Source organism: Diplotaxodon limnothrissa, linkage group LG12, assembly GCF_057381915.1.
Source record: "Diplotaxodon limnothrissa isolate DT_005_m linkage group LG12, D_limnothrissa_male_GT1.1, whole genome shotgun sequence".
NCBI classification, from domain to species: domain Eukaryota; kingdom Metazoa; phylum Chordata; class Actinopteri; order Cichliformes; family Cichlidae; genus Diplotaxodon; species Diplotaxodon limnothrissa.
This window is the reverse complement of record NC_140607.1, coordinates 15,552,007-15,661,810: the sequence shown is the minus strand read 5'-3', so window position 1 is coordinate 15,661,810 and position 109,804 is coordinate 15,552,007. Positions and strand designations below refer to the sequence as shown.

Sequence of the window (109,804 nt, the reverse complement as noted above, 5' to 3'; positions counted from 1 at the left end):
ATTTGGTCTGCAGACTTCAAGGATCTTGGGGGAGAATACCAGGTTAGGAGATCAGCAAGATGTGTAGGGGCTAGTCCATGCAACGACTTAAAAACAAGTGTTAAGATCTTAAAGTCAGTTCGAAAGCTGACTGGCAGCCAGTGTAGTGATGGAAGTATAGGAGATATATGATCTCGCTTGCGTGTGCCAGTTAGGAGCCGTGCTGCAGCGTTTTGAACTAGCTGCAGTCGACCGATTGATGAAGAGGTGAACCAGAGTAGATACTATTACAGAAGTCGAGGCGAGATAAGATGAAGGCATGGATCGCTTTCTCAAAATCTCTGAAACAGAGAAAGGGCTTAACTTTTGTAATTAGGCAAAGATGAAAGAAACTGGTTTTGACTACATTATTTATCTGTTTATCAAATGTTAAATTGCTGTCAAAATCACCCCTAAATTTCTTGCAAATGATTTTTTATAATTTTCTCAGGGGCCAAGGTCATAATGGTCAGAAGGACCAAAGACAATGACCTCAGTTTTCTATTCATTTAGATTTAGAAAATTTAGAGGCATCCATGCTTTGACATCTTCTAGATAATCAAACAGTCCCTTCAGAGGATTGACAGATTTTCATTTAGTGGAAGGTTAATCTGAGAATCATCTGCATAACAGTGAAAAGAAATTCCATGTTTTTTAAAAATAGATTCCAACGGGAGAAAAAAGGATTGGACCAAGGATAGAGCCCTGGGGGACCCCACAAAAAGGGTCCTCTTTGGAGACAATGTGTCTCTGAATCTAACAGAGAAAGTACGATTAGATAAGTAGGATTTAAACCATTCCAAAGTAAGCCCTTTAATTCCGGCACATTGTTCCAGTCGAGAGATAAGAATCCTGTGATCTACTGTGTCGAAAGCAGCACTGAGGTCTAATAATATTAAAATAGCAGAATCTCCAGAGTCGGTAAAAGTTAAAAGGTCATTAGAAACTTTTAAAAGAGCGGTTTCAGTGCTATGCCAATGTCATGTTATTCTAAGAAGGTCTGGAGGGACAATTTTCTCCAGCACTTTTGACAAAAAGGACAATTTAGAGATTGGGCGGTAATTTGATAGAACTGTTGAGTCCAGATTCTGCTTTTTAAGGATGGGTTCCACCACAGCATGTTTAGAATCAGAGGGAACAGACCCAGACTGAAGACTGCTATTGACAATAGAAAGCAGACATGTACCAGCAGTGTCAAAAAACATCTTTCAGTAACCTAGGTGGAATGATATCCAGGGTACATTTTGAAGGTCTCAAGTTTCTGACAACTTCATTAAGTAATGAAAGGGATACTGGCTCGAAGTGATCAAAAACAGCCAAGGTTGGAGTATAAACACCTGGGTCAGAAATGGGAGGAATAATGTGGGATCTAATATCTACAATTTTATTAATGAAGAATTTCATTAGATTCCAACTTATGTTCACTGCTATATGAGGATCAGCAGTGGGAGGATTAAGAACTGAGTTTATAATACCAAATTAAATCCGAGGTTTATGACAGTTGTTGGACACGATCTTGGAAAAGTATTTTATTTTAGCTGCTCTTACAACTTTCTGGCAACTTGACAGAGATTCTCTAAGTGCCTCAAACGACACTTGGAGATGGTATTTTTTCCATTTTCTTTCCGCTTTTCTACATGCCCGTCTGCATTCCCTGGTGTCATTATTTAACCACGGTTGGGTTTTAGGTTTTAGATACCTAGTGGTACAAGGAGCAATGGAATCCAGTATTTCCAGACAAGCTGAGCTGAACAAGGAAAGCAGACTATCAGTGGTCGAATGAGTGGTACTGTCAGTAGGTGATGCCGGATTTAGATTTTTGTAGGAATGGGCAAAGCGATCTGCTGTATTTGAATTAATCGTGCAAGATCGGAGCTTGGGCACAACAGATCTACCAGGCTGACCTGAAAAGGGAAACTCAAATAGGACAGGCATGTGGTCCGAAAAATGTATATTACAGATTTCAGTGTCAGTGACTGATAGGCCGTAAGAGAGTACGAGAACCAGGGTATGACCGCGTTCGTGAGTTGGGCCTTTGACTGACTGGACAAGATTAAAGGAGTCTATAAGGTTTAAAAAAATCATTGGTCAGTGGGGTATCTAAACAGCAAATATGAATATTAAAATCTCGTATGATTAAAACACTGTCATATTTTGGTAGAACACCAGCCAAGAATTCAGAAAAGTCTTGTATAAAGTTCTTATTATAGTTAGGAGGTCAACACACCAGCGCACATAGCACCGGAGTGGACAAGTGGATTTCATATAAACGTATATTTGTGGATTAAAGGGTAAAAATGTTAAAGGATAAAGGGTAATGTTTGGTGACAACAACATGACCTGATCAGTGATTTGAGAGTGTAATTTTTTTATGCATATTTGCATCATTATTCTTCCTACGTGCAAACACAAATGCACGTTTGGAAATGAACACATTGTAGCACATTTCTGTTCTTACAATCAGCCACACAGTCTGCTCTTATCTGAAAACCAACATTTATTTTTACTTCCGCTCATTCCTGACTGTAGAGATATGAGCTGTAGACAGATGCTTCTTTTCCTAAACACACTTCACTGAAAAAAATTGTTTTTGAGGGTTTTGTTACAGCATGTACCCTTAAAACATAATAGAGTTTATGTTTTTTACCATCAACACATTACAATTTTCAGACATACAAAAATACAACACTGCTTTAAGATTTGCATCGAGGTAGAAAAGTGCACTGTACAGACAAAGTTATCATTATAAATAATATAGAAATAGCAGCAGATTTTGCATTTAGTGCAGTATTTTCACTGTAACAGTCACTCTGTAACTTCTCTTTGGTGATTTCTGGCTTCTGTCTAGGAGCTCAGACCAGACTTGAAACACACCACTACTCACAAGATCAGAGCTGATGAAGCTCTGATCTTGTGTCGACACAGCGGGCAGGTGCCAAACTCCTGAAAAACTCTGGAGTTGCAGTGTTTACATAAACACCGGTGGCCACACGGCAGTGTGATTCTGGCCTCCTTCACCATGCACACCACACAGGTTATATCTGTGAGCAGAAGAGAGAGATCCTGAATTAGAAAAATGTGACATCAGGAAATGAGACCACACTCTGTGTGAAATGTGCAACTGAAATCAGATAGCGACTTTTGAAGGGACTGTTTTCACCTCCTGGCATTTTCATGTCAAGACAGGAGATGCAGTCATCACAACTGAAGTCCGAAACTGAACCAAAGTGGCTGTAAGCATCAGGTGAGGTGAGGGGTTCAGGTGCAGGACAGGATCTTTTGGTACAAAATAGATCTTTTTTCTCTGAGCCTGCAGCACAGAGAAAATAATATTTTAAAAGTCATTCAGACAACATTTATCGCTGTCAGAACATGGGAATTGCTGTGCCTTCACAGAACAGGAAAAACCTGCTGTAAGGCAAATATAACTGTAGTTGAACTTGCCTAGGAGTAAAATGGAGCGCGTCTGGCCGTAGACGTCTATCATGGCCCACAGAGGCTGGCTGAGGTCCACTCCTGTCAGCCACTTATACCGCCTGTTGCTGACAGCTACGTATATGCTGCCACCATGAGAAACCCAAAACTTCAGCTCTGAACCTGCTTGGCAGTAGGATTCATTTACAGGCACAGCCCAGTGTCCAGGCTTGTCAGTGAGGTTGGGGATGGCCAAGCAGGGCAGGGGTAGAGATCTGCTTGAGGGTGGCACAGTGGTAAAGCCCACACGCAGAGCTCCCTCCCAGTTGGTCGAATCCCTCTGCACTCTCAGATGAATCTTCTCCTGGATCTTCACTGGACGGTTGCTGAACACCAGCCCATTCTTGAAGGTGTTCTCAGTCTTCTCTGCGAGTCGACCTCCATGACTCAAGCGGACCTTTTCTCCCACAGCCTGATTGTGGAAGGTCAGAGGACCAAGACAGCGTGAGCTGCATCTGTGTGACACCTCTGACTGAAGAACTACAAAGATAGAAAATGGAAACATATGAAACCATGTCTGTGTCCTAAGATTTATTCAAGATTTTTTAACTGCACATTTTTCAGGTAGGTGACATATCACATTTACTTAATTAAAAGAAGCTACATATCAAAGTTATTGCTTCATATTTAATAATACATTTAAAGCCAAAGTTTCCTCTTAATAGTCTAAAAATAGATAAACATGTAAACAGAAAACTGCTGTGGTTTCACAAAGAAGCTTGTTTGGTCTGGACTTCATCCAAGCTGAGAAATTCAGTGCTGGAGATTGCAGTGTTTGTTTGGTGAAGTCTGTGTTGCCGTCTCAGTCCACTAGATGGCCTGTGTTGATTTGTTTTCTGTGTTTTATCATCATTGGAAAGATTTTAATTTCCAAAGAAACAAAGCTTCTAGTTTCTTTTTATAAGAAACTTCAGTGTGCAGCTCATTATTAGCACTCTGTCTTTGAACTCATTTGCTAATCACTTGCTTTATGGCACTTTGCTGTTTTTCAATGTTTACTTTTGCATTGTCTTGTTTCTATATTATGTTTCTGTAAAAGAATGAAATGAGCTGCTGTAAGTTGATTTTTGCAACCAAACATCATCTTGATAATGATTCCTTTATCAAACTGAGATATAAAATTCTCTGTAAAGACTTACCAGCGTTCTTGTTCTTACTTTCTCTTGCCATCTTGAAGGTGCAAATAAATCTTGTCATGCAAATCCTGATGGATGATGAGGTTGAGAGTCATCAAGTCATGAGTGTTAACTACCTTTGAATGATGAAGTACGTGAAGTATGAACACACGCCCAGCATCACCAGTAAAGGGAATGGGGAGGGACAGAGGGAGGCACCAAAGTTTGGAAAATTACCTGATGTGAACAATAACATAATATGGTGATTTGATTATTAGTCATTTCCTCTTTTATTTTTTTATTCCAATGTTCTTTGCACCCTTGTTAGTTTCGTCAGATTCTCCACCTTGGTTTGAGAAAATTATTTTAATTATTTAATCATCTGTACCACCTCTGTGGCTTCTCCTATTTCCTGTGTTGTTCTTTCAGTAGTGACGTATTGCTGCTGTCGTTCTAATTTTCTTTTATTCCCCTTTTGAATTCAAGTTTGAACTTTTCTTCTATTTTATACATGTTGTAGATCTTTTGCCAGTTTTTTGGATTTCAGGCATCCTCTGCTCCTCCTGAATGGTTTGAATCCACAAAATGATTGAAACTAATAATTTAAATAATTTCCCCCAGGGATCAATAAAGTATTCTGATTCTGATTCTGATTCTGAAACGACCATCGTCTGGATTTAAAGTTTTTGAATTTGGAATTTTTCCAAGAGTTCGGAGTCCTGAATTTGGGGCTTTTTTGAGCTCTTTGTTACAGTGGACATACCAACATTTATGGTCATCTAAATTTTAACTTGTGTTCACAGTTGGGTGTGTTGGAGCGCCAATATCAGCTAAATGAAGACATCAGGAAACCTAAAGACCAGTGTTGGTCAAGTTACTTGAAAATAGTAATTAGTTACTAATTAGTGACTACTGAAAGTAATCCTGTTACTTTACTGGTTACTTTTTTCAAAAGTAATTATTTACTTTATTACTTAGTTACTTTTTAAAAACATGATACACAACTTGAATATCTAATAAAGCAATAGACATTTTATCCCAATTCTATTTATTCTGCAAAATCCATCATATAAAATTGAATCAAGTGAAAAAGTCTCTTTTAAAAATTGTTTTATTAGTTTTAATCTTTTAACTTTATGCATATTGCATTAAGCAAAAATTATACATGCAAGTCTTTGACTTGGAGACATTTTTTTAACCTACTTTCTGCATATTCCAGCATATAAAATAAAATTATTTTTTTGTGTTTATATTCACTCTTTCAAATAGATGCAAGTAAAACACAGCAATAAATAAATAAAATCAAAGATTCAGTGGCACTAAGTCCTGTCACTCTTGAGTCTATTTTCACCTGTTTAGCAGGAGTGGAGCAGGCGGAGGTTTGCCTGGTGCTGCAGCGGTCATGTCAGTGGGGGGATGCCGGGGTTTCTCTGTGAATTTCACATTCCTGTTCAGTGTGTACAGTGGAAGCTAATGTTTTTGTCACTTTTTACGGAATCAAACTCAAAGTAAGGTCAGTACGTCCACGCTTTAAACGCTGGATGGCCGTACTGTCTCCCACACTTCATATTATCCATTGCTGATCAACACACATCTGTTGTTGCCACGGGCGTCGCACGCTCGTACGTCATTGTCACGAGACACTCCCGCGAACAAAATCACGGTTTAGTAACGCAGCGTGCTTACAGGAAAGTAACAGTAATCTAATTACTTTTTTTGCAATAGTAATCCCTTGCTTTACTCATTACTTGAAAGCACGTTACCTTAAATGCGTTACTGCCCATTTCTGCTCACACCAAAGGTCTTACTGTTGTTACGTTTTCTGTTCACAGATTGATTTAATATTGTTAGTTTTTACTCATAAACACCAACTTTAAGTACTGAACACAAACTCAAAGGCAGCACAAACATGTCTGATTGTGTTAATTTTAGCCTTCAAGGACAAAGTGCAAACAAATATTTGCTGTTTCAGTTTATTTTGACCACTTTTATGTAATAATTCACTCTGATTATTTATTTTTAGTTTGATGAAACATTTTATAAATATTGAAATATGTAAAAATCAAGTAATGATGGAACTAGGTTCATTTACTTTCACATTTAAAGAATTATATAAACACATGTTTGTGAATTAAAAGGTAAAAAATGTGTTTGTGTTAAATTAAGATCGCTATGGTTATGTTTGGTGGCCATAACATGACCTGATCAGTGATTTGGGAGTGTAGTTTTTCTATTATCAGCCACACAGTCTGCTCTTATCTGAAAACCAACATTTATTTTCACGTCCGCTCATTCCTGACTGTAGAGACATGAGCTGTAGACAGATGCTTCTTTTCCAAAACACGCTTCATTGAAAAATATTGTTTTTGAGGTTATTTTTAACCCTTAAAACATAACAGAGTTTATCTTTTTTACCATCAACACATTACAATTTTTAGACAAAAATACAACACTGCTTTAAGATTTACATCGAGGTAGAAAAGTACGCTGTACAGACAAAGTTATCATTATAAATAATATAGAAATAGCAGCAGATTTTGCATTTAGTGCAGTATTTTCACTGTTACAGTCACTCTGTAACTTCTCTTTGGTGATTTCTGGCTTCTGTCTCGGAGCTCAGACCAGCTCCTCTGCCGATGGAGCTCTGATCTTGTGTCGACACAGCGGGCAGGTGCCAAACTCCTGAAAAACTCTGGAGTTGCAGTGTCTACATAAACACCGGTGGCCACACGGCAGTGTGATTCTGGCCTCTTTCACCATGCACACTGCACAGGTTATATCTGTGAGCAGAAGAGAGAGATCCTGAATTAGAAAAATGTGACATCAGGAAATGAGACCACACTCTGTGTGAAATGTGCAACTGAAATCAGCAATGTTTAAAGGAACTCTTTTTACCTGTTGGGACTTCTGTGTCAAGACAGGAGATGCAGTCATCATCAGTGAAGTCTGAAACATCAGAAACTGAACCAGCAAGTGAAGTGAGAGATTCAGGTGGAGGACACGATCTTCTAGTGCAAAACAGCTCACGTTTCTCTGAACCTGCAGCAAAGAGAAAAAAATGTTTTAATAGGCATTCAGACATTTATCACTGTCAGAGCATGCTGTGCCTTTGGACACCAAGAAAAGCTGCTGTAAGGCAAATATAACTGTGGTTCTAGTGAACTTGCCTAGGAGCAAAATGGAGCACGTCTGCCCGTAGATGTCTATCATGGCCCACAGCGGCTGGCTGAGGTTCACTCCTGTTAGCTTCTTACACGGCCTGTTGTTGACAGCTACGTATATGCTGCCACCACGAGAAACCCAAAACTCCAGCTCTGAACCTGCTTCACAAACAGATTCATCCAGTGGAACAGCCCAGTGTCCAGGCTTGTCAGTGAGGTTAGGAATGGCCATGCAGGGCAAAGGTAGAGATCTGGCTGAGGGTGGCACGTTGGTAAAGCCCACACGCAGAGCTCCATCCCAGATGATCGAATCCCTCTGCACTCTCAGACGAATCCTCTCCTGGACTCTCACTGGACGGCTGCTGAACACCAGCCCATTCTTGAACGTGGCCTCAGTCTTCTCTGCGAGTCGACCTCCATGACTCAGGCAGATCTTTTCTCCCACAGCCTGACGGTGGAAGTTCAGAGGACCGAGACAGAGCAGACTGCATCTGTGTGACACCTCTGACTGGAGAACTACAAAGAATAAAAACACAAACACAACAAATTATTTTACAGGCAGAACATGGTTTAGTAAATGAAAATCACTACTGTAACAATATACTTGCATTTAATGGTTAATTAACAGGTTCTATGATCTATCATCAGTCAGATTCAAGCTGTGTGAGTGTGATCATTTACTTTAACAAAACATTCTTGTGAAATTTTATTTGTTAATATTTGATCTATGTATTAGTAATTATACTTTAAATCATGTTAACGTAACTAATATAGTAGTTCAAGAGTGTTCACTTTTGACTAGTACATGAAGTTTCATCCACGCTTAGTAACCTTAAGCTTAAAGCGAACTCTACAAGTTGCCTCATCTATCTGTCAAAGGTGAGTTGCAGTCAGCTTCGTCTGCAGTTTCAAAGATTTATCTTGCAGGTGTGACTCACACAGTTATTGTGTATACCTTCATCAGTAACAAGCAGACCATTTCCTGTAAAATATAAACTTTCTGTTCTCCCTCTCTTATCTGCAGTGGTGCCACAGCCATAAAACATTTCTTAATCAACAGTTTAGAAAATATCTTTTACACACAAAAAGAAAAAAAAATGCTACTAACATGTGAAATTGAATTTGCATTGCTCTTTCATTTAGTAAAATCAATTACAACTTTTTCTTGTTGCTTTTTATGCATCAAATTCTCTATAAGGACTTACCGGAGTTCGTGTTGTTGCTCTCCTTCACCATCCTGAAGAGATAAGTAATATTTCTCATATGCGTCTGAATAGAAGATGTGATCGCGTCTGTGTGTTGGTCTGGAGCACATGTGGTTTGGAAACAGAAACAATTCCAGCATGACAAGTTAAAGAAGTGGGACGGACGGGAGTGAGGGAGGAGCCATACTTTGGAAATTCACCTAAAATCCCCCCCGAAAAAAAAAAGACCAGGGTAGTTTTTTGGTTTTTTTCCCCCATAGATTACTGTTTGTCTCGTGATTTCTTTTTAGGTACTGACCTTTGGAGTAAAAGTTCAAACAAAAAAGCACACAGACACATTATGATTTGTGTGAATTCTGCTCACGTGCAACTAGTTTCATTTTCATTATCTGTAATTATTTTGTGGCTTAGGACAAAAGACAATGTTCATGACGAATAAGAATGTGTTTGGTCCTGTATCACTGTCTCAAAAAGATTTTTCAGTATCGTTTTCTTCACTTAACATGCTGCACTCACTGCTGTTTCTATCAGAAATGCAGTGCAGCCTCCTTCCCATTAAACACATTAAATACCAATTATATTATCTTGTTTTAAGATTTGCATCATGGAAATTTTTCACCATATCAAACATATTATTTCCGGAATGACTGTGAGTGTGAACTTAAAGGAGAATCTAGACATGCCTGCAATGAAAGCACGTGACGCTTCATTACACATCTCTGGCTGGTTGTGATTAATCTCTAAAGCGGATGTGTCGCCCTCTACAGGCGCTATGATTGGCTGCTCAGGTCCCGTGACAGGACGAAATTATAGCTTGTAACAGCTGTGAGATCATGACGTTCGGAAATTTACCAGCTCTCTCCCTTTTCCCAAGAAAATCCCAACATTTCGTCACTGATAGACTGTACGTAAAAGCAGCGATGTGTTCCAACGTGTAAAACTGATTGTGAAATGAGAAGAGCGTGTTGTGTGCACTAATTATGTCATTCAACTTGTATTTTGCGCCTATTGGGTTAAGAATGCAATACTTTCTATATGTCATGCACTTAAAGCATTGAGTACTTTATTTAAAAAACAAAAAAATACAAATAATAAAAGTCATAACCTGATATCTGTAAGTTTATATAAAGGTTTATTATTAAACTGTAATCAAATAGTTAAAGAAATTCCAAGAAACACGAAAAAGAAAAGTCCAGATATGAGGCCGGAAATAGTCCTCCCACAGGACATGTTTAACCTACATGATAATGGGTGAGGAAATTGTGCTAAAGCTATTGCAACACAGAAACCAAGGTCTGCCTGAGTCATTAACTCTTTTCAAAGCAGCCACTGTGCTGCTGCTGTTTCCCAGAAACAAGTCCACAGAATAACTCTAATATAAATCACAACAATTCATTTGCATGATTATAAAATCTGATGGGGTTTTTTTTATGACACATAGTTAAATGACACAGTTGCCTGTCCTCCTCAATAGTTTGTTAATGTGCAAAAACAGAGTGGATTACATGACACATTATTACACTGATAAATAAAATAAGAAATGAGATTTTGCCAGTGAATATGGCATTTAATTTAACCAATGTCCTTTGCCTGACAACTCTGTGTAAGACACATTTTGTTTAAAGAGATTAAAGATATAGATGTGCGACAAATTAAAGTAAAACTCTGTAAGATGCTGGGCCACAGGAGCAACTTTACTGCATTTTTTTCCCTCCCTTAATTCTCAGTGTCCTAATTCAACAAGGTGCTAAAAATGTTCTTCAGAGATTTTGGCCCACACTGTCAAATCTGCAGCAACATCGTTTCTGTGCATCCTTGATGCAAAGCTCCTGTTCCACCACATGTCAAAGGTGTTCTATTAAAATGAAATCTGGTGACTACGGGGGCCAAGTGAGTACAGTGAACTCATTTTCATGTTCAAGAAACCAGTTTGAGATTATTTGAGCTCTGTGACACCCACCAGAACATGTGTGTACTGTGGTTATAAAGGAACAAATGTTGTGAATAACAACACTCAGGTAGGCTGTGGAGTTTAAATCATGTCACTTGGCACTAAGGGGTTCAAAACCAAGAAAATATCCTACCAACAACAAGAAGCCAGGATGGATCCATGGTTTCATTTTGTTTTCATGCCAAATTCTGACCAAATGTCTCAGCAGAATCTTATAATGGCAATTCAGTTCAATCCCGTTTCATTTCTATGGCACCAAATCACAAAAACAGTTGCCTCTAGGTGCTTTATAAAGACCTCACGATAATACAGAGAAAACCCCAACAATAAAACAACCTACTTATGAGCAAGCACTTGGTGACTGTGGGAAGGAAAATGGCATTTTAACAGGAAGAGACTCCCTCAGAACCAGCCTCAAAAGCCTTAAAACTCATGTAAATCATCTTTCTTCTCCATTTCAATACTTGCTTTGAACAGATTGTCTTACTCGCATCTACATGCTTCAGTTCACTGAGTTGCTGCCTGGTAACTGGCTGTTAGATATTTGTATTAACCAGCAGTTGTAGAGGTGTACTTAATGAAGTGGCCAGTGAGTATATATTTGACTAAGGGTGGTGCTTAGATTGATTACCTTTCTGATAATGCCTCGGTGGAGGTAAATAGATTTATAAATAGGAATAGGAAAGAGGAAAATAAATAATGATAGACCAAATCCTCACACATCACAGATTTAAGAATGTCTATCTGTAAACCAAGTCTTTATGTTTAGTTTTTCATTTTATAATTATATAATATACAACAAACATTTAACATTTTCTATATACAAAACTGGACTGTTCTGCTATCAAACTAGGAAACAGGGGAACCCTTCCTCCACTCCTCCTCTTCACTCCAGCTGCACTCACACATGGCAGGCCATCAAAAAATCAACTTGTTCCCACTCCACCTGTTCAAAACGCTATTAATCTGCTGCCTTCCAATAAAAGGCTCGGCTTTCACCGAGGAGCCAATAGAATGGCATTAATGCTGCGAGACCCAGGCCAATCCCAAGCTGCATTCTAATGTGGCCTATCTTTATCAAGGTGCCACTCCATTTCCAGATACTGCTTATTTATGATTTCTGAGGAGGGAGCCAGCGGGAGGCATATGTCTTTCGGAGAACACTAAAATCCGTGTCCAGAGGACTCGCAGGAGACTTCAGATATGGAGCTATCACATGCCAAGCTGTGGATAAGAAGAAATCAAATGTGCGAGTGAAGTTTATTTTTCGGATGTGGTGGCAACTTTGACAAAGATCAGAGACTTTGCTGCTCGTGTTCCTAATTGTTTGACTATCTGGAGACGGAGGGTGTGGTACCAAACTCCGACCTCATCTGCTGGTGAGAGAGCTCGTTCTTTGGCCACCAAATATCTTTTTCTACTTGGATCTCATTGGATGTGTTGATAAGACCTAGAGGAAGAGTTACCAGACTTCCCATGGATCCAAACATCCAGGGGTCTTTCCTGTTTAACAACAGCCTCAACCAGTTCCCCTCAGACATCAAGGCACCAGTGTGCCAGTACTCAATGCCCAACTCCTTCTACAAGCTCAGCCCGGGCCTGAACAGCCAGCTGCAGCCAGGGACGCCTCATGGCATCAGTGACATCCTGAGCCGCTCCATGGTCGGGGTGGGCTCCTCGGGCACCGCCACCCTGCTGCCCGGATACTCCAGCATGGGGGGGTTCAGCCCCTCTGTCACCAGCACTTCCATGTACTACAATCGAGACTACAATTCCTCACTGGGCGGCTTCTCCAAACCCGGCGCTGAGTGCCCGATGAAGAGTCGCAGTGTAAACTGCTGGGCAGAAAGCAGCTGTGAGTGGAGAGGAGGGAGGCAGCAGTGCACCAACAGTGAGTCTAAATACTGCAGAGCGGGCTCAGCAGCAGCAGCAGCAGCTCCTCAGCACTGTCATCACACTCTGATCTTCCACTTTAAAAATGGAAACATTATCCAGTAAATACACAAATTTCAGAATCAGATCTGTTATAAACTTGTTATCTATTGAGTTCAGACTCGAGGTTAGATTTTTGATATGACTAAAACGTTTTCTCTCTTTTTGTATTAAAACCTTGAAAATCCATTTATTAAAATGTAACAATCTGTTGTTTATTAGAGGTTGTGCAGACTAAAGGAAAATACAAACAGATCTTTTAAAAACAATTTATTTAATAAACATGTCAAATATTCATTCAAAAGATTTCATTCAATTATGTAGATGATTGAAAAATTATGTTTCATTTAATTCACAAATGGAGACATTTTACTTCGGTTCAGTGTATAAACAACAAATACATGCAGTCTATGAGGGAAATATATATGTGGTCATTTTTTTCCCTGAGCAATGAGCCAAAATGCTGTGGCATTTCAGGCAGAAATTCAGTCCTGTGTCATACATCCGTTTCCTGTAATGTGTTTTTATTTTTTATTTTTTTCAGGCAGTGGTCCTCTTGGGGAGATGTCCAGCAGGAAAAAACACACCAGGCCGACATTTAGTGGACATCAGATATTTGCTCTGGAGAAAACTTTTGAGCAGACAAAGTATTTGGCAGGGCCAGAGAGAGCGAGACTGGCTTATTCTCTGGGAATGACTGAATCACAAGTCAAGGTAACGTCGCCAGAATCTGCTTACATTTGAGATGAGTGTAAATAAGATTTTTATTTGTGTGTGTGTTCGACAGTTCCACTGATATATATTCCTTGTGGTATATTTGTTTTTTATACCCAGTAGTGTTGACTTGTTTTGAAAGCTGCCACATAAAAAAAGCATACATGTCGTGTGTAAATTCAAGTGCAGCGATAGAAATCTGCAGATCATATACCAGCACATACTCACCCTCAAGCAGAAATGGGGACACAGATTATTTTTCCATACCTTTTCACGTAACACAATGCTTAAAAGAATACTCGATAAGCTGCAGGGCTCCGGTCTACAGGAGTTAGATGACAACTCCCCCGTGCGTTGTGTGTTTTCAGGTTTGGTTTCAGAACCGGCGCACCAAGTGGAGGAAGAAGAGCGCCTCTGAGCCCAGCTCCACACAGACCAACCACTCGGGGCCGGCCGGAGAGGCCTCGGAGAATGAGGTGGAGGACGAGGAGTACAACAAGCCTCTAGACCCCGACTCTGACGACGATAAGATCCGATTGCTGCTGCGCAAACACCGCAGGGCTTTCTCTGTCCTTCGCCTCGGGCCGCACCACATCTGATGCACTTCCTGCAGGCTATAGGCTACACAGGCACACACAGAGACACACGTACAGGCATAAAACTCTCTCAGCACATATGCATGCTGTAATAAATTTCAAACTAGTTTGCAATACGTTTAACTGCTGAGCTGTTTCGCATGATCGGAAAAGGCCCGACAAAAAACATTAAAAGGTCGAACTGACGCAGAGTCTTTAAAAAGTTACTGTAAAAAAATCGATATCTCTGACTTGTTACACAGTTACTTATGTCACAGAAAGTAATCTTAAGTTATTCCTGCACTCCAATTTTGAACAGCTGGGTCGTTTTCAGTTATGCGTATTTCAAAATAAAGCTCTTCTAAATCCTTGTGTGACTTGCATAATGCTGTCTAAATGCTTTAGTAAACTCTATATACCATAAAACACTAAGATCACAGAGCCTTCGCCCCTAAAGTAGACGCTAAAATTAAAAGGCAGTGTGAATTTTCTGAATTTACTTTTGAGTATAATTTCCAAGAACAAGGAGATTTTCCGTGATCGTTACAAAAAGGCCAGAGAAGAGAATGCGTGATCATATGACACGCATTCTAACGTATACGGTTTCCAACAAACTAGAAAGGTAGACTTTTTAAAAGTGGGGGTGGGGGTGTGGCCGGAACAATAAAAGGTAAGCAGACAGTGCTGACGTGCTGTAAAGTGTTTTAATCGTCTACAGTTTGTTTGCTTTAATTACATTTTAGCTTAAAGTTGGCTCAAATCCAGGTCTTTGACTTTGCTTTGTACTCATACTTACTTTTTAACCACACTGTAAAAATATCAAGGTGTATGATATAAAAAAACATTACTGTGCACATTAAATTATAATTAATTATTTATCAGACATGTCTTTTTTTGTCTTTTGTAATGTGAAAAATCAAACTTAAATGTAGACAATTTGGGTCTTGAGTTATGCTGATGTGGTAGCTGGTTAAAGGGGCCAAAGCAAAGGCACAAAAGCTAAAGAAGGTCAAAGGTCAATTCTAGTGTGATTTACTAGTGTGGCGGGGCTTAATTGAAGACAATGACCTCTGCAACCCATTTCAACTTCAAATCAATACCAGCAGAGCAGCTTGGTCACCATTTAGGCTCAGTGACTTGAAGCTGGCTGTGGTTTATCCAGCTGACAGGATATAAGGTCTGATGACTGTGTCCGAACAAAAGCATGGGAACGCCGCTAAGACAATCACATTTTGCTTCAAAGAAAAGTCTGAAAAAAAGGTAGTTGTTCTTGCAAGTGTTAAGAAAGATGTGTTTTGGTCTGGCACACAAGTTCAGACTCCATGTGTGGGTGAGAGAATTCCTTCTCTGACCACCAAATTTCATTTTTCAATTGGAGCTTGTTCGCTGCGTTGCTAACCAGTCCGACCAGCTCCTCTCACACCTCAGTGTGCCAGTACAAAATACCCAACTCCTACATGCTCAGCCTCACATCAGTCACGTACACGAACAGTCAAAAATGTGATTGTTCTTATCTGAGTGTCAAAGTGACAGAGGTGGCTCCAAGTCTTTTATTCTGAAAAACATATTTTGGTCTCTGCTGTTACTGATATTATCTGTTTTTTTTGTTTTGTTGTTGTTGTTGTTTATTCTGGACTTAAATCTGTATCTGAGTCCAACTGCTGCATCAACACAAAGTGAAAAAAGAAAGAATCCTGACTGTGATTCTCAGTCTGAAGCGCAGGTTTAATATTTCCTCAGTTTTAGCTGTCATTTTGCTCTTCTGACCCAAAGTAACCACAGTTTTTTTACAGGAACTAAATGCAATAACACACGCAGACACTAATGTAAAGCTTGTGTTACTTCGATAGGCTAAATTTGACATGATCTGACATTTTTTTAATGTGATCAACACAAAAGTATATATATACAAATATAAGTGAGAATATAGTTTACTTATAATATTTTTATAAGTCATTAAAGTCATAAAAAAAAGTAACTTGGTATACAGATAAGACAATAGATACCCTGTCAGGATTAACTGCTCTCAGGAAATGAGGTCATTTACATAGTTTACAGCCTTTGCTTTCCCATAAGAGGCGTGACTTGATTGTAAACACAAAAAACAAAAGTGCAACAAAGGGTGATACTTTATTTACAAAAATGAAATATCACAAATGTAGTGTTTATAACCAGCTCCACTCCTGTGACAAAGCATTTATCACAAACAGACATTTGCGTTACTCTTTCTCGTTGCGATGAGGCTACAGTCACACTTTACAAACATCATGCCAAAGTTCTGAATCTGGGCATCAAAAAAGCATGAATATAGGAAAATGCTCTCCCATAAAACACCCAAAAAGCAACAAACACACTTTAAACAGAATCCATTAGTCAAAATTGTCAAAGCCTTGTTAACTCACACATGATATTACTACACTGGTACTGCAGTAAGAGACAAGGATCAAAGATAAATGCAATAATTCAAAAGCAAACAGCGCCCCCTCTGCTGAGTGTGGGTACACAGGTGTGATTATGCACAGGATTTTTTTTTTTTTTTTAATTCAATTTATTTGATGCCAGGTAATCAAAACAGACGTTCTTCTTAACTACAGCTGTAGGTAAACACTACAGCTTAACTACAGCGTGATTCTTTTTGGCAATGAAATACAGCTGACGCCGACCGCAGCAGGGTGATGTCTGACCAGACATCCTGCATAGTAAACTGGAGGAGGACAGCTCAAATTAATCGGAGAAGAAATGCAAAGTCAAGGTAATAAAGCACTTGGTATAATGTGTATAATACAGCTCGGGAAATAAGAGAGATACACAAGTTCATTTTGGATGCTGCGGTAATCCATTCAGCTCTCACCACTGCTGCTAAAATGTTACCGGCCTTTTTTTCTTTTGCCTGTCTACTTTCATTTCATCATAACACCACTATTAAAAATCCAATCTGTCTTGGCTGGAGCTGATGTGTATGAAGTAGCAACCTGTATGAAAAAAGGAAGGAAATCTGTCACAAATCCTGTTTTATCAGCGGAGATCATCCACACATGACACCTGGAAGCAAAGACAGCTGTGCTTCCCTCGTCATTTAAAAAATGCTATGGTGATGGCAAAGCAAAGATGCATGTACTAAATAGAGCATAAAAAAACTAACTAAAAGCGTGCACACATGGCCACGAGGGTTTGATATTTCCCTTTTCAAGACACCACTACTACACAAAGTGTGGTTCATCATATACCCAGTACTCTCCTGAATCTTTTGTTAATTGTTGCTTAAGTTGGGTGTTTTAGAATATTTAAAAATGCCTTTAGTTAGGGCCAGTAAGAAATGAGTAAATTGACATTCATACAAAGTTTGGTTATTTTCGACACTGCCTGTAAAATGGACGGCATTGAAAAAACATGAAATACAATCAATTGAGCTAAAAATGATTTTTAAAATTCTTGATGTGTCTCATGAATGTGCAGCTGCAGGTAGGATTTGCAGGATTATCCCTGGTGACTCCGAGGTTTCGGGTAGAGGGGACTTATAAAAAATCCCAGAGGAAGCGGTGAATAGGAACAACTCTCAAAAACTCTTGACACGTCTTGATAAATCTGGGTTACATGATACAAGAGCTGTGGTCAGCAGTGTGTGGCAGGGAGCTTAGCTGAGGCTGAGTGAAACGCCGGCTTATTTTTGGTGGCTGATGGGACGGTTGTAGTGGAGAACAATCACACTGATCAGCCTCTGAGGATGCTGTGGTTACAGACCTGCAGCAGACAGAAACACACTTTGTAAATGAGCACTGAAAACCCTTTCTAATTGTTGTTCACACACACATTGTTGTGCACGCACACATTCACACAGCGAACACACTCTGGTGGCTACATCAGGGGCAACTCGGGGTTTAGCATCTCGGCCAAGGATACTTCAGCATGTGGACTGGAGGAGTCGGGGATCAATCTACCGACCAGTAGACGACCTGCTCCACCACCAGATCTTCAGCTACTGTTTAACCAGTGTGGATTACAGTGCAAATACAGGACACAGTGGATTCAGACATCTAAATGCTATTGTAAGAAAATCAAGTCTAAATTAGTGTACATAAGACTGACTGTCCTGCAAAAGCCATTTCTCAGGTCAATGAGGTAAGCAAGCAAGCAAGCAAGCAAGCAAGCAATTTATTTATATAGCGCTTTCAGATCAGCCACGAGCTGAACACAAAGTGCTGTACACTTGACATGCCAAACATGATACATTGAGCATGTTAAAAAAAATGAGAAAAATAGTAATAATAATATAAGATAAGTAATATATATATAAACACATTTAAAACAATAAAATCAGCACATTAGATTAAAACAATAAAATCAGGGTCAGACTGTGTCATAAGCCAAAGAGTAAAAATGAGTTTTAAGACGTGTTTTAAAAGTGGACAGTGAAGGGGCCTCTCTAATGTGCTGGGAAAGATTGTTCCACAGATTAGGAGCAGCAATAGAGAAGGCCCTGTCCCCTCTGAGCTTCCTCTTGGACCTGGGTACCTCCAGGAGCAGCTTGTCAGCTGACCTGAGAGACCTGGGGGGTGAGTAAGGATGCAGAAGCTCAGAGAGGTAAGTTGGGGCAAGACCATTTAAACATTTAAACACAAACATGAGAATTTTAAAGTGAACTCTAAGATATACAGGCAGCCAATGGAGTGAAGCCAGGACGGGAGTTATGTGCTCTCTTTTACGAGTTCTGGTTAAAAGTCGTGCAGCAGAATTTTGGACCAGCTGCAGACGAGAGAGAAGATGCTGACTAACTCCACAATATAGTGCATTACAGTAATCTAAACGACATGAAATAAAAGCATGGATTACCTTTTCAAGATGCGGCTGAGATAAAATAATAATGAGGTAAAATTAACTATGATTAACTATGATTTTTAGTATCATTTGAAATGTAAACGGTTACATAAAAGGCACACCTTGCAAGAGCTAAAATGTAGCCTCAAAGTACTAGTGGTAGGCTAAACCTTTCATATGCTTTGAAATGTCAAAAACAAAAAAGGTGATGGTTGTAGCCTCTTCAAGCACTCCCATTGTGTGGATCTCATCATTTTGAAGCTTTCTGAAGAAGGACAATCATGAAAAGGCAGTACTTCCTTAAAAAAATAAATTGAAATGGCAGCAAAACAAAATCATGGCCATAAAAATGCCAATATACTGCCCCGCACAATGAATGTGTCTCCAGCCAGCCATCCATGTGGTAATTAATGAAAAGCAGGCCAGCATTACACCTAATGTGTAGCCACAGTGACAGCAAAGAGGATTCAATAGACATAGATCAGCGAGAGTGCAGATCGCCTGCACTCCAACTACGATGTGCACAAAGGATCTCTTATGTCCCGCACGCATTACTCTTAGTTCATATCCCGACTCCACTGGGCCAGTAGGGTTATGGCTCTCCAGGGACCAGAGAAAGATTACTGTGCTCACTCTCTCACACTGAATCCATTCACTGGAATTACCACATCGACTCAGCTGCACTTGCACATGCAGTACAGAACACACACACACACACACACACACACACACACACACACACACACACACACACACACTTAGTGAAACTTCTTACCATTTAGAAGTATCAGATGTGGTCATTTGTCTTCAGTGAGAAGGACAAGAACACAGGCTACAGAAGAAAAACAAAACACATCAGAGTCAGTCCACATGGCTGATGTGCACAACACACTGCTTATGTAATCTGTTACCTTATGATCTCCCATACAGACATTAGGACCCATTGTGTTGTAAACAACACTCTTCTCACCATCGTCTCTCTGAAAAGAAGAATGAACTTGAAGATCATTTATATGTAAACATAACAAACAGATTCTTCTTAAATTATATTAAGTTAAATGTTGAGTATCACATTTGTGTGGGCTGGATTATGTTCATAGTAGATTTACATCACATTACATATTAAAGGTTATACAGTATGTGTGCACGAATGTAAAACCGTGTCCAGGTAAATACTTTTTTAAATTGGCAGTGTGAGTGAAGTGTCGTGTAGTATTAAAAAATCTGTGTGTCCTCTAACATCCTGTGTGCTGATTTATTTGTAAAAGTCTTAATTTTCTAGTAAAATCAGAAGAAAGTAAGACCAGCCAACATTATTTTAGAACCAGAGCCCACTAACTTCAACTAACGACCATCTCCCACACAACACAGACTCCATCACAAACAAGACAAGAAAGAGAAGTATGCGAAGCCCGTTGTCTAATGACTTGTGATTTACAACTTCTTATGCAATGAAGATGTAGTTTTACACCAAAGTTAATCCTCAATTTCAAAATATGATCCAGAACAATCCCAAAAACTCAGGAGGACTTTTACAGACTTTGGCTCACAGACTTCTACAGGAAAAGAAGTCTTTTTGCAAACACAGGTATCACCATCTGTTAGCTAACATTAGCTTTCCTGCAAAAACAGACAAACTGCAAGCTACATATTGTAGCGAAACACTATCTTAAATAGATAATGCTAGCTAATTTTTTTAAACCCCTAGAACTGCTCTGGCTGATAAATTAACCCGTCACTATCAGCAAAGGTTTACGAACTAACCAGAGTCAGAGTCATGCAGCATAATTGGTTAACCTTAAAATGTTGCTAACTAATGCTACTGCTAAAACACATTGACTAGAAATGTTGGCTGGCTAGCTTGCCAAAGTGCTTCCTTAACACGTCATGCTAACTCACGTATTATATCAAATTGTGTTCTTGTCATCATGAAATGATGTGATTGTGCAAAGACTCACCCTGTGGATTAAATCTTGGGCTGTATGTGACATAAGGATGCGATCACACCAGGCAGGACAGCGAGTGTTCATGTACTGGGTTGGTTTAGCATGCTCTTCACTGTATGGGTAGCTGAGCACAAGACAAGAGGGGAACAAATTCTTAAAGCATGAAAAGTAAATGGCAGAAATTTGCAGCAAGTAGCAGAGTTACAGACCTTGGTGGAAACTTGATGTCCTCTTCCCTAATAACATCATCGAAGGCTGCAACTTCTTTGTCATACTTCAAAAGCTGAGCGACAGAAGCCATTATGGTTACAAATGACTACAAACGTCAACACATGAAAAACAAGCATGATGTGAGCGAGTGCAGATTTAACATGGGGGATAATTTGGGTTACTGCTACTAATGTTTCTCCCTTTTTGTGTTTACTGCGCTGTCATTTCTTTGAAGTATTCCTGCTGATGGAATCTAAAATCTAATCTAATCTAAAATCTCTGAAGACAGGTCAAACTAAGTTTCCCTTGAGTTTCTCAGTAGTGCAACTGATGATATCTTTATGGGTGAAAGGTGAGCTTGTGTTCTTACTGCTCTGCCATTGTCCTCTCTGAAAACCGCCTGGTGCAGGTAGGCGAAAAGCTTCTCCTCAATTCGAAGCAGAACCTAGAGGTGAAAAGGAGGCAGAGAAAGTAACTTTTGAAGCAGATAATTCTGCCTTTTCTTTTTTTAAACGAGATTCTCTCGTTTCAATCACCTGGTGGTCGTTATCCTTTTCTTCATATATGATTCTCTGCACTTCGTTACTGCTGTCCTTCTTCACCATCTGCACATCGGCAGCAGTGGACAAATCCTGGTCAAAAAACACAAACGAGAGGGTTTATGTCAAAATTACAGACTGGTACATGATTGCAACACTTGAACTTTGGGGAAAATGAATGCTCTTGCATACCTGGACCAGACTAAGTGTATCCAGACGGAAGTTGAAATCTCCAAACACAAAGAAAGGCAGCACAGTTTGCCGACTGTCTGATATCCTGGAAAAATAAAAATACTACCTTAAGCCATAACACAGGGTTTTAATTCTTAATCCCAATGTACTTTGTATGTGTTGATTCTGTTAAAATGCTAATTCACTGGATAAGAGGAGCTACATGATAGCAGATTTTGAATATTATGTTTTCATACAGTAGCGTGCAGCTGCTAGTCTCACCTGCTGATGACATATCTGAGAGCGTTATTGCGGTTGGCTGAGTAAATGGAAGGACTGGAGTTGCAGGCAATGAGGTTAGAGGCATCATGGAACAGGTGGACATTTACCAGGTCTAGACCTCTGTGAAAACACCCCCGACACACACAGGCAAAAGAAGGTGAGTTGTGGCAGATGGAGGGGAAAAAAACAGGAAACAATCCGATAACTCCAAAGCCTGACATCAGATAGGTGTGTATGTGAGTCTGTGTGTGAAATAACAGGTGTCTTTACAGGAGCTTTCTTATCAATGAGCACACTTGGGTTAATGTTCAGTCTACAAACAAGTGCAGTTCACTGGCTCCTTTTCTTAGGCTGTCACCAGAAAGCAATTAATGAGCATCTCACAAATGAGCTGTGTTGACTCACAGTATGATGCTGTGGTACATTCGATTTTGAGCTCCTGTTGTTCCAGTCCCAAGGTAACAACACAGCAGAGCAAATACTGACTACTACTATGAAATTAAAACCCTGCTCACCATCCTATAACATGCCGAGTCTAAGCTCCCAACAGAGCACCACATTAAATTAATTATTTATATTCTGTGAGTGTAACCAGTGAAGTAAAGAGGACATTTTTGTCAAAACAAAACCCAGAAGATATTAATAACTGGATGATAAGAAACCACAAGGTCATCGGAGCAGCTGAATGTGAGCCTCACTGTTTGTTTTATATCAGCTTTGATAGATCAAAGTAGGTTTTAAATGTCCTCTTAGATGTTTACTGAGTAAAATTTTATTTGCTTGTCTTCAAGGAACTACAATATTTGACCTTCAGTTTACTGAGGGATGCCGAAGCATGCTTTAAAAACAAGTATGACATAGTGGCTAACAGTTGCTTTAACTCCAGCAGTTATGGTTCCATATTGTAGGAGCTTAAACATACTGATACCAAATACTGTAAAAGATGGACAAAGCCAATGTGGACATACCAAATATGATTTAATAACATTTTTTTTTAATTATTATCAAAGGTTAGGTCCTATCAGTGAAATGTATACCCAGCCCTCTGATGTGATGTCTTATCTGAACATTGACCCATGGGACATTTTTTTATTTATTTAACTTTGACAGTCAGTCAAGGACTTTGGGCTCATAACAATCTTTTACGCTGCTTTTCCAATCTTTTAAAAACAGGCTACATATTTGTTCCCAAGGGTGTTTTTATTGTCAATGTATTTTTCCAAAAACGTCACCAAACAGCCACACATGAAAGTGTGTTCAACCCTGCTGGTGCATCACGGTGAAGGTGAGTGTTTGTTACGTACTGGTTGTGTATAATCCAGCGGGTCCTCATGAAACCCTTTCTGGACCACTTGAACTGCAACAGAGGAAAAACTGGAGTGAGTCACTAAACAGCAGTGAGCTGTGTCTTTAAAGGGCTAAATTGATAATTATTGATTCTTGCACATAATTTGTCTCATCACCCTGTCAGAGCAGGCAGACGGCCCCCCGAAAGCCCCAGTAGACTCATTTGTCCCAACATCTCCTTTGGCCCATGTTTGCCCCTCCTGACAGGCATACTCAGATGCACAGTCATGCATACATACTCACATCAGGCCAGAAATTCTTTGGGAATTTTTCTTTCTCCACGGTGGTGACCCTGTCCAGAGAGCCCATATACCTGTTCTTTTCCAGCACTGCTTTAAAATTCTTAACTGTGAGAGGCAGAGCCAAGGAGGTGACATGTAAAAGAGTGAGAAAACATGCAAACAGCAATCAATAAACTGGTGTTAACCTCATCAGAGGGGCATACATGATGAGCAAATCTATAAGCGGGCCATTAGACTGTGTTCGGCGAACAACAATCGTTTCGGGCCACGCAGCGAGTGGCAGCTTCGGGATGTTTATGGTCCTTCCATAAGCTTTTCTGAGGAGCTTTTTCACATCTAACGTGACTGGACTATGCAACAGCAAAATAGCCGCTCCACTTTAAATTCGAGTTCTTTGCAAATAGGAGACGTAGCCTTCAAACTGCCAGCACAGTTTGCCAGAGAAATGTCCAACAATTAAACACCGACAAGGATTTTGCAACAGCACAACCGACTGCACCAAAGGAGGGAGGATTCTATCAAAACAATGCATTGAGTAATAACCATTGGTGCGTTCCAACACGTTGTTTGGAAAATAAACTAAATTTAGCACAACATGATGAATGATGAAATAGGAAATCCATGTAAGCGTTGTGGTTTTTTTTACCATGAAAGTCATACTGTTGTATATTTTTCAGTGTCTTGTGGATGAAGTACATGCTCCCCAAAGCCTGTGGATAGAAAAGGTATAGCAGTTACAATCAGTTTTAGGTAAACCACTTCAAAAAAATCATAGTGAAACTGGACTTTTAATCGTTCTGCAGAGGCTTTTGGTTTCATTCATCCTCTTCAAAGAAAGCAAGAACACATGGTATGCTTTGTGCATTGGGAATGTATGACACAGTGCATTGTTACTCTCCAAAGAGATGGCAAACTTTAAGTAATAAAGTATTTCCAAGAGGACGTATAACTGCACAGCACATCCACGCGCTGCTTCTGAGACACGCACACTTCAGTACCCAATCATCCCTGACGTGGGGCTGACCATTTTTAATGTACTAACTGCCTGCTCCACTGATCTGATTAATCGCGGCCCGTGAAATCAATAAAGACAGAAAATTAAAACCATTTAAAAGGTATTAAGCAGTGAGCCCGCTGTCTGCCAACACCGCTGCTGCAAACTGGGAGCTGAAGAAAAATCAGCCGGCACTCAAGAGGGCTCAGGGCGTGACAGATCGCGGTGACAGACACCCCCCAAATTTCTCCCTGAAGAATTCATTTATCTTCAGTGCCAAAGTTGTCCACAATAAATAAAATTAGATATGTCTCCGTGTTTGTCTGCGAACTGCAGTTGGTGACCAACTTGTCTGAATGAAGATTTAAGCAATGAGTTATTTAACCGAGTCTGAAATTGTCCTTAACTTGTATAGCAGCTTGTAGACTCAGGAAGGAAGTCAGATCCCACTGAAGTTATGTTGGCACTTTTTTCACAAAATTGGGACATTAGAAATGTACTCTAACAATTCATAAAACACGAGATGGCCAACCCTTTTCGCTTTGTTTATGCTAGATTAGTAACAATGTTATATACTGTAAAGTATGTGCACACACGTCGGCGCACACAGAGGCACATTTCCCTCCTCGTTTTCCTCCACATACTCTGCCAAACACCTATCTTCATCAATCAGGTTTGTGCACAGTTTAATAAAAAAATATTGACTTACAAGTGATTTTTTATCAAAACACCATTTGTACTGGGAATTCATGCAAGTCTGCCCCCTCTGCTTCTGCAACCCCTCTGAAAAGAGAACCCACCACCCCTCCCCAAATTCTCTCATGGCCGTATAACTGATGATCGCAGCCAAGGGGAAACAAATTGAAAATCAATGCAGGTGGCACCGACGAAATGAGAATGAGGCATTAGGTGGGGTGGGGTGGCTGCAACCCTCCCAGGGCAAACAGCGGGGGGTGCAAACACTCAAGTGCAGAGGAAACTTAGTCCCGGCTGTCTTCTGCCCCCAACACACTTTATTTATTGTGTACAAATAGGCTGGGATCAATAGTTTTAATCTAGAGTTAAATGTATTGACTTTGGCCTGTCTCTACTCTCACCTGGCCAATGAGTTTCCCCTTTTTTACTTCACGCACCTTCAGTCTACAGATGCAGCCATTGACCCCTACTGTCAAATGTTCAGCGTGAGGGTATCACCTGGGAGGAGTGTGGGTTAATACTTTAAAAAACACTCTACTGTGCAAAAGTCTTGAGCTGACTGTCCTTTCTTTCCGTTTTGCTAAGAAAGCGGGAAAAAGGCACTGCGATTTATTGAAAAATGTGCAAACATGCATGGAAAAAACAGGTTGAACAATTCAAACAGCTTGAAAGTGAATATTTGGTGTGAGCGCCTCTATTCTTCAGTACAGCCTGAACTCTCTTAGACAAGCTTTCTTGTGTTTTTTTTTTTTTTTTAGGTAGTTTTCAGGAATAGTTTTTCAGGCTTCTTGAAGGACATTCAAAGCTCTTCTTTGGATGTTGGCTGCCTTTTGTTTTGCTCTCTGTCAAGATGATCTCACACTGCTTCAGTAATGCAGAAGCCCAAAATCTGTCCAATACCACTGGCCAAAATGCAGTTCCAGCCTCCCCCTGGTTTACAGATGCAGTAGACACTCACTGTCGTTCTTCTCTCCTGACCTCTGTACATACTGACATATCCATTTGAAGCAAGGTAAGGTCTTTACCTTACAATATATGGGCTTTGAGGCAACTCTTGTTGTGATTTAGAGCTATATAAATAACATTAAATGATTTGACTTTCAGATGCTGTTGATCTGCTGTATATAGATTTTTTGCCTGACTCTTCAGTTTCCTCTCTACAAAGTATGCCGAGACATGTTTTTGGCTCATAGCTTTTTCGGACTCAACTTGTTGATACAAAAATAGAAACAAATAGTAGGATTGCAACAGGCTGCTAGTAACAAAGTGCCTAAAGTTACAATTTAAAACTGGTTCTTTGCTAAGCTGTCCATAACACGGGCTTATCCCTTGAATTTCATGGCTTTTTAAAATCTTGAATGATTCATAGGCGAGTGTTAAGAAGCGTAACAAAAAAACAAAACAAAAACATTGCCCTGACTGGCCTGAAAATAAGCAAAAAAGCAGCCAGTGGTTAAAGAAAAACTTTAAAAGCTCGTCAGAAAACCTGGGGAACTATTGCTCAAACAACTTTTAAAAAATTACAAGAAAGTCTGGTTCCTCGAAAGTGAAATAAAAAAAATGAGGGGTGAGTCACAACTTTTGCACTTCCAGCTAGGGGCAAAATTTCTAGGAAACTAATACTGTTGAACCAGTTAAGAGCCACTGTGAACTTTAAGAAATCATTTTCATTACTTTCTAAGAAAGATATTAAAAACTTGTTTGTATTACATGAGGACAATAAAAACGAAGGTGCATACAGAAAACGTCTTTCATAAAAGGTGTGGACGATGAGGCTTAATCTGTGACTGAACAGCATTCCAGCGAAAGACCAAGGATTCAGCTCATGACATTAAGAAATGCCGGGAGCAGCATGAGATTTAACAGACCTGTCTTTAAGAGCACCTCCTCTCCCTGTGCTCATATTGCGCAACAGCTTTAGCGCTGTTTTGTGCTTCATCTTTGAGATCAATGTCACTTACACAAGGCTGTTGTTTTGCACATCTAACATTCTGCAGTGAACTGAAAACTGACTCCAGCTAGGAAGTACTACTATAGTATGTTCAGATTTCAGCAGATTTTATTTGCAATGTCCTGATCTTTAACATGATGATCAGAATAACAGTTAGACTCACAGAAAAGTCTGTTTGGGCAGTCTGTGGCAACCAGTGTTGGTCAAGTTACTTGAAAATAGTAATTAGTTAATAATGACTAAGTACTTGTCCAAGAAAGCAATCCTGTTACTTTACTGGTTACTTATTTTCAATAGTAATTAGTTACTTTATTACTTAGTTACTTTTAAAAAACATGACACACAACCTGAATATGTAATAACACAATAGACCTTTTCACCCTAATTCTATTTTTTCTGCATAATCCATCATGTAAAATTGAATCAAATGAAAAAGTCTCTTTTAAAGATTGTTTTAATCCTTTAATTTCATGCACATTGCATCAAGCAAAAATGCAATTATATGCAACTGTCTTTAACATTTAAACCTATTTTCTGCATATTGCAGCATAGACACTAAAATAATGTTTTGTGTTTACACTCACACTTTTAAATAGATGCCAGTAAAACACAGCAAAAAATAAATAAAATCAAAGATTGCAATGCAATCTGGAGTCAGTAAGCACGTTTTTTGTTTCACTGTGTTGCGTCACTCTCAGAAACTTCTGATTTTCCCCAGCAGAGTGCATTGAATGCATCCACTTATCATTGTGCATTAACATGTAAGAGAACTCCATCTAGTGGAAACACACAGCAACTACTCTGTATGAAACGTTTTTGTGTTTCTTACCGTGAAGCTATCTTCTACTTTGAACTGGTTGTCCACATAAATGCAAGACCTGTCAAAGTCTTTCATTTCTTCACTGGACTCGAGGGTCCTGGTAACAGCAGAGCAAAAAAGTATGATCACTGCACTGGAGGTTTCTTTGTATACAGATCTAACGAACTAAGAGTCTTCTGACTACAACTATACAACCATCAATTAATGTTATGTTTTTAAATAAAGATGTAATGACTTGACTGGTTCTCGCTTCTTGAATGACATCAAACCGTAAATGGTTTTCATTTTTTTGACACATTATAAGGAACTGTTTAATTGACAACAATGAATCAATGGAAATGGCGAAATGCATTATAATCAGCATATTAATCCTACCAGAAGAAGTTTTCTGCATGGCCCATGTTTAACATGTAGTCCTTTCCTCCAACCTCCTGGAAGTGCAGGGCAATGAACTGTGGCTTGTAGCTCTGGATAGTCTGTTATAAAGCAAAGCAAACAGTCTCAGTGCAACGTACATGCTTACACTAAAGAGCACTGAGGGGTGTAGAAGGTCAATAATGATTGTTACAGGATGAAGGCAACTGTCCTTTAGAGAAGGGCTGGTAATGCTATCAGTTTAAGTACTGGATTGCACCGATGACGCACATGCATGCACACGGCTGAGTTGTAGTTCCTTCCGTAAATCTATGTAACCACATCAGACTGACTTCATGAAACCATATGTCTCTCACATCTCTTACTGCCTATCCCTCTTCATCTACTATACATCATCATCCTCACATGTCGCTGCTTGAAGGATGTAATTTCTTAACATAAAACCTCTTCGAAACATTAGCGTTTTCCACAGAATGTTCCTGCAAATGTTTCATAATATAATCCAGTTTAAAAAATTAAAGATTTCTCTCTAGGGAAGACTCTTAATTTGAAATACAAGATACACAAAGTATGTCCAATGTGTGGGCAATGCAAATCAATCAGCACATCTTAAATATTTGACCATTCAGTTTGTCTCGATTGGTCTTTTAATTGTGATTTTTGAATTTCAACACTACATCTATGAATGGAGGCCAGGTGAAGGTTTACTATTGATGACTATCGGTGTTAGTCCTTCTGCAGATATGTTATCAGTATTTACAACTGTATAATAGAACAGTGGACAGAACCAACACAGGTTTCGCTTCCTAGAAGTGGCCATACTCCCCACAAAAAAACCCCCCAAAAACATGAAATATCACATTCTGAAATCTGTAATATTATTATTGCAACATGCAGAAGCTCAGCTTACCTTGTACAGTTGTTTTAACCATTCACTTTGAATTTCACCGACCTATGAAATGTAAAAACATACAAACAAACATATATATATATATATATAATTTGGGCTCAGATCAACACATTTTTTCAGTACATCTGGAAATCAGAATTTTTTTCATAGGTTTTTTATTTGTAGGTGTCAAAAATGGACAATATTTACTTTCCCGTTTTCATCATCTATGAGAACATGATGTCCCTATTTAAATTTCACAGATCGTGAGGCTAAAGGCAGCAGAGGTTAACCAATTTGCAGTGAAGAAGAAGAAACTCATAACACTGACAACACAATAGATATTTAATTCATGTTTTTTCCTTTTAAATGTTATTTTCTCCCTCACTTGCACAGATATAATCATATAACACTGCTATTGCAATGTCTCAATTATCACAGTGCCATGATAACAGTATTATTGTGGACAATTATGTATGTATGATATTATGATATTATTATGTAAGTATGATATCATCTGAAACAAATGTACAAAATATGTTCTCCTTCATTTCTGTCAAACAAAGCTGTATGAAACGTTTCCAGCTGTTAGTATCGTGGTTGCTAGGCAACCTGGGCAGCGCGACAGAGGCTAGACCGTCCCATTTCACAAGCCTACAAGCCTCGCACTTCCGGCCTCAGCGGTCTTTGAGTACGTATTTTATGCCTGTTTTATTTTCTCTTTTTAAATATTTTTATGACTTGTAATCTTATGTTCAGCACTTTGTGAATCTGTCTTGAAAGGTGCTGTATAAATAAAAATTTATTTATTTATTTATTTATTTATTTACGCGGCCCTTGAGGACCGTTAAGGCTGCAGACCCTGAATTGGGATACAGCCTGTCGCTACCCGATCCGTACCAGAAACCCGATCGGTACCCCGCATGCGCAAATCTTACGTCACTTCCTCTCTTTGCCAACATTGCGACATTCAATATATTTGAATGATACGGTTAGCGCCCAGTTAGCACCTAGCATTTCTCAACAGCTCTGCCTCCTTTTCGACTACCGGGACATTTAAACAATGGATAATCCGTATACAAACAAATTCATGCTTTTCTCCTCAACAGAGAGCATTCCCCGATTGAACAACAGCGCCGTAAAATAAGAAGAATGGCGCCTAATTACAGAGTTAATAATACAGACTTTGTAATGTGTCATGTAAAGATTCATGAGCCAGATGAAGTGTTTACTGACAATTGACAGTGATAGCGGTTAGAGCAGGGCGATATGGCCAAAAATATTTATCACGATATATATATGAAAATTTGCGATAACGATATAACTGACGATATAATTGATGGGAGACAAAATACAACTCCACAACATTACTAGCGCAAAAAGACAACCTTCCATTTATTTTCACTTAAACAAGAAGCTGGTTTTTATGTACATTAAAGCTTTATAAAAATGTAACAGTGCAAATGCAAATTCCTTGCTGAAAGTATAACCAAAAGGCATTTCCAGTAGAAATAGGCTGACATATACTGAGCATAACCATGTATAATATCCACTGAAGTTAAAAAGAGGTGCTTTGCAACATTAAACTGCAGTGTGCAGTACATATTTTTCAGACCATAAGGTGCACGGGATTATAAGGAACATTAAGCGAATCAAAGCAGTCAGATAAATCAAACTTTATTCAACTCATTCTTCTTGCTTCCTCCACTTCTGTACCATTGATTCATTAATGTTGAATTCTTTGGCAGCTGCTCTATTCCCATGTTGTTGCAGTATAACTAACCTCGTATCGTGGATGGATCATCTCAGTTGTTCTCCTGACTGAAGTTTGGTCCGTTTACAGCATCCTGCCATGCGATTGCATTTGTCTCTAACCATGAGGAACCTTCACGTTAACTTTTATAAGTGGAAAAGTGTTAGTGTTCGTCCTCCAGCTTCACTGTTTATGTTATGCTAACATAGCTGTGTCGCTACCGATCACGTAGCACATCATTATATACCAGCTAGCCCAACTTCAGTAACCCTACAAACGTCACTACTGTTTAGTTTCCTGTCTTCATTTATGTTGGAAGTGATAGCAGAGCTGTACGTTTGAATTTTTTCAGAAATCTCTCAGTCAGAACATGCTATATCATGCTTAGGTAACTAGCGAAACTAGCGAGCTAACTTCCGCTAGCTTCCTGCTAACTTCTAACTCCGTTAAATGTAATAAGTTTTGTTTTCATGGATGCCTGGAAGTTAAACTTTATAGTTACACCTGGTAAAGCAGCAATGCTGATTGTTTTATTAAAGATGAAAGAATTTAGACAGTTTTTAACTCTCAGTGATGCTGCAGTGTTGTTTGACCTGAAGCATACAGAGTTTAGGACCCAGATTACTCCCAGATTTAAGAGCATCTTAGTCCGACATATACGACAATAACGACGGCCGCTTGCATGTTCTGCAAAAAATGTGCTTTGTTGTGTATCTGACGGACAAACACCAAACCAGTTCCACATCACGGAAGTTGCACCATTTTTACAAACCAATTCTGGTTCACCTGTTTCACTCAACAATCGGCCATGTGCGTATGAAAACATAGGCACTGCGCATGCGCGTTTTACTCCCATTCTATCGCGATATTTCATTTTCCTATCGTTGCCTAACATTATACCGGTATTACCGTGAACGGTATAATATGGCCCAGCCCTAATAGCGGACATCATCATCATTATTCCAATCAATCCTCTCCACACAGACAAGCATAAACACACTCAACTATCACTAAATCAAATTTAACACACGTTTGTAATGACGCTAATTCAGTTTACAATAGGGTTCATTCGCTTGGTGAGAAGGTGGCAGTATCCTCGTACACTGGGGAGTAAACTGCCATTAAACGAACAGAAGAAGAAAACCCCTGCACATGCGCGGTACGGATCGGGTAGACCCGATTTGTACGGTCCGACTGTGCACAGTTTTTTTTTCGTTTTTGTCTACATTATACTGAAATGTTTCATTATTGGAAACATTTTAAGAGATACTTGTTATTCTTAACATCTTAACAGGTACTCTGACCCGTAACTATCGTAAAACGCTTCGACCGAAAGTAGACACCGTTCGCGCATGCGGGGTACCGATCGGGTTTCCGGTACGGATCGGGTAGTGACACAGTCGGGTTATTGTCTCCCCAGAAACATTTCCGTTGTGTTTTGTGTGCTTTTGCAGCATTTTTCTTTTTGCAGGTGTTTTTCTTTTTGCAGGTGTTTTTCTTTTTGCAGCATTTTTCTTTTTGCAGGTGTTTTTCTTTTTGCAGGTGTTTTCTTTTTGCAAGTGTTTTCTGAAGTTGCATTCCATTTGGCCTCTCAGGGCCACCGTATCATTCCCCTGCGTCATGACCCAATCTGGGCTGTCAGACAGATGGCCTCACATTTGACTGTAGAATACTTTTGCATACAGTAGAGTTCATTGCTCAATCACTGCAAGTCCCCCAACAACCTCTGGCTGCAAAAGAATCCCAAATCATCACCCCTCCACCGCCGTGCATGACAACTTGTATGAGGTCTTTGCTGATACGCTGTGTTTGGTTTTTGTCAAATGCGGAGCTGTGGATGGCGAAACATCTTCATTTTGGTCTGGTCTTTCTTAAGGACATTGGTTGAGAAATCTTGTGGTTTGATGAGATGCAAATTTGCAAACCAAAGTTGTGCTGCCATGTTTTTGTCAGAGAGGTTTTCTCCTGGCAACACAAACAAACCGTACTTGTTCAGTCTTTTTTTAATTGTACTGTCATGAATTTTAACATTTAACATTCTAACTGAGGCTTGTAGAATCTGAAACCTAAGAATCTTAGGTTTTTATTTGCAATTTCATTGCATTTCATTTCAAGATCATGGCTGGTGTCTTTCTGTCTTTGTTAACATATGCCAGAACATCTTCTTTTATAAAGGTGCTCACACTTGCTGATGATCAGTTAATCAAGTTCATTTAGTTAGCAGCACCTGGCAGCTACTTCCCTACTTAATTGCTATGGAAGCAGTAAGGGTACACTTAATTTTAAATATACTGCTTTACATTTTGCAGTCAAGAAAATGTCACAGACTTCTGTTAGAATAAACTAATTATTTATTTTATACAATTATTTTTTCTTTATTTTACTGCTATGTATGACTCTAACAGGGCACTTGGTTCACAATAGTTTATATTTCATGTGCCAGATTAGTCGTACAGTCCATGGCCTGATCTATCTAGCATATAAGGTGTGTGTTATATGTTTTTTTTTAAACCCATTGACTTAATGTTGCAAATGCTCATTTCATCGTCCTATGAAAAAACAATTATGCCCGAAAGATTGCGATTATTGATCAAATATGATACTGAGTGAAAGAAAGAAAGATATATGGACAATCTCTCTAGGGGACAACAGAAGTCCCCTACAGAGAAATGTATGGAAACATGCACAGAGCTACAAGTGCAAATTGAAGTAAAAAAATAAGTGACTAGTAAATGTGACAGAAATGGTCAAATTCTTTTTAATGCTTAAGAGTTACATAACTTGCAGCTTCAAATATTCCACCTAATTCTTACATGGAGTCCATAAATGATGATCAAATGATGATGTATTTTTGCTCATTTATGCTGCCCAACAGAAGGGACATAAGGACAGAAGTAGAAACCTCAGATTAATGCAAAACAAAGAAAAGCTTCTGTATTTAAAATTGCACTGCCATATCAGCTAATGGATAATCAGCTCAAATGGAAGTCAGGAAGTCATCTCAAACTCTGAGCAGGTTAACATAAACATTAGGGATTTCCTGGAAACATTATCCTGTGCCATGTACAAGTACAGCTGCACCTATTGCAGTCCAGCCAACATCAGCTTGTCATCTATGAAGGTCTGTGTCTTTTTTCATAGACAGTTGATATTCAGGTTTAATAGTAAAATGTTACTCAAAAAAGTCAGCAGATAAGCCTTATACACAGCTAAAGAACCCAAACAGGTTCAGTGCTTCCAGGTTTAGAAAAGCAGGCAGATATTTTAGATGCTACATGTGAGGTGCTGTACCCTGACAATACTGATCCACCCATCTCATCAAATAAAATTCTGTTTTCATCCCATGATTTTGTTGTTGCTGTTTAAGGTCATGTTTTGTTAACTTGTATAGCTAGTAGCTGGTACTACCAGGTAAAACAGTTGTTTCTTTTGCCACAATCTTCAGTCTTGTAGTTCATCAATTGATACCAACTTTGATCATGTACTTTCTTACAGTGACACTACTGGATTTACAGCCCAGAGTAGGCGCAGAGTAATATGCAGTCTCCTGCAAGGCCATTTTTTTCCCTAGCACCTGAGAAATGACTTTGCATAGTGCATTTGCATGCCAGGGATAACAGCGACTCAGCCATTGTGACCGATAGGACTCCTCTCACGTCAGCCTTGCTCCAAACACTCTGTCCACCAGCTGTAATACATTTGCATTTAGTTGACATACTTTTAATTTATACTTTCTATAGACGTGACAACGTTAAAAACTGGATGAGGCAAACTTACAACAACCAGTTGGACACTTTATTTTTTCTTTCTGACCAGAGCAATAAGCAAACTGTCAGACAGCAGGCATAGTAGAAATTAAACTCTTTTCTTTGTCTATTGTTGTAATCTGCACTGCAGCACTTGTGTGAAGCTGTGGTCTTTTTAAATGTGCTATAGAAATACATTTTGATTGATTGATTGATTGATTGATTGATTGATTGATTGATTGATTGATTGATTGATTGAATTAAACAGGCTGATTAAGTTGATTGGTCTTGTCACAGAGTGGTGACCACATCCCGTCCTATGTCAGCTGGGAATGACTGAAAATGAAGGCATTTGTTTTTATACAAGGGAAAATATATAAATAAGTATATATTTAGTCATTACACAAGCTCAGTAATAAACATGGTAGCCAAGATGGCAGTAAATATCGGTGAGAGTTTAATGTCTCATATGCTGAGCTGCTCTAACAGGACACTCAGCCAGCCCAGAACTGCAAAGGAAAAGGATTTACTCTGTCTTGTGCTGCAGGTCCTGCTCTCACCCAAAAGTTGGGTGAATAATTTAGGAATGTTTGTTTATAGAAATGAGAGGGCTTAACTTAAGTAAGTGGAAAAGTTCAAGTCCACCGCGGAAGATATTCATCTGTTTACATATCTCCCACAATGGGACCTGACATGTTTTCATTGGAGCAAGGTCTGGCAACCGGAAACGGGTCCTGAGCCAAATTTCCATGAGTCTAAGAGCTCTCCTCCCTGAAAGTTAAGCAAAGCCGAGGTAAAACAGAGAAAGAGCTGGAGCCCGTTGGGACAGTTAAATTACAGTTTAAATTATTTAATCTTGTGTTTAAAATGGTAGTTTTACTGTATGTTTTTGGACACATGCAAAAAAGTGAGACTGGGCTGTTACAGACTCATAGAGCTACCATGGCGCTCTAAATCTCCGCAGTTTTACAAGGCTGCTATAAACTGACTACTGAATACAAAACAAACACACTTTCCCAGTAGTGACATCATAAGCACTGATTTTACACCTGGGATTGATGAGAAATAGTATGGTTGCAATCTGAGAGGCAGCAACTTCATTACCCTCATAGAGGATCTGGAGGACTCCTGCAAAGGCACAGCTACCTTTGCAGACTGAGAGGATGCCAAGGATGTTAACTCAAATGAGTTAACATCCTTGGCAATAAATCAACTTCTGCACTAAATCTGTTATAAACTTTATGTAACCTGCAATCCTCTATTAAACCTTTGCTGACCTTAGTTTACTTTGGAATGAGTTATGCCCAACACTCAATGCAACTTGATGTTTTGTTCTGTGAATTATGCACTGCATTGTGTATGCATCTGTGTGTATGGAGATCATTAGGTTTGTACATGTGTGTGCACAGATGCTGAGCTGATCATTATCAAACAGCATCAAAAGTTTACAAAGTTTTCCAGCATGTAAATTGCACAGTATTGTGTTGGTGGTGGTGTTTTTGTTTTTTCTCGTTCACCTGTTTACACTGCACTCTTGTTGTTTATTTTATTTTTTATAGGAAAAGGGCAATTTGTTACTTCATGTCAACATGACGAGGGTTAAAGAGGTCTATTCACTATTTATTATCAGTATGAATGTATAATTGAATTGCATGCATAACTGTAAACGAAAAAAAAAAAAACACTTCTGAATGACAACATTTATTTGACCTGTGTGTTGTTATTGTTCATGTCTGGGTGTTGCAGACAGGTTCAGAAGGATTTGGTAAACGGTAAAAGGACTGGTTCTTATAGGACTGGTAGATATAACTACTTTATCTGAGCACTCAAAGTAGCTTCCCTCATTAAGAAAAGCACGCTCTTTCTATCTAAAATTCACACCCCGATGGATGTATCGGAGAGCAAATTGAGGTTAGCGTCTTGCCAAGGATGCTTGGCATGCAGACTGGAATTGAACCACCACCTTTCACGATTTGTAGGTGACCTGCTCTACCACCTGAGGTGCAGCCACCCGTTCCAGTCTGGCACGTGACGCGTCCAACAGGTAGCTTGTCTAATTATGAGTCAACTTTGACTGTTTCCTTTTAATTAACAGTATCTGCTGCTGACAGCTGACAAGGAAACATTGCTTGGTAACTTGAAAGCGTCTCATTACGAGGCAAATGTACGTCAATTACCGAAAAGCCCCAACAACAAACAAAAAAAACATAAAGCACCAGAAGAGCTCAGCTCACTGCTTACATCCTTATACCTATGATGTAAGCTAGCAATGTAGCCGATTCAATATTAAAAAAAAAAAAAAAACTTGCCTCCTACCCTACACCCTCCTACCGGCTTACTTAAGCCTATTAGCGTTTATATAATCCTCTGACTGTACCTTAAGTATGGTGTGACTTTAATTGTGATGCCGTTCTACTTACATTGTCAAAGAGTGAGCCGACGTTTGCGGTGACAAGCAGCACACCGGTGAACGTTTCCATGTTAACGACGCGAGCAGTCCCGAGGAAACTCCGTAGTAGCAGCAGCAGCGTCGCCAGTGATGCTCATGCAGGCCTGCGATCAACTCTGCAGGAGCTTACCGAGGCTTATAATGTGTGTGAGTGTCTGTGAGAGAATCTGAGTCGCGACTAGCAGCTATCCCTCACGGACGCCTTCCCGCTTCTGGTCCAAATCGTTTGCTGATAGCGGGCTTCGGTGTCGCACGGTTAACGTACGCCTGCAGAGAGGCGCTCGTCTTCATCATCGTCGTGGAGTCAGGGAGCAGGTAACAAGTTTGTGTAACTGCCCGTTCAGACGTGTGGATTTCCGCCTCCTCGGGATTAATTGGACTAGTAGGTTCTTAAGGGCTTCTTAAGCTGCCTGGACTGGGCATCTGTTGCTGACAAACCCTCGGAGAGCCTTCTGAAAGCGGGCGGTGTTGCGTTATGAACTCCTGGCGCTCCGCCCATTTGCTCCGATCGCTGCTGGTTTGCTGTATTCAATAAAATACAATACAAGTTTATCAGTGATAAGCCAACCAGCACTCAATAATAAAATCACCTGGAGGTAATCTCACAGCATTTGAATGTCACAGAAACCTTTACATACATACATACATGACTTGCTGTACAAAACAGCTAGCTTTTACCGCAACCACTCCTGAACCACACTAAGCATTACATTATTACAACAATGCTTTGTGAGGTGTTATAACCTAACATGTAATTTATAGACCACATAAAGTTTTTGTTGTTGAAAAAAAAAAGACCTGAAAGGATTTTAAACTCGCAAATCAGCGTACCACAGTCTCGTTGTCTAAAGACACAAAACAGGAAGTTAGTGATCTTCTCCCTGTGTAGCACTTCTTTTCACTTGGGGCAGGTTGCTTTTCTTCAGCGCACAATAAAATTATATAACAGGTACATCTTGCCTTAATCTCACTTCCCCTTAGCTGTATGATCAGTGATTATACCCTGCTGCTATCACCATTAACTACACTGTAATGTGCAGTCCTGTGCCAACAGATGCATGACTTCCACTTTAGTCATTTTTCTTTAGAAAACCCGCCTTCTCCAGTATCTTTTCATCACCACAGCAGCATAGCAACATTTCCCCATCCTTAGTTTCCAGTGGAGCCAGAAGCTATAAAAGACTTATTTGGAGTCGATGGATGTGTGCCATGTGGCAGGGTTGGACTCTGGCACTCCGTAATGTTGTTAGTGAGCTACTCAACCAAGGCATGGGTTACACAATCGAAAGCCGCTGTCTGCTTCCTCTTTCTCCTCCTCCTCCAAGCACTGTGTGCTTTATTTACCCGCATCAACGAATCCACTCGAAGCTATCGCAATCAAATGGTTTGGAAGGACGCCTCATTGAAAGGAGGAAGAAGTGGTTTATTGCAGCCATGGATTCTTGGATGAGGCAGTGCAGTATGAAAGTTTTCAGACCTTGTGGTTGTTGTTCATCTCTGTCTCACTTCCACAGTGCATCTTTGTCCTGTCTTCCTCCCCTCATGGCAGATGGCTGTCCTCCCCTAAGCCTTGTCCTGCTAGAGGTTTCTTCCTGTTAAAAGGGGGATTTTCATTCCCACTGACACCAAGTTCTTCTTTTTAAGGGGGCACAATGTAAAGTGCTTTGAGGCGACTGTTGTGGTGATTTATAAATAAAACTGAACTGTCAGGTTTTCCACATTTTGTCAAGTTCCAATAATCTCAAATTCGATTCTGTCCTCCTGGTGCCAACCAGCATTTTACTGCACAGCTTCTGCTGCTCTTCTTCACAGGTATCTTTAACCTTTGCCCTTTTCAGTTCTCCATCCGTATGAAAGCGCTTGAATTCGTAAACAATGTAGCCACACATGTTCTAATGATTAGTTTCTACCCAAGCGATTAAAATGTAAACAATATAAACTTTATCATAAATAGCAATACTGCAATAAATTCTTATTCTTTAAAAAAGGGCAACCAAATGGTACGAGGAAGCAAATAGTCAACTATGAAAAATGAATTGAATATAAGGTCTCCATGTAGTTGGTAAGAATAACTGAATAATTAAATTATAGGTTGATTGGCCTTGTAGAGCCAATCATCTTCATAAGTCTAGACCCAGAAATAGCTGATGTTTATCGTCTTTCCATCAATCGACACCCATGAGATCAAGATGTTTTGATTTTTTTTATGCATTCAAAATTCTTATTCAATCTACTTTAAAACAGGTCTGTCTTTTGTTTTATCCCCTATATCAGCACTTCTAAGAATAAATGCTTTAGTCATTTGGACGCATATCATGAGCAGGTATCAGACTAAAAGTGAGCTTATGACATCTGACTCTACTGTGTGCTGAAACTCAGCAAATATTTGCCCCCTTCCTGGTTTATTCTTTGCATAATTGTCACAGTTACATGTGTCAGACTGTCAAAAAAATATTTAATGTGGGACAATTATAATGACAAAACACACAATGCAGTTTTAAAATCGTGACTTAATAAATTAAGGGATAAAATCTACCCAAACCTATCTGGCTCTGTGTGACAGAGTGATAGTGTAAACCTAATAACTTGTTTTGCCACTTTTGGCAGCACGAACTGAAATCAAGTGTGTGATTACTGGCAATGTCTTTCAAATCACTGTGAAGGAACTTTGGCCGACTCGCCTTTGCAGAGGTTTTTTTTTTTTTTTTTTTTAAATCAACCACACTGCAGGGTTTTCAAGAATGAAAGGCTTGTTTAAGGTCACACATAAGCATCTCAGGTAATCACATGTTTAAATCTCTTCAAATGTGCTGTACATTCACGCACTGATCCTTAGCACTAAACCCTGATAGGGAATAAATGCAAGAATACAGTGCTAGAAAAATAAAGATTCCAATCTTGATGCCAGACTGGAGGCATCACAACGAAAAACTATCCAGAAAGACAGAAAACAACAGCAAGTCAAGGCAATACTTATAAACATTAGATATAGTGAAAAAAAAAACAAAGTCAAAAGTAGTGAACATTCTTGAACATTTATTTTTATGAAATGATTTGACATAATCTAAAACAACTATCCCTGATAACAGCAGACCAGTGAGACAAAGGTCCCAGGGAGAAACCAATGAGGCCGTCCACCAAGTTTCTTGAGTTCAAAGTAAAGCTGCAGTCTGTTCATGAAACCTCCTTGAGGCTGCTAAGTTAGGAAAAAGGTCATTGGTGAGGCGGGGCAGATAAACACAATAGCTTTTAGAGTTTACTTAAAATAAACTAGCCACTGTTCACTGCAATGGCAGGAAGTCAATGAAAAGATGTATTTTTAAAAGGTGTATGAGTATGTTTTGGTTATTTGCCATTATATCTATGTGTTTAGTGAAGAGACCCACTGTTATGATTTTACATTGCTACCTGCGTGACACAAGCCTTACAGGAACAATGCTGACGAAATTCCTAATAATCCCTTTTTCCAGTTATACATTATTAGCTGGAAGAAGAATAGGTGTCTAAATCTACAGACTTCCATCAGAGTAACTGTGGGTGCACATTTTCCACTTCATAATGTGAGCACTTGCACATTCAGTGGAGAGAGGAGAAAAAAAAGAAAAGAAGTCACAGACAGCATATCAGGAACACGTCTCAAGCGCAGCTCCTACAGTGGCCATGTGTTGATACAAGTCTTAATGTAAAACTCAATGTTTAAAATACAAGGTTTTTTTTTCATCTTGGAAAAAAGCCCATAAAAATATCTGAAATGTAACAAAATCTGGCACTGTGCCCTGAATCAAGGGTACAAGCCGGTCATGAAAAACCCCAAGTCAGTCACAGGTTTCAGCTTTAGAACAATTTAGTTTTTATCTACAATAACTCCTTTATACACCCAGGTATAATCAAGTCTGAAACGGAAACATAACATAAAAACATGACTGTAAAATCTTAAAAACAAAATATAAAACGATTAAGTGAAAAAGAAAAAAACAAACAAAAATAAACACTTTTCCTTAAAAGACTGCCACCAAGGAAGACTCTCCTTTGCTCCGTTTCTAATGCAAGCGAGGCTTCGGTCAAGCTATTCCAACACAGGGCAGCAGACTCAGAATGACCTGTAACAGCGAAGCCAACTTAACATGCCAGGCTGAGGCAGTGACCGAGGAAGCCAAATGGAGTACTTTTGACATCAGGGACAGAATTTTCCAGTCCAGGGGCTCCGACAGAAAAGGACCGCTGCTGATCGCCTAATCAGTAAGAGGTGCCCAGCTTTGAGCCAGTCCATCTCCATAAAGGTCCTTCAGGAGCGGCTGCGGTCCTCCTGGGTGCCAACCAGCATTTTACTGTACAACTTCTGCTGCTCTTCTTTAAAGGTATCTTTAACCTTTGCCCTTTTCAGTCCTCCATCCCTATAAAAGAGCCTGAATTAGTAACAATGTAGCCACACATGTTCTACTGATTAGTTTCTATCCAAGCAATTAAAATGTAAAAAACTTAAACTTTATCGTAAATGGCAATACTGTAATAAATTCTTATTCTTTAAAAAAAATGGCAACCAAATGGTATAAGGAAGCAAATATTCAACTATGAAAACTGAATTAAATATAATAATGTCTCCATGTAATTGGTAAGAATAATTGAATAATTAAATTATAGGTTGATTGGCCTTGTAGATCCAATCAGCTTCATAAGTCTAGACGCAGAAATAGCTAATGATGTCAAACTGTTCTTCATTTCCCAGAAATCAAACATTTTTGGCATCACTGAGAGTAACAACAGTCCAAATTCTTGCAGCGCCAATAAAATGATGAGTGTGGGAGTTCACCCTGGTGTTACAAAAAAGTTCAACATCCATGAAAAAGTTGTTTAACAGAGTAAGACGTTAGCTAACTATACTCTCCATCAAAAAATTATAAATCATGTTCTGAAAGTTAAGAAAGAAAGAAAGAAAGAAAGAAAGAAAGATCTGTTGTCACTCTGGACAAAACAAAACAGTAGCAATGTTTGTCTGCATGCTCAATCATCCAAGTAAGGAAATCCCCCAAAGTTGATTTTGTTCTGAGTGACGAAATGTTTCTCCCAATGAAAACACCATGTCCAGATGAACAGAATCAACTTTTTGGGAGTAGCGATGTTTGTAGTGTTACTGAAGTTTGGCTAGCTGGCAATGGCGTGCTACCTGGTGGCTACCTACAGAGCTATGGTTAGAGTAATATAAACTTAATAAATGTTAATGTGAGGGTCTCTTAACTAAACTTTAGTTAAGAGAACATTTCAGATAATCCATCTAACGGAAAAATTTCTGATTCTAGGCTTCAGGTCCCCACTGAAATCTTAGTCAGCCTGAGAGTGATTCTTTTCTGATGCGTTAAAATATTTGGTGTCTGGCAAGCCGTGAGCCCATGGGCTGTAGATACAGTAGATACAAACTGAGCTTAAAGGCGTGCTGCACATAACCAGTGCTAATAAAAAGCCAGACAAATTGACAACGACCATGGATTATTCTTAGGGGCTTGTTTATGTTAACTAAAAAAAAAAGTATCCCAGTACATTAAAAAGACAAGAGTCTAAACAAACGCCACAGGAGGACAAGGAAGCAGGAGGGACATCATCATGTAACAAGCAGATAAACTGTAATTCAGATGGCACCCTACAACGCTGTAGTAACTAAAGGAAATTTCAGTAGTTCATAGCTCATAAAAAGAAAGGAAAGCAGTGTTATTAGGTTGCATCAATTTGCTCAATGCATTTCATGGAAACTAATGGATGCAGTTGAAACAGTAAAGAAAATCCAGTATATTTTTAGACATCTAAAATGATCTGTGTGGGACTATAGTACATGTAACATAATTATGGATGGATTTGGTTAACAGCTCCAACAAGCTGGAGCAATGATTGTGTATGTGACTGACAGAAAAAAACCTTTTATTTTGTAAGGTTTTGCTATTGCTTTTGGTTACACTTGTGCTTTTCTATGATCCAGTGTCTGGTATGAATAGTCACACGTTTTTCTGCCTTGTCCTTCATTGAATGTGTATGTGAAAATGAAAGAGTGTTATCTTACCATAAGAGATCGACAAGTCCTCCTTGCCTGGCTATGGCTGCTTTAACACGATTTGCGAACTGTACTGCATCCTCTCCCTCCTGTTGGGAGGACAAACATGAATACAGTTCTGGTAAGCAAGCAGTCATAAACAATGAACAGCTTTTCTCCTAAAATCTTATCATTTTGTCATACTGAAGGAGATCTGGGTGGCAGCATCTGTAGCAATGCCATGCAGCACATGCTCATGCAATATGCACTAATGCACCACATACCATGGAGGATGCTGGTTTTTGAGTTGTGTGCTGATGGTTGCTCTTTTTAGCTCTTTAAGACTATGTATATGATGAATGAATGAATAGATTTTGATTGGTCAGGTCACCGGACAGATTTATGTTACATTTCAGTCGATCTTAAATAAGAGAGTTAGCAACATTTCTGAATCTTGTTTTAATTCTCAAAGACTTTGCTTCTCTGAGATGATCTTTGCATAATCAATAATGTTAATGACCTGTTGCCAGTTAAGATAATTAATGCTGAGATGTTTCACTAAGTGCTTTATTCCCCTCATGTGTTTTGTTGCCCTTGTCTAAAAAAGTATAAAGCCTTGAAAATGTATACCATCAAAAGTTTGGTATTATTCTCATTGTAGGAATTTGTAAACAGGGCGACAAAACAATACAGAGGGTCTACAGCTGAAACGCATATTCTGTTATTGTGACTGCAGGTCCTGCTGGTCAAATTTTGAGGATGGCTGGTCAAAATAAAATGTAATAAATCAAGATAAAAAAAATCCATTACAAGTATATGGATTTTAAACAACGTGCTCTCAATATATAAAAACAAAACAACAAAAAAAAGAAACACAAAGCTTCTCTTTGTTGAGATGCCTCGAGTTGAGTCTCACCTCTCTAGACATGGGAGGAAGGTACCACACGCTGCAGACGATGGCCCAGCTGCTCATCATACGCAAAAGGTAGTTGACCATCCCGAACTTGCTGCTATTCCAGAAAGCATCTCCAAAGCGGGGATCATACTACGAGGTTCAGGCACACACCAAAATGATTAATCAGTACATGTGTTACTGTGGACAAGACTGTAGTTAAAAACTAGAACAAAAACTGTTACCTTAATAGCCACAGGGTAGACTGTGGCACCAATTTCAAAACTGCCCTTCTTAAACATCATAACCGATGTGTTGTTAATGCAGGTACCTTGAAATAAGAATTCATAAAACACAAGGTTTATGTAAGATAAAATGAAACTTGCAGTTAGATAACTATATGATTTTCTATATGAGCTCACCTTCTGGGAAAATGAGGATAGGCAGTTTAGATTTATCTTCTACATGGTCGCTCAATCTGTAGTGAAAGAAGTATGCAGGTTAATGCAAAAGATTTCTAAAGAGATCACTTTTTAAAGACTATTAAACCAAAAATTTGAGTAGACTTATTCCAATTTGAAGTTTTACTTTGAATGATCCAAAAACAACCCATGGAATAATTTCTAAAAAGGTAAAACGTCATAAAAACGTACAAAAAAAATATCTTTAAACACAGACTGTAATTCTACCTTTTGGCCACAAGATGTCTGTCTTTTACTTCTGAGCGTTCAAACCAAATGTGTGGACAAGCTTTGACCATGGATCTCTGAATGACCCCCATCAAGCCGCCATGGATTTGTCCAACCTAACAACACAAACACAAAGATAGCAACAGATCTATTTCTGGGAGAGTTTCCACTCCAACAAATACCTGCAGTAGAAGAAGTGACCAACGTAAATGTTTTGTTCTTTTCTACATTTTGTGCCAGTATAGTTACCATAGCATAACAGCCATCGCTTGCCAGGATGATGACATCAATTGGTGAAGTGTGGTTAGCGACACAGATGCCTCCATTTTTGGGTTTATTCTCACTAGAAAAGGGGGAAACAACAATTAAATTATGATGGGACTTAATAAAGATTATGAAGTGTGGGGGGTAAGCAACTGTTAAAATCAAATGCAAAACCATGCTTAATAGAAATTTTGGTATGATTTGGTGCAGTGCCTCCCACCCTCTTCTCTGGTGAAAACAAAGCAACCCATGCTGTCCATGTTGAAATGTGCGACCCCCTGAGTATGGAGGATCTGACAGCTAAGACTACATTCCACAGATAGAGTTTCCATCTTAAATAGGGAGAGAACATTGCTTACTGTATCACTTGAGTATTTTTAGAACCAGACTGGGGAGGAATACATGTTACAACAGGCTAGGCCCAACAGACTCAAAGTTACAGCTCTGGCTTACCTACAAGTGCACCTAATGTGCATCAGTCCAATCAACAAATGTCAAACAAGTACTGACTCGACTTCTACTCGTATCTCTCAGAATCTGAATTTATATTCTCATTTCAACAACAAACCACCATTGTTCTGCAGGTGAAAGCATATCAGGTCACATTTCCTTTCAGAAACGTAACAAATATCACTAAAAATGTCAGCTGATTATTTCAAATTCCTTCAAGCCTCCAATACACTTGGCACTGCCAAGAAAACACCAGCTGCTAGAGAGTGCACAATGTGAGTAATAACTTCCTCTTCCACATCGGTTGCATGTGCAACCCTTTTGATCAAAGTCCTCTGTCACGTTTTATGTTCCTCCAACGTTCTTGCGAAAAAAAAATATATATTTAAATTATTTCTTGCATCACTTAATAAATCTCTCAAACCCAAATCTAATTGAATCAGTAATGGTTCATGAAACACATTCCTTGGCTCCAAGCATGTCATATGTAAAAACTTGGAAAGTTTGGTTGAGCTCACAATGGTTGTGTGAGCATCTGTTGCTGACTTCTGTACTTCATCTTGCATCAGAATAACTGCTGTGGTGAAAATTAATTCAGAAAGTCTTGAGTCTAGCTACAGACACCCTTCCTTTCATGCTCACACACTATATGCACAGATTTCCATTGTTAACACCATGGCTTCTGCTCTCTGAACATAAGTCATCTGTCATCATGTAATCTGACACCTTTCCCCTCAGGACAAGATGTCAACTGAGCCTTATGTTTCTGAAAGGCAAAATGATGGGACCATGTGAACAAGCGGTGCAGCCGCTGCATGGTTGGGATTATTGCATCCTTCTAGATTTATGATAACTTCAAACCAAAGCTTAAATCTTGACATCCTCATTGCCCAAAGTAGGGCTGGGCCATATCATACCGTTCACGGTAATACCGGTATAATGTTGGGCAACGATAACAAAATGAAATATCGCAATAGAATATGGGTAAAACGCATGCGCAGTGCCTTTGTTTTCATACGAAAATGGCGGAAAAAGCATGGCGGTGACAGAGAATGAGAAGGGCGAAAGTGGAATGAATGAAACGGATGAACCAGAATTAGTTTGTCAAAATGCTGCAACTTCAGTGGTGTGGAACTGGTTTAGCTTTCGTCCGTCAGATACACATCAAAAAACTATTTTTGGTAGCGCATGCTAGTGGGCCGTCGTTATTACCAAGTTATATTTTGGAAAATACAGCACACTTAAAATCAATCTTTTGATTTTTCTGAAAATCGACAGTGCCCCTTATAATCCCGTGTGCCTTATATATGAATTCTGGTTGTGTTTACTGACCTCGAAACGATTTTATGTATTATACACGGCGTTCGAAAATCAGTCAAATGTTTTAGTACGACTTTGCTAAGCTACGAACCCGCACCGCTTGATGGATTGTCGGAGCATTACGGCTGTCGTACGCAGGAGCCTCGTGGAGTGATATGTACTGTGCTTCAACATAATATTACCGTATTGTGTGTGTATAACCTCTTTTTAAGTTTTGTAGATATTATACATGGTTATGCTGAGGATATGTCGGCCAATTTCCACTGGAAATGCATTTTGGTTAAACTGTCAGCAAGGAATTTGCATTTGCACAGTTACATTTTTATATAACTTTTAATGCACACTAAAAAAATGTAAAAAAAAAAAAACAGCTGCTTGTTTAAGTGAAAATACATTGATGTTTTTTTTGTTTTGCACTAATAAAGTTGTAAAGTGTTTTGTCTAGTGTCAATTATATCATCTTATATATAATTATCGCAAATTTTCAAATGTATATCGTAATAAATACTTTTGGTCATATCGTCCTGCTCTAGCCCAAAGTGTCATAGGCTACGTTCACACTGCAGGTCTTAATGCTCAATTCCGATTTTTTGATCAAATCCGATTTTTCTGTCTGGTTGTTCACACTACAAATAAAATGTGACCGCAAAACCGCTCTAGTGTGAACGGTTCACGGCCCTCAGAGTGGCCCGCACGCGCAAAAGAAGACATCACACACAACGCACTCCGTTTACGGTAGTAAAAATGGCAGCTACAGAGCTAGCAGGTGTTGTTGCAGCAGTCTATTAATTTCTGCACAGTCGTAACTGACAGAATTTTGACAAATTAGAGGAAGAAGGACACTGAGAAAAAAGATAGCCTGTGCTTTAACAATGGCCTTGTTTGGAGCAGTGGCTGCTACCTCCGTGCAGAGGTATATATGGACACGGAGTCGTTTAGCTTGAATAGAATTGTCTCCCCATATGCTAATCAACTCCAAAACCTCAGTTTTTGTCCATTGACTCGCTCCGTCTCCAGTTTCCGCCGCCATGCTTTCTCATTTGTCTTCTCTGGCACTGATAATTGGCTTCTGTCTTGTGTCAGTGACATAAAAGACTGATTTAATGCAACATGACCATTCAAACAGCAGTCACTTTCTAAAACATTAGATATCTATTGGATTCAGTACCACACACGAAAGTGACCCAGATCGGATTTGAAAATATCGGATTTGTGCCGTTCACACTGTCATACCATGATCGGATATGGGTCGCATAGGGTCAAAAAAGTCGTATTTGATGCGCTTTCGCCTGCAGTGTTACGTAGCCTAAAGTAACCCCAAAACGCATTAAATCTATCCATCCATCTTCATCCGCTTTGTCCGGGGCCGGGTCGCGGGGGCAGCAGCCTAAGCAAAGAGGCCCAGACCTCCCTCTCCCCAGCCACCTCCTCCAGCTTATCCGGGGGAATACCAAGGCGTTCCCAGGCCAGCCGAGAGATATAATCTCTCCAGCGTGTCCTGGGTCTGCCCCGGGGCCTCCTCCCGGTGGGACATGCCTGGAACACTTCACCCAGGAGGCGCCCAGGGGGCATCCTTGTCAGATGCCCGAACCACCTCAGCTAGCTCCTTTCGATGTGGAGCAGCAGCTGCTCTACTCTGAGCCCCTCCCGGATGGCCGAACTTCTCACCCTATCTCTAAGGGAGAGGCCAGCCACCCTTCGGAGGAAGCTCATTTCTGCCGCTTGTATCCGCGATCTCGTTCTTTCGGTCACTACCCACAGCTCGTGGCCATAGGTGAAGGTAGGGACGTAGATCGACCGGTAAATTGACAGCTTCGCTTTTACACTCAGCTCCCTCTTCACCACGACGGACCGGTGCAGCGTCCGCATTACTGCAGCTGCAGCCCCAATCCGTCTGTCGATCTCCGGCTCCCTTCTCCCATCACTCGCGAACAAGACCCCGAGATACTTGAACTCCTCCACTTGGGGCAAGAACTCATCCCCGACCCGGAGTGGGCACTCCACCCTTTTCCGGCTGAGAACCATGGCCTCAGATTTGGAGGTGCTGATCCTCATTCCCGCTGCTTCACACTCGGTGCGAACCGTTCCAGTGCGAGCTGGAGGCCCTCACCCGATGAAGCCAACAGAACCACATCATCTGCAAAAATCAGAGATGAGATTCTGAGGCCACCAAAGCGAAAGCCCTCCGCCACTTGGCTGCGCCTAGAAATCCTGTCCATAAAAATTATGAACAGAACCGGAGACAAAGGGCAGCCCTGGCGGAGCCCATCACCCACCGGGAACGAGTCCGACTTATTGCCGGCAATGCGAACCAAGCTCTTGCAACGGTTGTATAGGGATCGAATGGCCCGTAGCAATGGGCCAGACACCCCATATTCCCGCAACACCTCCCACAGGACACCCCGAGGGACACGGTCGAATGCCTTCTCCAAGTCCACAAAACACATGTAGACTGGTTGGGCAAACTCCCATGCACCCTCAAGTATCCTGGAGAGGATAAAGAGCTGGTCCAGTGTTCCGCGACCAGGACGAAAACCGCATTGTTCCTCCTGTATCAGAGGTTCGACTAACGGACGAACTCTCCTTTCCAGCACCCTGGCATAGACTTTCCCAGGGAGGCTGAGGAGTGTGATCCCCCTGTAGTTGGAACACACCCTCCGGTCCCCTTTCTTAAAGATGGGGACCACCACCCCGGTCTGCCAGTCCACAGGTACTGCCCCTGATCTCCACGCAACATTGCAGAGGCGTGTCAACCAGGACAGCCCTACAACGTCCAGAGCCTTCAGGAACTCGGGGCGGACCTCATCAACACCAGGGGCTCTGCCACCAAGGAGTTGTTTAACTGCCTCAGTGACCTCGCCCCCGGAAATTGGCGGGTCATTCCCCTCCTCCCCAGACTCTGCTTCCTCCTCGGAAGACGTGTCAGTGGGATTAAGGAGGTCCTCGAAGTATTCCTTCCACCGCCTGACAATTTTCTCAGTCGACGTCAGCATTAAATCTACAGTGGCATTTTTGAAAGTGACTGCTGACATTATGCAATTTTTGGGGGTCTCTTTTTGTTAAACATAGTTTTCCCCTTGACAATGAAAAAGTAAATCGCTCTGAGCGCTATCTAATTGTAATTTGATTTTTTTTTAGCGAAGTCAATAATCACCAGCAGCACTGTTACACTTTTCGGACAGACTTTTGCACTGTTATAACTTTGGCTTCATGCAATTTCTTATTGAGTGCGAACAGACACATCAATCAATATTTTTAATGAAAACTTATCAGGGTGTATGCCATTAAAGAGCAAGAGTGAAAAAAAATTGGGAAATTAACCACAATGTTGAGAAAGCACAGAGAAACACTGGGGCAGTTGTGTGAAGCAATCAACCAGCAGATGCACCACCCATCATCCTGTCCTCTATGACGGACACTGATCCAAAAAAAAAAAGGAAAATTATGCAATTAAATGAGCAATGTCAAGTAAACACTTCCAGTGGTTGACAAATGGAATAAAACAGTCACATGACTTGGTGGTTATATGGGAAAACAGTGTAGGTCCTTACCTGTCATGGTAGGTTATAATGGCAGTCAAAGCTCTGACGCATATTCTGTAGCACATCAAATGGACTTTCTCACTCAGAAAATTCTTCATCCTGGAAAGAGTACACAGCAGGATTAACACATCTGCAGGGCTGATCTGATACTTTTGATAGAGTTGAAGTCGTAACCATCAGTTATACCTTCCATTTGGCAGCAGCCCAACAATAGAGGTGAGGAACACAAGCAGACCTACACCAGTGAAGGCAAGAGTGACCCTGATAGAGGGAGACAGGACAATTCAGAGAAGCATATATAAGGAAGCATTACAACAGAACACTGTAGTTGTTTTGGTTTAATTAATTAGTCTTTGTATGGACATTAACATGCAGATATATTACTTAAAAAGCTTTCTTCTGAACCACAAGCTTTCACTTAGAAGAGCTCATGTAAAAAGCAGTAGTGTAAGATTCTTGACATAAACTCAAAGTATCATGCCCTCCTCTACACTCCACTGTCTCAGACAAGACTGCAGAACCTGCAGAAGGACATATTAGGTGACAGTTAAGCTGGCCGACACGTCGACTTAATCTGGATGAACCAATCATCCAGGGCTGGAAAAGGTGCTGATTATATTGTGTGGGGATTAAGAAAAATATAAGAGAGCTGAAGGTTTCACAGTGTCATGAGCAAAGCCAATATTCAATTGGACAAAGGCTGAAAGAGAGAATCTATTAGGCTTGACAGGAGACTAGAAAGGAGGGTGTCTGTGCAGCGGTGGCCTGATTTGTCTCCCCACTGGCGACTGGAAATGAGCCAGCCACACTTAGCACTGAGTCACCATCTCTGTGTCTTTCTAAGATGAGGCTGGTAGAGGATCTCTGTATGTGGCGTCTTTAGTTATGTAACAGCAAGTTCGCATGTCAAGTAACCACACAAAACTGAGTAACCAGTTAGACTTGCATGTGGTTAAAACATAAATGTGAAACTTTAGTAACATTCTCTGGGACAGTTTGTTAAAACTGAAGAACTTAATACAAGAAAAAAGCGTTCTATCATTGCTCAGTTGGGCAGGACTGCTGCATCACACAGTCAAACCACACACCCAAGGGCTGGAATCTAGACGTCCCATAGATGCGAACATGTGCGTTAATGCTGTGACGGCCTAAAGACCTATCGAGGGTGTACCCGACCTTTCTGAAATATCCCTACTGGAAGCATCGATTGTGAGGCTGGTTTGGCCTACAGGTGGTACATTTGCAACTTTTTATTGGACTATTTAGATAGAGTTACATGACAAAAGATACAAACATACATGCTAGGGAAGGAGATTATTAGTATGTTACATACGTAACATATTTCTCATGTCGTTGAGCGTTTGTGACGAGCTAAAATATGGAAAAGTATTCAAACTAAATTTTTATGCTAGCATTAGCATTTGTGACAAGGTTATACCAGTGCCTAGTTGTACAGGAGGGGCTAATGTATTGTGTGTATCCATGTTTTTGGTATTTCAAAAGCAGCAACTGTGCTTTTGCCTGTGACTCTTCAAAGTACAGCTAATACCTGAGAGGCAGCAGGAAACCATAGCGGATCAGCAGGCCCAGCCCCCATAGGACAGTCAGCCTCAGGCTGATATAGTGGAAGTTGTAGTTGCTCCGGGTCAGCAGATTCCAGGACTTCAGCTCCTCAGCAGTAAACCGCTTGGTCACTTCATCATCCATGATGCTTTCCACTCCTCGCCGGGCAAAATAGAAAATGTCAGATAACTCAAACTCAGTGGCTGAGTCCAGGTCTTTATTGCTGCCGCTCCGCCGGATCTCCTTGATCTCCTCCTCCAAGGAGGTTGGCTCCTTGGCAATGATAGCTGGAATAGTTCAGACAGACAGAAAGTCAAAAATATTCACCTCTAAAACAAATACATCTTTTGAACAAATATTTCCAAGAATGATCTTACCATTTGAATAGGGTTTGTACAGGAGGTGATTCTTTTCTTTTGCTCCTCTCTCTATCCTAAGTGTGGCCCACTAGAAAGAAACAAAGAAAGAAATGGATCTACAATTAGAAAGAGACGCAAAAATGTTTGAGAAATTAAAAAAAAAAAAAAAACAGTTCATTCTAGAGAGGTGCACAAATATTCTCCACACCCTGGCCTAAAGGCATCTAAAATGAAAACATGTGCGCACTGGTTATCAGCAGAGTTGTTATTTTAAAGACAGGTTTCAGCCTTGCATTCAATCATCATTGCAACATTACATTACATGAAAGAAAGGTCAAACATCTGGCAGCAGAAGGAATCTTATATGGACAAATGGTCACATTTTTAAGCAAGCCAATATCCGATACTCGTTTCTGCTCAAGAGGCAATATGAATGAACTTTCCCCACAAAAAGAAATATTACATCTATTGTTTTTCCTTTTTGCACAAATGATTAAAAATGGCAAAATTCCCCAGTGTTGTTCAAGTATATCGTGCTTATCTTCAGACACCCAATGTTTGCTTATTCAAAAAAAAAAAAAAAAAAAAGAGGATTTCCGTGTGTAGTACTTCTCCAATTTTTCTGACTTATCTGTGCTTGCAGAAACACTAAAATGCAGACTACTCCCTGTTTAACATGTATTATACTGCAATAAATGTCAAAAATATTTCCTATGACGCAAACATCTAGTCATTTACGTATGCTGTGCTAGGTGAGATAAAAAACTAAATGAAGTGCATCAAAGAACGCAGTGTTCTCCCAAGCTGGAAAACAAACATGTTTGTTTGTGTGCATGTGTTTGGGGGGGATATCAGGAAATGAGTAACCTGGTTGTGCTCGATCAGTTTCACCTGTGCCTACAGCCTGCAGAATTTTGGCAACTTTGAGGGTTTTCTGCATCAATCATAAGAAAATCAACTGACACTGGAACAAAACCGAATGTTTGTAAGTACTCAAACACATTAAGGCATGAAAGTCTGCTAAAACTCAAATTAGTCAAAAGGACTGGTACAAACAAGAACGCTTGGTGGCTGGACATCTCACAAACTTTCAAACGTTTGGCTCTAAATCACAGAAAGCCTAAACACCTTTATTTAGGCTGGATAACCAAGATGTTTTATTACATTTCCTAAAAATAACTTTATTTTACAGCAACAATTAACATTAACTCTAGTAATGAAGGCTCTACACAAGCCATCATTAGTCAAATCTGATACAAGCAACACTAGTCAACCAAGGTTTTTCACTTTTTTATTTTGTTCTTTTACAGCTACCTTTAAACTGTGTCGTGACAAGTTGTCTTACCGAGTCATCATATGAAAATGCAGCTGCAGTTGTCAGTGGTGACTGCAGGAGTAAACAGAGAGCGGCTCCTTCTAGTAAAAAGATGAGGACCAAAATAAAGCAGCTGCTTTGCAGCATGTAGCCCCCAAGCTGCATGCGAGCGAAAAGGTCCTAACTGCTACATGCACATATCTTATGAAGTATTGCCATTTATACACTCATTGGTTAACAGTAAAGCAAATTCTTCAGACAAGTAACTGCAAAAACAAAGTATCATTTTAGGTTTTCTGTTAAAACTGTCTATACACAAACATGGCAGGTTTCATGTTTTTATTTCCATCAAACCTAATGAACCAAATCCATGTGCTACATCTTCATTCTCTGCCTTGCACGCTCTCGGTCGTATCTGTTCTGTTCTGGAAATCTCACTGCTGCTCCTTGAATCATGAGCTAAGAACATCTGATTATCTTCCAGTGGTTCATTTATTTCTGGCACAAGTTCTGCTCTCAGAGGTACATGATGGAAAGTAATGACTGCTTTACTAGTGACACAACTGGGCAGAGCAGCTGATGCACTGTGCCATTATTAGGAGTTCAAATGCATTTCTTTAAAGTAACGACAGCAATTCAGTAAGCAGAGACAACACTTACTGACAAGCACTGTTTTCTAAACTTGAATAACAAGGGAAGTGGCTGTGGTGTTGATCTCTATCAGTCAGACAATGCCTACTGGTCAGTCGTTAAAGGCACAGATAAAGCTGGAGACGTGCCAGTGAACAATCGCTGTTTTCTACAACTTATTTCCTTTTTACAACTAAGATAAAATTTTAATGACACATTTGAGGAACAATGCTAGCAACTTTTATGTCCTTGCCATTGTGCTTGGCAGCAGAAGCAATCGTTTTAACGGTCAACTGTACAAAAGCACAAACACACCTTTATCCGCAACATTTATGATTGCCACAGCACATCAGACTGCAATAAACTTTGAGTCACGAGGAAGCACGCTCTTACCTCAAAGACCTTTAAGAGTGTTTTCATGTAAAGACGCCGGATACCAAAGGACACCCCAAAGATGGCAGGCACAATAATGAAGACCAGCAGCAGGGTGAACCACACGGTGAAGGAGATGCCCAGCAGGATACACACCAAGTTATCAAAAGGATTGAAGAAGAGTTCCATCTTTAAAGTTGGATGAGTTCAGTTCAAAAACAGTGTAAAATCCCAGGATTGAGCAGATGTGAGAAGAGGTGCAGGTCTTCACCTCCCGGCCCCAAGTGGCCTTTACCTTTTTGTCAGAAAAAGGTCTTCATCAAGATAACTAGGGGATGGAGCTTCTCCTTGCACTGAAATGCGAATCATTACAAAAACAGGAGACCACCTTGTTGTTGCCCTCTTGGGCAGTGTTAAGTATTTCAGTAGATTCACCTCGAACTGGATTCTGAAACTGAGCTGAGAAGAGTTCCGAGAAGAGTTCCGGGAAAAGGAGGGGAGGGGGGTTACGATTAAGGCAGGTGTGCTAACAAACTGCCTGTCCCTTGTTGCAGATGTTTTCTGCGGTTTGAGAAATGCCTCCCGCTGGCGGAAACAATGTAAACACTGGGACAAAAACAGCTGGGTACAGCAGGTGGTTTTTCTTGTGTGGTGAAGATCCGGGAGCTCGGCAGGAGTCACAAAGGCCTGGAAAGATGTAAACACATGGTCAGGACCAGCTGTGTCTCAGTACTAAAACCTCTTTGGTCGGATTGCTGTCTGTGTAATTTAATAACGCAAGACAGACAACGTGTCCTTGTGTCAGCGCCTGCTCAGTACATATTACATATACCGGTGTACAAACTTAATGCTAACGTGAACATAAATAAACACCACTGGTCTTTATAAGGTTAGCGCCCACCTATTTTCTGCTAAGGAGCAGATAACTTTAAATGTTACGGTTATGGGCTGGGGTGCAACGATAACGTTAGCTTAGAGGCCCTTCTCGTACCAGCTGCTGATGCTGCAGTCGGGCGGCTAACGACAGGCTCCGTCCTCAATTAAAAAAAACAAAACACTTTGGATTAGCGCGGCTCATGCATTATTTAACGGCTATTGACGCTTTCCAGGACAATTTGGCCGCCTCTCAACCCCGAGGAGGCTATTAAAGCGATATAAGCAAGAACTCGGTTGCGAAACTCAAAGACTCCTGAACGCACACTGATGACAAGAAGCCAAGGATAAAGTTAGCTTGTCGCCTCTGAGCTAACAGTGAGGCTCAAATTTGCCTCCTTGTGCGAATTGCCTCGTTTTGCTAACGTTAGCCTGCTTGCGCTCAGCTCAGTCCTCCACGATGCTGTCCGGTAGTTCACGCTCCGCTAAGACAGCCTTTCAGTTACCAGCTTGAATTCGGTACGAGGACTTGGTGTGTTTCCAGTAATTATCCTAACAACAAAACTACACGAGGCTTAAAAGGCTTCACAGTTAACCAACCTTCAGCCACGTTAAGTCCGGCTCCGGTACAGCAGCGCTCCGTCCCCCATCACTTTGTCTTTGTCTTTTGGACTGCAGCCAAACTCCACCCGTCGGACAGCACAAGCGTACAGCTGGCGGCTCGAGGATCACTGAAACGACCAACTCCTGCCGAAACCCCCCCACCCCACCGAGCGGTGCTGACCTCTGGTGGTACATGTACGCTATTACAGTTGAATACTTTATTGGGATTTTATTTTTTCTAACCACTAGTGGCGCTATAGAGCAACTTTGCCACACGCGCTTGTGGTCAGAGGTTTACATCCACTAACCATGGGCAGGAATATCATGATAATTTGGGGCTTTAAAGATTTCTTTAAACCGTTCTTTTTCTCAGGATGGAAGGAGTTATTTTGGATTTTTTTTCCAGTCCAAGCAGGCTCAAAAGTATGCATCCACTTTCTTAAATCCTTTAATACATGGTGTTCAAGGTTCTACAATGTCTTTTAACTTGACAAGTTCACGACCTATTAACTTTAACTGCTAGTTTCTTTTGCTAGCATATGGATGTTTGACAACACTCATTGGACCACCACTCAGAACAACGAGAAAACAAAGGAACTCAGTGAAGACCAAAAAAGGAGAATTGTAGATTTACACAAGTTGTCAAGACCTCCCTGAGCCATTTCTAAACACTGCAAATTCTAAGATCATCAGTTTAACCAGCTGTCCTTAAATAAAAGTTATTCAGATGTCTCACTACTTTTTAAGGTCTAAAAAGAGGTCAAACTATCACCCTTAGATGAGAGTAAATTGTTAGAACAACCCAGGAATCACCAAAGCTCAAGCCTGCCATGAACGGGAAACTGCTGGATGCCAACCAAGAACAAGACAATGACCCAAAACACATCAAACCTGGTTTTGGATTAGATAAAGCAGGCTAACATTAAGTTTCTTGAATGGCCTTCCCAAAGCCCCAAGCTCAGTCCTGTTGAGAATTTCTGCACTATATTTAAAACTGTCATACTGTATTTAAATTTTTTTGACCACAACTAAACAAAATAGGAAATATTAGTACAAACCTGCCATTTGTACTGCATCAGAATGATAGAATTAATACACCTTTTCTAATATTACTCTTCACGTAATAGCAAATTCCCCCAAAACAAAAAATAAAGCCTTTGTTGTTTATGTTTTTTTTAAATATATATATATTTTTATCTACAAAAATAAAGTAATTATTTTTGTAATTTCCACAAACCAACTTTTAAACAATTGAAAATACTTTGATAACAAAAACAGACCCTTTTTATTCACACATTTACATCCATGTAAAGTCTTTTCAAGTAATTTCAGATACAGAGAAGGAAAAATGGTACTGATACTTGGCACGTCATTCAAGCTTACAACCATGAATTAATAAACTCTATGAATGAGAGAAAATAAAACTTTTGTTTCCTAATTATAGATAGTGTTTTATAACCACTCTGTAAACACAAAATCTCAGCCAGCTACCTCTCTACTTGTAAGCCTTACGGGTGCAGCAGCCTTGTAGTATCTAGCCTTTTGTCAACTTCTCCGCAACTGTCCATCGGACTTGAGGAGGATCAGTCGCCTGCTCCTCTGATGAGCATCAAGAACTGCTCTCCAGCAGAGCTTCAAAGTCCGGTGAGCAAACCATTTTGTGTTTGACGTTCCCTAATACAGTCAAGTTACCCGTTTTCCCCTCTGTATTGATAGAGACAAGTTCCTGTGAATAGAAGGGATGGAAGGAAAAGCGCGTCAGAAATGTTTTTATCGTGCAAATACAACAGATTGGAGGAGAATGTTGGAAGATGGAAATAAATACATTACTCAGAAAAAGACATAAAAAATCCTCAAAGAAATAAATTTGTGTTGTACCTGCAGGAAAGAGCAGGATGTTCCTAGAGACACATCGAGCGTCACCTGCCCCAGTATGAGCTGCACTCGGCCAGACTTGCGTACCAGCATCTTTCCCACAACACCCTCCCGCAGATCCTTCAGATTGCAGCTGTTGTCCTCAGCTTTCTCCTCCTGTTTGGTATAAAAACACCACCTACTCAGAAGAACACGACGACATCGTGGACTTAAACTTGGACCCCAGCTGTATGCTTACCTCTGATTCTGTTTTCAGGAGCACAGACTGCCCATCCTCTGACTGCACCTCTGTTTTCACCGGCTTGTGCTCTTTTGTGGGAGGCTGGCCGGGCAGCGAGTCTGGTAGCTGAATGAAGAAAAGCTCCTCCACTTTGCTCAGACTCCATCTGTGCAGCAGGTCAGGGAGTACTTCGGGCTCGGGGAGAGGAGGAGGCCTGCAAGTTGCCTCGGGCTTCTTTATTTCAATTTCCTCTGGCTCTTGTTTCACTGAAGACAAAGTTACGATTAATTTCATGATGCTGCAAAGGAAATTAAACAAGTTCTGAGTCCAACGCAGGTACAAACATTTACCTTCAGCTGCAGGCTCCATTGGTTCACAATCCTCCTCTTTCTTCTCATTTTTAATAGAAGCGTCACTAAATTCATCCTTGAATCCCCATCCTGACACAGCGAGGGGGAGCTGGACAGGGCAGCTCCTCTTCTCACTCCGCAGGAAGGGATCATCCACAAACTAAAAGAACACAATAAGCATTGGGAAAAAGATATAATCCTTTACTTGTCTAAGCAAAAACCCCATGGAACATCTGCAGGTTGTTCAAAAACCTGCAGCGAGGATTCAGACTAAATCTTCTAAATACATTTAAACCGTTGTTGATCCAGCTGCACCGGCTCCCCGCTGAACTCGGAGCCCATTTCAAGATTGTCGTTCTGACTAGAGCTCATCATGGACTAGAACCAGGTTACATCAGTGAATGTTTTACAGCTATATGACCCAAGCAAGTCCCTTAGGTCTTATTCTAAAGGTGCTATATAAATGAAATTGTACGTATTTAGTTACGCAAACAAAGACGAGTGAAAACCAAGAGACTCACGTTGTCTCGTTCCAGCTTGCGCAGGATCTCTTTGGTCTCCTCCTCGGTCTCTCGCTTTTCCTTTTTGATATTAATGATGGGCGAGGGTCCCATGCTTGGAGCGTCTCTCTCGCTTTCATAGCCGCCTGTGTGTGTGGGTGACACAGAATTATGCTGGTGCGATAGAGACTCTGTAAGACACACACGTAAACGATGCGTGAGGAGCACCGGGTCTCCCACCTCTCTTTTTCATCATCATGTCTCCGGGCCCCTGTTCAAAAATGGAGTGCGACTGGATGAGCTCTTGATGGCCTCGGCCCCTGCCTCTCATTCTGGGACCCCGACCTCGATCCGTTTCCTTCCTCTCTCTCCTCTGCCCATCTTCAACTTTTGTTCTAGTGTGAGAAAATAACAGTCAAAGAAACAGCTGGCTTTGGATGTCTGCACTTTATTTATTTAGCGCTTCGGGAACTTACTCTTCTTTAACTTTTCGGCCAATAATGTTGGGTGTAAACGTTTTCTAAAGAGTAAAAAGAAGAACGATAAATGCAAGAGATGAGACAACAAATGTATTCATTTAAAGTATCCATTTGCGCTTTTTTTTTCTGTTGTTGTTGTTAAATGAAGCGAGTGAGTTAGTGAAACAGAGGCATGTCAGACCTTCTTCACTCCTCCTAATGTGAGGTCTCTGGATCGCATCGTGGGGAGGCGGCCAGGAGAGATGCCAGCTGACGGGCGACGGCTCATCAGGAGTCCTTTGTTACCGCTCCCTCCAGGAGTCGGCACCCGACCAGCAGGGTCGCCTGAACCTGCGTCCGACATCCTGAATTGGGGCAAAGGCAGGGGATCGACCATGGGATGGATATTACAAATATTAACATTGTTTCTTATAACATTCTCATATTTATATATAACATACATTTCAACAGTCAGCATGCCGATTGCCAATGGTTACAGTCCTGGATCAGATTACCAATCACACTATGTGGACATGGCCAAATTGGCCTTGCAAGGCTACTTACTGCTACTGCCTATTGATTACTCTTAACTGTTTAGCTATATTTACTTTATGTATGAACATTTTTACATTGGTACTTATGCCTCTTAGCACATTTTAAACTCTACTTCCACAAAGACTGGAACTGGTAAGTAGAATAGGTCTTGAAAATGAGACATATATATATTTTTTTTTCTTTCTCCACTGAATGATTGATTTATTTTGAACATGACTAAAATAACAACAAAATACACTTTAAACAATAATGAGATAAAGAAAGGGTTGGTACAAACAGACTTAAAGGTAAACTCATTTGATCCTACCTCAATATACAATATACATGTATAATTACATACAATTATATAAGTCTACAAACAGATATCACGCATAAAAATCCTAATAATGATGAAGCTAAATGTTGGGTTGCCTGTCTGTAGAACAAATGAAATGTTTAACATTAAAAACTGTTTAACATTATCTCTCAATGAAAATGTAATTTTCTCCAACTGTAAATGATACATTGTGTCTCTTAACAAGGCAGAGTGAGTTGGGGGAGCTTTATTTTTCCAATTTAGAAGTATGTTGTAGAACGTTGGGTTACTTAACGTAATCCCTGGTTCTTTGATAACAGAGTGAGGTGTTTCACCAACACTTCCCTCCTTGCTTAGGCACGGAAAGAAATCTGCTTGGAATGAGTTAGGAGGAGCTGGTCGGCCGTGTTAGTACGAGGGGGCGGAGCCCTGAGCACGGCTCGACAGGTCTGTCATAGACAGACGTGGTGTCATTGGAGCTTCCGTAGTTGGTCACGCCGAGGCGATTCCCATAGTGAAACAAGAGGGGTGAATAGACAGAGCCTGTAATTCACTAACTCGCTTGGCTGTGGTTAGAGCCAACAGCAGAGTGGTTTTAAAAGAGAGAAACTTCAACCCCACTGCCCCAATAGGCTCAAAGGGGTGGTGGGAGAGGGCGTCTAAAACGACTGACAGATCCCATAAAGGGACCAGTGGTCTAGAAACTGGGAGCGTTCGACGCGCTCCTCTCATGAAGCGACCTACAAGGGGGTGCTGCCCAGCAGGTTTATCACCAAACCCCACGTGGCAGGCTGAAATAGCTGCTAAATAGACCTTTATAGTGGAAAAAGCTTTCCTTTTGTCCAGCAAGTCTTGAAGAAAACACAACAGCTCCACCACTGAACACTGAAAAGGGATAATCTGCTTTTCATGGCACCACTCTTCAAAAACACGCCATTTACTGCTGTAAATGGAACGGGTGGAGGAGGCTCTGGCATTCTGAATGGTTTCAATAACCTTCGGAGGCATGCCTGCTGCCTTCAAATTCCACCTTTCACGGGCCAGGCCCAGAGAGCAACCTGGTCTGGATGGGGATGGTATATCTCCCCCCGCGCGTGAGACAGAAGGTCCCTGCGGATGGGGAGTGGCCATGGCTCGTCCACCAGAAGCTGGATGATTTCTGCTATCCAGTGTTTGGATGGCCACCGTGGAGCTATTAAAATCAGAGACAGCCCCTGATCCCTCACTCTGATCAGTGTTGGGGAGATCAGGCTGAGGGGAGGGAAAGCATACAGCAGAGTTTTTGGCCAAGGATGGGCCAGCGCATCCACGCCCAGTGGCGCGTGTGCGTCTGACAGGGAGAAAAACAGGGGGCACTGTGTGTTTTCTCGCGAGGCGAAGAGATCTACGGCAGCCCGGCCGTATCTCTGCCAAATCTGCTCCACCACCTGTGGGTGAAGCCTCCATTCTCCGAACAGTGGATTTCCTCTGGACAGGAGGTCCGCCCCCCTGTTCAGAATTCCTGGCACGTGAGTTGCCCGAAGGGAGAGGAGCCGAGTGCTGCTCCACATAATTATTTCCCTGGCTAACCTGTGTAGCTGCCGGGAACGGGTGCCGCCCTGGCGGTTGATATAAGCAACTACAGTGGAGTTGTCTGTTTTCACTAAAACATGTTGACCCCGGAGATACGGCAGAAAATGCCGTAAGGCTAGGAGCACCGCGCGGAGCTCCAGCACATTTATGTGATTCAGAGTGAGTCTCTGTGACCAAACGCCATTCACTGCTCTGCCCATCATAGTTGCACCCCAACCTGACAGGGATGCATCTGTGGTCAGCGTCACCCTGGATGATACTGCCCCGAGCGGTACCCCCGCCGCGAGAGCTGTCGGGCTCCTCCAGGGCCGGAGAGCAGCAATACACGGCTGCGTTATTTTTACACCACGACTGAGATGTCGGCAAGGGCACAGCTGCAGAGAAGCGACCCACTGCTGAAAATCTCTCATCATAAGCAGCCCCAAGTGTACCACCGATATCACCGAGGCCATGAGGCCGAGGAGGCGGAGACAGAGTCGGAACCGCACGACTTTCCCCAGCTGAAAACGGGAAAGACAGTGAGTGAAGGATGCGATCCTCCGCTCTGAAAGTGCGATACGATAAGAGATGGAGTCTATTCTGAGCCCCAGATACTCTGTAAACTGTGCGGGTTCCAAGTGGCTCTTTTCCAGGTTGATAGTGAACCCAAGCTCCGTGAGGTGATTCACCACCACCTCGGAGTCTTTGATCGCCTGCTCGCGCGATCGTGAGCATATTAGATAATCGTCTATGTAAGAAAATATTCTGATGCCGCTGTTCCTTAACGGAGACAGCGCTGCCTCCACACATTTGCTGAACACCCTCGGAGCTAAGGATAGCCCGAATGGGATAGTTTGAAACTCGTACGCTACGCTCTGATAAGCGAACCTGAGATATTTCCTGTGTGGAGGATAAATGGCGATGTGAAAATATGCGTCTGATAGGTCGATTGTAACAAACCAATCGCCTGTGTGAATTGAGCGACAAAGCGTCTTGTGTGTGAGCATTCTGAACGTGTACTTTCTCAAATGCTTGTTTAACACACGCAGATCCAGAATAGGACGGAGCGACGTTCCGTCCTTTTTCGGGATGAGGAAATAGCGGGAGTAAAAGCCCTGCTGAGCTTCTTCGCTCAGAACCGCTCCGATCGCCTGTTTGTGTAACAGGGAGGATATTTCCTCCTCCAGCACATTCGCTGAATCGCGACTGGCCACAGAAGCTGACACTCCGCCGAATCTCGGTGGTTTTGCCGCAAACTATAGTCTGTAACCATGGGAAATGGTTGACAAGACCCAGGGATGAACTGCGCATGCGCGCCACCGCTCCAGCCGCTCTGCGAGTGGGCCTCTGAAGAAGCGGTAGCGTGACGTCACCCCTGTCTCCCGGAAGGAGTTGGGGCTCTCCCCCTCGGGAAGAGCGTGAGCTGGGAACACATAATTGCAGTGATTTTCTTTTGTTTTTATTTTGAAACTGGGGGGACATTCTGCCCTTGGCAAACTGCCTGGCTGCAGAAATGCACGTTTTATTTCTTTTGTTACCCCCAAACCACAGTGAAGTGTCTGGTGACTCTGGGCAGCGCTTGGTGACACAGACAGAGTGTTTAGAAGTGTTTGGTGACACTGCGCCATTTGTCCACAAGTCTGTCCTCCCTGAACTGGAGGAGGAGACTGAGAGGGTGCTCCTGGTGAACTGGAAACTTCCGGAGACCCTGAACTTTGGAGTGATTTGGTTACCCCTTCTAACACCTTCCTTCTCTTTGGGGAAGAAAAGAGGGGTGACACAGAATGCTGCAGGTGTGCTAGGCTGACCGCTTCTTTTTTCCCTCTCCGGGGTGTGACGGCTTGTTCTTTGCAGCAACTGCTGCAAAGGAATGCTTGCCCCAAGGTCTTCGGTTCTCTACCTTGGCCTGGTGGGCACCCTGCTGGCCTCCTGCTCCTCTCTGCATTCTGACCCCACTCTGTCTCCCTCTCGCAGCTGCTGCTGTTGCTGCAAAGCCAGCTCTTGGCACCTGCTGGGGCTGAGAGTTAGGTTTTCTGGGTAAGCAGAGATTGAATGCTTCACCCTCCTGCTTTCTGCGGGTGCTTGTTTCTCTCATTCTCTCCAGGGCTGGGCCAAAGAGACCCTTGGTTGGGTCATAGGCTGCATCCATGACCTCAGCCTTCTGAGCATCACCCAGGCCTGACAGGTTTAGCCACAAGGCTCTCTCACCCGAGACTGCAAGGCCCATAACGCGACCACACCCTTGGACTGCTCCCCTGGAGGAGCGAAGAATGAGATCATTAACCACGCAGATTTCATCCCAGAGGGCTGGGTTCGGGGAACCCGAGTCAAGCTGACGGCCCATGTCTTCCAGAATTTCTGCCTGATATGCTGATAGCAGTGTGACTGCATTAAGCGAGCACACTGACTGTGCAGCATATTTGTATGTCCTTTGATAAATAGATGCCGTGAGGCGATCTATCTTGTTGGGCAAAGAAATGCTAGAAGAAGCTGAGATTGCCCTGCGGTTAGGGTGAAGGTGATACGCCACTGAAGGCTCCACTGCTGGGGGTTCAGTCAGCCCCAGTTCACCCATCCCCTGGATCTCAAGCTTAGAGCAGCCCTTGGTCGGAAGCTTGCTTTTAAAAGGGCTTGACCAATAGCGACTCATTTCTTTCATGCAGGCTGGGACTGCTGGCAGAAGCTGCTTTGATGGCGGCAAGGCTGGTGGGAGCCTCTTGCCGTCATACAAGTCACGTTCTGCCCCTTCGGCATCCTGGGCGGCTAGCCATGGGATGCCTAGCTTGGCAGCAGCCCGTTTACAGACCTCGTACAAATTGCTGTCCACCAGGGGTGCAACTTCAGCCCCACTCGGTGGCCTGGACTGCTGGGGAGGAAAGGTAGAGTCATCCTCCTGTTCCTCATCCATGTCCTCCAGGTCGAGGAGGTCGGAGTCGGCATCGCCCTCCGCGTCCTCGCCACCCGGCTCGCCCACGTTTTGATCGAGGAGGTCCTCGAACGATGGGGGCATGAGCGGGGACTCTTCTTCCATCATGTCCGCCCAGCTTGTGGAGGCTCGCGGATGACGGATATCGCTCGTAGCAGTAGCAGCCGACAGGCAGGGGTCCTGACTGTTCGTTACTGCTACTCTCAGCCTCCTTTCCAGGACTTTCTCTGGCATCAAAGCACAGTGTGGGCATCCCTGAGGGTCCGCCAGTGAAGCCTGAGCATGCTTGGCACCCATACAGACGATGCACATTGGATGAGGGTCCCTGCCCGAGATGGTGGCACCGCATGATGCGGGGCACGGGCGGGATGCAGCCTCTTTAGCCTTCGGCTCCGACCTTTTGGCGGGAGTAGGAGCCGTAGACATGGTTAGCGGAAAGGGGTGAGACTAGGCTACACCAGGCTCGTCTCGACACGTTAGCCCGTAAGTAACTAGGACTAGCAGCGGGTGTTAAATCCGATCTAGTCGCGGCGGGAGTCAGCTCGTCGTGACACGTTGGCTGCACTCCGCTAGCCAATATCGTTAGCAACTTAATGCTAACCGAACCCTACGTCGACCAACAAGCTAATGCTAGTGAGACGCTAATGTGGTTCGTGGCCTGCTAACAAGTTAATGCTAGCCGGACACTGAACGAACAGCTCGCCGTAACGCGTTAGCCCGAGTCACACAACGTCGGCTACCTCGCTAACTAAAACCAGGAACCGCTGGGACAGCTCGCCTGACGCGGTTGCTGTTCCACAGTGCAACTCTAAGTACACTTCTTTCGAAGGACTTACTCAGCACGATCCAAACTGGAACCGGAAAAACTGCGTTCGGCGACGTACTCCTACACGGGACGCCTGAGAACTGTTAAGCAGCTAATCAAGTTAGCCTGGATGCGCTGAGGGAGCTCAAAGTAGTTTCTCACGGGAAGAAAGCAAGAATGAGTTAGGAGGAGCTGGTCGGCCGTGTTAGTACGAGGGGGCGGAGCCCTGAGCACGGCTCGACAGGTCTGTCATAGACAGATGTGGTGTCATTGGAGCTTCCGTAGTTGGTCACGCCGAGGCGATTCCCATAGTGAAACACCGAGCGAAGTTAGAAAAAGAACTCAATTAAACTAGCTACTGGTTTATTTATTTATTTTTGTTTTTAAATGGTACAGCTTGTCCCATTGGTCCAATGCAGCATGAAAGCTGAAATAGAATTTTCTTATTTTTTTTAAATTAAAATCTTAATGTTAAAAAGGATTAAATGTTTATATTATATAGTATTATATGTTTAAATGTGACTTCAGATTTTAAAGGGTGAATATAGATATATACCCTGCTCTATAAGACCGCAGAACATACTGTTGACATAATTGATTCATGTAGTATGTACTTATTAATTTCGTTGTAATATACATTATCTTTTTGTTCTGAACACAGACAACAATGTAAATCTGAGCTTCTACTTTTTGTGTTTTTACTAAAGTAGCGCTTATAACACTGTGACATAAATTACTGACACGTTATTGTATCACTATAAACAGAGATCCTGCAGACACATTTTAATTCTTTGAAATGATTTTAGACTACCTCAGCAACACGTGGCCACATTCCAGTGAAATACAATGACACGGGAGACTTTGTTTTAACTTTCAGGACGAACTTTTCATATGCTGTGCTTTCTCGCCTACTTACGTTATTGTCCCTCTGACGTCCTTATGAAATATTAATCCAAAACCCCAGAGTCATTACAGACTGTTTCTACCAGTGCTGTGTGGGACACTGCATGACAGTGTTGATGATTCTGCAGCACGACGCCATGACACTTCCGCATTTGTCACCGTCCACTCAGTTCAGGTGGATCAAACCTGCGCAGAAACATACGCATGTTCACCACGGAACTCGATAGACCGGCGTACATTAATACATTTAGATCGACTTATGTATATATATGAAAAATGTTATTTTACTGACATATAAATATGCTTTGTTATAAAACACACCAAATGCGATGATCTGCAGTAGCTATTCACTGATGCTCATAATCATAAGTAAACGGAAGAGGCCGTTGTTCGCTCCTATGCGCAGCTGTGAGTAGGTCGAACACAGCTGAATCACTTTGAAATTTATTAAGATCCCTTAATAATCTCATAATATAATACTGTTCTAGATTATATAATTGAACTTCATTTTAGGCAGCAGGGTGTGAAAAGGTTCTCCTGACCTGTAATTGTGTAAATACATAATATAGAATGTATAATATAGAAGATGCAGAGAAGGATGAGAGAAAGACAGAGCAGGAAAGGACAGACTAATAATACCAAATTGTAAATTTGGTATTTGGTCCATGCAAAAGTCTTGACTCACCCCTCATTTCTTTATATTTTGTTTCCAAGAAGCCAGACTTTCTGCTAATTTTTAAGTAGTCTAGAGCAAGAGTTTCCTGGGCTTTCTGAAGGTGATTCAAAGCTCTCTTTTTTTTGGAGATCTGCTGCTTTCTGGTTCATTTTCAGTTCGGTCTGTCTGTTATTTGTAGCCAAAACACTTGAACCACTATTGTGTTTACACATAACAGATCAGTTAGCAAAGAATCGTGTTTCATTTGGCATTAAATTTTAAATTGTGTCTTTAGGTACTTTGTTACTAGTTCCTGTTTCTTTTGTTGAATCTACAAAATATGCCAAACATAACACAGTTTGATAAACATAAAATACTATTATTGGGAGTCAGCAATGTGGTTCCCAAAGAAGTATAAGGTGACAACCTGGCATATCTTAACATGGTGTGGAGTGTGTCCTTAAGAAATTTGAGGAAACTGGACAAGTGAAAGGCTGAGATAAGTAAGATAAGATAAGATAAGATAAGATAAGATAAGATAACCTTTATTAGTCCCACATGTCAGAAATTTGTTGTGTCACAGCAGAAAGTGGACAGTGCACAGTTACAGTACCAAAAAATAAGAAAAACCCTGGAATAGGATAAGATAATAAGAACAAGATACTATATACAACAGAATAAAATACTGCGAAGTCTTTGTTGTGGAGTCTGACAGCAGTGGGAAGGAAAGAGGGGTGCCGCAGCTTGCCACTGAAGGAGCTGTTCAGTGCTGTTAGAGTCTCCTGCATGGGGTGGGAGATGTTGTCCAACAGGAATGACAGCTTAGCCACCATTCTCCTGTCACTCACCACCTCCCCTGGGTCTAGAGGGCATCCTAGAACAGAGCTGGCCCTCCGATTCAGCCTGTTCAGTGGCATACTTAAAATACTATCTACTGCAGACGAGTTCAAAGAGTCGTGTCTTGAAGAAACAAGACGTTACTGAAGAAGTGTGGAATCATCTTGCCAGAGAATGGAACAAAAAGCAGCCACCATCCAAAGAACAGCTTTGGATGTCCTTCCAGAATCCTGGAGAGCTATTCCTGAAGACTAAATAAATTACAATGAAACTACCTAACAGACTGTGCTGAAGAATAAAAATGTTCATTCCAGATATTGACTTTCAAGGTTGATACAAATTATACAGCTTCTGTTTTTGCATTATACTGAATTTGGGTTCCCAAATTTAGTTTAAGATTTTGAACATCACACTATTTATATCAGTATAGCTCCCATGTGGCCACATGAGGATTAACAGTCTTTACATATAACACGTAATGTGTAATTCGAGTTTTGCAAATGTGCTGAGAATATTTCATCTATTCAGAGAAAATGCCAAGTTGCTAATAAAACTTTTTATGGAGTTTGTTCATAATTTGGTGGACACAGATTCTCCCAGTATGCGGACTGAACATCTGTGTAACACATTATTCTGGGAGCATCCGCTTATGTAAATGTAGTAATAGTATATTCCTCCTAGGGGTGCCACAGACTTTTGGTAACCTGGGTCAAACAGTGCCTGGTCCCTTTGATAAGGGAAGGACCTCTCGGCAAATACTTGAATGAGTCTAGAATAAATTTACAATATTTGTTTTAAAAACACAACTCAAATATGCCAATTTGTAACCATAACATGGGGCCAGATTCTGCTTTCTCTACACGCACACCTACTGCTCTCCTAAAAAACTGGTTATTCCCATTTCTGAAGCAGGGAAGGTTATTTGGACAGAGGCTGTCATGGCATGACTAATGATGGATGATTGCAGTTTAATTATACTCTAGGGGTATCACTTATCTGTGGCTGTCTGGAAATAAATGAAGCTTTTCAATATGCCACACAGTGTGTGGAATTAAGGCACTATATCTTTGTCATTTTTTTCGAAATAAAACACAGTGAAAGGACTTCACTAGCACTATGAATTCATCCCTTTGTTATCTCTCTTTAGCCTACACTCATGTCTATTGTTTTAGTAGCAGATTATATGCATTAATCTGGGGAGGGTCTCTTTAATCTCTGATGCAATCCTAAATTAAATTGTCCAGTGAGGTCGAACAAGCACAAAAAAAACAACAAAAACATCCCACAGAAAATGAATGCAAGTGGAAATCTGATTACTCAGGACTTAGATAGTGGCATCCCCCACCTCCGAATAGGCCAGAAGGAGATGCCCTGTGGAGTTGGTCCATATGGCATGACAGTTGGCACATGTATGTTTTTTGAGGTCTTGACAGGACTCTGTGTAATTTTATGGGCCACCACTCACAGTGTAATTTGTTTAGAATAATGTGTGGCAAGTTGAGTGCGCAAAAAGCAGTTATTCTTTCTACCTTCAGACTCCCAGAGCCCAGACTTTCTCCATATCTGAGAGGTGACATTTATGTTGGCAGTTCAGTGTTCAGATTAGAGTATATTTGGATTTTGTGCTTCGGGGCAGATTTACAAGCGAGTGATGTGATGTGCTGCGCACGGTTGGCTGGCGAGAGCTCCGATGCTGCCGAGGTACACTGAGTGTCTCGCTGCGGTCACACTGCAACTGGAAAAATCTTCTCTCTTTTTTTATCCCCCCTTTCCTTCTTTCAGCTTTTAATTCATCCTTTATGGGTGCAGAGGAGTCAAGTTATCATCGTGCAGCGCCCAGAGCGAAAAATGAGATTGGGAGGGGGGGGGGGAGAGAGGGAGGCAGGAAGTGGGAGGTGGGGGGTTAGAGTGTTTGTGTGACACAGAGAGAGAGAAACAGACGGAGAAAGAGGAAGAGAGGAGGCTGTGTGTTCGTTTCACCTCCTAATCAGTTTTCCTGGAGGATCTATCATCGGCTGAACGATAGCAGGCAATTAGAAAGCGAAATAAGACGACCTTCTACCATCTCAAATTTGAGCCTCATACAAGTAAGGAATTTTTTTTACATTATTCTTCACATTACATTATTCTGAGTCCCAGAAAATGAATCAATTTATTAAACGAGTCTATTTACAAGTTGTTGACATCAAATGATCTTATCCTGGGTGTGTGTGTGTGTGTGTGTGTGTGTGTGTGTGTGTGTGTGTGTGTGTGTGTGTGTGTGTGTGTGTGTGTGTGTGTGTGTGTGTGTGTGTGTGTGTTTTCTCCAAATATATTTGACATGAAGTCAGATGAATGCAGCAGATGCTGGAGTTTTATTTACAGATTGTTATTCTTTTGGTGTCAACATGCATTTTTCCCCCCTGCCAACTTTGGGTATTTATTAAATCCCACCAATGACATTTTGCGTGCGACTGCGAGGACATTTCACATGGCAGCCCTGACTGATTCGTGTAAAGAGATTGGGCGTCATTCTGGTAAATGTCAGTGCCAACTGTGCATCGCTTCAAACTACTTTAACGAAGAGATAATATTTCCATTTTCATACCCGGCGACTGCCTTTTCAGCATCCCAGTTTAAGAACTAAAGCGAGAAGGTTGCGCCTTTTCCTCCCCTCTCGCCTAGCTATGTAAATGTCTTTTAAACTATTCTCCTCAAAGAAGAAGAAGAAGAAACGTAGCTTTGAACCAGAGAGCTGCTTTCTATGCCCTGCTCCATATGCATGATTACAGCACAACATCTGTGTGTGTGTTATGTACTTCAGCCAGAGATGTGAACTGTAGCCTAATTATGCACTTCTAGATGAATTATGAGTTATGATGTGTACTCATAATAATTATTAGTTAGACCACATTGCTTTATGTGGAGCAGCTGTCTGTTAAAGCTGGTAATGTGGTGGAGATAATTGGCTCACACTGGTGTGTTTTTTTCTAAGTGAGAGAAATGTAATTGTGTGAATGGTATAACAACCTGAATTTGAACTGTGTTCACATCTCTGCCATCCAAAAGTGGAGCATATGCAGACGCACGGGGAGCTTTGATGACTTGTCCTGAGAGAATCTTCTGTTGCCCCAGTTTCTATCTCTGAAAAAAAAGGCACACTATGGCAAGAAAAGAGAACAGCAGCTGGAAAACAGACGCGTGGAACTGCACGTGCACGGTGCGGCTCCCTGCCCCGGTTGCCCGTGTGAACGAGCCATCGCACAAATTTCACAGTTCACAGGTTTTAATGAGCTACCGCAGCCTGTCCATCACACTGACGGGTGGGGCGCACCTTAGCAGACCCGGCAATCAGACAATGACTCTAAACCAGGCAATTTGTAGGATCACAGGGAGCACAACGGGGGGAGTTATTTTTGAACACATATTTGCCACGTGCTCACTGTGCCAGGGCTAATAAGAGAAATATGCAAAATGCTGCTTTTGGTGTTGAAAATACTGCAAGAGATCAGTAAATATACTGTAGCTGTGGAGGAGACTATTGCAGTAACACTAGACTGATGAAAACTGCAAGCAAGCTGGGATAAACAGGAGCACTGTGGACACACTGAAGAGAGTTACCATCATTTAAGAGGAGGGTAGGTGACAGTTAATGGGACAAACACAGGCTGGCCAACAGATTGCTCCCAGCCTGACACTCAAGGCTATGTGCAGCAGCCTAGATCGAACTGCTGATGGGCAGCTCAGGAAATATGATCATACATCACCTGCTACAGATGCTTAAACCTCCCTGCTTTCCTTGAGCTGAAAGGAGTCGCGTCGCTTGCAGTTTTGAAAAGGAGCAGATATCAGCAAGGAGACAGAAATGTTTAGAAAGTTTTCCCTTTTACGTTTGGATGCCTGCTGACGGGTGCGGAAAGGTTTTTGTTTGTGACCCCTTCCTTGCGAATTACAGGAGAAGATTGAGGGAGGCAGCGAGACATGTGGTTGCTGAGAGACTGCTGTAGGTGGATTATGAAATGCAGGAGGGGGGGAACAGGGGCCAGTCACTCAGCTGGGAGCGTATCGAGTTGTGCAATGATGGGAAATGTCAGTTAAGGGTGGTGGGGGGGGGCAGTGAAGAAAGAGCTTGGACACAGATCTCTAAATGAAAGGTTAATTTCATTCAGCTGAGGTGTTTTGTTTTGAACTGTTGTACAGTGGCACGGTTTAATCTCTTAGCAGATATCCCCCACCCCCACCCCTATCTGGGGCACCAGTATTACATCCCCTTATTACAATCTAACTCAGTGCTTTTATCTCTAATTCTAATGGCAGATTACAGACATGGATGCTCCCCTTTCGACCCCCTGTAATATCCAGATTTGTGAGGTGACCTGCGACTCCTTTCGGATCATGTGGGATATGACCCCCGAGGACACGGCCAGAGCCACACACTTCTTCATCGACTTAAGCCGCAAGGCCAACAGGGACCCCAACCGCTTCAAACACAGGGTCTGATCATTCTGTAATTCCAGCATGACCTCACATACCTTTCCCCCACCTTCTCCCCGAAGGCAGCCTGCTCCGTATTGGTGTCATCTAGACTCATGCTCCAGATTCACACCGGTCACAGTGCTCGTTTTCATCATCCGTTTACTGTGCGTCATTTCCTAATTAACAGCGGGCAGCACGAACGAGGCAGGAAATCATTTGATTTTCATCGAAGTCTGCTTTGCTGAGCAGATGACTGCCTTACACGTTGTTACTCGGAACACAGAAAACTGTGGTTGTGCCCTTTCAGTCACTTCCAATACAAGCGAAAAGGAAAATGTGTGCAGTCAACAGCTTCGGGCCAGTGACTCACTTGCACATTGTTTCTTTTATTATATATTTTTTTGAAAGTGGACAAAACCTGACAAATTCAGCTGCAGCATGGAGACGTATTTTCATGTTAATTCCTTCCCGTGTGCATGGTTAAATTCATTAATTTAAAAGATTTCATGAAACGCAGATATAATGTGACAACAAATCTTTTTTTAGTTTTATCTTTAATGTTGGTCAGAGTCTATTAATCTTGAGCATAGGGAAGAGATGTGTAGCTACCAGCTACTTTCCATCTGCTCTCTCTGGGTCATATTAGATATATAAGACATATCCTCATTTGCTCTGAGCCATGATAGCGGCTCAGACCCACAGAACGGCGGGAACTCCTGTTGAACTTAGTTCCACTTTAAGTTAATCTAAACATTATTCCAGCTATGCAGACTTTTCAGTGTGAGCAAGATAGATTGCTGACTTGGATGAATTTTAGAAATACTCATGCAGTGTGCAGTTCCACAGAAGCTGGTGAACTCCTTTGTGGTTACCAGAACCTCTATGTTACTCATACAGCCCGGTCTGATTTTCATTCAGCACTGACGTCCCAATTAAAGACAAACATAACATGACTCAACACAACAGCAGTTCATATCTGTACCTGAAGTGCTGAGTCACATCTTACAGTGCAAGGCGGAAAAAGTTGTGAACTCTTCACTTCATGAACTTGTTTTATCTCCTTTACCAGCGAAAACTTCATCGCTCATTTCCTGTAGCTGCTTGTGAGGCCTTTGTGGACTCTGAGATTTCATGATTGTGCATCTTCTATTCAGGTCACAGTCACATCTCAAGTGGGCTAAAGTCATGATTTGGCCATTCTGAAACCTGCAGCTTTTCTGTGGTTCATTAACTTGCTGTTGATCATCATCTTGTTAAGTCCGCTCTCATATTGACTTCTGTCCTGAAATTCAAATGGAAATTTTCTTGGTCCGCTTTCAAATTAATATTTTTTCCCTCAGTGTCTGCAAGCTGACAGGCACTGTGGTAACAAAGCAGCCCCAAATGATGATGAACTTCTACCAGCACTTCCAGCACGTTTGACCCCAGATGGCTTTTAGAGAAGTCATTATCACATAGGGTCACTTCTGTGCCCCCGCCAGCACTATGAGCTATTACTCAGACATTAAAAATAAACTGTGGCATAATTAAACTTAAACTTAATGATGAAACCCTACTAACTCCAAAGACTTCAACAGCTATGCATTCCCTCTTGCCTGCTCCACACATCCAAAGCCACCACAAGCCTTATTCTCTATTTATACATTTCAAAACGTATTTTTTCCTTCCAATCATTTTTTAAATTTTCTTCCCTTTTTTTCTCGTGTTCTTTTTAATAGTTATACTGATGGCATGCCTGTAGCCTGAAATAATGATAATGAAAAGAAACAGTTGCTATCTCCGCAGATGCAAAATGCCGACTGTAATTATGGCATATTATTGCAGCACGCATTCACAAACTAAAAAGTGCTTTTGTGAAATCAAGGCAGGCTGAGCGAGCTCTTCTTAGATGGAGGATATGATTTCTCTCTGATACACGAAGAGGCACAAACAAACTTGCATCAGAGATGTTACTATGGATATATGGACCTCTGAGCCTGTAGTAATTAGCTGTGCTGCTTAGAGGCCTTGGTCAAAACGAAGCTGCTGTTTTGATTAGATGTATCCTAGTTACAGCAGCTGGGGCTTAAAAATGGAATCTCACACTAATAAAGGCAAAGTTTATGGAAGGAAATGCTTGACTAACAATTGCATCTGCATCGGCTTTGAAATGTAAATGATGCATGCGGCAGACCGTTAAAGGCTTGCATCCTGTACCCTGGTGTCACCTGCTTCCTGCTTCATCCTGCAGGACGTGCCGACCAAGCTGGTGGCCAAAGCCGTGCCTCTCCCCATGGCAGTGAGGGGACACTGGTTCCTCAGCCCGCGGACAGAATATTGTGTTGCTGTTCAAACTGCTGTCCGACAGCCAGATGGTGATTACTTGGTCTCAGAGTGGAGCCAGGTGGTGGAGTTTTGCACTGGGGGTAAGACATGCACTCGTGTGTTGTGACTAAAATAACAGTGATTATGCATGCAGTCACACATCAGAGATCTGACCAAAGTGATACAAGAGAGGAACAAAAAAGTGCAGCGCACAAAAATGGCAAGACAACAACCCACAATTCTGTCTCAGCACCAGATAGTCATTAACCTTTGAAAGTAGTGTAGACTTCAAGTAGTTTCACAGCTTCAAAACTTAAACTTTGCAGACTACGCAATGGAGCACCTACAGCAGCTTCTCGACAAGGCCAAGGGCTCAGCGGGGAGGCTGCTGAAATTCTCTGTCTTTTATCGCAACCAGCACCCAGACTACTTTGATTATGTCAGGTAGGCACTTCACTTTTTCTCTTTATTATACATTCCCATATGAACGGAATGCAATAACTCATTTTCCTTTTTTAATGTATGGAATTAGAAAGGAGTGTGGAGGTCTGATGCGTCCAGCCCTCAAAGACACCAGTGGGAGTCACGGCTCACCCATCAGCGGAAAACTGCATGGAGTCTTCTTCAGCTGCAACACAGAGTTTGATACAGGGCTCCCTCCCAAAGACTCCCCGTACGGACCCCTGCGGTTTCAGATCCCGGCTGGACACCTGCTGAACCCCAACATCTGCCTGTATTTTGCAGACTTCTACTGCATGTACACGGCCTACCACTATGTGGTGCTGGTGCTTGCCCCTGTTGGCTCAGAGGGAGATGCCTTCTGCCGCACCCGCCTCCCTATGCTGGACTTGGCTTCCAACCCCTTTTTGACTTACACTGCCTCTCAGAGACCCGGGGAGGAGCCCTTGTACTGCCACGCCAGCGACGTCATCCTCGAGGTGCTGTTCACCGAGCCGGTTCACTTGGATCAGGGCGGCGTGGAGCAAATCAGCGGGCACCAGCTTATGAGTCTGACCACCGCCAATGCCAAGAAAGACCCGAGCTGCAAAGTGTGCAACATCAGCGTGGGACGCTGAGGGAAGCGCTGGCGCAGAACTTGAAGTGTGCAAGTCTGCAGCCAAGACAGACGCTGTGATGCAAAAAGATGGTTGAGCCCATCATGTGTAGGTCAGAACACTGTGGAAAGAGTCACCTCTCAGGGTGCACTCGTGCTGCTTTCCCTCCTCCCTCCTGCCTGGACCAGATAGTGTATTTAAACTAGAAGACTTATAAAAGTGTGTATAGCATTACTCCATCCTAATCACAGCTGGAAATACAATGAACATGCATCCATGACAAAAAAAAATGCACTGAAAACACAGCAGGCTTAAGAAGACTGTTTTTTCTGGCATCATCATGGTGATGTTCTTTTTGTTTTTGCCCATTTTCCCTTTGATGTGTTTTTTTCACAACTGACATTTTGACTTGTTGCAGTAGGGAAATAATAGTCAAGATGACGTTTTTCTAATATGGACACTTGCTCACTTTCATAGCTTACTCAGCCATCATCAGTCCTCCTGCTCTTTCTTTGCTGTGACAAGTCAAAGCTGGTGTGACGGCATGTAAACTTCTTCTTTTTTTTCCTGTGGAGATTATTTCAGTTTATTGTGATCACCTCTCAAACAACATACACTGCCATGTTTCTCCTACAAAATGAAGTCTAATCACTTATACTACACTGAAACATGAACGTTAGTTTCCAGCATCCTCACTGAATACTTTCCTGCTTCACTTTAAATGTAAGGTTATGACTAAGAAATTGTCATACTGCAGAACAGTAGGATACTTTGTAACAGTAAAAGCCATTAGGAGGAGGTTCAGTGTTTGAACATAAGAGAAAGGTAATGAGGAAGCTCTCAAAGCTCCCTGCAGTCGCTCTTTGGCAGCTGTGCTAAGATTAGCGGCTTCTGCTATTGGCCTCCTGTTTGTCCCTGCCCAGTAATCTCTGACCTATATGGGAATCCCAGAAATGCCTAAAGTGAAAGGGATCCCCTCCCTGTCGCACAACAATAATTCATCCTGTGGTGACGGGCCAAAATGCAGGACACAGTGTGTGATGCTTAACGTGAAAGGAACTGACACCAAAACTGATCTGTTTTAAAGACATTTTTAAAATATAGAACTGTTACTAAGCAGTATAAACATGATCAAAAATAAAAGAAGTAACGTTTCACAGAAAAACACAAAAATGTACACGAAACCTTCACCCAGGACTGATACAGTATACACGAAGGTGGGAAAAAAACAGGATCACTTCTAGGTTTAGTGAGTCATGACCTTTCACTTAGATTCTTCCCATGGCACAGATGTGAGTTCACGCTCACTGTAATGCTGTAATTCTGTCCATCGTTATTGTCCCAAAAAGGCTCGCTGTGCCCTCCTGGCAAATAACTTAAACAGAACTCAATCTTCCTTTTGGCATCTAGCACTTTAGGAATAGTAATGTCAAATTCAAAGATGTCCGTCTGAGGTCCTCCGAAGCGTTTCTGCAGGTACGTGCAGGGCACGTCTCTGTAGCTCTGCCACGAGTCAAAGGTGATGCGCACACGCACATCCTTCTGGTAGCTGACATTCTTAACCCTTACGGTACCCCGGAGGGCCTTCTCGCTGATACTGCAGTTCTCCAAGATGACCATGCTCTCTGCCAGCTTGGCACGAAAGGCCTGGAAATTTGCAGATGGCTGCGGGAAGCCCAGTTTGAGCTGTGTTCCTGGGCAGCAGGTGCTGACTGTGCAGCTGTAGCCATCCTCTGTCATGCTGCCCAGAGACTGCAGTGATGGCAGCAGGTCGAGGTCAGACTGCTCTTCTTTGTCAGAAAACACTCGCACGGCTGTTAGAGACAATCCCCGCGAGTCGGCAAAAACAACACGTTTGCTCTTGATTGGGAACAACACATCATCATCGCCGTCGTCCAAGTCATCGAGGAAAGGTGAGGAAGGATGGGGCGGAAAGACTTGGCTCAAGATGTCAGAGGATAAGTGCTCTGAAGCTGGAGGACGGATGCAGGATCGCTGGGGTTTCAGGATGGGAACCCAGACATGAGGACACAGTTGTTTACGCTGGTTTAAGCACAGCCTGACAGCAATCTCCAGCAGTCCGGCTGTCCGAGCCATCGACCCAAAGCCAACCACTGGCAGGACACTAACAAGAAACACACGTGGACCTCAGTACTGACTGGAAATGTGAATATATCTTTGTATATATCGCAGTTGTGTCATTACATGTTTATGCAGGGCTTTTAAGGAAGGCATCACAACGTGAAAGGGATCTGATAAAAAATATTATGGTAATTTTAATTTAACCCCTAAAGAAGTTGTGCAAGCTAATCTGCACAGTTTGTGTGTGTGTTGTGTCTGCTTACGATGTACTGGACATCTCCATGCTGGTATTCCTATGCTGAGTGATGGGAATATTGTCCTCAATGTTTGGAGTTCTGGAAAAAAGAAAAAAATCTGTCACAATTACAAGAAAATCTGTATTTAAAAAAGAAAAAAAAGTTGCACACAAAGATTGGTGTGTGACAACATGCAACAATCTTTGTGTGTAATTCTGACATTTAAAAATGTACTTACAATCTCCCATGAGTAGCGTGTTGCAGTTGTGTTGTCAGTTGTTCCCCACAGGAGAATCTGGCACAACACATTTATATCACCTCAGTTTAGATGTCATATTGTAAACTCCACCCTCTTCGCTGTCCTGACCAATCAGCTTGTGACTATTTTTCTCTTTATGTCTCCCTGTGGTACTGCATTTCAGTAAGTTTTATGTTTTCATAGGTTGCCATTACTTTGCATAAATAAATAATTTAATTATGGGAAAGAAACATATGAACACACCTAAATGTTAACCATGTGAAGTTAAATATTTGTATCGTCACCTTGCACATTCATTGTCCAGTGTTGACGATCTGCGTTACGTACATCAAAGTCTTCTTTGTGTAATTCCACTCTGCATTATGGAAACTATCCAGGTTATCCTGCCCTTTTTTCTCACACCTGTTAGTGGACACAGATCCCACAGAGGCCTGGGCATGGCTCCAAACCTTTGCTATCTAGCGCCTGCTCTAAAGGAATCACTGCCCCACAGTCCATCAGCATGTGCAAACCTGAGGAGGGCCGGATTACAAACAACTCTCAGCAGGCTGGTCACTTAGCCGAAGAAGCTATTCAGGAATCAGTCCATGTGCGTATGCGAGTATATCAAGTTCCATACATATCCACACATGGAAGACCTATCTTTACTGAGACTGTTGCCACCAAACTACAGGACATTTTTATGACTTTACAATTAGTGTGAAATGATAAAAACTGTTACAAATGTCAAGATTTTACAAAGCCTAAAAAAATGGTGTAGTGTTTAATAAATGCAATTTTTTTTCACAATCATTTTATTTTTTTCTCCAACTCACATTTCAAACTATCTTCGATGCCTGAGGGAATATTTACTTTATTTTCCAACATTTTAATAGGAATAATAACAGGCCCGTTCCCCACACTGTATGCTATCAGACATCTAAATCAACTTGATTTGTTCCTGGTTTTACCAGGTCAAGGCCCACACTATATGACAGCAGTGTGATAATCAGAACATCAAGTAACATTTCTTCTCCAGGTCTTCTATGAATGCAGTTTAAGAGTTAGCAACAGAGAGTAATCAAGACGACTGTCTAAGCCCACTCTTTCAATCCCTTATTAGTTCTAATTACTGGTGAATTTATGTGAAGGCAAACAATAAGCACTGATTGCTCGCGCTGAAACACTTACATAACAATGTTCTCATAACATCTTTTAGGTTAAAGTTTAAAGCAAAGTCATAAAGGAAACTTTCAACATGTGAAAAAGAGTAATGTCACGATGTACAACAGCTACGTGAGCATTAACAGGATAATCAATGACATTAAAGCATGTTAATTCAAGTGTGAATGTCCTTAAATCACAGCAAACAAACCCTGATCTTGCAAAGAGGCATGCACATGTAGCATGAGCACAGGATGGAAGGCATTATGATGCCAAGTGAACTGATGAAATTTCACCGTCGGGTCATCTGATGCATCCGGTTATGGAGCAGCTGAGAAATCATCCAATAACATGAATCATTTGGATGAAGCAACATGAAGAGTAATGAATAAACAGATTAGACAGAGCTGTCTTTATCAGTCACACGCACACCAACGTACTACACAACAAAGCATATGTCATGGCATGATTAAAAAGATCCAAAAATACAAACTCAGCGCTGCAAAAAACCTAGTTTAGTAAACAGGGTTCATCCACAGCTTTTAGTTTCCGCTGGCAGTGACCTCGATTGTGTGTCCCCCGCCCCCACAGAATTAAATTCTGGTCCCATGGTGCTGCAAACATCTCTATATTTACATCCCAAAAGTCAGTCCTTATTCTGGATGAAAGATGAAGATGAAGGGCATGCTTCCTGATGTGATCTCTGTGCAGTCTTTATTTCAGGAATGTCTCCTGGATCCAAAGTAACAAGCAACCTGCAACATATAAAAGACCACTATTAATTGCCCTTGACTGTTAACAGTAGTTTAGTTTAGAGATGGCAACTAAAATTTGTTGTAAACACATCATGGTGCTTTAAAATTTCAATGCTGTTTTTTATTATCTGTTGCCAAGAGACAATGAACACTCAAGAAGGGAAAAAAGGGAAAGAGAAAAAAGTAAGCACTAAAAATAAATCCAGATGTCACCGCAAAGCCATGGCTTATGTAAGAGCTGCAGAAATGAATTTTTAGATGCCTGTAGAAGAGGGTGTGAGAGCAGTATTGAGTTAATGACAAAGATGCCTCAGTCAAGGCTCACTGGTACTGACCTTTGCATTCATATCAACTGCACAGCTCCACTTGACACAAGTGGAGCTATAGTTCGATAACGCATTAGGTGTTGAGAGCCCTCTTCGAGATCCACGACATACTCTCTGATAGAAGAGACACAGTGGAGATTTTATCAGTTTAGTATCTATACAGAAAAAGGTTAGCGAATGCAAGAAGGCAACACTGTCACCTACTGGATGCCTAAATAATAGCACATCCAGAGAAATATTGGCAAACAAACCTCTGATCCTCCGTTTCAGGCTCTACCAGGATGTTTTCCTGTCTCTCTTTCACTCGCAGAAACACAAAGGAGTCCAGGCAGGGCTCAGGCACTAACATTAGGATACACAGTGGTGAATCCAGTGCAATGGTCAGTAAAAATGTCACAGCAAATGTCACCATTTGTCTGCATGGGCTAATAGTATCACCATTTTAGACACAGAACGACACCTTACCTGCTTTGAGCATATCCATAGTCTGTACATTGGCTGGCATGCGCTTCAGTGCTACAGCCTTCAGGTAGCTTTCTGTGTTGGCATAATACCTGCAAGCCAGATGTGTTGGCATGTGATTTAAAAAAAATTCCCAAGTGTTGCAAGAACCGCAGCGATTTAAACGACTTTATTCCAGTACACTCACTCTTTGGCAAAAGCAAACTCCTCAGGCGACAGCAGAGATGGCTCGCCCTCACCCCGAGACTTCTCTCTCTCCAAGACATGTGGGAAATACTTTTCAATCTAGACATGAACAGCACAAAAGGTCAGGCAGATGTCACCAACTTAGCGAAAACTCAGTTTTGTGGCGCCGACCCAACCGACCTTCTGCAGACGAGAGCGCAGGTAGCTGCTGAGAACGTAGCGGATCCTGTCTATTTCCATACGATGGATGCTGGCCTTTGCATCGCCTTTCTTCACCCGCTGCAAGTTGGACTCCTGTTGGTGACAAAACTGTCAGAAATTAAAGGGTCCTTTTATTCAGGGCTACTCAGAATGACCAGAAAAGCAACAGCCCTGGGATATGTTTGAATATCAGTGTTAATACCATCCTAATCATCTGAAATGAATGACTCTCCACATCTGGATGTATAGTAATGTAATCAAGGTCCTACTGACAGGCAGCAGCTTTAGTTAGTAGTTTGTCACAGAGCAAACCACATTGCCCTGAATTGTTTGAGATTTTATTTTGAAACCACCACATTACACATTTGACATTACCATCAAAGTCTTGATATCAATTGCAGGGCTTCCTATAGATCAATTTATCCATACTAATGAAACTAAATAGTAAGAAAACCAGCAATGAAGTGCTGATCTGTCAGGTGACAGAAGAAATTAAAACATTTTTGTAATAATTCAAGTAAACGAACAAAAAGAAGAAATCTCAGATATTCCTGAATTCAACTTCTATATTTTGAACATTTGATGTTTTTTGACCCACTGAAGAGGAAATTACTTTCTTTAAACTCACACTTAAAAATAAATTAATTTGTGTGTATAAAGTGGCATTTTGAGCTCTAGTGAATTGTAATGGGTCTTTTTCTACAATCTTTTGCTTCTTATGGGTTAAAAAAAAATTCACAGTTTAGAAGAGGTGGAATGCACCTATTTTTGTTTGTTAAGCCACTTAACACTGACCTATGAATCATCCGAGCACGAAAAGGCACCGAATTCGAAGGAAAAGCCAGTAACACGTCTGCAAAAACAACAGACAACTTAACAAAGAAGCTATTTTAACGTGCTACTTTAGGCACTTTGCTATTGGGAGCCTGTAGCAAAAAACACATTCTTTCTTTTCACTCCTTTAGTTGAATCTATTAAAAATGCCAAAGAAAAAAAACATTTTACAGGTATGAAATTATATTTCTACACCAACAAGATGATTCTCACTGAGAATCAGCTTGGTATATCTCAGCATGTGTGCCATTAAATAAAATTGTGCAAACTAGACAAGTTTTTTTTTCCAAACAAGTCATTTTTAAGCATGGCAATGATCCCTAACACACTGCCAATGCAGTAAAAGCATACCTGGATGGGAAAAAAACAACAACAAAAAAAACCCCCCAAACATAAAAAACAAAAACAAAAAAAACCCACACAGCGGAACACTATCAGTCATGGATTGGCCTCGACATTATTGAAGCAGTGTGGGATCATCTTGACAGAGAACAGAACAAAAGGCAGCCGACATCAAAGAGCTTTTAATGTCCTTTAAGAAGTCTGGAGAACAATTCCTAAAGATTACTTAAAGAAATTACAAGAAAGCTTGCCCAAGAGAGTTCAGGCTGTGTATAACATAAAGGTGGTCATACGGAATATGGACTTTCAAGCTCATTAGACTTGTACTAACTTTGCTTTTGCCTTACATTCTGCATCAATTTCACTACATAACATAAAAAACATAAAAAAGTGAGAGGTGGCTCGAGACTTTTGCACAGTACTGAATATAGTTTTCCCTCTGCTGCATTTGAATCAGTCATGCACATTGTCATAGGTTGCAGTCCTTCGCGTTTCAGTTGCTGTTTTGCAATTCAGAAACTCAACTATAACCATGCATACCACTGAACATTAGAAACCCACAGCAGGAGGTATTCCCCGGGTAGTTTACCATATGAGTCAGCTGCTCCATCACACACTCCACCACCTCTGATTTGTTCTCCAGCAACTCCGGTGAGAACTTCTCATTTAGCCAAGCCTGTGGGCGACACACACGGACACAACAGTGAAGACGGTGCTGAATATCTAATAGAGGTGAAGAGTCTGCACGTCAGGGGAATAATCTGGCCTACTTCTTCCAGTTTAGCGATCAGCTCGGCCGGGGTCATAACATCCTCCTGGGTGTCATCCTGGTTGAAGTCGCTGCCGTCGTCAGACAAAGCGTCCGACATGGTTTTCAGTAAAAATACAAAATTTCACCAAAACGCAGAATATCTGTTGAATTAAAAATAAATTAATAATAAAAATAGAGCAATTAAAACTGAATAATATGAGAAAAAATGTACTAATGCGACTACTACTGTCACAGCAGCCACAAGTTAGCGGAAAAACTCGTTGTTTATTCGCGCCACTGGGATTCTTCTCGCGAGATTTACATTGTGCTCGTTTCCCCGAGTTTAGCTTGTCAGGCAAGCCTTCTCGTAGGCTTAGTATAGTTTTTATTAATAATTGGACGGAGCATTCAATAAAAGACAGTAAATTCGTTTCTAGACATTCAGGAAGAATATTGATCGGGGATGTTGAGGATTTTCTGCTACAGGAGCGCAAACTTTAAAAGTTCAATGAGCCCGGTTTTTCCTGAAATGCATCACTGAGGGAATCTTCTCTACATAGCACGTGCTGTGAATACAAGCAATACACTCAAAATATTGCATGTTGCTGAAGATTGTTGTAAGTAATGCTAGAGTGGTAGAAAGTGGTGGGAGAAGCATTTCTATTGTGTTTTCACGGATCATAATTAGTAGTTATGTTATTGTGCTTATATTGCGAGAGATATCTTTATATATATATTTATTATATATTTTATATATTTACAGATAATTACTGCTAATACTATCAAATATATAACACAAGCATTACTTATGATCTAGAAAAACCCTCATAGAAATGCTTCCCATACCACTAATAGACATAATATAATAGACACTGTATAAAAGACAGTGACAGGACAGGGTACTGCATATTCACTCAAGAAATACCAAAAGATTGTGATTATTACAAACACACAAAGACATAACTGATGCCGTAGAAGTCAATTTGATTTCCTAAATCAGCATGTCATTGAATTTGATAAAATTTAATTGCCAGTAAACAGTAAAGGTGCTTTGTGTTGTAAAGTAAAGACTCTAAAACCAATAAAAATAAACTTCAACAATCAGATTAATCATTATGAGGAAGCGGCTCCCTTTTAATGGGAAGAAACCCCTGGCAGAACCAGGCTCAGGGAGGCTGTGCCATGAGTGGTCGTGGATGAGTGGGGAGGGAGGAAGCAAAAACGACACTCTGCGGAAAAGAGCCGGAGATTAAAAATAACTAATGATTAAATACAAAGCAGCATATAAACACACAGAGTGTGAATAGAGTTGAATTAAGAAGAAATGCTCATTGCATCATGGGAAGTCCCCCAGCAGCTTGGGCCTATTGAAGTTTAACTAAGGGAGGGTTCAGTGTCACCTGATCCAGCCCTAACTATATACTTTATCAAAGGTTTTAAAGCTAATCTTAAAAGTAGAGATGGTTTCTGTCTCACAAATCCAAACTGGGAGCTAGATCTACACGTTATCTGGGCTCTTAGCCTGCAGTTTCATTCGTGTGAATTCAGAGATCATCTGCTTCGCTCGTTGCAGCTCTTTCAGACAACCTTACTGCAGTATCTCATTTGTCCTATTTGCTCCTTCTCATCACTCCTCATTGCACTTGCTTCATAGTTCTTTCATATTTTTTGCCTGCACTGCGGCCACCATAGTGATGTTCAGTGTTGCACGCTATCAGCATCCTCTGAACTTATCTGGACTACATCAGACCTGCAAGGTTGCAGCTCTCACCACATGCCTCAGACAGCTGCAGTTTCCTTAATGCACATCAGCAAACACAAATAACAGAAAAACTATATTGAGAAGAATTTGTCACTGCTCACTGACAAAAATACTTATGAGGCTCTGAATCGAGACACAGGTAGTGGTTACAGGAAAAGGGTCATAGAATGTGTCAAGCACTTAGATTAAGACAATGCTGCTGACCAGACCTCATACCACAGGCTACACCCAGGGGAAGCTACACCAAGTCTGTATGGTTTACCGAAGATACAAAAACAGGGTGTACCTTTAAGACCAATTGTCTGCATGATCAACTCAGAGTTTCTGGCTTTGATCCTCAACCCGTTAATAGGCAGCTCTAAACACTATATACAGAACACTTTGAATTTTGTTGAGAAGCTTAGAGATGTCATAATGGAGGCAGATGAAACTAGAAAAAATTGCATTTCCTGCGAAAATGCTGTGTGGATGCCTTACGCTGAAGATTTCTGCTGAAAAAAGCAGAAAAAGTTGAAAAAACAAAAAACATTGCCCTGAGCGAGATTCGAACCTGGCCTTTCTGATCTATAGGCGGCGTCTCACCTTACTGGACCAAACTGATTCTTACAAAGAAGAGGTGGAGAGACTGACAATTCTGGTGAAATTAGCAGAAGCTGCTTAGTATTGTGCTAATAAGAGGTGAAAAGGCTAAACATTTAGCAGAAAAGAGGTGAATCAGAAGAAGTTCTGCTGAAAAGAGGTAAAGAAGCAAAAAGATGAGTTGAAAAGAGGTGTAGAAGTGCTTGCTGAAGATGGCTGTATGTGTAATGACACACTGGAGAGTGTCAAGAAAGCAGAGCGCATGCAAGCAGGGAACATGTGTAGCAACTGTCACAGGTAGGATTCGAAACTCTGCCCCCGGGTCTCACGGCAGCTGCCCTACCCTCTGAGCCAAATGAGTTCTGGTCTCAAGCAAATATATGATGAGAGAGAAAATGTGCACTGTGGAGCAGAAGCTCAAATTAGCAGAAAAGAGGTGAAGAGGAAGAACTTTGTTGTGAAATGAGGTAAAGAAACTGAAATTTGTGCTTAAAACAAGTGAAAAAGCTGAACTCTGAAATCCTGCTAAAACAGTAGTAGAGGCTGATATTTTTCAGCTACTCACTGAGCCAAACTGGTTCTCACGTAACTGAAAAAAGGTGGAAAAGCTTAAAATTCTAATGAAAACAGCAGAAGAGGCTAAGTGCACTGTGGAGCAGGAGCTCTAATTAGCAGAAAAGAGGTGAAGAGGAATAATTTCTGCTGAAAAGAGGTAAAGAAGCAAAAAGCCGAGTTGAAAAGAAGTGTAGAAGCAGAAGTGCTTGCTGAAGATGGCTGTATGTGTAATGACACACTGGAGAGTGTCAAGAAAGCAGAGCGCATGCAAGCAGTGAACATGTGTAGCAGCTGTCACAGGTAGGATTCGAACCTCTGCCACCGGGTCTCACGACAGATGCCCTACCCTCTGAGCCAAATGAGTTCTGGTCACAAGCAAAGATATGATGAGAGGGAAAATGTGCACTGTGGAGCAGCAGCTCAAATTAGCAGAAAAGAGGTGAAGAGGAAGAACTTTGTTGTGAAATGAGGTAAAGAAACTGAAATTTGTGCTTAAAACAAGTGAAAAAGCTGAACTCTGAAATCCTGCTAAAACAGCAGAAGAGGCTGATATTTTTCAGCTACTCATTGAGCCAAACTGGTTCTCACGTAACTGAAAAAAGGTGGAAAAGCTTAAAATTCTAATGAAAACAGCAGAAGAGGCTGAGTGCACTGTGGAACAGAAGCTCAAATTAGCAGAAAAGAGGTGAAAACAGCAGAAGAGGGTGAGATTTGTGCTGATAAGAGGTGAAACTGCGGAACCAATCAGAGGTACTGCTTCTGTCTGCTTCATCAGGCTGTGTACTTGTATGTATTTCTGCCATAGACTGTTAACCAGAATCTGAGGTCCATATTAGAAAAGCTGCTAAAATCATTAAACTTTGCAGAATTGTAATAAATTATCAATATGAATTACCGGTCTGTGATAGTGTATAAATTTGTAGTTAAAAAAAAAACATGTGGGCCAAGGTGGAATCGAACCCACGACCTCTGGTCTGAAGAGCGGTGTCATTACCAATCGCGCCACCTCTAAGGGGGCGGGCGCTTTGAAAAAAAGGGTGATGAGGAGTCAGAATTAGATCGCGGTGAGACGCGAAAAACGCCGTTTTTTGGAGTTACAAAACGTCGTGTAACTCAAAAACTAGGTGGGATAGAAGCATAATTCTTGCACTGGGTGAATCAGCGGACTTTGGTGTACTTTGACTGCGATTTACATAGCTCTTTGTATCTCCGTCGCGGAGATATGACGAGAGAAGAAACGGCTTCATTTTCGGAATTTGAAAAATGAGAGGAGGACAGATTTCCACCCCTCAAACAAGTCTAACTCATCTCAGAACGGTAATAGGTGAGAAAATAATTCTTGAATTGTGAGTGTCAGGAGTGTCTGAAGATATACAGGGACAAGCCTCATGTCTTAACTTTGCTTCGTTAAGGAGATATGACGATTTGAAAATGCCTTCAGTTTCAGTATTTCAGCTCTGAGTTTCACAACCTCCCCATAGACTTTGAATGGGGAGTTTTTAGACCATGTGTCACTTCGAGGCAAATTGTGAAAAAAACGTAACTCTCACAATAATTATAGTGACACTGTCTTAAAGCCAGCAAAAATACCTACGTTTTGATGTATAATTTGTGGAAGTTGAGTGGAAATTGAGCGAGTAGCAAGGAGTTGTTCAGACATGAAGAGAAAATTCAGAACGGACGAGTGTGCAGTGGGAGTTAATTGCATAGCAACCATAGCAACACATGTATTTTCTGAAAAATCACAAAGTTGTAACTGAAAACTTAAAGAGTCATTACATGAAAACGGTAACAGATATGAAAAAGCTGAATCACACAGGAATAGCCCAATCATCTGAGAACGTTTTAAAGTTTGAATGGAGTTTCTAGGTGAAAGTATGAGGAAGTAGTTAAGTTTCAAAGACAAGCAAGTTTTAGCAGAATTGTAGAAGTTTCCCATTCATTTCAATGGGACAAATTAAAGGAAAAAAGTGTAATATTTTAAAAAGTATAATAGTAATAAGTACCAAAAGATATAGCAGTCGAAAGCAGAAATAGCAGAACAGTTTAGAGTTTGAATGGTAAAAATCGGCTGAAAACTGAGGGAGTAGTTAAGCGGCAAAGAAACGGAGCAACTAGAATAATAAAGGATAACTAGAAAAATTTGCATTTCCTGCGAAAATGCTGTGTGGATGCCTTAAGGGCTGAAGATATCTGCTGAAAAAAGCTGAAAAAGTTGAAAAAAAACAAGCAAAAAATGTTGCACTGAGCAGGATTCGAACCTGGTCCTTCTGGTACTCAAGAGAGGGTCTCATCTCACTGCGCCAACATCTTTCTGACAAAGAAAGACAAAGACTGACAATTGTGCTGAAATGAGCAGAAGAGGATGAGAATTTCATTTCAATGGCAGAAATTAAGCTTAATATTTTAAAAAGTATAATAGCAGAAAATACCTAAAGACATTGCAGGAATTAGCAGAAATAGCAGAATAGTTTAAAATTTGAACGGTGAAAATCGGCTGAAAATTGTGGAAGTAGTTAAGTGCCAAAAAGTGTATGGAAGTCCCAAGAGGAACTCAATACTTCAGTAGAAAAATTTGCATTTCCTGCGAAAATGCTGTGTGGATGCCTTTACGCTGAGGATGTCTGCTGAAAAAAGCTGAAAAAGTTGAAAAAAAAAACAAAAAAAAATTTTGGCCAGAGCGGGATTCGAACCCGGCCCTTCTGGTACTCAAGGGAGGTTCTCATCTCACTGCGCCACAATCATTCTCACAAAGAAGCGGTGGAGAGACTGACAATTGTGCTGAAATGAGCAGAAGAGGCTGAGAATTGTGCTGATAAGAGGTGGAAAGGCTGAAAATGTTTCAGAAGAGGTGAATAAGCAGAATTTGGGCAGAAAAGAGGTGAAAACTCTGAATATTTTGCTGAAAAGAGTTCAATCAGCAAAATTTCTTCTGAAAAGAGTTCAATCAGCAGAATTTTGCTGAAAAAATGTTTTTTTCTGAAAACAGCAGAAAAAACTGAAAATTTTGCTGAAAAGAGTTGAATGAGCAGAATTCTGCTGAAAAGAGTTCAATGAGCAGAATTCTGCTGAAAAGAGGTTTTTGCTGAAAACAGCTGAAAAAGCTGGTATTTGTGCTGAAAACAGCAGAAAAAACTCAAAATTTTGCTGAAAAGAGTTCAGTCAGAAGAATTCTGCTGAAAAGAGGATAAGTTGTGAAAAAACTCAAAATTGTGCTGAAAAGGGGTGAAAAAGCTTAAATTTGTGTTGAAAAGAGTTAAAAAAGTTTAAGTATTGACTGAAAGAAATGTTGCCATAAGCGGGATTTGAACCCGGGCCACCCAGTCTGAGAACGGACGCTCATCTCACTGAGCTAAAACACAGGTCAAGCCGGCAAGGAAAACCAGTGAGGCCAAGGATAATATGCAAAAAAGGGCAAAAAATATTGAAAAGAAAAATCAATATCTCAAAAAGTATAGAAGTTATGAGCACCAAAAGTCATAGCCGGCATTAGCAGAAAGAGCAGAATTTTTTAAAGTTTGAATGGCGAAAATCGGATGAAAACTGTGGGAGTAGTTCCACGGCGAAAAGTGTACGGAAACACCCGGAATAATAAAGAATAAAGAGAAACAGGAACTCAATAGTGTGGATGCCTATTAAGGCATCCACACAACTAGAAAAAATTGCATTTCCTGCGAAAATGCTGTGTGGATGCCTTACGCTGAAGATTTCTGCTGAAAAAAGCAGAAAAAGTTGAAAAAACAAAAAACATTGCCCTGAGCGAGATTCGAACCTGGCCTTTCTGATCTATAGGCGGCGTCTCACCTTACTGGACCAAACTGATTCTTACAAAGAAGAGGTGGAGAGACTGACAATTCTGGTGAAATTAGCAGAAGCTGCTTAGTATTGTGCTAATAAGAGGTGAAAAGGCTAAACATTTAGCAGAAAAGAGGTGAATCAGAAGAAGTTCTGCTGAAAAGAGGTAAAGAAGCAAAAAGATGAGTTGAAAAGAGGTGTAGAAGTGCTTGCTGAAGATGGCTGTATGTGTAATGACACACTGGAGAGTGTCAAGAAAGCAGAGCGCATGCAAGCAGGGAACATGTGTAGCAACTGTCACAGGTAGGATTCGAAACTCTGCCCCCGGGTCTCACGGCAGCTGCCCTACCCTCTGAGCCAAATGAGTTCTGGTCTCAAGCAAATATATGATGAGAGAGAAAATGTGCACTGTGGAGCAGAAGCTCAAATTAGCAGAAAAGAGGTGAAGAGGAAGAACTTTGTTGTGAAATGAGGTAAAGAAACTGAAATTTGTGCTTAAAACAAGTGAAAAAGCTGAACTCTGAAATCCTGCTAAAACAGTAGTAGAGGCTGATATTTTTCAGCTACTCACTGAGCCAAACTGGTTCTCACGTAACTGAAAAAAGGTGGAAAAGCTTAAAATTCTAATGAAAACAGCAGAAGAGGCTAAGTGCACTGTGGAGCAGGAGCTCTAATTAGCAGAAAAGAGGTGAAGAGGAATAATTTCTGCTGAAAAGAGGTAAAGAAGCAAAAAGCCGAGTTGAAAAGAAGTGTAGAAGCAGAAGTGCTTGCTGAAGATGGCTGTATGTGTAATGACACACTGGAGAGTGTCAAGAAAGCAGAGCGCATGCAAGCAGTGAACATGTGTAGCAGCTGTCACAGGTAGGATTCGAACCTCTGCCACCGGGTCTCACGACAGATGCCCTACCCTCTGAGCCAAATGAGTTCTGGTCACAAGCAAAGATATGATGAGAGGGAAAATGTGCACTGTGGAGCAGCAGCTCAAATTAGCAGAAAAGAGGTGAAGAGGAAGAACTTTGTTGTGAAATGAGGTAAAGAAACTGAAATTTGTGCTTAAAACAAGTGAAAAAGCTGAACTCTGAAATCCTGCTAAAACAGCAGAAGAGGCTGATATTTTTCAGCTACTCATTGAGCCAAACTGGTTCTCACGTAACTGAAAAAAGGTGGAAAAGCTTAAAATTCTAATGAAAACAGCAGAAGAGGCTGAGTGCACTGTGGAACAGAAGCTCAAATTAGCAGAAAAGAGGTGAAAACAGCAGAAGAGGGTGAGATTTGTGCTGATAAGAGGTGAAACTGCGGAACCAATCAGAGGTACTGCTTCTGTCTGCTTCATCAGGCTGTGTACTTGTATGTATTTCTGCCATAGACTGTTAACCAGAATCTGAGGTCCATATTAGAAAAGCTGCTAAAATCATTAAACTTTGCAGAATTGTAATAAATTATCAATATGAATTACCGGTCTGTGATAGTGTATAAATTTGTAGTTAAAAAAAAAACATGTGGGCCAAGGTGGAATCGAACCCACGACCTCTGGTCTGAAGAGCGGTGTCATTACCAATCGCGCCACCTCTAAGGGGGCGGGCGCTTTGAAAAAAAGGGTGATGAGGAGTCAGAATTAGATCGCGGTGAGACGCGAAAAACGCCGTTTTTTGGAGTTACAAAACGTCGTGTAACTCAAAAACTAGGTGGGATAGAAGCATAATTCTTGCACTGGGTGAATCAGCGGACTTTGGTGTACTTTGACTGCGATTTACATAGCTCTTTGTATCTCCGTCGCGGAGATATGACGAGAGAAGAAACGGCTTCATTTTCGGAATTTGAAAAATGAGAGGAGGACAGATTTCCACCCCTCAAACAAGTCTAACTCATCTCAGAACGGTAATAGGTGAGAAAATAATTCTTGAATTGTGAGTGTCAGGAGTGTCTGAAGATATACAGGGACAAGCCTCATGTCTTAACTTTGCTTCGTTAAGGAGATATGACGATTTGAAAATGCCTTCAGTTTCAGTATTTCAGCTCTGAGTTTCACAACCTCCCCATAGACTTTGAATGGGGAGTTTTTAGACCATGTGTCACTTCGAGGCAAATTGTGAAAAAAACGTAACTCTCACAATAATTATAGTGACACTGTCTTAAAGCCAGCAAAAATACCTACGTTTTGATGTATAATTTGTGGAAGTTGAGTGGAAATTGAGCGAGTAGCAAGGAGTTGTTCAGACATGAAGAGAAAATTCAGAACGGACGAGTGTGCAGTGGGAGTTAATTGCATAGCAACCATAGCAACACATGTATTTTCTGAAAAATCACAAAGTTGTAACTGAAAACTTAAAGAGTCATTACATGAAAACGGTAACAGATATGAAAAAGCTGAATCACACAGGAATAGCCCAATCATCTGAGAACGTTTTAAAGTTTGAATGGAGTTTCTAGGTGAAAGTATGAGGAAGTAGTTAAGTTTCAAAGACAAGCAAGTTTTAGCAGAATTGTAGAAGTTTCCCATTCATTTCAATGGGACAAATTAAAGGAAAAAAGTGTAATATTTTAAAAAGTATAATAGTAATAAGTACCAAAAGATATAGCAGTCGAAAGCAGAAATAGCAGAACAGTTTAGAGTTTGAATGGTAAAAATCGGCTGAAAACTGAGGGAGTAGTTAAGCGGCAAAGAAACGGAGCAACTAGAATAATAAAGGATAAAGAATAAAGAGAAACAGGATCTCAATAGTGTGGATGCCTACGGCATCCACCCAACTAGAAAAAATTGCATTTCCTGCGAAAATGCTGTGTGGATGCCTTACGCTGAAGATTTCTGCTGAAAAAAGCAGAAAAAGTTGAAAAAACAAAAAACATTGCCCTGAGCGAGATTCGAACCTGGCCTTTCTGATCTATAGGCGGCGTCTCACCTTACTGGACCAAACTGATTCTTACAAAGAAGAGGTGGAGAGACTGACAATTCTGGTGAAATTAGCAGAAGCTGCTTAGTATTGTGCTAATAAGAGGTGAAAAGGCTAAACATTTAGCAGAAAAGAGGTGAATCAGAAGAAGTTCTGCTGAAAAGAGGTAAAGAAGCAAAAAGATGAGTTGAAAAGAGGTGTAGAAGTGCTTGCTGAAGATGGCTGTATGTGTAATGACACACTGGAGAGTGTCAAGAAAGCAGAGCGCATGCAAGCAGGGAACATGTGTAGCAACTGTCACAGGTAGGATTCGAAACTCTGCCCCCGGGTCTCACGGCAGCTGCCCTACCCTCTGAGCCAAATGAGTTCTGGTCTCAAGCAAATATATGATGAGAGAGAAAATGTGCACTGTGGAGCAGAAGCTCAAATTAGCAGAAAAGAGGTGAAGAGGAAGAACTTTGTTGTGAAATGAGGTAAAGAAACTGAAATTTGTGCTTAAAACAAGTGAAAAAGCTGAACTCTGAAATCCTGCTAAAACAGTAGTAGAGGCTGATATTTTTCAGCTACTCACTGAGCCAAACTGGTTCTCACGTAACTGAAAAAAGGTGGAAAAGCTTAAAATTCTAATGAAAACAGCAGAAGAGGCTAAGTGCACTGTGGAGCAGGAGCTCTAATTAGCAGAAAAGAGGTGAAGAGGAATAATTTCTGCTGAAAAGAGGTAAAGAAGCAAAAAGCCGAGTTGAAAAGAAGTGTAGAAGCAGAAGTGCTTGCTGAAGATGGCTGTATGTGTAATGACACACTGGAGAGTGTCAAGAAAGCAGAGCGCATGCAAGCAGTGAACATGTGTAGCAGCTGTCACAGGTAGGATTCGAACCTCTGCCACCGGGTCTCACGACAGATGCCCTACCCTCTGAGCCAAATGAGTTCTGGTCACAAGCAAAGATATGATGAGAGGGAAAATGTGCACTGTGGAGCAGCAGCTCAAATTAGCAGAAAAGAGGTGAAGAGGAAGAACTTTGTTGTGAAATGAGGTAAAGAAACTGAAATTTGTGCTTAAAACAAGTGAAAAAGCTGAACTCTGAAATCCTGCTAAAACAGCAGAAGAGGCTGATATTTTTCAGCTACTCATTGAGCCAAACTGGTTCTCACGTAACTGAAAAAAGGTGGAAAAGCTTAAAATTCTAATGAAAACAGCAGAAGAGGCTGAGTGCACTGTGGAACAGAAGCTCAAATTAGCAGAAAAGAGGTGAAAACAGCAGAAGAGGGTGAGATTTGTGCTGATAAGAGGTGAAACTGCGGAACCAATCAGAGGTACTGCTTCTGTCTGCTTCATCAGGCTGTGTACTTGTATGTATTTCTGCCATAGACTGTTAACCAGAATCTGAGGTCCATATTAGAAAAGCTGCTAAAATCATTAAACTTTGCAGAATTGTAATAAATTATCAATATGAATTACCGGTCTGTGATAGTGTATAAATTTGTAGTTAAAAAAAAAACATGTGGGCCAAGGTGGAATCGAACCCACGACCTCTGGTCTGAAGAGCGGTGTCATTACCAATCGCGCCACCTCTAAGGGGGCGGGCGCTTTGAAAAAAAGGGTGATGAGGAGTCAGAATTAGATCGCGGTGAGACGCGAAAAACGCCGTTTTTTGGAGTTACAAAACGTCGTGTAACTCAAAAACTAGGTGGGATAGAAGCATAATTCTTGCACTGGGTGAATCAGCGGACTTTGGTGTACTTTGACTGCGATTTACATAGCTCTTTGTATCTCCGTCGCGGAGATATGACGAGAGAAGAAACGGCTTCATTTTCGGAATTTGAAAAATGAGAGGAGGACAGATTTCCACCCCTCAAACAAGTCTAACTCATCTCAGAACGGTAATAGGTGAGAAAATAATTCTTGAATTGTGAGTGTCAGGAGTGTCTGAAGATATACAGGGACAAGCCTCATGTCTTAACTTTGCTTCGTTAAGGAGATATGACGATTTGAAAATGCCTTCAGTTTCAGTATTTCAGCTCTGAGTTTCACAACCTCCCCATAGACTTTGAATGGGGAGTTTTTAGACCATGTGTCACTTCGAGGCAAATTGTGAAAAAAACGTAACTCTCACAATAATTATAGTGACACTGTCTTAAAGCCAGCAAAAATACCTACGTTTTGATGTATAATTTGTGGAAGTTGAGTGGAAATTGAGCGAGTAGCAAGGAGTTGTTCAGACATGAAGAGAAAATTCAGAACGGACGAGTGTGCAGTGGGAGTTAATTGCATAGCAACCATAGCAACACATGTATTTTCTGAAAAATCACAAAGTTGTAACTGAAAACTTAAAGAGTCATTACATGAAAACGGTAACAGATATGAAAAAGCTGAATCACACAGGAATAGCCCAATCATCTGAGAACGTTTTAAAGTTTGAATGGAGTTTCTAGGTGAAAGTATGAGGAAGTAGTTAAGTTTCAAAGACAAGCAAGTTTTAGCAGAATTGTAGAAGTTTCCCATTCATTTCAATGGGACAAATTAAAGGAAAAAAGTGTAATATTTTAAAAAGTATAATAGTAATAAGTACCAAAAGATATAGCAGTCGAAAGCAGAAATAGCAGAACAGTTTAGAGTTTGAATGGTAAAAATCGGCTGAAAACTGAGGGAGTAGTTAAGCGGCAAAGAAACGGAGCAACTAGAATAATAAAGGATAAAGAATAAAGAGAAACAGGATCTCAATAGTGTGGATGCCTACGGCATCCACCCAACTAGAAAAAATTGCATTTCCTGCGAAAATGCTGTGTGGATGCCTTACGCTGAAGATTTCTGCTGAAAAAAGCAGAAAAAGTTGAAAAAACAAAAAACATTGCCCTGAGCGAGATTCGAACCTGGCCTTTCTGATCTATAGGCGGCGTCTCACCTTACTGGACCAAACTGATTCTTACAAAGAAGAGGTGGAGAGACTGACAATTCTGGTGAAATTAGCAGAAGCTGCTTAGTATTGTGCTAATAAGAGGTGAAAAGGCTAAACATTTAGCAGAAAAGAGGTGAATCAGAAGAAGTTCTGCTGAAAAGAGGTAAAGAAGCAAAAAGATGAGTTGAAAAGAGGTGTAGAAGTGCTTGCTGAAGATGGCTGTATGTGTAATGACACACTGGAGAGTGTCAAGAAAGCAGAGCGCATGCAAGCAGGGAACATGTGTAGCAACTGTCACAGGTAGGATTCGAAACTCTGCCCCCGGGTCTCACGGCAGCTGCCCTACCCTCTGAGCCAAATGAGTTCTGGTCTCAAGCAAATATATGATGAGAGAGAAAATGTGCACTGTGGAGCAGAAGCTCAAATTAGCAGAAAAGAGGTGAAGAGGAAGAACTTTGTTGTGAAATGAGGTAAAGAAACTGAAATTTGTGCTTAAAACAAGTGAAAAAGCTGAACTCTGAAATCCTGCTAAAACAGTAGTAGAGGCTGATATTTTTCAGCTACTCACTGAGCCAAACTGGTTCTCACGTAACTGAAAAAAGGTGGAAAAGCTTAAAATTCTAATGAAAACAGCAGAAGAGGCTAAGTGCACTGTGGAGCAGGAGCTCTAATTAGCAGAAAAGAGGTGAAGAGGAATAATTTCTGCTGAAAAGAGGTAAAGAAGCAAAAAGCCGAGTTGAAAAGAAGTGTAGAAGCAGAAGTGCTTGCTGAAGATGGCTGTATGTGTAATGACACACTGGAGAGTGTCAAGAAAGCAGAGCGCATGCAAGCAGTGAACATGTGTAGCAGCTGTCACAGGTAGGATTTGAACCTCTGCCACCGGGTCTCACGACAGATGCCCTACCCTCTGAGCCAAATGAGTTCTGGTCACAAGCAAAGATATGATGAGAGGGAAAATGTGCACTGTGGAGCAGCAGCTCAAATTAGCAGAAAAGAGGTGAAGAGGAAGAACTTTGTTGTGAAATGAGGTAAAGAAACTGAAATTTGTGCTTAAAACAAGTGAAAAAGCTGAACTCTGAAATCCTGCTAAAACAGCAGAAGAGGCTGATATTTTTCAGCTACTCATTGAGCCAAACTGGTTCTCACGTAACTGAAAAAAGGTGGAAAAGCTTAAAATTCTAATGAAAACAGCAGAAGAGGCTGAGTGCACTGTGGAACAGAAGCTCAAATTAGCAGAAAAGAGGTGAAAACAGCAGAAGAGGGTGAGATTTGTGCTGATAAGAGGTGAAACTGCGGAACCAATCAGAGGTACTGCTTCTGTCTGCTTCATCAGGCTGTGTACTTGTATGTATTTCTGCCATAGACTGTTAACCAGAATCTGAGGTCCATATTAGAAAAGCTGCTAAAATCATTAAACTTTGCAGAATTGTAATAAATTATCAATATGAATTACCGGTCTGTGATAGTGTATAAATTTGTAGTTAAAAAAAAAACATGTGGGCCAAGGTGGAATCGAACCCACGACCTCTGGTCTGAAGAGCGGTGTCATTACCAATCGCGCCACCTCTAAGGGGGCGGGCGCTTTGAAAAAAAGGGTGATGAGGAGTCAGAATTAGATCGCGGTGAGACGCGAAAAACGCCGTTTTTTGGAGTTACAAAACGTCGTGTAACTCAAAAACTAGGTGGGATAGAAGCATAATTCTTGCACTGGGTGAATCAGCGGACTTTGGTGTACTTTGACTGCGATTTACATAGCTCTTTGTATCTCCGTCGCGGAGATATGACGAGAGAAGAAACGGCTTCATTTTCGGAATTTGAAAAATGAGAGGAGGACAGATTTCCACCCCTCAAACAAGTCTAACTCATCTCAGAACGGTAATAGGTGAGAAAATAATTCTTGAATTGTGAGTGTCAGGAGTGTCTGAAGATATACAGGGACAAGCCTCATGTCTTAACTTTGCTTCGTTAAGGAGATATGACGATTTGAAAATGCCTTCAGTTTCAGTATTTCAGCTCTGAGTTTCACAACCTCCCCATAGACTTTGAATGGGGAGTTTTTAGACCATGTGTCACTTCGAGGCAAATTGTGAAAAAAACGTAACTCTCACAATAATTATAGTGACACTGTCTTAAAGCCAGCAAAAATACCTACGTTTTGATGTATAATTTGTGGAAGTTGAGTGGAAATTGAGCGAGTAGCAAGGAGTTGTTCAGACATGAAGAGAAAATTCAGAACGGACGAGTGTGCAGTGGGAGTTAATTGCATAGCAACCATAGCAACACATGTATTTTCTGAAAAATCACAAAGTTGTAACTGAAAACTTAAAGAGTCATTACATGAAAACGGTAACAGATATGAAAAAGCTGAATCACACAGGAATAGCCCAATCATCTGAGAACGTTTTAAAGTTTGAATGGAGTTTCTAGGTGAAAGTATGAGGAAGTAGTTAAGTTTCAAAGACAAGCAAGTTTTAGCAGAATTGTAGAAGTTTCCCATTCATTTCAATGGGACAAATTAAAGGAAAAAAGTGTAATATTTTAAAAAGTATAATAGTAATAAGTACCAAAAGATATAGCAGTCGAAAGCAGAAATAGCAGAACAGTTTAGAGTTTGAATGGTAAAAATCGGCTGAAAACTGAGGGAGTAGTTAAGCGGCAAAGAAACGGAGCAACTAGAATAATAAAGGATAAAGAATAAAGAGAAACAGGATCTCAATAGTGTGGATGCCTACGGCATCCACCCAACTAGAAAAAATTGCATTTCCTGCGAAAATGCTGTGTGGATGCCTTACGCTGAAGATTTCTGCTGAAAAAAGCAGAAAAAGTTGAAAAAACAAAAAACATTGCCCTGAGCGAGATTCGAACCTGGCCTTTCTGATCTATAGGCGGCGTCTCACCTTACTGGACCAAACTGATTCTTACAAAGAAGAGGTGGAGAGACTGACAATTCTGGTGAAATTAGCAGAAGCTGCTTAGTATTGTGCTAATAAGAGGTGAAAAGGCTAAACATTTAGCAGAAAAGAGGTGAATCAGAAGAAGTTCTGCTGAAAAGAGGTAAAGAAGCAAAAAGATGAGTTGAAAAGAGGTGTAGAAGTGCTTGCTGAAGATGGCTGTATGTGTAATGACACACTGGAGAGTGTCAAGAAAGCAGAGCGCATGCAAGCAGGGAACATGTGTAGCAACTGTCACAGGTAGGATTCGAAACTCTGCCCCCGGGTCTCACGGCAGCTGCCCTACCCTCTGAGCCAAATGAGTTCTGGTCTCAAGCAAATATATGATGAGAGAGAAAATGTGCACTGTGGAGCAGAAGCTCAAATTAGCAGAAAAGAGGTGAAGAGGAAGAACTTTGTTGTGAAATGAGGTAAAGAAACTGAAATTTGTGCTTAAAACAAGTGAAAAAGCTGAACTCTGAAATCCTGCTAAAACAGTAGTAGAGGCTGATATTTTTCAGCTACTCACTGAGCCAAACTGGTTCTCACGTAACTGAAAAAAGGTGGAAAAGCTTAAAATTCTAATGAAAACAGCAGAAGAGGCTAAGTGCACTGTGGAGCAGGAGCTCTAATTAGCAGAAAAGAGGTGAAGAGGAATAATTTCTGCTGAAAAGAGGTAAAGAAGCAAAAAGCCGAGTTGAAAAGAAGTGTAGAAGCAGAAGTGCTTGCTGAAGATGGCTGTATGTGTAATGACACACTGGAGAGTGTCAAGAAAGCAGAGCGCATGCAAGCAGTGAACATGTGTAGCAGCTGTCACAGGTAGGATTCGAACCTCTGCCACCGGGTCTCACGACAGATGCCCTACCCTCTGAGCCAAATGAGTTCTGGTCACAAGCAAAGATATGATGAGAGGGAAAATGTGCACTGTGGAGCAGCAGCTCAAATTAGCAGAAAAGAGGTGAAGAGGAAGAACTTTGTTGTGAAATGAGGTAAAGAAACTGAAATTTGTGCTTAAAACAAGTGAAAAAGCTGAACTCTGAAATCCTGCTAAAACAGCAGAAGAGGCTGATATTTTTCAGCTACTCATTGAGCCAAACTGGTTCTCACGTAACTGAAAAAAGGTGGAAAAGCTTAAAATTCTAATGAAAACAGCAGAAGAGGCTGAGTGCACTGTGGAACAGAAGCTCAAATTAGCAGAAAAGAGGTGAAAACAGCAGAAGAGGGTGAGATTTGTGCTGATAAGAGGTGAAACTGCGGAACCAATCAGAGGTACTGCTTCTGTCTGCTTCATCAGGCTGTGTACTTGTATGTATTTCTGCCATAGACTGTTAACCAGAATCTGAGGTCCATATTAGAAAAGCTGCTAAAATCATTAAACTTTGCAGAATTGTAATAAATTATCAATATGAATTACCGGTCTGTGATAGTGTATAAATTTGTAGTTAAAAAAAAAACATGTGGGCCAAGGTGGAATCGAACCCACGACCTCTGGTCTGAAGAGCGGTGTCATTACCAATCGCGCCACCTCTAAGGGGGCGGGCGCTTTGAAAAAAAGGGTGATGAGGAGTCAGAATTAGATCGCGGTGAGACGCGAAAAACGCCGTTTTTTGGAGTTACAAAACGTCGTGTAACTCAAAAACTAGGTGGGATAGAAGCATAATTCTTGCACTGGGTGAATCAGCGGACTTTGGTGTACTTTGACTGCGATTTACATAGCTCTTTGTATCTCCGTCGCGGAGATATGACGAGAGAAGAAACGGCTTCATTTTCGGAATTTGAAAAATGAGAGGAGGACAGATTTCCACCCCTCAAACAAGTCTAACTCATCTCAGAACGGTAATAGGTGAGAAAATAATTCTTGAATTGTGAGTGTCAGGAGTGTCTGAAGATATACAGGGACAAGCCTCATGTCTTAACTTTGCTTCGTTAAGGAGATATGACGATTTGAAAATGCCTTCAGTTTCAGTATTTCAGCTCTGAGTTTCACAACCTCCCCATAGACTTTGAATGGGGAGTTTTTAGACCATGTGTCACTTCGAGGCAAATTGTGAAAAAAACGTAACTCTCACAATAATTATAGTGACACTGTCTTAAAGCCAGCAAAAATACCTACGTTTTGATGTATAATTTGTGGAAGTTGAGTGGAAATTGAGCGAGTAGCAAGGAGTTGTTCAGACATGAAGAGAAAATTCAGAACGGACGAGTGTGCAGTGGGAGTTAATTGCATAGCAACCATAGCAACACATGTATTTTCTGAAAAATCACAAAGTTGTAACTGAAAACTTAAAGAGTCATTACATGAAAACGGTAACAGATATGAAAAAGCTGAATCACACAGGAATAGCCCAATCATCTGAGAACGTTTTAAAGTTTGAATGGAGTTTCTAGGTGAAAGTATGAGGAAGTAGTTAAGTTTCAAAGACAAGCAAGTTTTAGCAGAATTGTAGAAGTTTCCCATTCATTTCAATGGGACAAATTAAAGGAAAAAAGTGTAATATTTTAAAAAGTATAATAGTAATAAGTACCAAAAGATATAGCAGTCGAAAGCAGAAATAGCAGAACAGTTTAGAGTTTGAATGGTAAAAATCGGCTGAAAACTGAGGGAGTAGTTAAGCGGCAAAGAAACGGAGCAACTAGAATAATAAAGGATAAAGAATAAAGAGAAACAGGATCTCAATAGTGTGGATGCCTACGGCATCCACCCAACTAGAAAAAATTGCATTTCCTGCGAAAATGCTGTGTGGATGCCTTACGCTGAAGATTTCTGCTGAAAAAAGCAGAAAAAGTTGAAAAAACAAAAAACATTGCCCTGAGCGAGATTCGAACCTGGCCTTTCTGATCTATAGGCGGCGTCTCACCTTACTGGACCAAACTGATTCTTACAAAGAAGAGGTGGAGAGACTGACAATTCTGGTGAAATTAGCAGAAGCTGCTTAGTATTGTGCTAATAAGAGGTGAAAAGGCTAAACATTTAGCAGAAAAGAGGTGAATCAGAAGAAGTTCTGCTGAAAAGAGGTAAAGAAGCAAAAAGATGAGTTGAAAAGAGGTGTAGAAGTGCTTGCTGAAGATGGCTGTATGTGTAATGACACACTGGAGAGTGTCAAGAAAGCAGAGCGCATGCAAGCAGGGAACATGTGTAGCAACTGTCACAGGTAGGATTCGAAACTCTGCCCCCGGGTCTCACGGCAGCTGCCCTACCCTCTGAGCCAAATGAGTTCTGGTCTCAAGCAAATATATGATGAGAGAGAAAATGTGCACTGTGGAGCAGAAGCTCAAATTAGCAGAAAAGAGGTGAAGAGGAAGAACTTTGTTGTGAAATGAGGTAAAGAAACTGAAATTTGTGCTTAAAACAAGTGAAAAAGCTGAACTCTGAAATCCTGCTAAAACAGTAGTAGAGGCTGATATTTTTCAGCTACTCACTGAGCCAAACTGGTTCTCACGTAACTGAAAAAAGGTGGAAAAGCTTAAAATTCTAATGAAAACAGCAGAAGAGGCTAAGTGCACTGTGGAGCAGGAGCTCTAATTAGCAGAAAAGAGGTGAAGAGGAATAATTTCTGCTGAAAAGAGGTAAAGAAGCAAAAAGCCGAGTTGAAAAGAAGTGTAGAAGCAGAAGTGCTTGCTGAAGATGGCTGTATGTGTAATGACACACTGGAGAGTGTCAAGAAAGCAGAGCGCATGCAAGCAGTGAACATGTGTAGCAGCTGTCACAGGTAGGATTCGAACCTCTGCCACCGGGTCTCACGACAGATGCCCTACCCTCTGAGCCAAATGAGTTCTGGTCACAAGCAAAGATATGATGAGAGGGAAAATGTGCACTGTGGAGCAGCAGCTCAAATTAGCAGAAAAGAGGTGAAGAGGAAGAACTTTGTTGTGAAATGAGGTAAAGAAACTGAAATTTGTGCTTAAAACAAGTGAAAAAGCTGAACTCTGAAATCCTGCTAAAACAGCAGAAGAGGCTGATATTTTTCAGCTACTCATTGAGCCAAACTGGTTCTCACGTAACTGAAAAAAGGTGGAAAAGCTTAAAATTCTAATGAAAACAGCAGAAGAGGCTGAGTGCACTGTGGAACAGAAGCTCAAATTAGCAGAAAAGAGGTGAAAACAGCAGAAGAGGGTGAGATTTGTGCTGATAAGAGGTGAAACTGCGGAACCAATCAGAGGTACTGCTTCTGTCTGCTTCATCAGGCTGTGTACTTGTATGTATTTCTGCCATAGACTGTTAACCAGAATCTGAGGTCCATATTAGAAAAGCTGCTAAAATCATTAAACTTTGCAGAATTGTAATAAATTATCAATATGAATTACCGGTCTGTGATAGTGTATAAATTTGTAGTTAAAAAAAAAACATGTGGGCCAAGGTGGAATCGAACCCACGACCTCTGGTCTGAAGAGCGGTGTCATTACCAATCGCGCCACCTCTAAGGGGGCGGGCGCTTTGAAAAAAAGGGTGATGAGGAGTCAGAATTAGATCGCGGTGAGACGCGAAAAACGCCGTTTTTTGGAGTTACAAAACGTCGTGTAACTCAAAAACTAGGTGGGATAGAAGCATAATTCTTGCACTGGGTGAATCAGCGGACTTTGGTGTACTTTGACTGCGATTTACATAGCTCTTTGTATCTCCGTCGCGGAGATATGACGAGAGAAGAAACGGCTTCATTTTCGGAATTTGAAAAATGAGAGGAGGACAGATTTCCACCCCTCAAACAAGTCTAACTCATCTCAGAACGGTAATAGGTGAGAAAATAATTCTTGAATTGTGAGTGTCAGGAGTGTCTGAAGATATACAGGGACAAGCCTCATGTCTTAACTTTGCTTCGTTAAGGAGATATGACGATTTGAAAATGCCTTCAGTTTCAGTATTTCAGCTCTGAGTTTCACAACCTCCCCATAGACTTTGAATGGGGAGTTTTTAGACCATGTGTCACTTCGAGGCAAATTGTGAAAAAAACGTAACTCTCACAATAATTATAGTGACACTGTCTTAAAGCCAGCAAAAATACCTACGTTTTGATGTATAATTTGTGGAAGTTGAGTGGAAATTGAGCGAGTAGCAAGGAGTTGTTCAGACATGAAGAGAAAATTCAGAACGGACGAGTGTGCAGTGGGAGTTAATTGCATAGCAACCATAGCAACACATGTATTTTCTGAAAAATCACAAAGTTGTAACTGAAAACTTAAAGAGTCATTACATGAAAACGGTAACAGATATGAAAAAGCTGAATCACACAGGAATAGCCCAATCATCTGAGAACGTTTTAAAGTTTGAATGGAGTTTCTAGGTGAAAGTATGAGGAAGTAGTTAAGTTTCAAAGACAAGCAAGTTTTAGCAGAATTGTAGAAGTTTCCCATTCATTTCAATGGGACAAATTAAAGGAAAAAAGTGTAATATTTTAAAAAGTATAATAGTAATAAGTACCAAAAGATATAGCAGTCGAAAGCAGAAATAGCAGAACAGTTTAGAGTTTGAATGGTAAAAATCGGCTGAAAACTGAGGGAGTAGTTAAGCGGCAAAGAAACGGAGCAACTAGAATAATAAAGGATAAAGAATAAAGAGAAACAGGATCTCAATAGTGTGGATGCCTACGGCATCCACCCAACTAGAAAAAATTGCATTTCCTGCGAAAATGCTGTGTGGATGCCTTACGCTGAAGATTTCTGCTGAAAAAAGCAGAAAAAGTTGAAAAAACAAAAAACATTGCCCTGAGCGAGATTCGAACCTGGCCTTTCTGATCTATAGGCGGCGTCTCACCTTACTGGACCAAACTGATTCTTACAAAGAAGAGGTGGAGAGACTGACAATTCTGGTGAAATTAGCAGAAGCTGCTTAGTATTGTGCTAATAAGAGGTGAAAAGGCTAAACATTTAGCAGAAAAGAGGTGAATCAGAAGAAGTTCTGCTGAAAAGAGGTAAAGAAGCAAAAAGATGAGTTGAAAAGAGGTGTAGAAGTGCTTGCTGAAGATGGCTGTATGTGTAATGACACACTGGAGAGTGTCAAGAAAGCAGAGCGCATGCAAGCAGGGAACATGTGTAGCAACTGTCACAGGTAGGATTCGAAACTCTGCCCCCGGGTCTCACGGCAGCTGCCCTACCCTCTGAGCCAAATGAGTTCTGGTCTCAAGCAAATATATGATGAGAGAGAAAATGTGCACTGTGGAGCAGAAGCTCAAATTAGCAGAAAAGAGGTGAAGAGGAAGAACTTTGTTGTGAAATGAGGTAAAGAAACTGAAATTTGTGCTTAAAACAAGTGAAAAAGCTGAACTCTGAAATCCTGCTAAAACAGTAGTAGAGGCTGATATTTTTCAGCTACTCACTGAGCCAAACTGGTTCTCACGTAACTGAAAAAAGGTGGAAAAGCTTAAAATTCTAATGAAAACAGCAGAAGAGGCTAAGTGCACTGTGGAGCAGGAGCTCTAATTAGCAGAAAAGAGGTGAAGAGGAATAATTTCTGCTGAAAAGAGGTAAAGAAGCAAAAAGCCGAGTTGAAAAGAAGTGTAGAAGCAGAAGTGCTTGCTGAAGATGGCTGTATGTGTAATGACACACTGGAGAGTGTCAAGAAAGCAGAGCGCATGCAAGCAGTGAACATGTGTAGCAGCTGTCACAGGTAGGATTCGAACCTCTGCCACCGGGTCTCACGACAGATGCCCTACCCTCTGAGCCAAATGAGTTCTGGTCACAAGCAAAGATATGATGAGAGGGAAAATGTGCACTGTGGAGCAGCAGCTCAAATTAGCAGAAAAGAGGTGAAGAGGAAGAACTTTGTTGTGAAATGAGGTAAAGAAACTGAAATTTGTGCTTAAAACAAGTGAAAAAGCTGAACTCTGAAATCCTGCTAAAACAGCAGAAGAGGCTGATATTTTTCAGCTACTCATTGAGCCAAACTGGTTCTCACGTAACTGAAAAAAGGTGGAAAAGCTTAAAATTCTAATGAAAACAGCAGAAGAGGCTGAGTGCACTGTGGAACAGAAGCTCAAATTAGCAGAAAAGAGGTGAAAACAGCAGAAGAGGGTGAGATTTGTGCTGATAAGAGGTGAAACTGCGGAACCAATCAGAGGTACTGCTTCTGTCTGCTTCATCAGGCTGTGTACTTGTATGTATTTCTGCCATAGACTGTTAACCAGAATCTGAGGTCCATATTAGAAAAGCTGCTAAAATCATTAAACTTTGCAGAATTGTAATAAATTATCAATATGAATTACCGGTCTGTGATAGTGTATAAATTTGTAGTTAAAAAAAAAACATGTGGGCCAAGGTGGAATCGAACCCACGACCTCTGGTCTGAAGAGCGGTGTCATTACCAATCGCGCCACCTCTAAGGGGGCGGGCGCTTTGAAAAAAAGGGTGATGAGGAGTCAGAATTAGATCGCGGTGAGACGCGAAAAACGCCGTTTTTTGGAGTTACAAAACGTCGTGTAACTCAAAAACTAGGTGGGATAGAAGCATAATTCTTGCACTGGGTGAATCAGCGGACTTTGGTGTACTTTGACTGCGATTTACATAGCTCTTTGTATCTCCGTCGCGGAGATATGACGAGAGAAGAAACGGCTTCATTTTCGGAATTTGAAAAATGAGAGGAGGACAGATTTCCACCCCTCAAACAAGTCTAACTCATCTCAGAACGGTAATAGGTGAGAAAATAATTCTTGAATTGTGAGTGTCAGGAGTGTCTGAAGATATACAGGGACAAGCCTCATGTCTTAACTTTGCTTCGTTAAGGAGATATGACGATTTGAAAATGCCTTCAGTTTCAGTATTTCAGCTCTGAGTTTCACAACCTCCCCATAGACTTTGAATGGGGAGTTTTTAGACCATGTGTCACTTCGAGGCAAATTGTGAAAAAAACGTAACTCTCACAATAATTATAGTGACACTGTCTTAAAGCCAGCAAAAATACCTACGTTTTGATGTATAATTTGTGGAAGTTGAGTGGAAATTGAGCGAGTAGCAAGGAGTTGTTCAGACATGAAGAGAAAATTCAGAACGGACGAGTGTGCAGTGGGAGTTAATTGCATAGCAACCATAGCAACACATGTATTTTCTGAAAAATCACAAAGTTGTAACTGAAAACTTAAAGAGTCATTACATGAAAACGGTAACAGATATGAAAAAGCTGAATCACACAGGAATAGCCCAATCATCTGAGAACGTTTTAAAGTTTGAATGGAGTTTCTAGGTGAAAGTATGAGGAAGTAGTTAAGTTTCAAAGACAAGCAAGTTTTAGCAGAATTGTAGAAGTTTCCCATTCATTTCAATGGGACAAATTAAAGGAAAAAAGTGTAATATTTTAAAATGTATAATAGTAATAAGTACCAAAAGATATAGCAGTCGAAAGCAGAAATAGCAGAACAGTTTAGAGTTTGAATGGTAAAAATCGGCTGAAAACTGAGGGAGTAGTTAAGCGGCAAAGAAACGGAGCAACTAGAATAATAAAGGATAAAGAATAAAGAGAAACAGGATCTCAATAGTGTGGATGCCTACGGCATCCACCCAAAAATTGCATTTCCTGCGAAAATGCTGTGTGGATGCCTTACGCTGAAGATTTCTGCTGAAAAAAGCAGAAAAAGTTGAAAAAACAAAAAACATTGCCCTGAGCGAGATTCGAACCTGGCCTTTCTGATCTATAGGCGGCGTCTCACCTTACTGGACCAAACTGATTCTTACAAAGAAGAGGTGGAGAGACTGACAATTCTGGTGAAATTAGCAGAAGCTGCTTAGTATTGTGCTAATAAGAGGTGAAAAGGCTAAACATTTAGCAGAAAAGAGGTGAATCAGAAGAAGTTCTGCTGAAAAGAGGTAAAGAAGCAAAAAGATGAGTTGAAAAGAGGTGTAGAAGTGCTTGCTGAAGATGGCTGTATGTGTAATGACACACTGGAGAGTGTCAAGAAAGCAGAGCGCATGCAAGCAGGGAACATGTGTAGCAACTGTCACAGGTAGGATTCGAAACTCTGCCCCCGGGTCTCACGGCAGCTGCCCTACCCTCTGAGCCAAATGAGTTCTGGTCTCAAGCAAATATATGATGAGAGAGAAAATGTGCACTGTGGAGCAGAAGCTCAAATTAGCAGAAAAGAGGTGAAGAGGAAGAACTTTGTTGTGAAATGAGGTAAAGAAACTGAAATTTGTGCTTAAAACAAGTGAAAAAGCTGAACTCTGAAATCCTGCTAAAACAGTAGTAGAGGCTGATATTTTTCAGCTACTCACTGAGCCAAACTGGTTCTCACGTAACTGAAAAAAGGTGGAAAAGCTTAAAATTCTAATGAAAACAGCAGAAGAGGCTAAGTGCACTGTGGAGCAGGAGCTCTAATTAGCAGAAAAGAGGTGAAGAGGAATAATTTCTGCTGAAAAGAGGTAAAGAAGCAAAAAGCCGAGTTGAAAAGAAGTGTAGAAGCAGAAGTGCTTGCTGAAGATGGCTGTATGTGTAATGACACACTGGAGAGTGTCAAGAAAGCAGAGCGCATGCAAGCAGTGAACATGTGTAGCAGCTGTCACAGGTAGGATTCGAACCTCTGCCACCGGGTCTCACGACAGATGCCCTACCCTCTGAGCCAAATGAGTTCTGGTCACAAGCAAAGATATGATGAGAGGGAAAATGTGCACTGTGGAGCAGCAGCTCAAATTAGCAGAAAAGAGGTGAAGAGGAAGAACTTTGTTGTGAAATGAGGTAAAGAAACTGAAATTTGTGCTTAAAACAAGTGAAAAAGCTGAACTCTGAAATCCTGCTAAAACAGCAGAAGAGGCTGATATTTTTCAGCTACTCATTGAGCCAAACTGGTTCTCACGTAACTGAAAAAAGGTGGAAAAACTTAAAATTCTAATGAAAACAGCAGAAGAGGCTGAGTGCACTGTGGAACAGAAGCTCAAATTAGCAGAAAAGAGGTGAAAACAGCAGAAGAGGGTGAGATTTGTGCTGATAAGAGGTGAAACTGCGGAACCAATCAGAGGTACTGCTTCTGTCTGCTTCATCAGGCTGTGTACTTGTATGTATTTCTGCCATAGACTGTTAACCAGAATCTGAGGTCCATATTAGAAAAGCTGCTAAAATCATTAAACTTTGCAGAATTGTAATAAATTATCAATATGAATTACCGGTCTGTGATAGTGTATAAATTTGTAGTTAAAAAAAAAACATGTGGGCCAAGGTGGAATCGAACCCACGACCTCTGGTCTGAAGAGCGGTGTCATTACCAATCGCGCCACCTCTAAGGGGGCGGGCGCTTTGAAAAAAAGGGTGATGAGGAGTCAGAATTAGATCGCGGTGAGACGCGAAAAACGCCGTTTTTTGGAGTTACAAAACGTCGTGTAACTCAAAAACTAGGTGGGATAGAAGCATAATTCTTGCACTGGGTGAATCAGCGGACTTTGGTGTACTTTGACTGCGATTTACATAGCTCTTTGTATCTCCGTCGCGGAGATATGACGAGAGAAGAAACGGCTTCATTTTCGGAATTTGAAAAATGAGAGGAGGACAGATTTCCACCCCTCAAACAAGTCTAACTCATCTCAGAACGGTAATAGGTGAGAAAATAATTCTTGAATTGTGAGTGTCAGGAGTGTCTGAAGATATACAGGGACAAGCCTCATGTCTTAACTTTGCTTCGTTAAGGAGATATGACGATTTGAAAATGCCTTCAGTTTCAGTATTTCAGCTCTGAGTTTCACAACCTCCCCATAGACTTTGAATGGGGAGTTTTTAGACCATGTGTCACTTCGAGGCAAATTGTGAAAAAAACGTAACTCTCACAATAATTATAGTGACACTGTCTTAAAGCCAGCAAAAATACCTACGTTTTGATGTATAATTTGTGGAAGTTGAGTGGAAATT

The 109,804-nt window shown here is 41.1% G+C and overlaps 10 protein-coding genes across 12 annotated transcripts; 2 read left to right on the top strand and 8 right to left on the bottom strand.

The window, feature by feature from the left end:
- Positions 1–2,898: 2,898 nt before the first annotated feature.
- LOC146621036 (E3 ubiquitin-protein ligase NEURL3-like) lies at positions 2,899–4,689 on the bottom strand. The gene is made up of 4 exons (XM_085368080.1): positions 4,632–4,689; positions 3,463–3,972; positions 3,179–3,328; positions 2,899–3,059 (listed from the first exon to the last, which is right to left on the bottom strand). Exons 1-4 carry the CDS (start codon positions 4,687–4,689, stop codon positions 2,899–2,901), a joined length of 879 nt encoding a protein of 292 aa, XP_085224206.1.
- Positions 4,690–7,223: 2,534 nt separating this feature from the next.
- On the bottom strand, positions 7,224–9,031 carry LOC146621035 (E3 ubiquitin-protein ligase NEURL3-like). Its single transcript, XM_085368079.1, has 4 exons — positions 8,974–9,031; positions 7,775–8,284; positions 7,503–7,646; positions 7,224–7,387 (listed from the first exon to the last, which is right to left on the bottom strand). Exons 1-4 carry the CDS (start codon positions 9,029–9,031, stop codon positions 7,224–7,226), a joined length of 876 nt encoding a protein of 291 aa, XP_085224205.1.
- Positions 9,032–12,400: 3,369 nt separating this feature from the next.
- On the top strand, positions 12,401–14,169 carry nkx6-3 (NK6 homeobox 3). The gene is made up of 3 exons (XM_085368078.1): positions 12,401–12,815; positions 13,401–13,570; positions 13,939–14,169. Exons 1-3 carry the CDS (start codon positions 12,401–12,403, stop codon positions 14,167–14,169), a joined length of 816 nt encoding a protein of 271 aa, XP_085224204.1.
- Positions 14,170–17,388: 3,219 nt separating this feature from the next.
- Positions 17,389–37,798, bottom strand: LOC146621033 (inositol polyphosphate-5-phosphatase A-like). The gene is made up of 16 exons (XM_085368077.1): positions 37,342–37,798; positions 29,444–29,485; positions 28,534–28,634; positions 28,168–28,255; positions 24,344–24,407; positions 23,699–23,802; positions 23,413–23,465; positions 22,109–22,228; positions 21,848–21,932; positions 21,653–21,748; positions 21,487–21,561; positions 21,116–21,189; positions 20,919–21,030; positions 19,872–19,940; positions 19,736–19,792; positions 17,389–17,886 (listed from the first exon to the last, which is right to left on the bottom strand). Exons 1-15 carry the CDS (start codon positions 37,399–37,401, stop codon positions 19,748–19,750), a joined length of 1,188 nt encoding a protein of 395 aa, XP_085224203.1. The 5' UTR covers positions 37,402–37,798; the 3' UTR covers positions 17,389–17,886; positions 19,736–19,747.
- Positions 37,799–40,453: 2,655 nt separating this feature from the next.
- Positions 40,454–56,344, bottom strand: LOC146621032 (glycerol-3-phosphate acyltransferase 4). Of its 2 annotated transcripts, XM_085367185.1 has the most exons (13): positions 56,259–56,344; positions 54,807–55,472; positions 52,487–52,556; positions 52,096–52,396; positions 50,733–50,807; positions 50,556–50,645; positions 45,220–45,313; positions 44,971–45,086; positions 44,704–44,759; positions 44,527–44,612; positions 44,306–44,434; positions 43,420–43,499; positions 40,454–41,764 (listed from the first exon to the last, which is right to left on the bottom strand). In XM_085367185.1, the coding sequence occupies exons 2-13, from the start codon at positions 54,972–54,974 to the stop codon at positions 41,656–41,658; spliced, it is 1,374 nt and encodes a 457-aa protein (XP_085223311.1). In that variant the 5' UTR covers positions 54,975–55,472; positions 56,259–56,344; the 3' UTR covers positions 40,454–41,655. The 2 variants fall into 2 exon arrangements, with proteins under 2 accessions (XP_085223311.1, XP_085223312.1); XM_085367186.1 differs by lacking the exon at positions 56,259–56,344 and having other exon boundaries at positions 54,807–55,947.
- Positions 56,345–57,635: 1,291 nt separating this feature from the next.
- On the bottom strand, positions 57,636–66,828 carry polr3d (polymerase (RNA) III (DNA directed) polypeptide D). The gene is made up of 9 exons (XM_085368076.1): positions 66,713–66,828; positions 59,867–60,029; positions 59,683–59,726; positions 59,447–59,601; positions 59,228–59,352; positions 58,707–58,866; positions 58,375–58,622; positions 58,140–58,292; positions 57,636–57,987 (listed from the first exon to the last, which is right to left on the bottom strand). The coding sequence occupies exons 2-9, from the start codon at positions 60,026–60,028 to the stop codon at positions 57,871–57,873; spliced, it is 1,164 nt and encodes a 387-aa protein (XP_085224202.1). The 5' UTR covers position 60,029; positions 66,713–66,828; the 3' UTR covers positions 57,636–57,870.
- LOC146621031 (uncharacterized) lies at positions 63,569–65,467 on the bottom strand. The gene has a single exon (XM_085368074.1). The coding sequence runs from the start codon at positions 65,415–65,417 to the stop codon at positions 63,864–63,866; it is 1,554 nt and encodes a 517-aa protein (XP_085224200.1). The 5' UTR covers positions 65,418–65,467; the 3' UTR covers positions 63,569–63,863.
- A 5,665-nt stretch (positions 66,829–72,493) lies between the features above and the next one.
- phyhip (phytanoyl-CoA 2-hydroxylase interacting protein) lies at positions 72,494–76,026 on the top strand. Its single transcript, XM_085368073.1, has 4 exons — positions 72,494–72,664; positions 74,877–75,051; positions 75,277–75,394; positions 75,483–76,026. Exons 1-4 carry the CDS (start codon positions 72,497–72,499, stop codon positions 76,024–76,026), a joined length of 1,005 nt encoding a protein of 334 aa, XP_085224199.1. The 5' UTR covers positions 72,494–72,496.
- A 339-nt stretch (positions 76,027–76,365) lies between these two features.
- ppp1r3c2b (protein phosphatase 1 regulatory subunit 3C2, duplicate b) lies at positions 76,366–78,622 on the bottom strand. 2 transcript variants are annotated; one of them, XM_085368072.1, is made up of 3 exons: positions 78,562–78,622; positions 78,351–78,422; positions 76,368–78,130 (listed from the first exon to the last, which is right to left on the bottom strand). In XM_085368072.1, the coding sequence occupies exons 2-3, from the start codon at positions 78,368–78,370 to the stop codon at positions 77,260–77,262; spliced, it is 891 nt and encodes a 296-aa protein (XP_085224198.1). In that variant the 5' UTR covers positions 78,371–78,422; positions 78,562–78,622; the 3' UTR covers positions 76,368–77,259. The 2 variants fall into 2 exon arrangements, with proteins under 2 accessions (XP_085224197.1, XP_085224198.1); XM_085368071.1 differs by having other exon boundaries at positions 76,366–78,130; positions 78,351–78,571.
- Positions 78,623–80,823: 2,201 nt separating this feature from the next.
- gins4 (GINS complex subunit 4 (Sld5 homolog)) lies at positions 80,824–83,700 on the bottom strand. The gene is made up of 7 exons (XM_085368070.1): positions 83,602–83,700; positions 83,421–83,507; positions 81,635–81,748; positions 81,456–81,553; positions 81,272–81,360; positions 81,058–81,148; positions 80,824–80,920 (listed from the first exon to the last, which is right to left on the bottom strand). Exons 1-7 carry the CDS (start codon positions 83,698–83,700, stop codon positions 80,824–80,826), a joined length of 675 nt encoding a protein of 224 aa, XP_085224196.1.
- Positions 83,701–109,804: the final 26,104 nt, after the last annotated feature.

Coding starts and splice junctions, on each gene's coding strand:
- nkx6-3 (XM_085368078.1), top strand. CDS start 12,401: ATGGATCCAAACATCCAGGGGTCTTTCCTGTTTAACAACAGCCTCAAC. Junction 12,816..13,400: donor GAGGCAGCAGTGCACCAACA/GTGAGTCTAAAT, acceptor TATTTTTTTCAG/GCAGTGGTCCTCTTGGGGAG. Junction 13,571..13,938: donor TGACTGAATCACAAGTCAAG/GTAACGTCGCCA, acceptor GTGTGTTTTCAG/GTTTGGTTTCAGAACCGGCG.
- LOC146621031 (XM_085368074.1), bottom strand. CDS start 65,417: ATGTCTACGGCTCCTACTCCCGCCAAAAGGTCGGAGCCGAAGGCTAAA.
- phyhip (XM_085368073.1), top strand. CDS start 72,497: ATGGATGCTCCCCTTTCGACCCCCTGTAATATCCAGATTTGTGAGGTG. Junction 75,052..75,276: donor GGTGGAGTTTTGCACTGGGG/GTAAGACATGCA, acceptor TAAACTTTGCAG/ACTACGCAATGGAGCACCTA. Junction 75,395..75,482: donor GACTACTTTGATTATGTCAG/GTAGGCACTTCA, acceptor GTATGGAATTAG/AAAGGAGTGTGGAGGTCTGA.
- LOC146621036 (XM_085368080.1), bottom strand. CDS start 4,689: ATGACAAGATTTATTTGCACCTTCAAGATGGCAAGAGAAAGTAAGAAC. Junction 3,973..4,631: donor AAGTAAGAACAAGAACGCTG/GTAAGTCTTTAC, acceptor CTATCTTTGTAG/TTCTTCAGTCAGAGGTGTCA. Junction 3,060..3,178: donor TGACATGAAAATGCCAGGAG/GTGAAAACAGTC, acceptor TTCTGCTCACAG/ATATAACCTGTGTGGTGTGC.
- LOC146621032 (XM_085367185.1), bottom strand. CDS start 54,974: ATGGAACTCTTCTTCAATCCTTTTGATAACTTGGTGTGTATCCTGCTG. Junction 45,087..45,219: donor GCGATGGCTGTTATGCTATG/GTAACTATACTG, acceptor TTGTGTTGTTAG/GTTGGACAAATCCATGGCGG. Junction 44,613..44,703: donor TATCCTCATTTTCCCAGAAG/GTGAGCTCATAT, acceptor TCTTATTTCAAG/GTACCTGCATTAACAACACA.
- ppp1r3c2b (XM_085368071.1), bottom strand. CDS start 78,571: ATGGGAGATTGTAAGTACATTTTTAAATGTCAGAATTACACACAAAGA. Junction 78,131..78,350: donor ATGGAGATGTCCAGTACATC/GTAAGCAGACAC, acceptor GTTTCTTGTTAG/TGTCCTGCCAGTGGTTGGCT.
- LOC146621033 (XM_085368077.1), bottom strand. CDS start 37,401: ATGGAAACGTTCACCGGTGTGCTGCTTGTCACCGCAAACGTCGGCTCA. Junction 29,486..37,341: donor TCGGCTCACTCTTTGACAAT/GTAAGTAGAACG, acceptor TACATTTCATAG/GTCGGTGAAATTCAAAGTGA. Junction 22,229..23,412: donor CGCTGGATTATACACAACCA/GTACGTAACAAA, acceptor GTGTTTTCACAG/AGGTCTAGACCTGGTAAATG.
- gins4 (XM_085368070.1), bottom strand. CDS start 83,700: ATGTCGGACGCTTTGTCTGACGACGGCAGCGACTTCAACCAGGATGAC. Junction 83,508..83,601: donor TGATCGCTAAACTGGAAGAA/GTAGGCCAGATT, acceptor TGTCGCCCACAG/GCTTGGCTAAATGAGAAGTT. Junction 81,149..81,271: donor TATGGATATGCTCAAAGCAG/GTAAGGTGTCGT, acceptor TCCTAATGTTAG/TGCCTGAGCCCTGCCTGGAC.
- polr3d (XM_085368076.1), bottom strand. CDS start 60,028: ATGTCGGACGCAGGTTCAGGCGACCCTGCTGGTCGGGTGCCGACTCCT. Junction 59,353..59,446: donor CATGATGATGAAAAAGAGAG/GTGGGAGACCCG, acceptor CCACACACACAG/GCGGCTATGAAAGCGAGAGA. Junction 57,988..58,139: donor CATCCTGCTCTTTCCTGCAG/GTACAACACAAA, acceptor TTCTATTCACAG/GAACTTGTCTCTATCAATAC.
- LOC146621035 (XM_085368079.1), bottom strand. CDS start 9,031: ATGAGAAATATTACTTATCTCTTCAGGATGGTGAAGGAGAGCAACAAC. Junction 8,285..8,973: donor GAGCAACAACACGAACTCCG/GTAAGTCCTTAT, acceptor TATTCTTTGTAG/TTCTCCAGTCAGAGGTGTCA. Junction 7,388..7,502: donor TGACACAGAAGTCCCAACAG/GTAAAAAGAGTT, acceptor TTCTGCTCACAG/ATATAACCTGTGCAGTGTGC.